At 38.0% G+C, this 144,179-nt stretch overlaps 7 protein-coding genes across 10 annotated transcripts in view; 3 read left to right on the plus strand and 4 right to left on the minus strand.

Moving 5' to 3' along the window:
* Positions 1–39,904: 39,904 nt before the first annotated feature.
* Positions 39,905–44,891, minus strand: rhogd (ras homolog gene family, member Gd). Its single transcript, XM_058397505.1, has 2 exons — positions 44,767–44,891; positions 39,905–43,475 (listed from the first exon to the last, which is right to left on the minus strand). The coding sequence occupies exon 2, from the start codon at positions 43,444–43,446 to the stop codon at positions 42,871–42,873; it is 576 nt and encodes a 191-aa protein (XP_058253488.1). The 5' UTR covers positions 43,447–43,475; positions 44,767–44,891; the 3' UTR covers positions 39,905–42,870.
* Positions 44,892–56,943: 12,052 nt separating this feature from the next.
* On the plus strand, positions 56,944–64,935 carry si:ch211-274f20.2 (calnexin). 2 transcript variants are annotated; one of them, XM_058397369.1, is made up of 14 exons: positions 56,944–57,175; positions 57,342–57,415; positions 57,553–57,611; positions 57,843–57,984; positions 59,263–59,344; positions 59,433–59,625; positions 59,816–60,005; positions 60,781–60,894; positions 61,556–61,712; positions 62,655–62,852; positions 64,155–64,274; positions 64,410–64,512; positions 64,618–64,691; positions 64,783–64,935. In XM_058397369.1, exons 1-14 carry the CDS (start codon positions 57,104–57,106, stop codon positions 64,792–64,794), a joined length of 1,590 nt encoding a protein of 529 aa, XP_058253352.1. In that variant the 5' UTR covers positions 56,944–57,103; the 3' UTR covers positions 64,795–64,935. The 2 variants fall into 2 exon arrangements, with proteins under 2 accessions (XP_058253352.1, XP_058253353.1); XM_058397370.1 differs by lacking the exon at positions 60,781–60,894.
* A 2,570-nt stretch (positions 64,936–67,505) lies between these two features.
* Positions 67,506–76,304, minus strand: sybl1 (synaptobrevin-like 1). Its single transcript, XM_058397372.1, has 8 exons — positions 76,186–76,304; positions 73,760–73,914; positions 73,614–73,671; positions 71,808–71,945; positions 69,663–69,753; positions 69,091–69,158; positions 68,904–68,996; positions 67,506–67,765 (listed from the first exon to the last, which is right to left on the minus strand). Exons 2-8 carry the CDS (start codon positions 73,903–73,905, stop codon positions 67,697–67,699), a joined length of 663 nt encoding a protein of 220 aa, XP_058253355.1. The 5' UTR covers positions 73,906–73,914; positions 76,186–76,304; the 3' UTR covers positions 67,506–67,696.
* A 2,408-nt stretch (positions 76,305–78,712) lies between these two features.
* Positions 78,713–79,638, plus strand: LOC131357991 (serine/threonine-protein kinase pim-1-like). Its single transcript, XM_058397426.1, has 4 exons — positions 78,713–78,730; positions 78,820–79,078; positions 79,179–79,355; positions 79,498–79,638. Exons 1-4 carry the CDS (start codon positions 78,713–78,715, stop codon positions 79,605–79,607), a joined length of 564 nt encoding a protein of 187 aa, XP_058253409.1. The 3' UTR covers positions 79,608–79,638.
* A 2,281-nt stretch (positions 79,639–81,919) lies between these two features.
* Positions 81,920–93,846, plus strand: polr1d (RNA polymerase I and III subunit D). The gene is made up of 5 exons (XM_058397279.1): positions 81,920–82,016; positions 87,052–87,149; positions 89,409–89,485; positions 92,023–92,105; positions 93,648–93,846. Exons 1-5 carry the CDS (start codon positions 81,975–81,977, stop codon positions 93,693–93,695), a joined length of 348 nt encoding a protein of 115 aa, XP_058253262.1. The 5' UTR covers positions 81,920–81,974; the 3' UTR covers positions 93,696–93,846.
* Positions 93,847–95,251: 1,405 nt separating this feature from the next.
* LOC131357899 (endothelin receptor type B-like) lies at positions 95,252–103,167 on the minus strand. Its single transcript, XM_058397278.1, has 8 exons — positions 102,878–103,167; positions 99,989–100,461; positions 98,449–98,561; positions 97,252–97,456; positions 96,844–96,993; positions 96,599–96,732; positions 96,253–96,361; positions 95,252–96,167 (listed from the first exon to the last, which is right to left on the minus strand). Exons 2-8 carry the CDS (start codon positions 100,391–100,393, stop codon positions 96,030–96,032), a joined length of 1,254 nt encoding a protein of 417 aa, XP_058253261.1. The 5' UTR covers positions 100,394–100,461; positions 102,878–103,167; the 3' UTR covers positions 95,252–96,029.
* A 29,853-nt stretch (positions 103,168–133,020) lies between these two features.
* rraga (Ras-related GTP binding A) overlaps positions 133,021–144,179 on the minus strand; it is a 13,572-nt gene continuing 2,413 nt past the window's right edge. Inside the window, exons 2-11 of one of the 3 annotated variants that reach the window (XM_058397175.1) lie at positions 144,087–144,179; positions 143,782–143,881; positions 141,387–141,453; positions 139,221–139,443; positions 138,586–138,681; positions 137,868–137,990; positions 137,020–137,111; positions 136,802–136,917; positions 136,264–136,388; positions 133,021–133,632 (exon numbers count right to left, since the gene is read on the minus strand). The exon at positions 144,087–144,179 is cut by the window's right edge and continues 10 nt beyond it. In XM_058397175.1, the coding sequence (XP_058253158.1) occupies positions 136,285–136,388; positions 136,802–136,917; positions 137,020–137,111; positions 137,868–137,990; positions 138,586–138,681; positions 139,221–139,443; positions 141,387–141,453; positions 143,782–143,881; positions 144,087–144,113 (948 nt within the window). In that variant the 5' untranslated portion in view covers positions 144,114–144,179 and the 3' untranslated portion in view covers positions 133,021–133,632; positions 136,264–136,284. The other 2 variants (XM_058397176.1, XM_058397177.1) reach the window with 2 other exon arrangements.

Below are 144,179 nucleotides of genomic sequence, written 5' to 3' on the forward strand. Positions count from 1 at the left end.
TGCTCACTGTCCAAACATTGGCAGGTTGGTGTTGCTGGGGCCTTAACCTTCCATGCCACCACTGCCTTACAATTATTACATGCAAGTATTACATACCTCATTATATTCAAGATTTAAATAATGTGAATTATCCACCCATAAATTTGAACTTGCATTTGAATGTATATCCTTTATTTTAATTAATTAATTAATTAAATTATTTAATTTAATTAACACTTGTCACTAATTGTCTCTATATAAATATTAACATATTATTGAACTCATTTTTAGCCTTAATATAAGGTAGGTTTTATGAAATCTCTCAAAGTGACTTGATGGCTTTAAACAAATTTGTATCAAAATTATGTATCAGTAGTTATGTATCATTAAGTTTCCGACAACACTCTCATTCTGCATGTTCCAACGCCAGTCAAAGTTTAAGAAGTAGGTATGCATCATATGACTACTGAAAACAGCTGACAAAACGTCTTGTTCCATGTTCCATGTGATATCATTTCTGCGATATGATCAGACTGCAAATTACAAAAATTAACATAAATCATATTACATACATTTTTATACAAATCATAATGTAAGAGTAGCTGGTGTGCATGTTAGCTACTGTAATGCGATATAAGGATTCAGCTTTCACAGTTTGCACTGATGTATGTCTGTCACTAGCCTCCAAGCTCTTTATTTAGTCAAATGCTGTTCTCCACTGGACTGTGTTCAACTTGGCTCTTAATCAATAATTCAGGCTCAGGCAGGCAGGAGCACACAGGTCACCCTGCGGCTTTGAACAGAAGGGCAGGCCACGTTGGCATTAATTTAATCCTTCCGTCCGGCCCCCTTGGAAAAGGCTTCTTCCCATGGTGGCGGCATTCATTAGCCCTTTCTACCCAGCAGTGTGCTCCCTTCAACATCACCCACAAGACCACCAATCATGCATCCACGGTAAATAACTGAACATATGCCCTTTTAGTTACAAAAGGAAAGCCTGTGCCAGAAATTATCCGAGCCCTGCTTGTGTTTATTTACAAATTATTTGCAAATTAGTGAAAAGGTGCTGGGCCAAATTGTTTGTTTCCAATTAACTCAGAAAATCTGTTTTGGTGAAATGGAACATTAATTTTTGTGCATTCAGTCTTGGCTCTGGTCATTTATGCTCACAAATATTGAACGAGAGAGAGAGAGAGAGAGAGAGAGAGAGATTCATCTGGGAGACACCCGAATTAATTTGTGAATCATCCCGTGAGATGTGACCCCAAAATGGCCTTGCAGCCTCTCCCATCTCTTACTTGATGACTAACAGAAAGTTCATCTGAACCACCAAGGGTTTCATTTTAGGTTTAAGAGAGACTATCACTTCCCTGAATGTCCACTCTCTGCCCTCTGTACTGCATTTACTGATGCAGCTAAAGCTATAATAGCACTTGAATCACAATTTTTTTTCAACACCTCAGTGCAACTTTTTGTCAGTGCCAAACAGTTCTAAGCTCACTCCAAACATTACTTTAAACAGAACTGGTTTGTAACCTCTATTGTATCTACTACAGAAGCAGAGACTTTACCTGTTAGAAACAAATCAAAGGCCGCACCCGACACACACTTGATGTTAATTGCTTTCAGTCTAGTTAGATTTGTTCAGTGGTCTCCTCTGTGGTCGATGCGTGGGCTGACAGATTACAGAATCTATTTTAGTGCTGGAGAATGAGGAGTGAAGCCTGGCATATGATTACTGTTGTCTCTGCTGATGATGGCGGCTCCTGCAGTGAGATAGATTGCAAGATTCTTGTGCTGCAGATGTGGAAAGAGACAGAAAGCGCGGCAAAGAATGCCCATGAATATTTTAGACTGATGACTAACAGACATGAATTGTCTGGTGATCACATACATCACTATACATCATTCAGTGTGTTGAGAAATGCATCACTACACATCATTCAGGGTGTTGACTGGAGAGTGAGAGCAATATTTTACCAAAACTAGAGCTTACAGAATAGAACGTAGAGGTAGGCTACAAATTAGAAGGGTCAGTGACTGGTATATTACTATGTTATTGTACGCTTCTAGCTACCTCAGTTACCAATGCTATGCCTTGGTAGTTGCTATGCATTGGTAGTTTTGCGTTGGTAGTGACTAGCTACCAATGCCATGCTTCTAGCTACCTCAGTAGAATTATAATAAATTAATACTGACTTAAATATGAACAATGGCATCTGTTAAGCTATGTGGTAATCATGAACTAATGAAGAGCTAACCTTAAATACAATGTGAGTCTTGTGAATTCACACATGAATAACGATCACCATAAGTACATGCTAATACATGTTAGTTAGTGAATGTATTAATTAACATGTAGGAGTAAAATAAACATTCTCTGTGAAAGAATATAAAGTATCCAGAGTGAGATTATCTAACGGAATATTTAGGGTATCCATATGTAACAGAAAGTTATTCACAAGTGCAGAAAGCTCCAGTTTGAAATATATCCTCAGTAGCATTTAGAGCCAGAACAGCTGAAGTAAAATATTCAGCAACTCCTAAAAAACCTATTCAAAAATAATAGATAATTACTCAGTAACCAATGACTAGAACAGTTCACAGTGAGCTTAAAAGTAATTAATGAGTCTTATTTCTCATGTAGGACTATAGTCATCTATGGCTTTTCAAATCAATACCTATTAGTTAATCACTAATGACAACAATATTAAATCCCATCTACAGAGCCTTACCTTCCTGTGGAAACTGTGAGAGACTGTGTCTTATTCCAACACTTCAATGTCAAAAATTCAAGGAATCTAAAGACATTCAGCAAAAACATAATTACAAATCCAAATGAACCTGTGACACTGGTAGCCATACTAAATTATCAGTCATTTCTTTTAAATTTCTATTCATTTTGGTATTTCTCCTAAGGTCGTGTTTTTGTTTTTTACTGCCTTTGACACATCTAAGCCTTACTATCATCTGTACAAAGTGTTCGATATTGCAAATTAGGTTATTCATGCATTAAAGAGACTATGCTTTATTCCCTGTTACCTATAATCATCTAAAAACAATATATAAATAAAAAGCCTTTTGAATCTAATCTGCTTAACTACATAGCCAGAAACTTGACTGAGTGTAGTGAGTGCAGTCCATTCACTCACTGAACTAGCTGTTCTTGTCCTGTGCAGACCCAAGAGCCACTATTACAGGCATCAAATAATAGCACTTCAGATGTTTTTGCAAGCTCTGCTAGGTCTCAGCCTTCATAACCACAAATTACAGCCTGCTCACAGTGATATTAGGGGTCAAGCCTGGGTTATTCTGATTCAATCTGCCTCCCTTGGATACTGCAGGACATTATAAACATTTAGTGTTCGGTCTCTGTGGGAGCATCCTACGGTTCCTCTGCCTGGAGTTGGTTTTAAAAAATAATCATAATATTGTGCATAAATAGTGCATTTTTATTATTGCACTAAAATAGTGTCAAAACACACACAAAATGGAAATATATTGCAATATTTTCCAATGTATTTGACATACACTACTGTGCAAAAGATATCCTACATTCTCTCCCAGTGTCTTAAATGTTTATTTTCTATCATGTCCATTCAGATGTCAAAAGAAGCTACAGAATTTTATATGTCCAATAATTCATTCCCATCTGAATTAAATGTTTAAAAGCCAATTGAACCTGACTGTAATTACCTGAAGAAACTGAAACAAATGAGACAAGTAAAGTCTATAAAAGTGCTATGGCAAATTTTTAAAATGCTTGAATAACTCAAGCAGACAATTCCCTTACAAAACCATGTACAAAAGAGAATTTAAGCAATTTTCAAATGGATCTGATTTAATGGGAGTTTTTCAGTAGCGTGTACGATTACAGCATTTGGCAGACACACTTATCCAGATTGAATTACGTTTATCTCATCTGTACAGCTGAGCAGTAGGGGTAAGGGCTTTGCTGAAGCGAGCAGCAGGAGCAGCTTGACAGTGCTGGGATTTGAACTCATGACCTTCTGAGCAGTAGTCCAACATCTTAGCTACTGAGCTCCTACTATTATCCTACACTTCGTGTTATTTTTATTTGATGAAGACAGAGTCTGTATTCAGATTTCTAGACCAAATTTCGGGTTAAAGTCTATACAACAAGCTTGATATACAAAAACATGGAAGCCTTTAAGCCTGCAAAAAACAAAACAAAACATTAATGCAGACTGAAGAAGCCACATTTTTTGTTGTCAACTGTAATACTATGGACTATACACCAATCAGGCATAACATTATGAGCAGTGACAGGTGAAGTGAATAACACTGATTATCTCCTCATCATGGCAACTGTTAGTGGGTGGGATATATTAGGCAGCAAGTGAACATTTTGTCCTCAAAGTTGATGTTAGAAGCAGGAAAAATGGGTAAGTGTAAATATTTGAGTGAGTTTGACGAAGGGTCAAATTGTGATGGCTAGACGACTGGATCAGAGCATCTCCTAAACTGCAGCTCTTGTGGGGTGTTCCCGGTCTGCAGTGGTCAGTAGGCAGCCAAGGCTCATTGATCCAACAGATGCTACTGTTGCTCAAATTGCTCAAGTTAATGCTGGTTCTGATAGAAAGGTGTCAGAATACACACTGCATCACAGTTTGTTGTGTATGGGGACTGCATAGCCGCAGACCAGTCAGGGTGCCCATGCTGACCCCAGTGCACCACTGAAAGCACCAACAATAGGCACATGAGCATCAGAACTGGACCACGGAGCAATGGAAGAAGGTGATCTGGTCTGATGAATAATGTTTTCTTTTACATCATGTGGATGGCCGGGTGTGTGTGCGTCACTTACTTGGGGAACACATGGCACCAGGATGCACTATGGGAAGAAGGCAAGCCAGTGGAGTCAATGTCATGCTTTGGGCAATGTTCTGCTTGGAAACCTTGCTTCCTGCCATCCATATGGATGTTACTTTGACATGTCTCACATACCTAAGCAATGTTGCAGACCATAGAAACGGTATTCCCTGATGGCCTCTTTCAGCAGGACAATGCACCGTGCCACAAAACAAAAATGGTTCAGGAATGGTTTAATAGGAAAGCACAACAGTGAGTTTAAGGTGTTGACTTGGCCTCCAAATTCCCCAGATCTTTATCCAATTGAGCATCTGTGGGATGTGATGGACAAGCAAGTCAAATCCATGGAGGCCTCACCTCACAACTTAGAGGACTTAAAGGATCTGCTGCTAACATCTTGGTGCCAGATACCACAGCACACCTTCAGAGATCTAGTGGAGTCCATGCCACGATGGGTCAGGGCTGTTTTGGCATCAAAAGGGGGACCAACACAATATTAGGCAGCTGGTCATAATGTTATGGCTTGGTATAAAAGAAAGAGCCTTTTTTTTAAAAATTCTTGTTCTTGTAAAATAGCACCTGATCCAGCATATCCATAGAATTATTTTGCTTAATTTTGTTTCCTGAAACTTGTGTGCACAAGGTCCTGAATTGAGGTCATGAAGCTGTAATGTGTGTGACAAGTCATTTGACTGGCTTTTAAACTGGCAGTTTTTACTTGTCAAGTAACAAAAAAAGATTAATCAATCAATATAATGATACTCTGAATGAATAGAGTTATACTTATTAATTTAATATTGTCTTTGAATCTCATTCTTTTTTTATTGTATTAACAGACTAAAACATGCATTTCATCAAGACATATTACTGTTACCTCAAACTGTCAGGCAGCAGGAGCAGACTTAATATTCTCCTTGCCAAAGTCGATAGTGAAATTGACCTAAGTTGTGTTTTTGTCACAACACTGAACGCTGTGGTTACACTTGAGGTCTGACTATTGATTAGTACAATTTTGGTATTAACCAAACCTCAGATTGCACAAATAACTGAGTATGGCCCCTTGTGTACTGCCATCACTGATTACATTTATATAGCATGTAGTATAGCATACCTATATTTTTGTGCCTTGTTTATCATGCATGATATAATATTATACCGCTGAGCTTTATGATCCATAATAGTGTCCCATAAAAAGCATTAGTTTCACTATATTTTAAATAGAGACGACGCTGCAGGATTATGTTCAGTTTGTTTGTTAAAACTTGCATAATAACACATGTCTATCTTAGTAAATGATACTAAATAAGTGTTACTTATTGTTGTAACTGTTATATAAAGAAAATTTTATATACAATTGTAGAATAGTAATATGAGTTGCACACATTAGTTTTAGTTTAATCACAAATGACATTAAGCAAGTTTGTTCCCAGGATTCAGTGAATTTCTCTTCTTATAATTATTAATCATACGTTTCATTTATTTATTTATTTATTTATTTATTTATTTATTTATTTATTTATTTATTTATTTATTTTCAAAGAAGAAGAATATATCTGCACATGAAATGCTTTAATCAAAAAGAAAATCTAATTGGAAAGCCAGTATTGCATCCAAATTTGATTACCCTTCCCCTGTTATGCCTGAGAGAGACCCGATGTTCTTTAACAACTGTCAAGATACATTTGTGTGCTTACATGAGCCAAAGCAGAAGCTGGTACATTTACATAAGATGTACTACTGCACTCTACCTGTAAGGTACATACAGTATATCCTCCATATTCACATTATAGTTACATTATAGTTTGTGTAACTACACACTAGTATTTGTAACACAATTTAAATTCGAAAGGCATGAGTAATCTGTATCCTGAATTATCAACAATATACAGTAGTATACAATATTCAACATTATATAGCATTTGTATTTTGCGATCTTAAATGGTATTGACATGTGTTTCTTTATTCATTACAACTGCACCACAAACATATAAAGAAAACCTTGAGAGAAATAAGAGAAAAGATTTTCTGAATGGAAAAATACTGTTCTTCTGCATAAGGGATGATGTGTGTCAGTGTTGGAGATAGCAGCTACATAAGGTCAGCTGAGGGTGTGAAGTGAGAGCAAGCGTAACCTACTCAGTATGACAGAGATGCAGAATGGATTATAATGATAGCCTGTGTATGCACGCCATGTTATGGGGGTTTATCTGTGATTCAAGCAAAAGCACTATTGACTCGATAAAGGCTAATATTTGACCACTTGTCTATGTGCTTGCATGCATGATAAGGACAGAGCGAGTGTGTATAGAAGAAACTGTATGTGTGTGTGTGTGTGTGAGAGAGAGAGAGAGAGAGAGAGAGAGTACACTCTGTTTTGTAGCATCCACTCAGTGCTGTTTCCATGGCCACAGCAAGTAAGCTGTCAGTCCTGGTTGAACACTCGTTTGCACTTTTCCCCCCACACAGTAGCACAAGATTAATTGTACATGATGCTTTCGTACATGATTGCATGTCACCAGCAGATAATCACTATTATAGAATGGAACATCATCAATAAAAGTTGATGAAATTTATGCTATAAGCATAAAATTTAATAATAAGCAGTTTAATATAAAAACAATTGCCATTTACTAAGTTTGTTCCTGAGGTTCAGTGAACCCTAGCAATCAAATTGTTTACGTGTGGCATAAAATATCATGGAAATATAAATGATTTAAAAGGCATCCCTGTTTATTCTCCAAGCTTGTGCTTGTCGGGGAAGATTAGGGTCAAGAGTTTCCATCCTTATATATACAGGATCAAATTTTTCCCAGGTGACCAAATCTCTGAACTGTCCTTTTTTTTTCCCCAAAAACTGCAGATATTTCTGAGATTGTCACACAAAGTATACTCTATAGCATGGGGTAAAAAACAAAAACACTGCATGAGTGACAGTTCTGAGGGTGGAAACATCTTGAAGAGGTCAGAGCAAAATTACCAGATTGGTCTGAGCTGCTAGGAAGGATATAGTAACTCAAATAATCACTCTCTACATCCGCGGTGAGCAGAACAGAATTTCAGTTATTATAGACTTTCTGTCAGTTCAGACCAGTCTGGTCATTTTCCTCTGATCTCTCTCATCAACAAGGGGTTTCAGCCAGAAGACCCTCCACACAGAATTTTTTTTGTGTTTTGCACCATCTTGTGTAAATGTTGCGTGTGAAAATCCCAGGAGATTCTGAAATTGTGAAATCTGAGATTGTGGAAATTTCCCCACTGTGGGGGGTTATTTTATTTTATCTTAAATACAGATTCTGAAATACTAGCCCACCTGGTACCAACATTTAAAGTCACAGAGATCACATTCTGATGATTGATGTGAACTTTAACTGAAGCTCTTGATCTGTATCTTTTATGCATTGTGCTACTTAAACATGATTGACTGATTGGAAAACTGCATTGGTTGTAAAGGTATTCCTATTAAATTGACCAGTGATTGTTTATAATAAACCTTGGGCTCAATTATGTACTGTCCTGCTGTGCTAATTCTGGGTGCTGATCCACCACTGTGCTCATTACATCATGGTCCAATGCCATCTACACACACATGGGGTGAAGAACTGGTGAAGCTAGGCCTAATTGCCCTCTTTAACACCCCCACTGTGCTCAGCTGGTGGCAAGTGCGTAACAGAGCTTATCACCATAATAAAAAACAGCTGCTCTTGCTGACGGAAAAGATAGGACAGAAAAAAACGGGAAATGAAAGGCTTGATGAGTGCCGAAGAGTTTATCTCCTGCACCCTTGCACCATTCCCACTCTAACCTCTCAAAAGATTCTTTCCTGTTGCCTTTTTAAAGCAATGTTTATAAGATTCTCTGCATTTTCCCCTCAGCTCCTTTTTTCTAGTTCTCTCGGCCTCAGCACTTCATTTTCAAGTCCATAAAATATGAGTGCCCATGACTGTTAATACAGCTGTTCAAAAGGATGAAAATGAATCTAATTTCCATACAAGAGCAGAGATCTGAAAAGCTAATCAGGGTGTTTGTTTTCATATTTTGTATTCTGAGCTTGCCTTTGGAAAAGGATGGACATGAGCACCAGAGCCAATAACAACAGACAAATCCACACTGAAGCCCCTTGAATCCTCAGTCCACAAGAAGTTCATGCCATAATCTATAAACATCAGAAATATTCCGCCTGCATTCAGACACTCTGCTTAACACAAGCTAACATTCAAAAGTGCATTATGTCTATGTCTTTAGGATCACTTTCATAGCTGAGTTACCTGAGTTTTATTGAATTATGGGTTTAAGATAAGCTTAGATGTCTGAGATATGTGCACCACAGAGCTTTGGTACACTTATATATACACACATAAGTAAGTGTTAGTATTTATAGTAAGAACTTGTTTAGTAATTTATGCTTTGTTATAATTTGATATGCTTTTTTTCAGTTCTCACTTTACCTGGGGTAAGCTCCAGATAAGAATAAAAAAAAATGTGCAATTTTATAAACTGCCAAAGAAAGAAGAGGTGGAATTATTGCTCAATTAAACCAATGTAAAGTGATTATTATGATCATTACTATTAAGCAAATAATAGCTAAGGATGTAACATTAAAATGGTAATATTTAATGATTAGCAAATTAGATGCAGGTGATATGCAAGAAAATCAGCTTAAGCACAATATAGCTGGGGATGTAACTGAATACGGTGGACATATTGTTTGGATTTAACAGAAAATGTGTCATAAATAAATATGAACTCAGATATGAACAATAGGTGAAGTATTTATTTTTGTTTTTCGTTATTTTGTGAAAGTTCCCAGAAAGCTTCGAGATCTCACATGATGAAAGAAAGAAAGTTTTCACTTTAATGTGGAGTTTTAAAGAACAGTTCATGGCAAGTGTTGCCAGTGTTGTTTCTTAAAAATTGCACAAATGATTTAGATGCAGGAAAAAGTGGATGTATTCTTTTTCTTTTTGAGGATAAAACTAACAGTGGTGCACATTTCTGATTTGCAGTGTATATCTGCAATCTGCTGGCATTAGAAGCAGAACCTGGCTACCCTGCAAACAGAATACAAAGGCAGATATGAATATTCTGGTATGTGATTCAAGCTGCCATTTGGCTAATTGATAAATTACATAGTGACCCTGTGCCTTTTATCATACTGCAGAAGAGACTCATGTAACATGCCAGCTTTATACCAGCAGCATAAAGTAATAATGTATCTTATGAGAAGATTTCAGAATAGGAAATACTTGTGGAAATACTGCAAAAACTGTGAAGCTGTGCAGATTTGGAAAGACACCAAGTGACATGCTTTCTATCTCAGCTGTCTAGTTTGGGTGAGTTTGCACCATGAAGGCCTCAGATTCTTGTTCTTAGCTGACAGGAGTGAAACCTTATGTTGTCTTCTGCTGTTGTAGCTCATCCACCTCAGGGTTTGACATGTTGTGCATGTCGAAGTGCGTTTCTGATCACTACAATTGTAAACAGCAGTTGTAGCCTTTTAGCCTGACCGTTCTCCTCTGACCTCTCTCCTCAACAAGTTTCTTACTGCAAAGCTGCAGCTCACTGAACATATTACAGTATTCTGTGTAATCTCTTGTGATTGCTGTATGTGAAAATCCCAGGAGATCAGCAGTTTCTTAAATACTCAAACCTCATCTGTACTAACAACCACACCATGATCAGTCACTGAGACCACATTCTTTCTTTGTTCTGATGATTGATTTGAACACTGAAGCTCTTCCCCTGTATCCGCAGGATTGTACGCAGTGCACTGATGCCACATGATTGGCTGATAACTGCATCATATCAGGACATTGCTAAGCCTGAAATCCATTTCCCAGCATACACTGAGGCCACAAAGGACTGCAATCAACAGGACACGCTGCCATGCTCCAACTCACACAACTTCACAGTTTAATCAGTCTCACTGTTGTCTTTAAAAGAGGCTTTCAGGCATTAAGACTTAGCAAAGTATATGCTCTGTTTTGCAAATCATTTGTTTCTTTGTTCATTGTGATTGGCTTCCTGGTTTTTGATATTGCTTCTGGTTTTCTCATTTGCTCTTGCTTTCCCTAGCTTATGTTCTTTGCTAAGCGCCTGACCTCTGCCTTTTTTGATTATTGAGATCGCCTGCTGATTTGGTTCTTTGCCTTGTGTTTATTAAAAATGCCCAACCTGAACTTACATCTGTATGCATCATGAATTTGCATGTGTAGAGGTGTTCCTAATAAAGCGGGCAGTGAGTGTATTTACAGTATATATAATCTTAAAAAAAAGTTTCCGGATGATTCTGAATGAATTCTCATAAGAATTCTTAAATAAATACTAGGTTTGGGGTACAGCCAGTGTATACATTTTTCTGAGCTATTTGTGTTCTGTATTTTCTCTTTTTCCTGTTGTCCATTCCTTGTACCCATTTTATACTTGCGTTTTTATTCCTTGTTAAGTGTTATTTCCTAATTGGTTTGACCTTACCCTGTCTGATTTTTTTTTTTTGAAAACGCTAATGAATTTGCCTCTGATGTTCAAGCCTGCCTGTTCATTGATCCCTGCTGAAAAGGATTTTTGGAAAGCCTAAATAAACAGACTTAGCAATTACAACAAACTTTGTCTGCATCCTTTGTAATGTGGAGCTTTATATGAATGCCACTCAAGGCTTGTATTCTTGTATTTCCTTTTAACCCTTACATATTGTTTGGGTGTCAGGAATCTGACTTGTTTTGCCATTTGACAGCAGTAAAAATGCCCCAAATGTCACTGATTTAACCTTAATTTGATGACAGTTCTTAAAGTGACCTAAAATACACAAAATTGTAAAATATCTAAAGATTTTATACAAGCACGTACAATGCAACAAAGTGATTGAAAAATGAAGAAATTAGAATCCATTTATTCTGAGCTAACTTAGTTTAAAACAGGGGTTGTGGGGTCAAAAGATTCTAAAAATATCTGAGCTGCTATTTTTCTGACTAAGGTTACTGCAGCAAGCTTTACTATCCATGAGGTGCATGATCTAATCTTCTAAGATGTGGAAGCAAAAAGTCATTTGGAGAAGGATGTGTCGGAGCAAGAAGATAACATGGAGGAAAATTCTGATTACAGCCCTTGTGATGAAGATGACTCTGAGGGAGAGGAGCAGTCAGCAAGGGAGACATTTATGTCAAAGAACAATGCATCACTTGGTCCTCATCTCAAGTTGCAGGCAGGATGGCAGTGGAAAATGTTATTCGAATGACCCCAGGACCCAAAAGACACTAAAGTGAAAAACATAGAAGGGATTAAATGGTTTGGTCAAGAACAGAAGACCATGAGGTGACTGATCTACATGCTGTGAAAAAAATTAATCTAATGTTAATCTTCTAACACTTTACTATATCTGACTTCAACTCCACATTGACCTGACTAGCTCAGTCGAGCAAGACTTAAACCTAAAGAAGATGAATTATTCTGCCTGGATGTATGCAGACACAAGGTTTATTGCAAACAACGCTGGTTACAAGAATTGAGTTGCTCTAATGAACATCCCAACAACCTCTGAAACAAACTCTCCAATACGTTGTCCTTTTATTCTTTTCGCTTATTATTACATGATGAGCTAAACCAAAACCCCTCAGCTGAAACACCCCACCTGTTTTTTCCTCTTTAGAAATTTGGGACTTTTCCAGACACAATTTTTTTTACTTTTTGACATTTTAATTTTTCATTATAATCAAACTTTGATGTCAAACTTGTATAAAGAAATGGGTTTTTCTGGTCTGTATCAGTGGGTTTTTTTCAGCTTACCATTGTCTAGCATGGAAGACAACATGGGTAAGTTATTCTGTTAATTAATTTTATATTTACAGCTGTTTTATTCATTTTAAATTTACAGCTATTTCATATAGCCGTCTTGTTTCCAAGTCCTAGCTCTAACCCTCACTCAGCTGAATCCTCCCTAGATGTACTTCAACGCAACATAAATTTTCTTAAAGCTCAGTATCAGTCTTCACAAGGTACCAGCACTTCTACAAGTGGACCGGATGGCCTTGACTTCAGTCTCAACTCCAGCTGCACTAAAATTGATGCAGCAGTTCAAGTTCCATCTACTTCTGAAAAGGCTTGTCAGACTAAGGCTGCTAAAACCGTTACTACCACCAAACAGGCTGTTCAAAGCTTGTACAAGGTTAATAAACACACCCAAACTTCACATCCCTCTTGCCATGTTAAGCCTTACATTGTTAAACCAATATACAGAGGTGGTGTACAATATGTGTGTATATATATATACACAGTATAATGTAAAACAAATTAATTTGTTTCAACTCGATGGTTGATCTCACAACTTTCCTCTTGGCAACATCTCCTTTTTGGAGACATGAAATGTCTGAAATGATACCACAAAAGATAGTGTGGGGTTATAACACAAACACTCACAGGTGATGCTTTCAGGACAGATGACCTGTCATCTCTATTGTCTACGCCAGGGTACGCCGGATGGAAAGTGTGTGCAGCATGGGCGTCGCTAGGCCATTTTTCACCCTATGAAACATGAACCAATATATATGAGTAAACTAAAATAACATCGTAAATGTGGGTAACTATATGAGTAAATATACCTTCAAGAATATTTGTAAGATACATATAACAATATCATGTTGTTTTTTTCCTATGCTCCAAGCTCTGTCCAGGTAACATCTACAATTTATATGTGTGTTAGGCCTAATGTGTGTTTTACTTCCAATTTAATTTTTGGACTCAGTGTTGGGTTTACTTTGTGCCACCTTGTGAGGGTTCATACTGTTCTCAATCTTGATACTTACCTGAACCCTTGCTTTAATCCCCATTTACTGATATGACTTCACATGTTGTTTCCCATTTTTTTTTATGTAGTGTCCAGCAGCACAACCATGCCTGCCTTAGGTTGTCCCACCTTGTATCTTATCTCACCCGTCATTGACTAAGTGGCCATCTTCTCTGGTCACCTACTGCACCTATTGTTAGGTAGCAGCTTGGTTGCAAATCAAATCCCAATACTATGCCACAAAGCTAATCTAAAATAAACTAACTTACTAACTTATTATATGAAACATTGATTATAGGAGTAAAAGCATGCGTTAATATGACCACTCAATACATACACTATATTGCCAAAAGAATTCGCTCACCTGCCTTGACTCGCATATGAAATTAAGTGACATCCCATTCCTAATCCATAGGGTTCAATATGACGTCGGTCCACCCTTTGCAGCTATAACAGCTTCAACTCTTCTGGGAAGGCTGTCCACAAGGTTTAGGAGTGTGTTTATGGGAATTTTTGACCATTCTTCCAGAAGCGCATTTGTGAGGTCACACACTGATGTTGGACGAGAAGGCCTGGCTCTCAGTCTCCGCTCTAATTCATCCCAAAGGTGTTCTATCGGGTTGAGGTCAGGACTCTGTGCAGGCCAGTCAAGTTCATCCACACCAGACTCTGTCATCCATGTCTTTATGGACCTTGCTTTGTGCACTGGTGCACAGTCATGTTGGAAGAGGAAGGGGCCAGCTCCAAACTGTTCCCACAAAGTTGGGAGCATGGAATTGTCCAAAATGTCTTGGTATGCTGAAGCATTCAGAGTTCCTTTCATTGGAACTAAGGGGCCAAGCCCAGCTCCTGAAAAACAACCCCACACCATAATCCCCCCTCCACCAAACTTTACACTTGGCACAATGCAGTCAGACAAGTACCGTTCACCTGGCAACCGCCAAACCCAGACTCGTCCATCAGATTGCCAGATGGAGAAGCGTGATTCGTCACTCCAGAGAACGTGTCTCCACTGCTCTAGAGTCCAGTGGCAGCGTGCTTTACACCACTGCATCCGACGCTTTGCATTGCACTTGGTGATGTATGGCTTGGATGCAGCTGCTCGGCCATGGAAACCCATTCCATGAAGCTCTCTGCGCACTGTTCTTGAGCTAATCTGAAGGCCACATGAAGTTTGGAGGTCTGTAGCGATTGACTCTGCAGAAAGTTGGCGACCTCTTCGCACTATGCGCCTCAGCATCCGCTGACCCCGCTCCGTCAATTTACGTGGCCTACCACTTCGTGGCTGAGTTGCTCTCGTTCCCAAACACTTCCACATTCTTATAATACAGCTGACAGTTGACTGTGGAATATTTAGGAGCGAGGAAATTTCATGACTGGATTTGTTGCACAGGTGGCATCCTATCACAGTTCCACGCTGGAATTCACTGAGCTCCTGAGAGCGACCCATTCTTTCACAAATGTTTGTAAAAACAGTCTGCATGCCTAGGTGCTTGATTTTATACACCTGTGGCCATGGAAGTGATTGGAACACCTGATTCTGATTATTTGGATGGGTGAGCGAATACTTTTGGCAATATAGTGTATCTTTGTGTGATAAAAAGTGATAATGTTTTTTTTTTCCCCATGCAGATCAAAATGTCCATTTTTTTGTTTGAAACAATAATTTTCTTCTGCCCCATATGACTTTGCACCACATAGAGGGGCTTTTGGAGGACTAAGGAGAGGTTACTATCCCATCACCCAGTCCTCTTCTGTTAACCTGTTCACCAGTTTGGTAAAGACTTCAAAACATCCACTGTATGCTTAGAAATACTTGACCATAACACATCCTCTCCTAACCTCACAGTGACTACTTCCAGACTTTTTCAAAGAACTACCTCTCTCCACACACCAGTCACAGTTTCCTTTTGTAGGCAAGATTTATCTGACGCTTTAAGCAATATCTTAAACTTTCTACCAAAAAAGGACAATGTGCAGGCTGTCTTGGAGTATATACTTGTCTGCGTATTGCGGTTACATACATTCTGTCATTAGACATAAGATTGTCTGTAAATGGGTCTCTGAGCATTATTTCTTATCAATGCAGTCATCCAATTTGGGCTCTAGCTCAATCGCCTGTGTCATTTGTACATACTACTTACCTTACATTTTTTGCAATCTGGGCCCATGGCAAAAAGAATGTTAGTGCCCCTACTCCTACATGTCCCATAGCGATATGCTCACTAGGAACACCCACTGGAATCTCTCTCTAGTCAACATAAATACCATTGGTCTGATTGAATCATTCTAATCCACGCATAGTTCGCTGATTTGACTGGGCTGTGTCATGAAAAACAGACAGTTTTCACCCTGCACAACCAAGTGGCAATTCTCTGTTCACAAAACCAGAAGACATCCGCTATAGGTCTAGTCCGATTAGACAAATCGGGTTGTACAAGAGGATTGAGTCTTTTTCCTTCCAGAAATATGTTAATTCACACCGCAATTTTTAAACGTGAAGTGTATGCTGTTATGTTGCAGTCCTTTGACATATTGCCAGTGAACAATTATGATCCTCTGGAGCACAGACAAAATGGGTATCTTTGCCCATTGGGTACATTTTTTCTGGTGTGTGGGTGTCCCCTTGTTTCAACTTTCTTTCAACGTACAGGGGCTTTTAGGCTTCTCCTTCATCCAAGTGGGGCCATAAGAAAACAACATTAGGTGCAGGAGACAAATCAATGGGCTTACGTTTTGTAGATTTTATTCTGTCCTCTGGCCCTTTTGTGGGTATAATGCTTGGGGCTTGTGATATCCTACCATGACATACTATACATAAGGTGTTCTGATTTCATGTGCAGTGTAACTTAGCCCTTGATAAAACATGTGTCCATGTGCCATCTGTCCATTGGCCTTGGTCTATGTTTTCCATGAATCGTTCCAAAACCTTAGTATTTGTAAGTAAACCTGTCTTCCATCACCAAGACATACCTTTTCTTTTCCTTCACCTCACCCATATCCATGAAGTCAATAATCAAGTGTCTGAACGGTCCGTCTGTTTCCGGTATATGACCTATGAAGGCTATGAAACTTTTTCTATTGTTGTACTCGGCACATATGTCACAGTGTGCCAACCTGTGATCAACTATCTGGGCCAAATGAGGTGACTACCTTACTCTATGAATACTTTTGATCACCCCCCTCCGTGCGCAATAGCTTAAACCATGTGCATCATTAATCAAAGTAGTGAGTAGTGAGAGGGGAGCTACAAAATGTCCCTGAGGACCATGCCAGATGCATGTGTGAGCATTTTTAGTTGTCCCCCTTTTCAACCATTTAAATATCTCATAAACAGAAGTTCTGTGCCGTAGAAGAATTCTGTGCCGTAGCTAGGGAGGTCAAGTCTGCTTCCAGTACAGGCTAATCCTCTGAATCCACTACTACTAATATGTTTGTATGCCCTAATGCTGCTGGTTTGGCTGCCTCATCTGCTGCAGTGTTACCTTTACTCACGAAAGAGCTGTTTTGTGTGCTAACAGTTTAGCTGGCAGTGTGGTAGCATGTAACAACAGGTGTCTGCTCTCAAAAGTCCCCCTTGTGCTCATGTGGGGCCAAAATAATGACACACACCATAACTGTACTGTGAATCTGTAAAGATTGTACATGATTTTCCCGCAGACCAGCTTACAAGCTGTAGTAAGCACTTTCATGTAACTAGCTGATGTTAGCTGACAATCATGTGGTTCGCCTTCCAATAGGGTCATCATCCTATCAGCTGGATTAACCACCTGGCACATTTGAATTGTAAATTCAGAAAAAATTGTAAGAAAAATGTAAGTATGTATGTAAATGTAATGTAAATGTAAGAAAAAATTGCATCATAACATGTTTTCCGCGCATGAGTGATTACAAACATTGGACTAGTTAACAAAGCATGTGATGCATGGGTTGTGTACAAAGTGATTGGATGGCCCATAGTAATGGCTGAAGACTTTTGATAAGCAAACGCAGCTGCCACCAATTCTCAATAGCAGGGTGGCATACCCTTCTCTACGCTGTCCAGTGATGTGCTAAAGTAGGCAACTGGCTGCTTACTTAGGCCCTGTTGCTGAGTTAAAACAACGTTAGCAAATCCCTGTTTTTCTTATACATACAAATGGAACGGCTTACTGTATTCTGGACTAGCCAAAACTGGAGCAGTACAAAGATCTTTCTTCAACATCTCAAATGCTGCCACTGCCTCTGTTGTCCATGCCAAGAATGCTCTCTTTTGATCTGCTTTCCTAATTAGGATGCAGAAGGACTACTTTCAAAGCAAAATCTACTATCCATTGTCTACTGTAGCCTACCATTCCCAAGCACGACAGCATTTGGCCCACAGTTTGTGGTTTGGGAGCTGTTTGAACAGCTTCAACATGTGACAGTGAAAGCATGTGGTTGGTACCATGCAATACTCTCCCTAAGTAGTCAAAGTGTTCAAAGTGTTACATTGAGTTGGAATCAATACTCCTGCTTTTAATAGACCTTCATTTGTTGGTCTTATACCTGCTTGGGCCTGTGGTGTTAATGGAGATTGTTTCTGGTACGGAAATCTGACATTTGGCTTTAGCTTTATCAAAACCTGCCATGCTGAATCAATGAGCCCTATGTTGGTGGGATGTTTGGTCCACAGTTCTTCCGGGATTGTGGCCAACAGTTTCTCCTCAGTCTCCTCATAATGTGCCTTATCTGTTGTGGAATAATTGCTTTCAGTTGCCATTAACTGGTAGGATGTGGTCATTTTCTTTTCAATCAACCTTTGTATTGCTCTCAAAGTATCCATTCCCTTCTGGGAAATGAGTAGGTATTTTCCATTTAGTAAGGTATGCATGTATGGATTGTTCGTAGGCTTCCACTCTAGTACCAGGTTGGCTTCTATGACCATCGGCCCCAAGTCTTTAGAACCATATCATCCTGCCACCATTAATGAGATGTGTGGTGTTGAATTTGCAACTTGGAACCAATCCGTCAAATTGTTCGGTAATTGAACTGAATTTAATTGAATTGATCTCTGCAACACCTTGTGGTTCTGTCCACAAGTGTGCATATTCTTCATTGGCGTTGTCTGGGTCAAACCACATAGTGCAATGTAATGGGCTGTTGGGCTCGGCATATTCTGGACATATGGCCTGTATCCATGATTTAACTCTGATGCTACAGGATTGTCGCAGTGTAGCCAGTACTGGCTACAGCAGTTCTGTCTGGAAACTTTACCCAAAGACCTGTAGGGCTACACTGTATCTTGGCTTTGAATTTACATAAAATATCTCATCCCGGTAGATGGTGCAGCTGGTGAGTATAAAAGAGGTGCTACAATGGTGGTATCTTCCAATGTTAGTACTTTCGGCTCTGTGTAATGTAATGTTTGTGAGAGGCCTGTAGTTTTTATGGTTTTACGAACAAGGGGAGATTCAAGCATTCACGTCCTATACATGAGTATGTGGCACCTGTATCAATCATGAATGAAAAAGGTTTGTTGTTGTTAACGGTTATCATGATGGTTGGTTCTTGTTGTGGATGCAGTGTGGTAGTGTACTTCATATGCTAATGTTTCTCTGGCTCCTCAGGGCCCCTTAAAAACTCCAATTTCTCAGGCCCTATTCCTGGCTGCAACATATTTGGACAGTTTCTTCTCAGATGACCTGTTTCGCTGCAGCCCAAACATGAGGGTAGTCATGGATATTGATAACTGGTAAATTCTTGCAGATACTCTGGGTCTAGTGGTCCCAAAGAGTTCTACTGAATATATCCTCATCCTTGTTCCATCTGTGGTGCTGGTGGTGATGTCCATCTTCCCCATGGGCACCATTTGAGTCTTCCTTGGTGACTGACAATGTGAATGTGAATTGGTGGTGCCATTGGATATGACTGACCTGGCTGCAACTGCTGTAACTTTTGTGCTGTCATTTGTGGCTGTTGTAGCATCTGTGGCTGTTCCCTGCAGTATCAGTGCTGGGGTATTTTGTACAGGTTCTTGTGATGCTGTGACTACTACTGCTGTTTTTTACCCTTCCTGCTTTTTCTTTCTCTCTATCTTTCTGTTTTGCTTTATTGAGGTCCCTAAGCTTTGGTCCACATAATGAATTATATGAGCTCGGAATGATTCCAGTGGCATGGTGTTTAGTCCAACCATTTCACTGAGCATAGCCTGTACTTCCTCTGGTAAACATTTCAGCATTAACTTAAACAGCCCTTTGCTTGTGTCTGTTTCATCCCATGCTCTGCCAATCTCTTCTCTCCATCTATTCTGATATTCATGGATGAACTTCACCACACTGTCATCCTCTTTCAGGGCCATAAATTCAAGCTGCCCTTAGTGGGGTAGGCATCCATTGCACCATTAATGCCAGCTTCATTTAACATCTCTTCTGTTTTTGCTTTGCCTACAGTTTGAGCCAATGTGGCTTTCATATCTCCTAACGACAATGTGTGCCCTGCTGTTTTCTCTTCAAACTTTGTAATCCATCTTTTTCCTCCACCGCATTAGTTTGGCAGTTGAGAACATAACACTATCATGTCCATAAATGTCCATGGCACATGTTGTATTTCCCTTCCCTTTGCAACTAGTGAGTTCATGCTCACTTCAGCGTTATCTTCATCCCCATATCTTCATGGTGCTCTTATCTGTCTTCTATCTCACATCATTCTTGGTTGTAGGCTTCTCATCTGGTCCTCAATTACACCTACTGTTCGATTTACTCACTCCTCTAAGTCAGACAATTGCTCTGCTAGTTCTGTCATGCTCTGCTGTCATCCTGTTTATGCCTTTCCTCCACATACTCTCTAGTATCTCTTTGTCTTCTTGCTGTGTCCTCTCTTATGTTGATGTAGAGTGTGCCTCTTCCCAGGTTTTCATGTCTTACTTCATCTTGTGTTTGCTTTGTTGACGGCTCAGCTGTCCCCGCCATTTGTCATGTACCAGTCGTAGTAATCCTCATTCTCATTGCCACTGGTTCTGCATACTTGAGAGATCGAAAGTGGTAGGCCCATTTCTATTCTTAAATAATCATTGCTTTCCCTTTTTGCATTTCTTAGCCTTTTCACTTCATCTTCATATATTCCCCATTCTTCTCCCTCTTCATCATCTGACTGTTCAATCTCTGCTTCTCTGTTCATCCTTATTCTTCCTTTAATTGGATTATTTACTGATATTTCCACTTCTTCCCACTTCTCCCTATTATGTTCATATGCTGTTAATGTTGAATACATTCCTGTCTTTTTGCTGCATACACCTTGTTCTTCATGGTAGGGAGGTGGTTCAGCCCCAGATTCTTCCTCCTTCTCTTTCTTGTCCTGTTCTTCTTGCTTCTTTAATGCTTGTTTCACTGCTTCCTCTTTTTCTCTAATCCATCTTCCTTCTCTTGCAAACCATTCAAAAATCTCCAGACATCTAAATAGCTTTCCTCTTGACTTGTCATCATCCTTTCCTGGTTTCCAATGCCTCAGCATCACTCTCACTTCTGTGGAAAATCCTTCGTTGAACGTTCCTTCCACAGGCCACTGCAACTTTCCTTGTGTTCTGTCATCCCATTTCTTCATGCATTCCCTGACATATTTCTCATCAATTTATGCCATGCTATAATGATGTCCACAGGTGTGGGCTGGCTTCCTCCTTCACTCATGATGTACCCCTGTCATGCTCTTTGTGCACTGTTTCTTTCTCCTGGGTTTCTGTATACTACCGCCCACCTCAGCGGGACGTTTATTCGTTTTATTGTCACGCTGGGCTACACTGGATTTTTCCTCAATCTCTCTCCACTTGTATTAATCTTGTCAATTAATATTGATGTTTTCAGTCCTCTCTCCTGCTGCACGAGTTTGTGCTCTACTGTTACAATTGCTGTTAATTCTGAACAATATTTATATTGGTCTGGTTTTAGGTTAAACGTTTCCGCTAATGGTTCATCATCTTCATTATGTGGGTCCTCAATGAAGTCAAACAAGGGAATGGTGGCTTTGATGAATTCAGGAGCCTCAATTAATGCACATAGTACTGGACTCAATAATTTAGGCCTCCAAATTTTTCTACGTTCTGCAAACCAATCTATTTGTGGGAAAGTGTTTTATAAGGTATACAAGCCTTCGAAAACCTTGTTATAGCCCACAATTTGTCTGTAATCAAATCCTCTGACTGCCACCTCTATACACCATCTGTATCTTTATATGTTCGCTCATCCCAAAAATGTGTGCATATACCGCTAGTCTCTGTGTCTAATTCTTGGAGGGCCATCCAAGTTTATACAACCTGAAAAAGACAACAATACACATCCAGCAGAGGGCACCAGTTGCACCTACCATGCCTATATTATTCTGCACTTGTAAACTGTTTAATACTTCAGGCAATGTCTCACACTTGTTACAAGTTATTGAGAGACCTAACAAGACACAGAACCAAGTTTTGGGTGGACTCTTCCTTGTTATCTTTTTTCATATTCTTGTACACACTACACACTCTTAAACATTCTCACCTCTCACTTTCGCTTGCTCAGCAATCCCTATTATCTCTCTTTGCTTTCCTCACTCACACAGAGCTTGCACACAGACACACACACACACACACACACACTCACGTGCAGCAGTTTTGCACACACACACTCGCAACTGAGTCCACCCACACACACACAGCCAAATCTCACACACACACACACACACACACAGCTATGCAGCTGATAACTGAGAAGTACTTTCTTATTCTATGTTTTAGGAATTTTCATCAAGTTGCTTCAGAAGTGCCAGTCGTTTATTCTTATTCTTATTTTTATAGCAATGCTTTATTCAATAGGACATCTTTAATACCTCATTATTTGTCAATATTTTATGTATTTCAGGGGATGTCAGACCACACATCAAAGCAAGTTTCTGAAGTACTATTAAGTTGGCATATATGTATGTGGTAAATGTACATAGATCGTTGTTGGGTGAACGCACAGTGGAGTTAAAAGAGTATTCAAAAAGTGTGTGTGTGTGTGTGTATTCTCTCCACACACTGGCTCTTATCATCTAGCACAATATATTTAGGTATTTTTCAGACGACCGTCTCAACACAATATTCACTTTTACTTTAAATCTGTACCATTTTAATGACACTTCTAAATGCTTCTTACTGTTACTGCTATGTATCTCTAGAATATATGTCTCCAGCTCAGTTTGTATATTTTTCATAAACAGCAATACAGCATTTCAAATGAAGTAAAATAGCAGAAACACCACATCAACTCAGCTTCACTTCAAATGCAACACAATAGCAAGAATAACATCACTCAAACTCAATTTACATCTGAAAGCCTCACACAACGTTTCAGATATGTCATAACAACAAAGCCAAACACTACTTATTTACAACAGGCCTGTTTACTATCACCTAGATCCAGGATTTTCACTACTCAGCGCTTTTCATCTTTTTTCCATTTGTCACTATTACCTGGACTAGGAATTTTACTTTTCTTTTCTCTTATTTTTTTTTTCTCTTGTTCACTTTGACTTTTCTTATTTCTTATTTGTCTTCTTAATTTTTTCTATTTCTCTTTTCTCTATTTCTCTTGTCTTTTATTCTCTTTATTTCTCTTGTCTCTTAAACTCTTTATTTCTCTTATATCTTTTTTTCTCTTGTCTCTCTTTTTTTTATTTCCCTACCAAAGGCATTTTGGGGAAAAGGATGATACAGTAAATAATCCACCTCATTCATGTTCATTATATCTGCAACTGTATTATACAAGCACTGTACAATCAGGGTGCATGCAACAGGAAAAATAACAAATAATGGAAGGTAGATGCCAAAAATTCAATTATATACTGATTTTCATTTTTGAAAGACAGAGAGGCTTAATGCTGCTATCCCATTTATTCCAGTCTTTCACCAGATTAGTAATAGACTTTGCTGTGTAAAAATATTTAAAAAAAAAAAAAAAAAACGACAGCGGGACAAAGCTGACATCTTTTACTGAAACTGTGTGTAAATTTGTGCATAAGCTAAACTAAACAAAAAATGTTCCGCTGGATTTGCGAAAGCTTCAGTTACCACATATGACAATCACCTCTAAAGTGCAAAATGTGTTCTTGACACAGCTTGTTTGCGTTTACTGACGTCCACAAGCTCCATAAAAGTTCCAGACGGAAGCAAAACAAGAACAATGAAGTTAAAGGCTGAAAAACAAAAGTAGAAGTTCTTTCTAGCAAAGGTAGAAGTGGAAGTTATTGTCATGGTTATGTTGGAATCAACACTGAACTACACTACCCATTAGCCCCAGGACATCACATGTTAATATCACATGTCCTAATCATGCCCACCTATTCTGTGTTACTCCTAATAAGCTCCGCTGTTTAAATAATGCTTACTGTCTGCTTCTTTGTCAAGCTTTTGTTGTGTGAAACAGCCTCACTCATCATCTTTGTTGTTGCCTTTTATTTATAATTTCTGGTCCTTTTTATTGCATTCACCTTGGCCTTCACCTCATTACAGTTATTTTGACTTATATTCATAAAATATGTTGAAATTTATAATATTTTTTATAAATCCCAAATCTTCCATCAACTGAGGCGTTTGTTTCTGACTCGTCCCCTGTATATACAGCAGCATTTCTTCTAACTCGTCCCCTGTATATACAGCAGCATTTCTTCTGACTCGTCCCCTGTATATACAGCAGCATTTCTTCTAACTCGTCCCCTGTATATACAGCAGCATTTCTTCTAACTCGTCCCCTGTATATACAGCAGCATTTCTTCTGACTCGTCCCCTGTATATACAGCAGCATTTCTTCTGACTCGTCCCCTGTATATACAGCAGCATTTCTTCTGACTCGTCCCCTGTATATACAGCAGCATTTCTTCTGACTCGTCCCCTGTATATACAGCAGCATTTCTTCTGACTCGTCCCCTGTATATACAGCAGCATTTCTTCTGACTCGTCCCCTGTATATACAGCAGCATTTCTTCTAACTCGTCCCCTGTATATACAGCAGCATTTCTTCTGACTCGTCCCCTGTATATACAGCAGCATTTCTTCTGACTCGTCCCCTGTATATACAGCAGCATTTCTTCTGACTCGTCCCCTGTATATACAGCAGTATTTCTTCTGTCATAACTGAATTTGTAATTTTATTTTTCCTAATTTATGGGTTTGTGTTGGCACCTTTATTTTTCATATTTTTTAATTGATGTAAATAATATAAAACGTTTCATATAAAACTTTTCGCAACATTTTCTTGATGGTATCCTGAGTCCTTGAACAATGATATGATGTGAAGTTGATGAAGTGGAGGTTAACATTCGATAGTCATCTTGTGTGTAAATTTACACACACTGATAAGAACAAGTAGGATATGAACTTTTTTTTTTTCTTTGAATTTACAGGATTTTCATGAATAAAGGATTTCTTGCATAACAACTCATATGAGTCAGTTTACTTCCAGATGAAATGAGGCGAACTGGCTGTGAATGTGCAGTGTACTACATACACTACAACACTACATAATGGTACCATTTGAATGAGCCACGATCATTATCATCATCTTCACTCACAAATCAAATACTGCTCAAATTCTGTAAACTAAAACAATATTTTAATTTGTTAAAATATCTTAATGTACAGTATGTGGGATTTTGTTAATAAAACAGTGAGTGGTTTGAGGGAAAAAATACTGTATAATATGATGTTCCTGAGATCTTGTGAGTCACCCTGATGATCTTGTAATAGTAATTAGCAGTCAGTGCTGCTGGAACACAGTCAGTGGTGTTGGACAAAATTAGTGGAAAATGATATGCATACGTCATTCGCCAACTCATCACACTCTGACTTCAGGCAGGCAATCTGGATGACAGCATTAAAGAGTCCACTAGTAAAAAAAACAGCCTAAAAGTAAAGATTCAGCATGGATGGATTATTATTATTACTATTTTTTTTTTACATTATTTATTTCTTATTCATTCATTTACATATTTTATCCCCCCCCCCTTTTTTACTTTTTCTTTATTTATTTTATATATTGTTTAAAAGTTAATGTACATATATAACCAAATGATCAGGATGGTGTCTTATGGAACTGCTGGATTATTTCCTTTCATTTTGTCTATACCAAGTACCAACAGCAAACTCATCAGAGACTGAACCCCAGGTCTGTAGCCAACTCATTAGGGCTTTTCACACTTAAACTTGAGTGACTGCAGACAGGAATTGGCTGTTCATGTCTTTCCTTTTACAGATCTCCACAAAGAGAAAAAATACTAATGATAATAATAATAATAATAATAATAATAATAATAATAATAATAATAATAATAGCATCACCTATTATAGTGTGTGTGTGCAATTGTGCCTTGCTGGTATCCTGTGCAGTCTGTCTGGTGAGACATCAACCTCCACTTCATCAACTTCAAACATGCACCAAATCAGAAAGAAAACACAAGCTACTTCTGTGTTCTCCCTTCTGTACGTCCCAATCATAACAATCTCACAACAGACCTAGTGTAAGAGCATACATGAGCTTTTCTATTTGTGCTTGTAGCCTTGGAATAGTAGATACAAAGTAATGTATCAAGATAAATCACACACACAACACACACACACACAGGTTCAGATTATTAAGTTTATTCAGAAAGAGAGAGAGAGAAAGAGAGCTGGACATATAAGCTGGACATGTCTTAGGTGTGTTGCATTAGTCATTACCACTTTAGCTCCCAGTTCATGCCATCAGTAAAACACACTCCACCTCCTACTCACCCCCTAAGGCCATTCTCTCGACCTAACTGAACCAGGTGTATTGGCTGTCCTCCACTCAGTTGCCGAACCATTCTACTTCCTTTTATATTTCAGACTGCCAGGCCAGTGTCTGTGAGAACTAATGGAGACTGTATATCAAAGTCATCACAAGGCTTAGCAACGTCTCCCGATGGCACACCTCACCAGAGAGACTGCACTCATAAACTGGGCCAATACTATACTTTACTCATTTTGAGCTGTAACTCATCTCACAAACTGCCCCTGGCATCACCTACTACCTGCACTCAGTGTAAAGAGTAAATTGTAGTTTAAAGCTGATGTGATGGAAGTGGTTAAAAATAGAGCCATCAATAAAGAGGTTCTGCAGTGTTCAGTGCTGAAGATAATGTGTTAATAAAATCCCATCCATTCTCTACACCACTTATCCTACTGAGTCCCAGAGAACCTGGAGTCTATCCCAGGAGACTCAGGGAACAAGGAAGGGTACACTCTGGACAGTATACCAGTCTAGGGCACAATCACACACACATTATGGACAATTTAGAGATGTGGACTATGGACAAATTAGGCAAATGTGCTAACCACCAAGCCCCTGTGACTGTAATTTTAATTAAATAAAGACTTTCTTGCCACTGCACAGAGTTTCATACATTAAATGTTTTTCTCTCACCAGCTTCCTGCTTTGTCCATGGTTCTCAGTTCTCCTTCAAATTAATCTCTCTCAATTCCGTTTTTTCTTTTTTTGCATGTACAGAGTGATCTGATTTAATCAAACTGGAACAAATAGCTTTATACACCTCGCCCTGAGCAATTCATATCCACACCACCTACAAAATTTGTATATATTATCATCATTTACTGAAAAATTATGTTAAAACTCACAGAAAAATATATGAAAATGTTGTATTTAAATGCAGGGCAAATTAAACCCTGTGAGTATTTTAAAAAATTTCTGCCATTAAATTAAAAAATCCTTCAAATCAGACTGAAAAAAAACTTACAGCAAGTGGTTCACAAAGTTCTTATTGTAAGCGTAGCTGCCCTGTCATGTGTTTTGCTAGTATCTGTGAGAAGAAGAAGATTTTATTTGTCACATGTAGATTTAAGCAAGGTGAAATCCTTTTCTTTGGATATCCCAGCTTGTTATGAAGCTGGAGTCTTTTGGTTAAGGGCCTTGCTCAAGGGCTCAACAGTAAAAGGTCTGGTGCATCAACCCTGTCCTTCTGACCAGCTTTAACTGTTTAGCCATCACTGCCTAGTTGAACGCTTAAAATAGGCAAACAATTCCTTTGTTTAATGAGCTTGTAGTTAAAGACATTTGTGTTAATGATGTTGTCAAAAACGTGTCTAAACATGATAGCTCTTCACTATGTGTAATTGCAATGCCAATCACTTTCACCAGCATCAACAATTCAAGATATTATTAATAAGTTCCAAGTTGTATGCGTGTTGGCGGTTCATGCTAACGTGCCTGCGCATCAATAACCTCTCAACCTGCCTTATAAAGAGATAAAAACACATAATGGATGAACTATCAAAAGAAAACCCTTTATTAATGTGTAATGGGGTTGTTTGACAGGGGTGGGCCACTTATGCGGGTTAAAGGCATTAACCTGGAAGATTGGTGAAGTAAAAAATAAAACATGACACAGCGTGCCATTATAGGAGGCAAAAATCAAGGAATGGGTGATGTGATCAATTTACCATTAGACAGATTGTGTATAGAGTGTCTGCTATACAAGTCCCTGTGTATCAGTTGTTACTATAGAAATAATACAAGTGCATTAGTATAAACCTTATTACAATAAAAAAGAACATTTACATATCTGCACATCAGATTTGTCAATGTTGTAGTATTTTGGACGGTGGTAGCTCAAGTGGTTAAGGGTGGAGGATTGGGGTTCAAACCCCAGCACCACCAAGCTATACTGTTGGCCATTTTAACCCTTCCTGCTCCAGGGGTGCTATATCATAGCTGCCCCTGCGCTCTGACCCTAACTTCCTCAGCTGGGATATGTGAAGAAAAGAATTCCACTGTGCTGTAAGGTATGTGTGGCGTTAATAAAGGCTTCTTGCTTCTCTCTTCTTCTTTTTAACACTGTTGTAGGAGTCAGTTCAGGTGGAGTGCAGAGGAGTAAGTGTATCCACATTGGACATAGGTTGGCTGGTTAGAGTTCATAAGAAAGAGCTCTTCTTCCCTGCGGTACAGGCACACTACAAAGAGAAAGAAACATGATCTTCATTTTAATTGCACTCTGATGCTTTGTTTTGGGGATTTATGAACCATTTCATGGTTCTACACAGTACTTGAGCTAATGTTCTAGTTTAATTTAATTTTATCAGATAGTTGAGCTGAAGTAAAGTGTTCCTAGAACATCGGTGATTATTTATTGTGTGTAGATTTGTTTTATATTTCAGATTTTTGTCTGATAAAATCCCAAACTGGAAAAGAACTGTGATGTGACATTTAGACTGCTCACATTCATAAGGGAATTAATGGATTTTGGATGGCGGAGCAATGATTGAACTTGATATGTTATGTATGAATATATTCCTATAGGCTAAATTTTTTTTATTTCATTTAACCTTTTAACTCTGAACTTTTTTCTTCTCTCTTTCTCTCTCTCTCTCTCTCTTTCGTTTTTTTTTTAATCTTTTGGGAGCACACGCTGGATGCTATATCCAAAGCAACATCTAAGATTTGCTAAGAAAAATTCCTTCCTTCCTCCCTCCCTCCCTCACTCCCTCCGTTACTAACTTGTATGTAATGAGCTATATTTTAAAATACATTTCATGGAAAGGTGGACAATTCAATTTATTTGTATAGCACCTTTTACAATGGACATTGTCTCAGAGCAGTTTTACAAAAGAAAAGAAACAGAGGAGACAAAGGAGAGAAAAAAAATTAAAAAAAATAAATGAATAAATAAATTATTAAATGGAAAAAGCAGGAAAACAGGAAAAAGCCCCTTAGCTTAACAAATTATATATCAGCATGACAGGTTTGCAGAATTGCATCTGACTATATGAAGCATCAATTACATTTGCAGTAAAATATGGCATAACTGATACCTAAATTACTATTATTATTATTACTTAATTACCTTTATTACTAGTTTACAACAACTACAAAGTAACAACTTCATAATTTGTGCAGTTTCTATTTCTAGTGATTTAATGCTTTTTTATGGTAGCCCTTGTCAAACATGGACACTATGCATTTAAAATGTAGGTGCGAAATGATTTTTTTCCATGTTTAACCATCTCCTATTTCAGAATGTTTACGTTCTTTTAGACACACAGCTAGCTGCTAAAAAGAACTTTAATGAAAGTAATACATTTTGGGAAGATATGATGTGCCAATGCACAATTTTATGGCAAGAATTTTTTGTTTCAGCTACAGTATCCACGGGCCATAAATTATCAAATGTCCAACTGTGGACCATCATTTTTTTTGAAGTTTAATCTTATACAAGACAACAGTTAATCCTTGATAATTTCAATGTCCTATGGAGCTTTTGTTGTTTTCTGTAGCTATGAGTTTTACAGGGTCACACCTGTAAACACCTTAATGAAGCCTCAGAATAAGGCTTTAGAATATCTCAGAAATGAATGCAAATACAAGCCTGAAATTGTGGGCACTATTTAATAGGAGCAGTCACAGTAATTCATTAATGTACATTTACTATGAAGCAAACCTGAGCTTGTCATTCAGGAGGCCCCCATGGATTTCACATAGATTAAATAGTAAATTTAAACATAGTATGTTATTGAGAAATTTGGTCAAGTTTTTGAATTAAACATTACTGGTACATTGCAGGTACTAACTACTTGAAATGTGTCCTGTCTATAAGCTGAAAGTGGTCATGGTCAGTGCAACCTATATTCCCTTGCATGAAGTTCATCCTGTGTCCTCACTACCTCTGCTACCAGCTGAGGCTGGCCAATGTTTCCAATGGGACTCAGTGTTTAAGTAATAAAAATTCAATGCCATGTTTTGAAGAATTTGACAGCTCTGACGTAAATAAAATACAATAAATAGAATAATGTTGTTGTTGCTCTTTGACTGCCTCCTGTTCAGTGTTGCCATAGTGGATCATCCGATCAGCAAAGTTTGATTTGGCACTGGTTTTATGCTGGATGCCCTTCCAGGCACAACCCAATGATGCCCATCCAGGCACAATGAATAAAATAATAAGACAGACTAAAGTGGTATTTGATTTAAAATAGGAGATTTTATCACTATTGCCATTTAAAAGTATAATTCAAAAGCCCACTTTCATTAGCCTGATTTTTACCAGATACAAAATAAATTCTTAAGTAAGTAAGTTCCTCTAATCATATAGAGGAAAATATTAGTCCAGTGCTCCTGTTTAAACATCATGCCAAACTGCACAGTAAACTTTTTCTTGCTGTGAGAGCTCACAACTTTTGGAAGGATACTGATGATTTGCTTAGAACAGACTACAGTCAATTGACAGTGAAGTAACACTCTGTCTAGCATTTCAGGAGCTCTTCATCACTGGTATGACAGCTCATGCTGGAAAATGTGACAAAATGAGGGGTAGTTGCTAATTGGGCTAAGAAGCTGAGGAATATGAAGAAAACTGCACAGAGCTGTCATAAAAAAAAAGCCTCGTTTAACAAACAGTGGAATCCAGGCCGGTGATCAGTTTTATTGCTGGGTCACTGTATTGCATTACAGAGAGGAACAGAGGCAGTTACATAATGTTAGCAGTCTGCTGAGGTGCATAGATAAATCTACTTACTCATTCATTTTTTTCATATTTTACTGCCAGTAATGATGTTTGTTACAATGCCTCAGAAGTGTCAGAAGTGAGACAGGATAATATTAAATCTGTAAACACAAAATTATTGCAGGACCCTCTTTATGCAGCTGACAGATATAGGCTCTCAGTGCACCAGCACAATTAACAGCTAAGTGATTGTAAAGCAAAAGGCTCCAAAGATCCACCTGCTCATGACAGTGAATGGCTCTGGGGGTTACAACTGGTTCTCTTCACTGATTGATATATAAATATAAAAGTAATTTGATTGCACACTGTGTTTGTGAATATTGGGTGTAATTGCACTACAGTTTCTAAAGCAACACTTCAAAATAATGAAAATAAATATGAGCTTGTCTCATACATACACTCTAAAGCCACTGATTCAATTATGTGAGCCTCTGGATTTTTATAAAAACAAACCATGTGCTGCCATACATTGCTGATTCTAGGTGCTATGGTTTGGACCCAGTTAATATTGCATCATGTTATGTGCAGCTAAAATATTCCCTTGAACAGATATCGTAGAAAGTCAAAGTCAAAAAAGAAATTGGTATTAAAGTTCACAAAAGGATCCATTATGACCAGTCATTAATTTATTTATCTTCAGTAAATTCCTGATTTTGCTTTGGGTTGAGGTAGACCTGGAGCATCCATCAATATAAAACAGCTCTGTTTTTGAACATGTACGATAATTTATGGGTAATTGACACTCGTAAATATACTCATAGTGGGAATTGTGGCCTAAAAATATATGCACAGAACTTAAATTACAAATTAAATTAAATTTCTGTATACAAATGGACCAATACAATTATTAAATGGTTAAAAAACACTAAACCATTGAGGCACAGTGGTTACCATTGCGGTCTCACAGCTTCAGGGTCCCCAGTTTGATCCTGAACTAAATTCCTATTAAGTTAAATGCAAATACACAAATAAACAGCTGATCTAAGGTTTAGATTGCTAATATCTGAAGCAAATCACACTGTAGGGCACATAACAGGTATAAGTTACTCTATGAATGTAGCATGGTTAACAGATTAAATTCCTGAGTCCAGAGTGCACCAATACATGCAAGGTTAGCTATCTGCAAAGCATTTAACTCTCCAACTCTTTTAGCTGAATAGACTGCTAGCAAAAGGCTAGTTTTCAAGTCATCTTCATGCACAGACTCATAAGGATGGCCTTTAAAGAACTGCAGCACAAAGGGAAGGTCACACACAAGGCACCTAGCAAACCATGTGCATGGAAGAATTTTGCCACCTTTAGAAATGTAGCAGTAACTCAACGGCACCCTCGATAATTGAAAGCCATGGTGCTGGGGTGCAATGTCACATACAGCCTTAGAATAGAATGGGATTTTTTAGCATTCTCAAAATCCTAGGAAAAATACAAGGAATCCAGCCAAACACCATTCATGGAAGAAGGCACATATGCTTGCATTTAGAAGTGTGTCATGGACATGTAGTTTGCAATCCTCAGTTGGCAATTCAATCTGAATGATCTGAGCTTACACAGTTTTAGCAAGCCTAATGGGATCACTGATGTAGATGCCATAATTAGTTCTTGCATCCTCTACAGATGCCGATACTGCATTTGGCAGCCTGGTTAAATCTGACTGGCAAGCATAGTAATATGATTTACATGATCACAGGGGTTATTTATGTTACAGGATGTCCTCATATCTGTGTTACCTTTTGGCTCTCTTTTTTAGTTCTATATTTCATCGCTAGATCTGACAGGAGTCTCAAAATGTGAGCAACCATTTCGACCACTTTTTTGTCCATTCCTGCTCTGCTCCTCCTGCGTCTTCATGTGAACTGTTCTGCATCTGTGAGTCACCGCATGTAGTCATGGGTAATCTCATCTGGACACCCTAAGGACTGACACTTCACAAAAACTGTGTATGCCAAAGACTTGCTTGCTTTGGATACTGTTCCCTTGTACCTGTAGACCTACTGTAGACCTGTTTTGATCAATGTTGTTGTAAACCTAAAGACTGTTACATGCTTGTTCCTGTATTCTCATTCACAATAGGGTCATACTAAATACTGTATAATTTCAATACTTCACTTCAGTAAGGATCTAGTTCTGTATCTAGATTTTTGTAGAGCTGCTTGTTAACAGCACTATAAAAAATAATATTAGACTGAATAATCCATGGTAGGCAGGCAACATTTAAGCTTTGGAAGATGGAACTGTGAGGTCTTAGAGGTGTCACATGAATGGTCTATTTGGTCTTGCTGGATGTGTGACTTTGAAACTTGCATTCTCATATCCAGGGTTTCTGTGAAGGCAAAGGTCCAAAGTGCCAAAGGAGGCACAATATTTGCACACATCATGTAGAGCACCTCTTATCACTTCTTATCCAGGAGTAAAGTATCAGTCAGCAATGTGTAACTTCCTTACAGAGGGGTCAAAAAGTGTGTATTGGAGGCAGAAGACTGATTGCAAGCAGCAGAATAGTGCACATTTCCTGTGTTTGTACCAACAGGAATTATCAGTATTTCTATATTCTGCCCTCGGGCAGAGCAATTTTGGATGTAGTGCTCTGACTGGTGTGACCAAGGTTGTGAAAAACAACTGCTAATGATTCATCATATTAACCAGATCATGTAGATGTGGGTGAATCCTCATTAAAGCTGTCAATAAAGTCCTGGCACCTTGTTGTCATAGGTGTCAAGCAGAGGACTGTATTCGATGTTGTGGGTTGGACTGCAACCTACAGCCCTAATTAAGCCACAAATATCTTTGGGATGGCTGTCACAGCTAGCTTACAGCCTAAGCCCCCCACCCCACCCCACCCCCCAAGACATTGCCTTCAGTAAAGTTAAAAGTTAAGTCAACTGAAAGTCACTGCTGTAGACAAAGCATCCATGCATTCATCTGGAGAAAGATGACTGACCTTTAAGCTACATATAAGAAGGGGCTTTTTTATATGTAGCCCAATGGCTTAATGGCACCATAAGCTCTGCAATCCTCCACATTCCCAGAACAGCACATCCTGGTGGCTCAACATTCTATAATACCAGTAGTAAGTGAGCTAAAAAAAAAAAAAAAAAAAGCTGGACACACTTCTGAAGCCCCAGTTAAAAACTGGTACAACCTATGGCCCTGTTGACCTCACAGGCTAATGCAAAATGCACCATTTGGGACAGGGCAGTAGACCATAGTTTCTGTGCTTCTTGCTATACTTGCTTGTCCTAGCCAGATTCAATTCTCCATCAAGACACTGCCAGCTAAGCATGCCATTTCAGCATTTCACTACAGTCAGCACAGTAGCTGTCTGAGTCAGACACAGCTTTCTTTAGATGATCAATTACATACAGTGACCACAGTCCAATGCTGATATTCACCTCTCACAGCTGACTGCATGAGTAAATGTTCTGCAGAATGTTTAGATGTGGCTAAACACTCAGTAAACTATGGGGCAGTTCAACTTGGGTAGAGAAAATGAACGTTTAGAAAATTTCTAATTGAACAAATGGTGGGTGTATAACTGAAAAAGCCTAATCGAAGTGAGTAGTTCCATGCAGGCCAGCAGCAAAAACCTCATACACAACACAAACGTTTAGGCTAAATAAATTATTCCTTAGTGTATGCATTAGCCATAAGCAAAATAATCATAATTGTAAATTAGGATAATTCACTACAAAGATTTGAAACATGACAAAATAGGAATGTATACACAGCAAAATCAGTAATTATCTTTATTTTAAGACGAGAAGCAATTTAGGGCCCTATTTGGTTCTGTTGTTGTGTATTAAATATTAATAAGACAGAGTACATGAGAACAAGAACAATGGAGAATTAAGAGCAAATAATCTCAACCCAAATGTAAACATTATTCTATATTATTCTAGTCTTGTGATTAATCACAGTCCAGAAGCTGCTTGAAACTGCATTGGTATTATGCAGTAAATGCAGATGCATAAATGCTTAACGAAAAAACAAATGAATGCATAATTAATATAAGCAACATTATCTCTATTCCTAACATCAAGATGTTTTAAAAAATTATGTGTCGTATCTTAATACCTGGCATAATTACAGCAACGTTATCCAAACTAAACATTAAAAAGAACCACTCTAATGAAACACAATCAGCTCTGTGTCTTTTTCTTCGGAGGTGATCAAAACCTTTTCTTTCTTGCATTTATGTTCGTTAATGTTGTGATATGCTATATTATCAATGCAAATTATTCCTTTCTAACTCGTATGATTGTATCATTTCTAGTTTCTCTGCTCTGTCACCAGCATTTATATCACCTCTGTGAAAATAGAATCCAACCCTCTTTTTAGCCATGAAAGTCTCATGCATTAGTGCATTATTCCACAATCTTCTTTGTACTTGTTTCGGATCTAAAATGATAAAAGGTATTAAATTGGTCTTGCACTACTTGTTTTACTGGCTGCTCCTTTAACCGATCTGTGCAGAGAATGCACAGTCATTTGGAATAAAGCAGAAACAACTTAATTTAAAGTCCTTCCTTTGCTCCTTACACACGATTCTTGTTTCTTTACATTGTTTGGTCTCCAGTAGTGATCACATCCTGTCAGCCCAAGGGCAATCTTTCATTATGCTTACATGAAATCTCGGTAATCAAAGCAGTAATTAAAGTGCGCCTTTTGAACTGGCCTGAAGTAGAGCCTGGACAATTGCAATACTTTCTCTCACATAAATTTCATGAATATATGAATATTTCAGGCCTTTTCGTGCCGCATGCATAAAAAGCACTTGCTCATACTACTCAAGGGTAGTTCAGAATGTGCTTTTTTATAGTGCTCTTTACGGTCACTTTTGCACACTTTTTCCAATATTTGGGATGACTTTAGGATTGATAGCACTTCTGTCTAACTGTCTGACTGATGACAAGAGGAGAAAACATTGTTGCCAGAAAAAGTGCACTGCCTAGACATCAATTTGTCACGCAGTGCACAAATCTATGAGCAGCTGTGTAAACAGAGACCACTGAAAAGTCTAGTGAAGGGCTGCGGTTTTAACTCAGGAGTATGGCAGTAAGTGTGACAACTCTAAACACAAACATAAAAATGTATTATTAGTAGTATTACTTTATAATCACTCCTGAGTATCCACAGATACTAGGTCTTTGTGAATTTTCATGTTCTTCACATGTTCATGTGACTTTCCTCTGGATTCTTCAGTTTTCCCCCTCTGTCCAGAAACATCCAGGTAGATGAACTGGTTATGCTGATCTACAGGTTAAGCCAAATCAAAACATGCTGATCAGATGATCCACTGTGGGGACCCTGAAAGATTTAAGAATGTGTTAATTATAGAGTAATATTTATGTACAGGTGACACTACATGGAAAAGCATATTTTAGAAAAGCACATTTAGGCTGTGTTTAAAGAAGAGAATGAATCACAAATATCAATCTTGATATCAAATATCAATCTTATCAATCTTGATATCAAATATCAAGTTTTCATTGTCAGATTTTGGGTTAAAACTAACTGTATGGTCAGGTTGGTTCTGACTTCATGTGGGTTTGCAGGAGTTTGTGGGCTCAAATGTGCAGTTTTCTAAACCAAAACAGGATGAAGTGCTTTATTGCCACCTAGTGGACTTGGTTTGTGTCATGATATTATCATATGATCTGTGAGCTCTTTTCAAATATGATCCACAAATTCTTGAGAATATGTTTTACATGTGTAAACAGTGTTTGTGGTAAGCAAAATATTCGTTATTTATAATATATTTGCATGGGTGCTGAGGTCAGGTTTTGAGTCTGTCCAACGTTGCCTGGCAAATTTTTTCCCCGATCTGAGTGCAAGAGGCACTCTACTGGACATGTGCACTGCTTTTAGCCTGTGCCGACTGCCCCATAGTGCGGGCCTGGTAGGTAAGTTGCTCTCAGTGAGGCTAGCTGTAGGTAAGTCCAGTAGAGAAGAATGTATGTAAGGATTTTTCTTTTCGCAGCTCTCGGGTTTCATTAGCCACAGGCATAAAGAGCAGCTCAGACTATGCAGCTTTGCTTGTATCCAAAGTGGTTAGAAGGGGTAACTCTCTCTCTCTCTCTCTCTCTCATATTCTACCCGATATACCAGTGTTCTTGACCACTTCTGCTCTCCAGACACATCTGATCCATTCTGATGCTCTGCTTCTGGAAATGACTCCACATGTACAGCCTGGAGATATGAGATTGCTTTAGATAGCTCAGCTCGGAAACCATTACGATGACTTTGGACTGCAAATGCCTCACAGTTTAGTCTCGTACAGTGAACAGTTAAAACTTCAACAAAATAGACTTCATATTAAAAACGAGAATGAGAACTTCCTGGTTAAACAACTGCACTTTTTGATCATATAGAAGATAGTTATAGAAGGGAAATTATTTATAATCACATCCAGATGAGGATGAGTTCCCTTTTGAGTCTGGTTCCTCTCAATGTTTCTTCCTCATTTTGTCTTTTTTTTTTCTTTGCCACTCTCGCCTCTGGCTTGCTCATTAGAGATAAGTTTCAAATTTACATCCTGAATGTGCTTTGGATGTATTATCTACTTTGTGGCATTGTCCAATGTTAAAAGTGCTATACGAATAAAACTGAACTGAATGGAAGTACAACTTTGACTATTCTCATTTTCATTAAAAAAATAATTAACAGATCCAAACATGAAAGTTTTTCATTGCTTAAAATCATTCTTTTTACTAGAAATTCTTCAAGAGCTAGGATGAACATGCTGCTCTTATGCAGACAGGAAGAAGATGCTACTAAGCAGAGTAAGCATTGACACTGTAGCTTGCTGCTGACTGGAACAGTTGTCAATGCTACAACTGACCCTGATTACAACTAACCATATTTTCCGCTTGAGAGAATAAGAAGCACGGTTCTGTATCTCAGAGCTGACGTCTCAACGGTTTGAAACACCACAGGGGCTTAAAAGGTCATTTCTTCTTGGAGGAACCTGGTTAATACTGTAATATGTAACTATTAGCAATGTGTCAGTAATGAAATATGATGTTGATGAAATGTAATTCTGTAGCACTAGTAGTGGGTTCATTTAAAATATTATCAGCAGAATTGAGGTGGCTGCATCTATATTTAGACTGACTTTTAATGACATTTAAGATGTTTCTTAAAAAAAAAAAAAAAAACAAACATTAGGCACAAAGTATTGTTTTTGGGTTATGATGCCAAAACCACTGCAGCTTTTGGTGCTGAATGGAGCAGATGTCAGTGCTACAAACTGACCCTGATTACAACTAACCACATTTTCCTTCTGAGAGAATAAGAATGGCAGTTCTGTGTCTCAGTGCTGACCTTTTACAGATACCTTGTTATGGACACATTGCGTCATTTTCTGAAAGTCTTGACATTCTCTAAAGTTTAAGCGCCATTACATTTAACTGATTTATAAGACATCAGAATTCATGTCTGTAAAATGGTGTAACTTACCCAAAATATTCCATTCATGCTTCGAAACCTAGTTATTGTGTCAGTAAATTGGCCATTGGCACCAAAATGAAATTTTCTTGCCAGTGTGTCAAAATAGCAGTCAACCCTGGGAATGTTACTGTTTGTTTGTTTTTTGGACACTGACTGCTTACTATACTGTACTATTCTATACTATATAAGGTCATTTTTATCTAGCTGAATGCTGTTGTGCATCACACTTCAGTGTTTCAGATATAGATTTTAACAGTAGTTAAACGTGTACAAATCTACACACTTGTACATACATGTACAGTGCATTTATTTTTGAAGCGATGTGTTACGTGTAAACAGAAAATTCACATTTACATTTCATACACACTGAACAGAAAACTCCACAAGGTCATAATTTAGCAGACAAATTCCCTATAGGAATTGAAGCTGTGGTTATTTTTCTTATATCAGCACATCCTGAAGTGTTTATTCATTGTATGATCATCAGCGAGGCTAGAACCTTAACACTGGGTAGGTCTGAGGCATGGTGTACCATCAGCTTCCGAGAAGGTGAACTCTTTATTGCAACTTTATTAACTTCCTATGCAACTTTCACATCACACCTATACATTTTACACCGTCTGCTGAGTAGGTAGCAGCACTGTAGCTTCTTGAAGCAGGGGCTAGCCTAGCAAAGCAAGAACTGTCTTCTTGGGGTTTTTTTTTTTGGGTGGGCCATACCAACCTGCAGCATCACTGCTTATAATGCACTGACGTTTTTTTAATCATTTTATCCGTTTATGCATACATTTAATAAAGTCTGTAAAGCAATAGTTAGAACAATAAAGTGTTTTTTACTCACCAGCCCCTCTGTTGTCTCTGCTGCAATCAAGACAGTAAACAAATGTTACAGAGAAACTGCCATGCGCAGCATTGTCCATCATGAAGGCTTTCCCATGCTGGAGACTCCTTCAATGAATTTGAAAATCTTAAAAGGATGTCTCGTTACAGAAAACGTTCACCGTATCAACCATTAAACGGTTTTATTTATTAAATAACAGTTTGTAAATCCGATTTTTTCGTAGAATTTTTATTACATTATGTGGAGCAGATGCTATATAGACCTGTGAATGAGTTGTTACCAAAGAAACATCAGATTTGAATGACAGCCAATACAATTCTCAGAGCCTCTGCTGCTAACCCACAATGAATTCAATAATAAAACATTGCAGCAGTACAGAGAAAATAACATCTACAGAGTATCTAAAAAAATGTGAAACACAGTGTCATATGGTTCCTTTTCCAGCACTCTAGTTAAAAGATTTTTCTTTCTTTATGTCACAGGTTTCACATTCATCATTAGAAAATGATCCGATATCATGATCAGAAAATCGCATGGCCAGTTCTTTTCGTTTATTTGTCTTTTTCATCATAACAGTATCATTCCAGTTCGAGTCACAGTAATGTAAGTACAGCACAGAAACCAGATTGCTTCCTTTGACACAGAAGGCTGCAATGGTGTGTGCAAGGGAGTGAGGTGTTGATATTGTTTTGCTGCAGCAGCTGATGCACGTCAGCACCTTTGATGTGGCTTTTTGCATGAGAGCAGCGGAAACCTGTTTAAATAACGACACAAGCTTCTGCACTTAGTCACAGCGACCCAAAAAAATAAAAACCTAATGCCACCCAGCTTACTGATCAGTTTCCTCTTTCCGTTTTGGTAGGCAATCGTTTCCATTTGGACTCCTGACTTGTAACTTAGTAATCTTTCCTGTGAGCTCTACAGAAACAGAAGCGTAAGGGGGGAAAAAACCCACAATGAACTGTAAATTATAGTTTTATTTAGCATAATTTAAAGTCATTACACTGTTAGTTCATTTATACAAATGTTTGTTATAAAAATGACAATTTTGAAGAAAAAAAAAATCAAGTTCCCAGTGTATAAATGCAGTACCATACACCAAAGCAGGCAGACCAACATAGAATTGATGCATCCACGGTTTTCTGAGGGTTTTTTCCTCACTGACAAAACCAGAACCGTTCAATGGATTTTGCATTGTGGAATTCATTTCAATAAAGATTAGATTAAAGGCAATAATAAGAAATGGCTTGGATGGTTATTATGCTTAGAGTAGAATAGAACAGGTCCGCTGTCTCAATGTGCTCTCAGTCTGATATCTTTGTATCCAAAGGCACTCTTTGGCTGAGTATTGTAGTCAAAAATTTAAAAATATATATATAAAATTAAAAGCTATTAGCATTCGAGAAGCCTGACTAACTCAGAGACACAGCAAGTAAGCCTTGATACGTAGAGAAATGTGCAACCCTTTCAGCACGCACAAAACAAACAAAAAATAATCCAAGTACCACTTCACTTTTGAAACCAAGCTACTGTTCAGCGATGTCAGTTTTGCATCAGCCACAAACCCAAGATGGCGATTACATGTGCAGGCGCTGTAACATGATAAAGTTGCAACCACATGGTATTTATAATAACTGTTGTTGAGATACAAAAAAAAAAAAAAAAAAAAAAAAAGGAATAAAGCTTCACTCATGCATAGGCTTATGTAATGCAATTTGTCAAAAAAATAAAATATTGGTCAACCGCTAATTAAACTTTTTAAGCACATAACACGTTGGAAAGAAAAAGAAAAAAAAAAAGAAAGAAACTAAACCAGACAATAGGAATTCATTCACAAGTACAGTTGATCAATCTGTGATTTTTGGCTTTATATGGCAGTCTCAGTGAAGCTCGTCCTTACAGAGCACACATAACGAGTACTTCAGACTGTGAAAACCACTGCAGTTGTATACGTGTATTTTTTCGCGAAGCAGAAACTGAATCTAGACGTTTGTATTGTATTCTAATACACATCTAGCTTTACACAAACACAGTAGCAAGTGCTCTGTATCGTTTACAGGGAAGTGAAAAACATGAATATGGACTGAAATGTCAATTATCAGTCAGTAACAACAAAAAAAAAAAGTGACATTATGATATCATGCTAGTTGTGATCGCTTTTGTAAGCTCTAAAGACATTCGGAGACATTCCTTTTTCTCCAAATGTAAGCATGCATGAAATGAGCTTGGTGTATTTGACTAATGCCTGTAGAAGGGAATACATGCTCTCATCGATACCTGCCAGGGCTAAGCACTGACTCACTGTGAAAAGCTGTGATTAAGAATGAATCACTGAGAGTTAAGAATGATGCAGCCACACAAGCCTGGCACTAAACCTTCGAGTACAGAGGACAAACGCTCTATTTACTTTTATTGCTTCGCTGTACAGAGCACTGAAATGTGTGCTCACTTGTTCACAGGATTCAATTCCTAAATGAAGCGACTCTTTGAGTCAATTCAGTTGTGAGGCTTCAGACGATTCACAGGAAAAGGCGGGATTACGGATCAAATCCAGAAACAAGTCAGGCACTTGGAATTAAATTGGTGAGGCATTGCTAGACACAAAAGCATCAGAAAGGCATCTACATTATGTGGGACCAGAGGGAAGACAAAATAGGAAGTGTGGGCTGCAGGCATACAAGGATCTGATAGCACTACAGTCATTTTTACGAGACATGACTTGTAAAAAAATCTTAAACTGTTTGTTATGTAGCCACTGTATTAGGCTGCAGACTTTTGTTTCATCTAAAGATGGTGTGTGTATAAGGCATATACGTGTCAATATAATGGCACACCTTTCTAACACCTCATTTCACAGAAACAAACAAACGAAAAAAAAAGAATATGACATCTTGGGTAATAGTAAAATACAATGAATATCTAAAGAGGTTTCTGCTTTTTCATTCTCAGGTGTTAAGCTCTCTACATGTGTATAAGTATGACATATCACACCTCACATTTTTTTTTTGTGTCAGGAAAGGATCTGAGCTACTGCTAGGCACAAAAAGGACAAAACTTCAGGCAGTAGAGAAGAGTTACTTCTCTCCTCAGACACTGCTCGAGTAAACAATCCCACCGTCCTCGAGCACTGGGTGAACACAGGTCAGACGGTTAGGTAACTTTGTTTCTGTATTGCTTTGTTTCATTCTTAAAATATTGCCATGTATCTTGAAATTCCATTTTAAACCATGAGGTAAGTGCGAGAGATCTTGACAACCACAGCGTTCCAAGGAGACTAAGGAGGCCAAAAGGGAAAGTGGTTCTGAAATGAACAGGTGTTTCTTCAGTTCTAGTAAAGAGTGCATACTTTGGTGACTGTAGAAGAAATAATTCAGGGAGCCAAAAACAATACCTAGAGTGGTTAAAAACACGAGTGAGGAAGAAGAGATGGCTATCAACACCAGGATCATCTGTCTGTCCTCTGAGCTCTCCGAGTCCATTTCCGTCAGTCCCCTAGGCCAAACTACAAGAGGACGCATTTTTTGGAATTCTTTTTGGTGACAGGGTAGAGAACAGCGCGCACGGCCTCAGCAAAAACTTCCCTGACGCCTTCTTGTAGCAGAGCAGAGCACTCCAAATACTTCACCGCGTTGATCTGCTTTGCCAGCGCTGTGCCCTGCTGCTGTGTGGTGGGCACCAGGTTCTGCTCCTTTAGCTTCTTAATGGTCTCGGAATCGTTGCGCAGATCGCGCTTGGTCCCCACAAGCAGCATAGGCACACTGGGGCAGTGGTGTGACACCTCAGGGAACCACTTATGTCGAACGTTGGCGTATGACGACGGGCTGCCGATGGAAAAGCAGATAATGAACACGTTGGTCTGAGGGTAGGAGAGTGTGCGCAGCCGGTCGTACTCCTCCTGACCCGCTGTGTCCCACAGGTTCAGGCTCACCGTGCGTCCATCAACACTCATCTGGGCACTGTAGTTGTCGAACACAGTGGGGATGTACTCCTCGGGGAAGGCATTGGTGGTGTACGAGATGAGAAGGCACGTCTTCCCCACCGCTCCATCGCCAACAACGACGCACTTTATCGTCTGCATCCTTCTTTAGGCCACACAGCCAGGGACACCTACAGTGCAGAAAACCCAAGTCAGTCAAGACTTCTGATGAATTAGTGGGAACATGAATTAGTAGGGTACATGAAGATTAAAAACGCTTGTAAATCTTCTTAATGTTTGAATTGTGACCAGCATGGAACATTTTTACGTGAGAAAATAACATTGCATAATAATTCAAGTGGTATATACACCAGCAACGTGAAGATAAACACTAGCAGAGACGATTAACACAATTTCTCAATGTTCACATCGACAAGCAGTGCTTTCATTTCCACCAATTACATTTTATAATTCAAATGAATGTTTATCCGACATGTTTTATTTTAAGGTGGGCTTTGATTTCATCTTTAAAGCTTAATCCAAATACAAAAGCCGGCTTATTCTTTTACAGTCACGTTTACAAGAACTACTCCATTGATGGCTTCAGTTTTTGGGAAACTGACCAAATACAATTTACTGTGAATTACAAGTACGGAAAAAATGAAAGTGAATTTAATCGCTTTTTTTAAAGATTTTTCACCAAAGTAGCCACAAAAGATTTACGAAACTAACTTTGCAAAGAAAAAGATAAATATTCCATAAATAACACTAGACTTGGATTGTTTTCGTAGCCATGGGCGGAAGGAAGTTCAGGCAGCTACTGACTACTGAATCCCAGAAGCTAGGCTAGCTTTTAACCGGCTAACGGTACACAACTAGCCTGCTAACAAACGAGCTAAATCAGACGAGTGGCTAACAAATGTAAGATGAATAAACAAAAACAAACGCTACATACACCTTGGAGTCTGTACAACACCACTGCCACTATCCGCGTTGATACATCACTAATCACACAAGCCTGGGCCAGAGTTAGCTAACGCAGCGTTAGCGCGGCTGCTAGCCCTGCCCAGCTAATTCATTTCCGCTTCCTTTGCAATTCAAAGCTGTTTAGCTAAGTATTAATAACAACAATATACATAATTGCTATAGAGGAGACACATTCCTGTCGTGTGTTATAATAGAAAGTTTCATCAAAACATGCGCACTAACACTTCACTAGACCTAACCTCCATCTAAACCTGCTCTTAATAACAGGATTAAGGTTTTCCCAGCTACACCTAGCCAGCTAAGGGTAGCTCCCAGGCTAATTACCGAGCTATTTTGTTGTTTTTCTGAAATTTAAAGTCGGTTTCAAACAGTGTCACAAGTTGTCTATATAAATAAACAATCACTTTATTTAACAGCCAGTACTCTACTGAATCTGACCGAACCTCCTTCAGACTGGTCTTTAGTTTGGGTAAAAGTTTAAATGAAGTATCTCACCGCCTCAGAGATCCTCCCGCGCCCAGCTCTAACGCCGCTCAAGACTGAACACAGGAACACAGCGACACGCTGACTAGCGTCGCCGCAGCTCCTTCACAATAAAAGTCCACTTTTCACGTCAGTGTAGGGCTCAAAGGTTCACTGTTTTTATGCTGTCTAGTAACCGGGTGTGGCAAAATGCAATTTAGATAACCGTTTGTGTGATTTAGTTCAACAGAATGTGTACACGATATTGCCAAAAGTTTTGGGACACCCCTCCAAGTCATTGAGTTCAGGTGTTGTTTTTCAGGGGGTGGGCTCGGCCTCTTAGTTCCAGTGAAAGGAACTCTTAATGCTTCAGCATACCAAGACATTTTGGACAATTTCATGATAATTGTGGGAGCAGTTTGGGGATGACCCCTTCTTGTTCCAACATGACTGCACACCAGTGCACAAAGCAAGGTCCATAAAGACATGGATGAGAGAGTTTGATGTGAAGCTTGACTGGCCTGCACAGAGTCCTGACCTCAAACCAGTAGAACAGCTTTAGGATGCATTAGAGCGGAGACTGCGAGCCAGGCCTTCTCGTCCAACATTAGTGCCTGACCTCACAAATGCTCTTCTAGTGGAATCGTCAAAAATTCCCATAAACACACTCCTAAACCTTGTGGAAAACCTTCCCAGAAGAGTTGAAGCTGTTATAGCTGCAAAGGGTGGGCCAACTACATATTAAATTCATGTGCATGTAAAGGCAGAAGTCCCAGTTTTTACCTCGCTTACAGTCTCCACTCTAATTAATCCCAAAGGTATTCTATTAGGTTGAGGTCAGGACTCATTCATGTCTTTATGGACCTTGCTTTGTGCACTGGTGTGCAGTCATGTTGGAACAGGAAGGGGTCATCCTCAAACTGTTCCCACAAAGTTGGGAGCATGAAATTGCCCAAAATATCTTGGTATGCTGAAGCATTAATAGTTCCTTTCACTGGAACTAAAGGGCCGAACCCAACCCCTGAAAAACAGCACTTGAATTCAATGATTTGGAGGGGTGTCCCAAAACTTTTGGCAATATAGTGTACACCAACAGCTTTGCATAAATCCTGATGGAGATTTAGGTTTCTAATGAGTGGCTATAGAAAAGATGCTGTTAAAATGTCTTACTCGATTTTTATAACCTTATTGGAACTTTACTGGAAATGACTTGTTATTGGAAAGTTATTTGAAATTACAAAGGGTGCCATTCAAAATCCTAAAAGATTTTTTTCTAAAGTTAGAGTAAACAGGTAGAAGGTTTTTTTTTTAACAGATAGTGTGTTTTATTCAACTATTATCTCATAAATATTTAGAATGTATTGACAATAAACCAATTAGAACAGTATGCATTTGTTGATTTGTCATTTATGTTTCATCAATCCATTATCAGTGCTTTAGCAACTACTGCACTAATACTGTGTTCAAAATAACATACTGTATGTGGCATGAATATAAAGAGTACAGGGGTTGGACAATGAAACTGAAACACTGGCCAATTTAGTGTTGGAGTTTTCATGGCTAAATTTGACCAGCCTGGTGGCCAAACTTCATTGATTGCACATTCCACCAGTAAGAGCAGAGTGTGAAGGTTTAATTAGCAGAGTAATAGCACAGTTTTGCTTAAAATATTGCAATGCACACATTATGGGTGACATATCAGAGTTCAAAAGAGGACAAATTGTTGGTGCACGTCTCGCTGGCGCATCTGTGACTAAGACAGCAAGTCTTTGTGATGTATCAAGAGCCACGGTATCCAGGGTAATGTCAGCATACCACCAAGAAGGACGGACCACATCCAACAGGAATAACTGTGGACGCAAGAAGAAGCTGTCTGAAAGGGATGTCTGGGTGCTAACCCGGATTGTATCCAAAAAACATAAAACCACAGCTGCCCAACTCTCCTGTTTCCACCAAAACTGTCTGTCGGGAGCTCCACAGGGTCAATGTACATGGCCAGGCTGCTATAGCCAAATCTTTGGTCACTCGTGCCAATGCCAAAGGTCGGTTTCAATGGTGCCAGCAGCGAAAATCTTGGGCTGTGGACAATGTGAAACATGTATTGTTCTCTGATGAGTCCACCTTCACTGTCTTTCCCACATCCAGGAGAGTTACGGTGTGGAGAAGCCCCAAAGAAGCGTACCACCCAGACTGTTGCATGCCCAGAGTGAAGCATGGGGTGGATCAGTGATGGTTTGAGCTGCAATATCATGGCATTCCCTAGGCCCAATACTTGTGCTAGATGGGCGCGTCACTGCCAAGGACTACCGAACCATTCTGGAGGACCATGTGCACCCAATGGTTCAAACATTGTATCATGAAGGCGGTGCTGTGTATCAGGATGATAATGCACCAATACACACAGCAAGACTGGTGACAGAGTGGTTTGATGAACATGAAAGTGAAGTTGAACATCTCCCATGGCCTGCACAGTCACCAGATCTAAATATTATTGAGCCACTTTGGGGTGTTTTGGAGGAGCGAGTCAGGAAACGTTTTCCTCCACCAGCATCACGTAGTGACCTGGCCACTATTCTGCAAGAAGAATGGCTCAAAATCCCTCTGGCCACTGTGCAGGACTTGTATCTGTCATTCCCGAGACGAATTGATGCTGTACTGGCCGCAAAAGGAGGCCCTACACCATACTAATGAATTATTGTGGTCTAAAACCAGGCGTTTCAGTTTCATTGTCCAACCCCTGTAGTTTAGTAGTACGATATTTTGAACATAGCATAAGTAATCACATATGTAGGTTTTGCCATTTCCTTTTTTAAATTTATTTAAATTTATTTTTTAATGTTTTTCATTATTTTATTTAAGAATTCAAGAATCAAGATTTTTATTTGTTGTATACACAGTTATATACAGTACACAACTTGCAGTGAAATGAAAATCTGGTCCCTCCTCCGAGACTGTGCATGTAAATGAACTAGATTTAAGAACTAGTGTATATCCCTTTTATCACTGCTGCAGCTCACTGCAATAGAGACAAGTCATTAGTATAATTCAATACAACTGTTTGCCCACAATTCCCAAACCGGCACTTGACAACGCCCCTACCTCCAAATACAGTAGTGTCCCATTTTATGTCGATTCCAACATTACGTCGCTCATCCTTAAATATTAAATTGAAAAATTAAATCCAATTTACGGCGCTAACAATGACAAATGGCTAATAATAATATTAATTATAACACTTTTAGGGGTTTATAGGTATATTTGGGCAGGTTGTAAGTACTTGGTCATCTATTGTGTCATAGTTTCATTATAGGGAATCTATACAGCACTTTATAGGGGCATTTCTGACCTACGGCAAAAATCAACTTACGTCGCGTCTCTTGGAACCAATTAACAACGTAGGGCGGGGTAATTAAATAAATGTGCAATATGCTAACATGCTACATAAGGTAGCATGATGTTCCTGAAGCATTAAGAGTTCCTTTCACTGGAACTAAAGGGTCAAGCCCAACCCCTATATAGAATAGCTGAATTCTGTATACGCTAGATTTTATATGGATTTCATGGATGTAAGGTTTTTTTTTTGTTTTAACATTTGTTGGCTTGCTGTGCTTTGAAAGTTGAGAGGAATGCATTGTGGGAGAGGAATCAAATAAATAAAGCAGCATGACATTTACACATATTCAATTGGTGCATTTATTCAAAATGACAACAAGGACACAACAGTTAAAGAAATGGGCTGACAAGAAACATGGACATAATAGCTGGATCAAAAAGAGGGAGAGTGCTACAGCGAAGCCAACACACCCAAACCTACACACACTTTCATGCAGAAAAATGTTTAGCAGTGTAAGCAGCTAAAGAAAGAAAGAAAGAAAGAAAGAAAGAAAGAAAGAACCCAGTTGGTTTCTCTGCAGGGTACAAACCACTACACACACATTAACACAGAAAGGACGATAACTAAGCCTGAGCCTGAATTAGAAAAACATCTAAAGGCCATAAAGCCATATTAATAATTAACACTGCTCACTTACCAAATATAACTCCAATATAGCCTACAAAATACAAACCACTGTTTAACAAGGAATTTCATTTATTTGGATATAAAAAAAATCCTGGATTGACATTTGAAAATTGACCAGTTCAGTTAAACAAAAATAAAAAATACAGTACAACAAACTTATAGTTCTCATGGGAGTCACAATGCATATGTGTCTCTTTTCGTATCCCTTTCCCTAAGTTGCTAACCCTTGTAGCTAGTTAGCAAGTCATGTGAATCTTAGCTTTTGACAATTTTAAAATTAATTATGTAGTAGCTTTTTTAAATTAATTTAAATTAGCTACAAATAAATTTTATTAGCTTACTTTGTCAGCCAAAGTAGCCAATCGTGCTAATATGTTGTGACCTAATGTTACATAGCTGTATGCTTCTATTTGTTTCCACAACCGATACTGAAAACTAGCTGTGATTTTTGCTGCTGTTGCTAACTATTTTCATATGTCAATGCCACACAGTAAAAGGTTAGATCAGAAACACTTGTAACCCAGTTAAATGTAGCTGAATTAATTTGCTTTGCTACGGAGATTATACATTTCTGCATATCATAGGTAATGTAAATATATTGTAAATACTCATTGTAAATAAATTGATTAATAAAAATTCATAGAGTCAGATGCAAGTGTAAAAGTCTTTAATAATTAACAGGTAAAAACAAACTCAAGACACGAAAAGAACCCAAAACTAAAAACTCTAAAAGAAAATACTACGGCAAGACAGGGTAAGGAACTTACCATAAACACATAAGCTATTCACAGTACAAACAATCCAACATAACAATAACCTTACAACATATAATGCATAGCAACTCAGCAGAGAAAACACAGAACTTCAACTGCACAATCACAGGAAGTGAGGCAGACAACATAGGAAGAAGCTGAGAGGTTCTGCTCAATATATTTTTGGAAAAAGGACGACAGTTTCCGTCCCACTGTAGAAAACAGAATTAGATCCTAAAAGCCCCCCCCACTTTTTGCAACAAACAAAAAGTGTTTGTTGCACTTATCAGAGGTTATGCAGTCACAAGACAATGTGTACTTCCATGTTCCCATCAACACAGAGCACAGGTGCTTCTTGATATTTCACTTAGTTACATTTATGGCATTTGGCAGACGCCCTTATTTACATTTTTTATCTTACTTTATACAAGTGAGCAATTGAACTAACAACCTTCTGATCAGTAGTCCAACACCTTAACCATTAAGCTACCACATCCCCCATGAGTTTGTGGGACCTGTGTAACAGTTCAAAGTTCTTGCCTTAAGGCATTCTTAAGATAAATGCAGCTTCTATTGTTATCTCTAATGGCAGAGATATAAGGGTTCTCACATTGTTATAATAATAAGTTTAATAATTCTCTAGGCCTCCACCAGCGAGCAGGCCATGTGAGACGCCAGTTGGCTCCTTGCACAAATCTTGAAGCTTGGTCAGAGAATGACCGTGTATAACACCTCCCTAACTCGAAGGCAGATCATTTTATTGGCATACAACCCAGATGATCATGACTCCTCTGTCTGTTCCATGCAATTGTTCTGCTGTCTAGACGGTGCATACATTCAGGAGATTCCTGTAAGAAGTGGTGCAGCAGATCTGGGTAAAGTTTGGCCAGGTGCAGGTGATCCTCTTTTACAAACAAGGTAAGCGTTGTCTCTGACAAAGCCAAATGGCTCTGTCTCACATTTTCCCATATTTTCACTAGTGAGGGGGAAGCCCTGCTGATTGTATCACTAGATGGATTTATAGTCACTGATGAATGGAAAGGTGCAGCATCCCTGGGAAGGCTATCTGCACCTGACAAGCCTGATAATAAACAATGCAGAAGGTACGGGTGATGGTGCAAAACCCCCAACTTTCAGGTTTCATTTAACCAGTTGCAATTGCTATAATAATAATACTTATAATAATAATAATAAAAATAATAAAAATAATAATAATAATAATAATAATAATAATAAGGCATGTAGCTAAACAAACCAGGAAACATGCTAAACAGTCTCAAAACTGAAGCATTTTAACACGTTTTGGGATTTTTATGTTGGCCTATTATACCACATTGATTTATCAAGAGTTACAATACATTGCACATTTTAGCTGTTTATAATTACACTTAATGTTAACATCAGTGAGACTCAAGTCCTCAGCACAGAGGAGTTTCCTGTAATGTGGTAACAGAAACAAACCCCTTTGTCTGGAAACCTACTGATACTCGTTCCACAATGTTAAATAAATGTCTCCTAATGCAAATCTTACACACCACATCAATAATTATATGCTTTTCTTTGTTATTTAACAATGTTTTTATTCTGTTTATTATTAGACTTATGAAGGGGCCAGCATATACACGTCTCTGTGAACAAGCTGTTATTGGAGCAATATTTAGAACAAGCACACTAATGTACATCATTTATGTTACAGTCATAAATATTCAGATCCACACTTCTATAAAACATTAATAAACACATTCTAACAAGTGGTTCCAGTGTGCTGCCCAGTGGCGATTGTGTTAGCCTTTTTCCAGGGAATGCTAAATAGCAAATCTCCATCTATGCTAATGGCCATAGAGCTCATAAGCTTATATGATCATTTTTGAAAGTATCTAAATGGTTCCATTTACCATACTCCCCCATGAGCTGAGCATGGGTTGAAGTCCCTTATGTTCTCTGAACTCATGTATAATTGATAACAGTCTCTCTTCTGGTTGTGAAAGAATAGGAAGGTCAGGAGAATTGTGTCCACTGGCATGCTTTGGTGGCTAGATGAATTTAGACCGACCTTATCGTCAAATTCTGGGTTCATGTCTAAGGTCATTTAACTCATGTTTGTGAACCAGGTGAATGAACTTCTACTACCTACAGAACATGTCCTTCTGTGGTTATTCCAGGCAATACAGAACTATTTTAAGTGCATGGCGAGTTCACTGGACCATTTATTTTACTGACATGGGGCACATATAATGCTTGTCTGTCCATTATAGTGTCAACTGGCTGACAGACATTATCACCACAGCATAGAAACAGCCTGGATACACAACCCTTTCTGCACCATTCCATTCCACAAGACTATTTCATCCTCCTTTTTATTACTAAGATGTATTTCACTCCAGGAGATCTGATCCACAGCTTTTACTGTGTAGCTTATTTTTGATTGTTCATTATCAATATCATTATCACCTTTCCTGATGTGAGTGTGGTGATCTTTAAAACCCACTCGGCCATAGGTGAATCAGTTCCTAATCTTATGGCATCTGGTTGTTAAGTGCTGCCCCTGCTGGTTAGGTTGGGTGAAATAGAATGCTTGTTCCAAATATAACTGTGGTTCTTTGAACACCAAATAGCCACATAATTTCCCTGGCATTTAATTTTTTTTAGCTGCAAATAATTTCACAAACTATATAATTTGTAATATTTATTAATATTATTTATTTTTATTTTATTTATTAATATTTTAATATTTTCCCCAATATAACCTATTATGGTTTATTTTGTGTAGATTCATGATATATAATTAAAATAAATGAATTTCATATTTTGGATGCAAGTATCTAAAAAAAAACAAGGAAAAATATAATATAATCATATAAAAAACATATAACATGAACAGACACAATTTCTTGTATACAGTGTCTCACAAAAATGAGTACACCCCTCACATTTTGGTAAATATTTTATTATATCTTTTCATGTGACAACACTGAAGAAATGACACTCTGCTACAATGTAAAGTAGTGAGTGTACAGCCTGTATAACAGTGTAAATTTGCTGTCCCCTCAAAATAACTCAACACACAGCCATTAATGTCTAAACCATTGGCAACAAAAGTGAGTACACCCCTAAGTGGAAATGTCCAAATTGGGCCCAATTAGCCATTTACCCTCCTGTCATGTGACTCGTTAGTGTTACAAGGTCTCAGGTGTGAATGGGGAGCAGGTGTGTTAAATTTGGTGTTATCGCTCTCACACTCTCTCATACTGGTCACTGGAAGTTCAACATGGCACCTCATGGCAAAGAACTCTCTGAGGATCTGAAAAAAAGAATTGTTGCTCTACATAAAGATGGCCTAGGCTATATGAAGATTGCCAAGACCCTGAAACTGAGCTGCAGCACGGTGGGCAAGACCATACCGTGGTTTTACAAATCAGGTTCCACTCAGAACAGGCCTCGCCATGGTCCACCAAAGAAGTTGAGTGCACGTGCTCAGAGTCATATCCGGAGGTTGTCTTTAGGAAATAGAATTGAAGGTTGAAGGGGTGGGGGGTCAGCCTGTCAGTGCTCAGACCATACACCACACACTGCATCAAATTGGTCTGCATGGCCTTCGTCCCAGAAGGAAGCCTCTACTAAAGATGATGCACAAGAAAGCCTGCATACAGTTTGCAAACAGACTAAGGACATGGATTACTAGAACCATGTCCTGTGGTCCGATGAGACCAAGATAAACTTATTTGGTTCAGATGGTGTCAAGCGTGTGTGGCAGCAACCAGGTGAGGAGTACAAAGACAAGTGTGTCTTGCCTACAGTCAAGCATGGTGGTGGGAGTGTCATGGTCTGGGCCTGCAGCACTGGGGAGCTACAGTTCATTGAGGGAACCATGAATGCCAACATGTACTGTAACATACAGCAGAGCATGATTCGATTCGATTCGATTCGATTCGATTCGATTCAACTTTATTGTCACTGCACATGTAGGTACAAGGCAATGAAATACAGTTAGCATCTAACCAGAAGTGCATTTTCGCAGTGCAAATAATTAGCATATATAATCAGTATATAAACAAATAAATAATTTGCATATATAAACACTATATAAAAATATATAAATATTTTGAATATACACTATATTGCCAAAAGTATTCGCTCACCTGCCTTGACTCGCATATGAACTTAAGTGACATCCCATTCGTAATCCATAGGGTTCAATATGACGTCGGTCCACCCTTTGCAGCTATAACAGCTTCAACTCTTCTGGGAAGGCTGTCCACAAGGTTTAGGAGTGTGTTTATGGGAATTTTTGACCATTCTTCCAGAAGCGCATTTGTGAGGTCACACACTGATGTTGGACGAGAAGGCCTGGCTCTCAGTCTCCGCTCTAATTCATCCCAAGGTGTTCTATCGGGTTGAGGTCAGAACTCTGTGCAGGCCAGTCAAGTTCATCCACACCAGACTCTGTCATCCATGTCTTTATGGACCTTCATGTTGGAAGAAGAAGGGGCCAGCTCCAAACTGTTCCCACAAAGTTGGGAGCATGGAATTGTCCAAAATGTCTTGGTATGCTGAAGCATTCAGAGTTCCTTTCACTGGAACTAAGGGGCCAAGCCCAGCTCCTGAAAAACAACCCCACACCATAATCCCCCCTCCACCAAACTTTACACTTGGCACAATGCAGTCAGACAAGTACCGTTCTCCTGGCAACCGCCAAACCCAGACTCGTCCATCGGATTGCCAGATGGAGAAGCGCGATTCGTCACTCCAGAGAATGCGTCTCCACTGCTCTAGAGTCCAGTGGCGGCGTGCTTTACACCACTGCATCCGACGCTTTGCATTGCACTTGGTGATGTATGGCTTGGATGCAGCTGCTCGGCCATGGAAACCCATTCCATGAAGCTCTCTGCGCACTGTTCTTGAGCTAATCTGAAGGCCACATGAAGTTTGGAGGTCTGTAGCGATTGACTCTGCAGAAAGTTGGCGACCTCTTCGCACTATGCGCCTCAGCATCTGCTGACCCCGCTCCGTCAGTTTACGTGGCCTACCACTTCGTGGCTGAGTTGCTGTCATTCCCAAACACTTCCACGTTCTTATAATACAGCTGACAGTTGACTGTGGAATATTTAGGAGCGAGGAAATTTCACGACTGGATTTGTTGCACAGGAGGCATCCTATCACAGTTCCACGCTGGAATTCACTGAGCTCCTGAGAGCAACCCATTCTTTCACAAATGTTTGTAAAAACAGTCTGCATGCCTAGGTGCTTGATTTTATACACCTGTGGCCATGGAAGTGATTGGAACACCTGATTCTGATTATTTGGATGGGTGAGCGAATACTTTTGGCAATATAGTGTATATAAACAGTATACAGAGGGAGGTAAATACAATGAGTGCAAATGAGCAAATGATTATAGGTGGTGCAATAAAGAAGGTATTGTATACCATGAAAATAATTTGCATATGTAAACTGTACACAGAAAGGGTTATATACAGAAAAGGTTATATACATTGATAATACTGTGTTCAGTCAAAGTGTGTGTGATCGGGTGGAGGCAGAGTTCGGCAAAGAAACAGCTGTGGGGAAAAAGCTGTTCCTAAACCTGCTAGTCTTGGTCCGGAGGCTCCTGTAGCGCCTCCCAAAAGGCAGGAGGGCAAAGAGCCTATGGGCAGGGTGAGAGAAGTCCTTTATGATTTTGCGTGCTCTGGTGAGACAACGCTTCCTGTAAATGTCCTTGATCTTAGGAAGTGGAACTCCTACAATGCGTTGGGCAATTTTCACCACCCTCTGCAGTGTTTTCCGGGCTGACACAGTGCAGTTCACATACCAGACAGTGATACAGCCAGTCAGGATGCTCTCGATGGTGCAACAGTAGAAGTTCACCAGGATGTCTGAAGAGAGATGTTTTTTCCTCAGAGCCCTCAGGAAGAAGAGGCGCTGGTGAGCCTTCTTGACCAGACTGGAGCTGTTGGTAGTCCAGGAGAGATCCTCGGAGATGTGGATACCCAGGAATTTGAAGCTAGTGACACGGTCCACCACCTCTCCATTGAGATGAATAGGTGTGTGTGTGTCACCTTTCACCTTCCTGAAGTCCACTATGAGCTCCTTGGTCTTTGTAGTGTTGAGCAGCAGGTTGTTGCCAGCGCACCATGCAGCTAGACGGTCCACCTCCTCTCTATAAGCTGACTCATCAGTGTCTTTGATGAGTCCAATCACTGTGGTGTCATCTGCAAACTTGATAATTGTGTTGGAACTATGTACAGGCTTGCAGTCATAGGTGAAGAGAGAGTAGAGGAAGTGACTCAGCACACAGCCTTGTGGTACTCCGGTGCCAAGGATGAGTGTGAAAGAGCATTGGCGATCTATCCGAACATGCTGGGGCCTGTTGGTCAGAAAGTCCAGGAGCCAGTTGCATAGTGATGCGTTGATGCCCAGGTCTCCAAGTTTGGTGACTAACTTGGAAGGGATGACAGTGTTAAAAGCTGAAGTCCAGGAAAAGCATTCTGGCATAGGTGTCTTTATTGTCCATGTGAGAGAGGACTGAGTGCAGCGCTGTGGAAACTGTGTCATCTGTGCTCTTGTTCTGATGGTAAACAAATTGATGAGGGTCAAGGGTGGCAGGAAGACAGGTTTTGAGGTGTGCCAGGACCAGCCGCTCAAAGCACTTAGCGATGATGGGGGTGAGCTCTACTGGGTGGTAGTCATTAAGGCAGGATGCAGTGGTGTTTTTTGGTACAGGCACAATGGAGGTGGTCTTAAGGCAGGTGGGCACAATTGCTTGGGCTAGAGACAGGTTCAGATCCAACATGATAACGACCCCAAACAAAGGTGATGGACTGGCCAAGCATGTCTCCAGATCTAAACCCTATTGAGCATCTGTGGGGCATCCTCAAATGGAAGGTGGGGGAGTGCAAGGTGTCTAACATCCACCAGCTCTGTGATGTCATCATGGAGGAGTGGAAGAGGACTCCAGTGGCAACCTGTGAAGCTCTGGTGAACTCCATGCCCAAGAGGGTTCAGGCAGTGCTGGAAAATAATGGTGGCCACACAAAATACGATATATATGATAAATATAATACAAAATATTGACACTTTGGGCCCAATTTGGACATTTCCACTTAGGGGTGTACTCACTTTTGTTGCCAACAGTTTAGACATTAATGGCTGTGTGTTGAGTTATTTTGAGCACAGCAAATTTACACTGTTATACAGGCTGTACACTCACTACTTTACATTGTAGCAGAGTGTCATTTCTTCAGTGTTGTCACATGAAAAGATATAATAAAATATTTACAAAAATGTGAGGGGTGTACTCATATACTATATATATATATACATATATATATATATAGTGGTTTTTTTTTAACCCTCTTAACACTGTACAGGGAGATGTTTCATTGACAGGTCTGTAAATGGTTTAACACTGATCAAAGTCCACCCTAGATTACTAGCAGCATTCAGGAAACTTCTCCTGCTCGTGAGTGCAGCGTGACAGAGACCTTCTTCATGTTCATCGCTTTTCATTTGGCTCTCACTTACAGAACAAGAACAAAGGCGAACTTGGGATTATATTTCAGTGTAACAAAATTCTGGCATTTTATCTGGAAATCCTGACCATGCTCATCAGACAGGGGGTGCTCATTGCTTTCTGTTTCTGTTTGACTGTGATTGTAGGCAGAGAGGAGCAGGTCAGTTCATCCTGTTCAGTAATAATAATAATAATAATAATAATAATAATAATAATAATTATTATTATTATTATTATTATTATTATTATTATTATTATTATTATTATTATGTTTTTATAAATAAACATTCTCCATTGAAATAATACCTTCTTTTTCCAATTGTAAGAGCATGTACAGCCCAGACACCACTGCAAACCAGGCATATTTTGCAGAAACATTTGACACAAGCCCACTGGATAGGTAATATTCATGTGCATGCTATGACTATAAGTTACTCAGTGATTTTAAAAGCATGTGTGTTATTTTTGGTGATAAGACGTTTTTGTTGTCAGAGCTGAATAATGGTTACATTTCATCTGTCTCCCCTTTGTTTGAAGAAAATGGGTCATTTCCCAGTCACTGAAAGAAGGATACTTGGACATTTATAAATATGATGGTAAGATTACTGTTTTGCATCTAACAAGACTTTTAAAACTATATGTGTCTGTTTTTACAGCTGTGGATCCTGGGACATCCAGTATGGGCTAATTTAATAATACTCACCAAGATCTTTTACAGAAAATATTTAATTAATTAATTAACTTTTTTTTCCCCATTTTTTGTTTGTTTTACATTTTTGTAGTTTGTATGTTTTTTATTATTTTTTTTAACTTTTATTTTAATTCAGGAGAGTGGCATTTAGAGGAGGCAAAGAATCAAGCCTCCTCAGGAAATAAGGGTCTTGTTCTTAAGTCTCCTGGCCGTCATCATGCTATTTCTGCATACTTACAGACAGTGTACCACTTCAGAGACAAACCTCTTTGTCTACAGTAAGCCTTTTCTTTTACCTTCTACTGTCATTAACCACACCTTTAGTTTATTCATAAAAAATCACTTATTGTAATGCTGTGGCTGTAATTCTAATCAGGATTATATTAATCTGCTCATTCTAATACATTATCATTTATATAATAACAACTCATTTACAAGGATTAGTATGGAGGACAGTACGGCAGAGGTCTGTTAATAAAAGCATTAAAAAATGTGTTGTTATTTAGCGATCTCAGATGTAAGTACTTTTAAACATTAAGTAAGAGGCAAAAAAGAGAGTGGACTGTTCATATGCTGCAACACTAATATGCTACCCAAATAAATGCACCCCAACATTTACATTTTACAATAAAGTAAATGTTATCTAATACTATGTTATCTGTAAATATAAAACCATTAAGTTTATTTTGAGAAATGTTTACCAATTTTAAGCTTCAAATTGATTCATTGTTTGGCAATTTTTGTTTCTCTCAAGAAATGAGTAACTTGACATAAAACTGCAAGTATAATAAAACATGCATGGAAGAAAAACATGAAATGAAAAATGTTAATTGATAACATTTATAATATTTATAATAATATTATTTTGTAATTTTCGAATAAATAGAAATATTACTTACATATGCATGTGCAAGATAATTCTTTGTGAACTATAATACTTTTATATTACACAATTTTATGTCATACTATATATAAAATAAACTTTAATAATAACACTATCCAGTGTCACCCAGATGATGTTGGTTTGCCTTTTGTGTTTGCTTCTTTTTATGGTTTCTTCCTCCTATCTCTCAGGAACTTTTACTTTACCACCTTTGCCTCTGGTTGCTCATTAGGGATGCATTAAAAATGTAAAATTTCTCATTAATATCCTGAATTTATACATTCCTGTAAAGCTATGTAAAGCTAAAGCCATTGTTACGAAGCTATATAAAGCTTCGTAACAATGCCTATTCTTAAAAGTTCTATAGAAAAAAATCTGAATGGAACTGAATGGAATAATGACATTTTTTGCAGTTTAGTTATTATATATGAGAGTAGAAATTAACTTGTCTTGCACATTTCATATAATACTATAAACAGTTAATAAACACAACATGACATTCAATAATACATTATAAATTGTACTAACTAGCAAATTGCTGTGGTATATGAGGAATACTGAGGAACACATTTGGATGTACTCCATGCCAGGGCCTTAGCACACTGCTCTGTTATTGATTATTTTCTTTTAACTGCATGTCTAATCACGTTTTATGTTCAACTGGTTTACACAGGTATGAAGTTTTCTTCCAGAATGGCATTGACTGTGGAGGAGGCTACATGAAGCTGCTGTCTGATTCAGATGACCTGCGATTGGTGCAAGCATCCCTAACATCACTAGCACCGTTTATCACAAACATTTCATCATTACATAGACTCAATGTGCTTTTTTATATTCTTTCAGAGTCAGTTCAATGATGCCACACCTTACACCATTATGTTTGGTCCAGACAAATGTGGAAATATATACAAAGTACATTTCATCATCCGCCATCGGAACCCACTGACAGGGATGTATGAGGAGAAACATGCCCGGCAGCCTGACACTGACCTGAGTGACTATTTCACTGACCACAACCCTCATCTCTACACTCTTAGTGAGTATTAATAAGAGAACAACATTAGGTTTGTCACTGAGGTGGAAAAATCACTAGGTGGATTGAGATTGCATTACAGTAATAACATAAAACAAGTAGGCAACAGCAATAATTTTACCATAAAATAGTCCAAATAACTCTGAAACTGTCTTTTTGTTAATCTTTATATAAAATACCCTTTGTTTTTCAGATTTGTATCCTGACAACACATTTGAAATTCTCATCGACCAAACACTAATCAATAACGGCAGTCTCCTAGAGGACATGGATCCTCCAGTGATGCCTCCCCGTGAGATAGAGGACCCAGAAGATACTAAACCCTTTAACTGGGATGACAGGCGTCGTATTCCAGATCCCACCGTAACGAAACCTGATGACTGGTATGTGTACGTTTATCCTTTGTGTTTTTTCACTATTTAGCACTATTTGTTGTCTATTGACTAAAATAGCAATATAATTGTATAATTCACAATACTCAACACATGCAGAAATAATCATAGGGTACTTTTAATGTAAGTACAGTATTTATGGAAATGTATATAGTTTTCAGATTTACATTTTATAACATTTTTCCATTCATTCATTCATTCATTCATTCATTCATTCATCAGTAACCAGTTATTACTGAACTAATTTTAACTTATTATTTATATTTTTTTTATTTTCATTGTTTTCTCTCATCTTACTACTCTCAGGTTAAAATTGCCTGAACCTTCCATAATATAACAATCATTTTTAAAAATATTTTTTTGATCTGCATCAAAAATGCAAGCCTGTCAGATTTCTTTTCCTTTTTTTTTTTATCTTAGTGTTGTTTATCTATTAAACATATTAAATGTTTTGTTTCAACTTGGAGAATATAATGGTCATAACAGGACCGTCTCACTCTGCTGCTGAAGAGAATACACCATCAGTTTAAAATCTGGATCTAATACAGCAAATCTATTACATGGTTTAATCCGTGCAAAAGAAAATATATTTTTTATTTTGGTTAGAATTATGCTGATGTTCTCCAAAGATAATGACAACATTTGAATCTTTAAACATTTACAGGCTGAAATACACACTCACTATGCCAACACAGTGCTTTAACACAGTAACAGAAAATAATGTAGTAAAAATGTTAGATTTAGTCTCTCTACATTGTGCGTGAAGGGATGAAGAAGCACCTCGACTTATTCCTGACCCCACAGTGTTCAAACCTGCTAGCTGGATAGAAGATCAAGAGCCCTTTATCCCAGACCCCGAGGCTCAGGCTCCACATGACTGGTGCGTAAGGCAACTCCAACACACATGACTGTGTTCACGAGTCACACTTAACACTCTCTCTTTATCCTGTGAATATATTAGACATTTCACACTCGCACTCTTCACATTTCACAGCAATACATTTACAGATTTGAATCTCATAATATTATTTATAGCTTACCAGGGTTCTGGTTTGATCGTGAGCTCAGATTTCTGTCTGGGAGGAGGTCTACATGTTCTCACCATGTCAGAAAGGGTTTCTTCTAGGTTCTAGGTTTCCTCCCAACTCTCAAAAACATGCATGTAGATGGACTGACTACTCTAGAGTGCACTGAATGAGTGTGAGAGTGTGCCTGGTGAATTTCCTGTAAATGACTGGCATCTGATCCAGGATGTATTGCCTAGTGTTCCTTGGTTAAGCACAAGATATACCAGGACCCTGACTAGGGTAAAGTGCTTACTGAAGAGAAATAATTTATAGCTTATATCAGTCTGATTAGAAACAGAATTAGTTAAAATACATGAACAATTTATATATATATATTTACAAAAACCATTTGATCATTTTAACTATACAGTGCCAGGTGAAATTAAAGTATTAATCAGTGGCTGATTTTTTTTATATTTGTCACTTTAAACAAATGTTAGTCTAACCATGAAGTTCATTCCTTTGGCTAAACAGGTCAGAGGAGATGGATGGAGAGTGGGAAGCTCCTCTCATTGCTAACCCTGCCTGCTCCCATGCTGCAGGCTGTGGGCCATGGAAGCCTCCCATGGTGCCCAACCCAGCATATAAGGGGAAATGGAAACCACCTATGATTGACAACCCAAATTATCAGGTAGGTCTGTGCTGCAAGTACTCTCCAGTGTATAGAACCTTGATAGTATGCAATAGTAGGCTGAGACTATAAGGCTTAACTGAAATGTCATCTTCTTGTCTCAGTTTTGCTAACTGTACAACTGACGTTACTCACAAACCATCTCATGTATTGTACACATCAGGGACACCATGTGATTGTAATGTGTGCAAAATTAATCCTTTCAAATGTCTTTTCCAAATTCAGGAAGGTTTTGTGTACTGGCTAATTTTTCTCACTGGAAAAACCTGATTTATTTGTTTTTATTTATTAATATAGTTATATATAGACAAATGAATAGTTATATGATACCATATGAATGGGTCTGATATCCCTTCACTGTATTCACTGTAATTATTTAAACAAATAGTACTTTTTGACTTTGTCTCACAGTTTGATTGTGAAGAAATTAACTATTTAAAGTCTTATGTTCCATGAAATAGGTAATATAAACTATATAAGTATAAACTTTCCAATTACAAGCCATTATGTTCAATAAAATACAGGTAGAGTTATAATAAGAGTCTAAAAATTGAACTGAAAGTCCAGTCAAATATTTTGACAAGGGATGAAGATAACAAGATGGGAAAACTAAAATGGAAACAAAAAGTTCTGATTCATTTTATACATGCTGAAAGTTTCAGATCCTACCACATAACCTTTTTTTAGCAGCCACATGTGCAGACAGATGGTGAAACCTGCAGGTGCCCTGAACCAAAATATCTTACAGTATAAAAGCAAAAGATATTATAATAGTGTAAATTTGAGATGGGTATACTGGAAGTATTTTAAACAGCAAAAGCTAAAATGCCTGAATACCTGCTTCTTCTCACTTAAATATTACAAAGTGCCCCTTTAAACTGTATTCTGCAATTAATTGTTAAACTTTCTAATATGAACCCCGCTTGCTGCTCTCTGTCTTAGGGAAAATGGCAGCCACGAATGATCCCTAACCATGCTTACTTCGAGGACACTCAACCATTCAGAATGAGTCCAGTGTCTGCAGTGGGTTTTGAGCTGTGGTCCCTTACTGGAGACGTGCTGTTTGATAACATCCTGCTGTGTGACGACCTCATGATTGCCAGACGCTGGACAGAGGACACATGGGGACAAAGGCAGAGAGTAAACTGTTTTAAGATCCCTAGACAAAAACAGAAAATACAACATAAAATATAGAAACCTGAATGAGCTGTATTGACAAAGTGTTGTGTGTGAAATGGGTCAGTGAAGGACAGCAAACATTTGGTATGTGTCAGTCAGGTAATAACTGCTGAAACGGATGCAAGTGCATTATTATTGTCTTATTGAAGAAACTGGCAAACAAATCCAAAACAGTGTCCAAAACAGTAACCCAAGAACTGGCAGAGATCAGGTGATCAGCAAACACCAGCAATGAGGCCAAATCCTGAATCACAAAAGAAAAGCAAACAGAGTTAAAACCAGAATATCAATACACAAGACACAATACATGGCTTGGTAAGTTCAGGCACACTAAGAGTGCAGCATGTAATTCCCTATATACAGACTGAACAGGTGTGTGATAAGTGATCAGGTGAACTTTACAAGGTCCATGGTTGGTGGTGGCTTCAGGAGCTGACCTGACAGTATGGAAAAAGGACATCTGCAGTAATCACTTTATCCTTCATAATCTTGCAGTGGATCTGAGCCTATCCTGGGAGCACTAGACTCTGGATGGGATTTCAGTCCAGTGCATCATTAACATGTATTAACACACTCATTCACATCTAAAGGCAATTTTGCAGAGTTAATTACCGACATGTTTAACCTCAGGCTATTAAAATGAAGTTAATGAAGCTATTGTGTAGCAATGGGTCTATAAACTCTAGATAATTGTACTTGTTAGTAGAACAGAGACTAGGGACTTCTTACCTAGCTAGACTGGCATCCATGGCACATGCAAATAATTTTTTTGTCTGGAGAGTTTAAGACATCGTAAATAAAGTCAGTATCTAGTCTTTTCATGAAGCTACTGTAATGATACTGCAAAAACATGACACACTGGCAAGTTCAAATATCTTGAATTATGGCAAATGTATCTAATATTTCTTATGAGATTATTATAAAGGAATTCAAAGATTATTGAGCTTGTTTTTACTCTTTTCGAGCTTTACGTTTTCATATTCCACCAGCAGATCATTTTACTTCTTTTTAAAAATAAATGTGTAAAATTGAAAACAACAGAACGAAAAGATTTCAAGCTTGAGATCAGGTCTAGAAATAGGTCGAGTATAATCTGATATTTGGTGTACTGTAATCTTATAATAGGAAATACTAGATAACTCTGACTATATCTTTTATATTTGAACTTGCTAGGGTGCCATTTTTTCAGATTCATTAGTCTTCATTAGATTAATGGAAAACTCGGTTTTGTGATGCACTCATAGAGTTTTATGCTTCTTGTAGCCTGGGATTGTGGAGAGGTTACTGTTTGCAACAGGAAAGCGTCCCTGGCTCTGGGGTGTGTACGTCTTCACCGTGGGTCTTCCCATCATCCTCTTTATCAGTTTCATGTGGCCTGATAAGGTAGAACCTGTTGGATATTTAGTATATCTGTGTGATTTGATTGGTGTGATGATAAAAGGTTCACAGACTTCAGCTAATCATTCTTTAAGTAACATCAGGAAAAGTTAATAAATGACATCTTTTTTCGTGTGTCAGCGATTTGGCCCCTCGGATCAGGATTATTACTACAAGAAAATTGATGAGCCTCAGCCAGACAGTCCACAGGATCCAGAGGTCAACACGAGTTTCACTGACAACGGTAATAACATTCAATTTGAAATGTTTTTTTAGAATTGCAGTAAAAAAAAAAATAGTGCATGAACTAGTACTGAATAGTGCTTTGATTTGTTGTACATCGATGAAGGACCCAGTAACTCTACTAGCCTGAGGAAACGGGAGGCCAACAAAGCACAGAAAAAGTCAGACTTGGAATTAAAGGTTATTATGTATTTATGGATAACCCAAAATTTCTGAGTTTTGAAAAATGATGCAATTTAAAATGTTCTTCTTTGTTCATTCCTTTCTACAGGTCTTCAAATGATGCAAACCAAACCTGCAGTTTCCTTGTGGTTTACTGAACTATTGAGGGATAAAGCAATAGAAGATAGAACATGAATGGTTTCTGAATGTTTAGCTGCTCTAAACATCTTACTTGCAATATCCTAAACTTGAAAACTATTCACTGGACACTCCAAAGGGAAAACATATTGTTTTTTTCCATTAACCTCTTAAAAAAATGTGATCATGTGACTTTCAGATGAAGTGATGGGATAGGAAATTTATTTTGTAAGCTGAGATCTTGTGAACTGTAATAAACGTATGTTTCTGTTTGTCTGGAATAAAGGGAACTTTCTCTTTCACATAATATATAGCACTGGAATGTTATAAATAAAAAGGGGTTATTCTTTTTAAAAAAATATTTTCTATTAAATACTAAATATATATACGTGTGGTATTTGTGGTATTAATGGTGTTTGCACTTGATTTTAGAAGAATGTTCAAATACGTATTTTCAGTTTATATCTGTTAGCATTTCACCTAGACAAAATCACTGAAAAAAAACCCTGCTCAAGTTGTGCTGATGAAAGTGACAATGTTAAGATGGCAGCCTTTACTTTCCTTCACTACTGAGTTTGGCTTTTAGTATACTAAATTTACATAGAAATATAGATTTGTTTTTTGAGCAAACAATTCCATTAATATTCACTAGTGCCACCTTTGGCTGCAACTACAGCTGGAATGTGTCTCTGTCAGCTTTGCACATCTGGATCCTGATATTTTTTATTCTTCTTGGCACACTTGCTCAGTCTCTGTCAGAACGGTGTGTGTGAATATTTGTGCAAGGAAATGTACATGTTGTTCAGATCTACCAAAAAGATCTTAAATTACATTCAATTTTCCACACTTTTAGGCTTTTTTTTAAAAAACAAAAGATTATATAAGACCTATGACTCAGATGTCTATCCATTCCTCCATTTTCTGTGCTACTTATCCTTCACATGGTTGCTAGGAGACTGTAGTCTATCAGAGCGGATACAGGTCACAAGGTGGACAGGGTGCCATCCTGTCACAGGATACGATCACACACTACAGAAAATTTTGAGATGCCATTCAACTTATAATGTATGTCTTTGGACTGGGGAGGAAACCCCTGAAGAACAGACAGAATATGCAAATTCCACTCACACACAGCTGGATTTAAACCACCAACCCCAGAGGTGTGAGGCATGCTTACTACTAAGCCCCCATGATTCAGATGCGTCATATCTAATTTAAGGTCTCTCCTTGCAGTATAAGCAGGAGGAATTCAAGCTGCACTGTCACATTGTTTATTTGAACAGTAGCAGTGTGTATAATCACTTTAAGTGTTCCTAACCAAAGTTACAACTATAAGATTTCATTTAGCCAACAAACAGATCCTGTTCCATTAATGTATTTTGACTGTCCATTATAAGCCTCCGTCTGAACACAAGACAACACTTCAGATAGAACTTTATTCTCTTCAATTTGATGAATAATTAAATAATTACACAGTTCTTGGCATATTAATAATCACATTATTATGGCAAAAAGCAAACAAAAAAGTGCATTGTGGGTAAAAAAAAAAAAATCAATTGACATGTATGTAACAATCAACCAGGGAGCCTGAAAATCTCCTCCCACTCGCCAGTGCACTAGTCCTTCACATCTCTTGTGAAATACTTCTCTTGTGTATTAACTGTACATCTGCAGTTGAGCTCAATATGAGTCGAGGCATGTACATAATCAAACTGTGGGGAACTCTTGAACTCTGAACTGAAGTGCAGTGTTATTACTGTGTCATAATGTACATCACTTCTATCAGAAATAAAATCTAGAAAGCATGGTATTATACATAATCTATAGATCATGTGTGAGCAGAAGTAAAACTATAAAATTTGAGATAAAGTTTTGATAAACTCAGTATAGAGAAACCATTACTGTAGGTCAGAATGGAATAAATGTCTGTGTACATGTTAAAAAAAAAAGTACATGGCCTGTACAGTATTTAAGGATTTGCGCACATGAACTGTACAGGTTTGGATTATAATTTGCTCTTAAAAAACATGAAGAAGTGGTACTTATACCACTAACCATGTTAGAACCGTGCATTGGTTATTTATCTCCTAAGAGGGAAAGGTCTGTAAACCTGTATCTTTCCACACTCCTTTGATGCACATATACTGATTTGTGTTGTTTGGTTTTCTTACTTTTCTCTTCAAATATTTTCTAAAACCATCGATACAAGGGGCATTGTACTATTTCCCAAATCACCACATATATCATAGTGATCATAATACAGTGTATTCATCATCATCTACACATACATAACATACCAAACATCATTTATTTTTATTGTGCAAGATGAATTTTGAACAAATGTTCTACGCATCAGGCTGCTGAGTAGGACTAACGGTACATTGTGATTAATGAGCTTGTGTACGGTGCGCTGATAAAATCAACTCTTCACCTCACACACACACTGTTGATTTTGCGCAGATGTGTGTGTGTGTAAAATTCTTCCTTGCTAGCAGGGATTTCATGTTAGAACTTGACATACATGTTCAGAACCAACAGAACTGCTTCACAACGTCGGATAAAAGAAAATATTTCGGCGGGGAAATCACATTCACAAACATTCGCTGACTCAATCGGAACACTCAGGGAATCCTGGAGTAAGATGGAGGATTTGGAAAGAATAATTTCCAGGCTCTCCTGAGTCCTGTTTTTGTGTGTGTGTGTGTGTGTGTGTGTGTGTGTGTAGCTACACAGTTGTTGTTAAGAAGCCTGCAGCTGTGAGAGTCAGGCTAAACAGAAGAAAGATCAGGAACACCTGATAAATGTAAAGATGGCGTACTGGTCTTGAGTGAGTGGTTTAGTTCCCTTCCAGGTCAGCATGAAGGAACAAGCTCCAGCTTTACTTCTTACTTGCTCCGGCAGTTGGGCCAAGTCACACCTCCACATGCTGCTGTTACTATGATGTACAGGACCACCTGAAAATGCAATCATTGAATAATTTCATATCAGCAAACTCATAATTTTGATATTGAAGGCAATTTTAATTTTGTAAACAGAGACTTGAAATTCTATTAGACTTTATTGTATAAAATAATAGTATTGTATGGCATTCATATGCATGTGCAATGGGAAATATTAAAGAGTACTTTACTATCTTACCAGCTCATTACTAAGAGTACTTTATTTAGATCTATCTATCTATCTGCAGCAGGATAGATTCATTCATTCAGCTTCCAAGTTTAAATGATCTACCATGTGTTTCTTTATCCTTTATCCAAACTACTTCAATTTGTGCTCATAGATTTAAGTCTATTCCCTGTATGGTCATGGTGGTAGCTGTGTGTGTAAAAGCAACTGATGAATGGCTGGATTAATTGACTGATGCACGTGCACGCACGGGGGAGCATGTCCTGCACAGATTCCTGACATCAACCCCACTGAACACCTTTGGGATGAAGTGGACACATTGACGGCACCCCAAACTTCCTCGCACAACATCATTGCCTGAACTCACTGATATTCTTATGACTTAATCAACAAATCCCCACGGTCACTCTCCAAAATTAAGTGAAAATCCTTCGCAGAAGATTGGAAGTTATTATAACAGCAAAATGGGGAATGTGTCCACAATTTTTTTGCCCATATAGTGTACACGAGTCAAAGACCCATTTTCACAGGCTTTTACAGAATATGTAACATTTCCTGTTAAAATGCCAAAATGCTGTACCAATTATGAATTATTAACGAGTATTACGAATGGCACTTTAAAACTGTATTATTAGAGCACTTATTACTCTAAAATTGCACAATTGCTTCCCTTTATTCATAGCAGTCATACTTTTTTTTGCCACAAATCTGCATTAATATGTTATATTTGGACTTCCTACATGTATACTTAAATTCTACATCTTTACTGTCCATTTCGCTGCATGTCATATGGCATATGGCTGAGTAGGTGACTAATAAAATTTGTAAAATGGACTCAGGAATACAGGCTTCATCATTTAACATTATTCTGCATTTTTAAAAGCCCTCCTGATTCATCTGCACTCTCACACAACTCTTATAAGACATTCCTGCAAGACATCATAAGCCTTTTAATGTTTTACTCACGAGTGACACAATTATGATGATGATGGTCATTTTCAGGTTCTTCATACACATGGCACGAGCTAGATTGCGACTCGTTGTTTTGAAGGTCACGGACTGTATTATAAAAAGAACAGGAAACAAAGAAAAACATCATCACTATCACTTTTAACAACACAGCAAGGTGTAAAAGTCAAGAAAACATACTCACTGAGTCCACCAAGTTCTCAGTCTTGTCAATGAGAAGTTCCAGCTTCTCTCCTCTCTGTGCTACAAGATCTAAAATGTAAACATTCAGCATTCTGAGACACCATGTTCACCATGAGTGTAAAGAGTGCTTATAAATTACTGCAGCCTTCCTATCAGTTCAAACTAGTCTGACCATTCTCCTCTGAGATCTCTTATCACAAAGGCCTTCCCGTCTACAGAGCTGCTTCTCAGTGGATGTTTGCTGTTTTAGGTATCTTTCTGTGTGAACTCTATAAACTGCTGTATTTGAAAATCACTAATAGATCTACAAACCTTCACATCTGGCACCTTAAACCATGTTACGGTCAGAATCACTGATATCACATAATCAGGGATGGGTGAGGCTTTATACCCAATTTCCTCTGAAGGTACTGGAACAGCAAGGCTAATTCTCTTGCTTTTGATAAAACACTGAAGACATTCAGGTTTGGGATCAAAAGATGAATGTGAGATAACAGATTACATAAATATGGCACATTTTGTCTGAACTGAACTATTGTTCAAATGATCAAAAAAAAAAAAAAAGAGTCTCACCAATATTCCGGACCATAATGCCTTTCAAGTCATCCACCTGCATCTGTGTTTCTGTCAACCGATCCGAACTTCTTGGATCTGAGTGGTGTTTCTGTGATACGATACAAAATAGAAACAATATTATTCTGACAATGTGAAACTACATTATAACTGTATGAGAGTATTCTGGGTAATAATCAAAGCTTCTATTACACGGACTTCCTCCATTGTACCTGAGCAGACTTTACCATTTATATTTTATTATCGTTTTATTTTCCTTCTGCTTCTACGGTCTTGTTCTCTTGTAAGTGAATGTAACAGAATATTCATTTTTACTTACAAAATAGTGATTTCCCACTGTAATAATAATAATAATAATGATAATAATAATAATAATAAGCATGTTTTAGTCACACTCAGAACATTCTGTGTGACTGGTTAATAGGTAACAATCCCTCATGCACATCATGGGACTGTACCAGAGAAACTGTCAACTCCCTGATTAACCAACTTCTCAGCTTATACGGGTCCCAAGACGTGATCCCGAACATGTCAAACATCTTTACTCCATTAACCAGTAACTGTGCAAGAGTTGATCAGATAAATATCCCACTTTTAAAAAAATGGTACATTCCAGCAAGTACAGCAATCACATGACTGCAGCATGTGGTCCTGTCATGTCCCTTAAACAGCTAATGCCTGGGGTTTTCATGCACAAGTGTTCAAGTGTTTATTAAGACTCACGAAACAGATGTGCAACAACTCTGCAAATCGAGCTTGAATTAAATACTAGAGTGAAATTCATCATTCCAGCCCATCACTCAACAGAGTTTTACTCCATTTGATTCAGTAGCTACTGCTTTATATACAGCACATACTGATCAGTATACAGTGTGTGTGAAGTATGAATACAATGCAGATATGTTGGATCGGCATGTAACCTAAGGGGTCATAATAATAATTGCACATTATTCAATTGCTGCTGTTGCGGTTTCGCACAATTCAAATTGCCACCAACTGCTGCTATACAGAAGTGAACCCTCTTGTTTACAGTTGTCCTATTTTGCACACTGCACTCTGTCTATATTGTGTTTTTGTGTATCTGTCCTGTACTGTTTTTTATTGTCTGTCCTTAGCTGTGTTGTTTTGTAGCTCTATGTTGTTGTGTTGTTTTATGTAGCACCAGGGTCCTGGAGAAGCGTTGTCTCATTTCACTGTGCACTGTGTCAGCTATATATGGTTGAAATGACAATAAAAGCTTCTTGACTTGATAATAACAGCAAGTACAGTTTAACCACAAAGAACAACATTTAATACCTATAGCACTAAAGAGAGTACACAAAGCCTTCTAATATGTTTGATTCTTCTATACCAGTCCCGTTGCTATAGTGTCTATCCTCTACTCTTCTGCTGTACAGCTTTTCTTGCTATAACAGTAGAATCATAGAGATATTCAAATGCAGCTTTTGTCTTGAATGAGATACAACAGCAAAATGTTATCGAGGAAAACTTTAGGGCCTGTGTTACCCCCTGAAGAATGTGTGAGCAGTATGTCACTTTAAACCTCAACCAAGTTCATCTCTTCATGAATAACAGTTTGTACACACACTTAGATGGACTCTGCTATCATCCATCATCTGCTGCCACAATTCTGCTAACTGCTCTTATCCAGTCAAACGCTCTGATATGGAATCCCACATGTTTAATTTATGCTACTGCCTATTATTTTTGTCTGCCATATAGATATAATGCTGTCCCATGTAGCTTTTCTATGGTAAGTGTTTTGATGCGTGCCATAGCAGTGTTCACAATCTGAGATTTTGCTCTAAAGAAAAAAAAGTGTCTGACACTAACAGAACTTGTTTGTTGATCTACTTTGGTTGCAAAAGTCCTAAATCAGTCAGCAGTCATCATATACTTAACATACTAGTGATCCTAACTCACGATTTTTTTGGTCATGTGCACATGCAACAGACACCATCCAGGACTGACTGCAGTTAATACTCTGAATTCCTTAAACACTGATTACAATGGCTACCTGGTGGAAATGTTTTGTGTGTGTGTGTATATATGTGTGTGTGTGTGTGTGTGTGTACATTAAGAGAGCTTTGGCAGTGATGTACAGGGAGGACAGGAAGCTTGAGTGGGGAAAATGTCGTCACGCACCATTTGTGCAGCAAGAGTGCTAGAGAACTCGCTGTTCATGGCGTAGGGTAAAGCCGTCTGCGCCCGAGAGCCGTAGGTGGTCTGGAAACGTTTCTTGACTTCATTAAGGAAACTGAATGCACGCGACCTCTCAAAGTCCTGCACACAAATCCACAGAACTATCATCTGTCTCATTCTAAAATGCTCAACTTGTAAAAGATTTAAGAGTTTAACACCGAAATATGGCATTTCTCCAAACAGAGCTATTCATTTCTGACCAAACAGACAATTTGAATAGAAATAAATAGAATTCAAATACAACATGGGTGTGTTGATCCCTTAAGCTCCAGATCACAACAACCAACACACATTATATATAATTTCACAACCACATTATAACAGTTTTCAAATGATGGCTCAGTCATTTAAGCAAACTTTATTACTCTGTTCCTGATTAAAATAACACCTCATGAGCTGTTACAAAATATGAATCATTTTCCCCTAACACAGAGACTTTTTTTGTCCAATCAAATTTTGTCAAGAATTTACAAATGGATTTAAGATACGGCAAACCTCTAATACATTTTGTTTACAATATTAAACCTTTGTTCATAGCTATTTCGGATGTATTTATTTTTTTTTACAGGCAAAAATGTGCATTGTTTTGCGTTGTTGTGATTCAGAAATAAAAAGGAGTCGTTCCTGTTATACTTTTTCTTCATTTGAAATCAAACTTAATCGTTTCACGAACCCAATACTGTGAATTGAATTGAATCAAATCATGCATCCATTATCAAAAAAGGAACTGAATCATGAAGCCAATATTGAATCCTGATCAGAATGCATCATTACATCCCTACTATTTACTCTGACCTTGATTAACATAGAGAATAATATGTAAAACAAACAAATAAATAAATAAATACTGGCCCTCATTTGTCAAGCTGGATACAATCGGGGGTTTTTTTGTAAATCGTTTGTGTGAGCGTTTACAAGAGAAATTTGGCAAAACAATCACATCCTACTCCTGAACGTGTGTACATTTAAGCATAAGAAGACTAACTAATGCAAACCTTTCTTCGATATTATATAGTTTGCATGGATTACAGCACGTTTATATATAGAATATACGAGTATAAATTTAATTGACTTCTTTTGATTACATTAAGAGTATTTAGTACAGGTTCTTATCCTGAGGATCTTATAGAAGAGCTATGGAGTCTCTAATTTAAACACATCCTCATGTTTGTTCACCAGGTCAGGGACTAGGAACACCACTGAGAAGCTTTTGTAAATCCATGTGGTTTGTATTATTTGCATTAATATGGAAGTAATATAAAAAATACAATAAAAGTATAGAAATTATAGCAAATAAAATGAATCATTTAAACTGGTCTGTCTGTGCACAGTAATCTGTGAACAAACACCTCAACGTGTGATGTGAGGTTTAGCACACATCACACTTTAGAAACCTCAGTGTGGTTTTTTTAACCTTTTAAGGAGTTTTGTGAGCGTCACTAAATGCAAATGAGCTGTTCCTGGGTCACGCTGTGCACTTTATGGGAGATCATGTGAGTAACGCAAGTGTTTCTGCAACTTTGGTAAATCTGGAGGAATGTTTTAGCTCAGTGTGGCTTACGCAAACATTTACACACAACACACACAAAATCACAGGCAAGACAGACTCATGGTTTGCACTAAAACAGTTGCTCAGAAATGAAACATCTGTACAGGTTGATATGAAGTGCATCAGCAAACCGGTTTTACCATTATGCAATTACCAAAACCTTGAAGCATCAGGGAAATTCAAAACAATCTCATACTCACGTCATCTGTGATGCATAAATAGATAATTCGGTCATGACAGATGTAGTGGAAGAGATAGCTGAAAACAAGAGTGATTACGTCAGTCATTATGTTTAAAAACCTGTGCAGATTCAACAGAAACGTATAGGAGCTTTCACGGTTCATACCTGCCATGTGAGTAGGTTAGTTTGTTGTTTTCAGATGGAATCTTCGCCAAAATTTGCTCCGTCACTTCAAGAAAGTTTCCTCCACACCAGGCATTTTTGGCGAGTATGGTGGTTCCACGAGCTACCACAGCGAAAAGGATCGCCATAGCACAGAGCTGCAGAGTGCAGAAACAATGTTGAAGGTCATCACGTTGCTCAGGCAGAATGGTTACAAAGACAATCAGTTCAGTGTACACACACACACACACACACACACATACACACAAACACAAAGGAAAGAACACATCTTGCTAAACTGGTGAGATTACAACACAGACATCAGCTCCAATCTTACACCATCTTGTCACAAGGGTGACCGAAAATATTCTCTTTTTTAAAGGTTTTTAAATCTCTGAATGTATAATCAATGCATTTGCATTAAAAAAAGAAATGAGAGCTTGTCTTGATTTCATGTAAATATACACCGATCAGGCATAACACTGACAGGTGAAGTGAATAACACTGATTATCTCCTCATCATGGCACCTGTTCGTGGGTGGGATATATTAGGCAGCAAGTGAACATTTTGTCCTCAAAGTTGATGTATTAGGAGCAGGACAAATGGGCAAGCATAAGGATTTAAGAGAGTTTGACAAGGGTCAAATTGTTATGGCTAGACCACTGGATCAGAGCATCTCCAAAACTGCAGCTCTTGTGGGGTGTTCCCGGTCTGCAGTAGTCAGTATCTATCAAAACTATCCTTTAAGTCTTGTAAGTATCCTTTAAGTATTGAAATTTGTGAGGTGGGGCCCATGGAGGACGTAAAGGATCTGCTTAAAAGGATCCTTACAGGACTTAAAGGATTTGCTGCTAACATCTTAGCACACCTACAGGGATCTAGTGGACTCCATGCCTCGACAGGTCAGGGCTGTTTTGGCAGTAAAAGGGGGACCAACACAATATTGGGCAGGTGGTCATAATGTTTGCTTGTTGTATGCTTGATCAGTGTGGATGAAGGTAATGACATTTACTTCAAGTGCACATCATAAAGTAAAAAACAGAAGTGAAATGTTACAACATGGATACAAAACACTTTGTAGGTTTTACTACTGATATTTGTATTGAGGTTTGTGGTTGGCTCACTCTAAATACATCACTGGCTGTTGAGAAGCTCCGCTCTCTATATTCTATATGAGAGAATGAACTACATATACACATACATGAATAGATAATATGATCTGAAGTCATGCATATACAGAGAGCATTGTCTTCATGACCATTGGTAGTCACTGCACCAAGCCACTGTATATTATTCTACGTCCACATCTTCACAAAGCGACAAGAGATAATGGAGTTTTCAGTGAGAGCTGGTGACATGAGTGACAGCGACCGTGAGGGGACTGGATGTGGGCGTGTCTAGTGACGTAACAGCGACTTGGTGCAACTATCAATGGGAGTGAATACAGTGATATGATACGTATATATACACACTGTGCTATTTCTCATCTCCCTCCACAATGTTTCTGAAGAAAACTGATGTCAAACGCTAGTTTATTAGCGCAACCCACTAAGAAACGTTATTACCATGGCAACCGCTAGAAGAAACGCCTATACCGACAAAATCGCTCTACTCACTCACAGCTGTGATCAAAAGGTCAATTCGTATTTCCAGCAAACCTTTTTAATCAGTTTTTGAAATGCTATAATATAAACGTTACACTGAGGCTAAATAACTAGTACAATATTTGTGATTATACGAGTTAAGGCGTTGAGAACTGTTTTGTCAATTTGTACACAGCAAAAGAGAACCTGTAGATAATCCGAGCATTAAAGATACAGAAAATGACTACACTATATCGCTGAATACCAGGAAAAAATCCAAATAGCAATGTTGTTGTTTTAAACGTTACAGAGGCATGGCAAAAATCCCCTGATTACTCAATCAGCTTGGCTAGCAGTGTTAGCTACTGAAAATAAAACGGGGCAGCTTGCTAAAATAACGCTGTATCATTCCTCCCTGTTTCACTAGAACGCACTATAAACTCATCCCTTGTTCAATCATTCACTAAATACATCATCACATGAGTGTATACCCTCTAGCTTTCGAACTGACTCACTCAAACGCGACTTATTTTTCCCACCTATATTCTGACAAACCACGCCCCATGTACATTGATTGGCTATCAACATCAGCCCGGATTGGCCAATACACCAGTCTGTCACAAAATGCACCAAACAATCGAATCAAACAAGGCGGGTTTATCAGAATACGGGTGGAGAAAAATAACCCGACTGACATAGTTATTTAGCCACTAGCATAATAAGAAACATTCTGGAAGATAAATTTGCTAAGGCAAACAAATCGACGGAAATCTCTCCCTCTAGACAGACATGCAATTTATAATAAGTATAACCCTGTGTGGGTTGAGAAACGATAATAAACATACCTGATGCAGTTTTAATCAAGGCTTCTAGGCTTTGTTTGCGTTGTAAACATTAAAAAGCTGCTGAAAGTTCCTTCCGCAGGTTCCAGTAACTTCCGCCCCACGGCATCCCGGAAATGACGTTTTCCCCCAGCGGAAGTGTTGTCTGGAATCCCCGAATTTTCTTAATTTTGATGAAATTAATATTATAATTTAAAGCTAATCTGTGTATTAAATATAATTGACAGTAAACAAAAGAAAATTATTTTTTGTCCAATCGCAGCCACTGCGTTATCTGAAGTTTGAAGAAAGCTTACACTACCGCTTAAAAGTTTGGTATCACTTCATATTTCAGCTTGATTTCAGCTACAGAGGAAGACTCCATCAAACCAGTCCATCTTGTGGGAGATGCTCCGGGAAGCATGGGGGGAAATCTCATCAGATTATCTTGAAAAATTGACAACCAGATTGCCCAGTGCTGCAAAAGGTGTTTTTTTTTTTTGATGAAGGCAAAGTTAGAAGAAAACATTCATCATTTCTATCAAAATCATTATTTCTAATTCTGACATGTCAGCATGTCCTGTTCTTTTGCTATATTTTCTATTCAGACTAATTTCGTGTGTATTTTCTTGGAAAACAATCAAATTTTTGAGTGATCCCAAACTTTTGAGTGGTAGTGTACGTCATATGTCACTGAAAAACTTTCTGGTATAAATATATTTCTTTTATAAACCCTACAATTCACAGTAACTAAAACTGATCAGACAGTTTTCCTTTAAAATATTCAGATTTTCATTCCTATCCCTATTTAGAACTTCATGAATATGAATATGAACATGATTTCTTAAAATGTTGAGTGTGGTATTTACATCCAATTTTATACTGAAAACATAATATATAATGTTTTTCATAGATAGATAGATAGATAGATAGACAGACAGATAGATAGCTAGATAGATAAATAAATCGGGACTGTCATACCGATTTGGTACAATGAACCAATAACATTATCATCACCATCACTGCAGCCACTACTACTACTATTAAAGAAAGTCTTTTTTTGCATATTCTAGGATGTTAGGAAGCCTAGAATCTTGTTTCACCATAATAATACTGTCAATTAATAATATCTATTTTGTTTTGGGGTGAAAATGGGATTGGTACTATGAGTGAAACAAGGCTGCTTTTTTCAAAATGTGACTCGAAGCATGTTTGTTTTAATTTGTTGAAATAAAATGTTTTTGCCATTAATTTAGGCTTTATTCCAAATAGCTCCATATTGGTCATATAGTGTATATGGTGTAACCGAGGGTGTAACTTTGGTTTGAGAAGTGGGGAAGCACAAAATAGGGGAAAATTTCCTGCATTTACAAACATGCATGCTGATGGACTATGTTGATACAAAGTCCAGGAAATAATTAAATTGATTATAATGATAAATTCTGCCAAAAACAATTGTAGGCTACTAAACTATGTATATAAAAAAACAACGTCTTACTTTTTATATTGTTTAATAGGGGCCGATCAGCAAGACTTGAGAGAACCATTTTATAAAGTCAAAAATGTTGTGTGTGAATACATTTTAAATAATGTAAGATGCAGTTTACGTTTGTCAGAGACACATCCACCAAACTGCAGGTGTTTAAAATAGAAAAAGCAAAAAGCTTTTATGAACTGTGTGTGTTGAATCACTATTCTGTAATATCACTTGCAGATAGACAGCAGCAAAATGAATATGGAATTATATGAAAATGTTGATCATTACTTTAATAATTGTCTTTCATGCAGAAACAACCACCTTTAGTTAATGAACAAATTAAAATATTTACATTCCTGGTGCTAATTTTCTGTGCAGCACAAATATCTAAAGTAGATCAATTTTATGCTTCCAACACTATCCCTAACTTCTCCTCTATTGCCTTTCAATTTTTAGACCTCAGCAAGAAAGGTCCACTGGACTGAGTACAGTGGACTGAGGAGGCCAAACAGGCTTTCCTGCAGCTGAAAACAGTGCTCACCCTGTGCCTTCCCTTTACCCTTCACACTGACGCCTCAGAGACAGGCCTGGCGGCCATCCTGTCTTAGGAGGCAGAGGATCAGCACCATGGCCAGTGCCGCTAAATTAGTGTGCAAGGTGGAGTGAAAGAAAGCACACCAAAATGCGGCAGACCAATCAGGAGCACCGCTAAACCCTTCACCCTCCAGCAGAACAACACAGTGGAGAGCCAGGCTCTGCCAGCCAAGCAGGGTAAGGTCTGCCTCCTGAAGGACTAATGTGGTAGGTATATTTCTTTCACAGATTCTTCCAGATAGAACCTGCTCACTTTGGGACCGGCGAAGCTCTTCCACGCTCCTGGGTCAATTCCACCAGACTGCTAATGACTCCAGCTCCCTCCGGCTTCAGCTCCAATGACTCCGTCTGTCTTAGATCTTCAAGTGCTACCATGCCAGCAGGCTAGCTGAGTTTGGCCTTTTTGACCAAACCCTTGAGTACTTCAAGGCCATCGCTACAGCAATTGCTATGTTACCATGACAAATCACCAAGACCACGATGGAAATGACCACTGCGGTAAATATGATTAGTGATATTTGTAAAATGGTTCCAAGGTTTTATATGCAAAATATTTTGTCAGTTTTCCTTTGCTGTCTGTCTCGTAGCTGGCTGAGAAGCTGCACCAAGGGAAGGAAAAGGAACCAGAGTGGCTGCTAAACCTTCGTCAGCTGTATGCGGAAGCACTGGCTCAAAAAATCATGAGCCAGGTGGTTAAAGCCGCTCGCCACTGCTGTCACACCGGTGTTTTCCATGGTGACATCAAGGCGGAGAACCTTCTCATCAACCCTGACACGCTGGAAGTGAAGCTAATTGACTTTGGCTGTGGAGATATGCTCACTCACACACCCTACACAGAATATGAAGGTAAGTGCATAATAGGTACGAGACAAAATCAAAGAGAATTAAGTGAATTTTTTATTTTTTCAACAGTGCTGATGGTGCTCCTTCTCTCTTTTTTGCTTAGGCACTTGGAGTATCTCTCCACCTGAGTGGGTGTGTGATGGAGAGTATTTTGGTTATCCTGCCACCATTTGGAGTCTGGGAGTTCTCCTGTGTTACCTGGTCTGCGGACATTTGCCCTTCCATAATGAGGATGACATCGTTTCCAGGAAGATGTACTTCACTCCCGGCGTATCTGAAGGTGAGAAAATGTAGAAGTATCACCATTTAGAACTGCTGAAGTTGTAAAACTGGCATTACAAGATTAATTGTATTTTTAATAATATTAATATCTATCTAAATGTCAAAGCACTATCTATAATATCTCATCACTGGACACACAGGCTGCCACAATCTGATAAATTGGTGTCTTGACGCGGAACCTGAATGTTGGCCCACATTTGAAGAAATCCTTAGACATGAATGGTTTACATCTAGTGAAGGATCTGAGTGAAGGTGGAGCTGTTGAAGACCCTCACCTTCACTTACAGAAAGAAAGAAAGAAAGAAAGAAAGAAATGTATATACAAATGTATATTTACACAAATAAATTGTTGTATAAATAAATGAATTCCATCCAGCACCATTTTTTTCTTAGTTAGACCTTTGGACTGTATTTTTGGACTGTATTTTTGGACTGTATTTTTGGACCGTATTTTTGGACCGTATTTTTGGACCGTATTTTTGGACTGTATTTTTGGACCGTATTTTCCGGTTGTTGCTTTCTTAATTTAGAAATTTCTAAATATTGTAAATTTCATTTCATTCCTTTTTAAGGACACTGCCTGGCAAAAAATAGTCACACTCAAATATTTTGTTGGACCAACCTTTTGCTTTCATTACAAAACACATTGGACCTGGCAACATCTCGATAAGCTTATGCAATGTAACAACATTTATTTCTATCCAAAGTTGCATTATTTCTGGCCAAGATCTTGTAGGATTTTTATATTGTAGGAAATTTGAATACAAAAAAATCAGCAAGGCTAATTATTTGCCTTAAAGCTTCATTTAGTCCATTTACTGTAACTACACATGGAGCACTGTGTTTCCTACACACGGACCACTAGACATGACGGGTGGTTCATCACTTCAGCTGCCTCTCTTCTTACCCTAATGCTCCCATCACTCTGAAACAGCGTAAATCTGGACTTATCCTTCTTATGCCTCAGAGTCTGCTCTTTATTATCCCTAGCAAATTGAAGCCTATTTTTTTAGCCTCACAGAATTTTCTTAAGGTTACACAGCAGTTTAGTCTCAATCCCTTTGAGTACTCTTCACACTGTGCTCTTAATGCTCTAAATTTCACTATTAAACATAGCTGTGAGTTCTACTGTTGTTTATTTTCCGATTTGATTTCACCAGACATTTAAGTGATCTCCAATCACGTCTATTCAAGATTTTTTTCTGACCACATTTCTTCCTCGAGGATGATGGTTCACCATTATTCTTTCAGGTTTTAATAATATGTTGGACAGTTCTTTTTCCCCCATTTATATCTATTTAAATAAATATAACACAACTAACAACACAGCTTGCATAACAACATTCAACATCACTCCATCAATCTCTAACTTCAGACTCATCACCCTGTCTGACACTGTCATCACCTCCAGAACATTCCTCACAAACTCCTCCTTCAGGACCACACCTACCCCATTTCTCTTAATATCCATACCATAATAAAACAGCTTGAATCCTGCTCCTATACTACGAGCCTTGCTACCCTTCCACCTGGTCTCCTGTACACACAGTATATCCACCTTCCTTCTCTCAGTCATATCAGCCAGCTCTCTACCTTTCCTTGTCATAGTACCAACATTCAGAGTTCCTATTCTCAGTCCTTACCTGTCTACGCACTCTCCTCTCTCCTCTACTTCTTCGACCAACAGTAGCCCAATTTCCACCAGCCCTTCCTGACGCAACCCTCTCTATTTATCAGGGCTTGGGACCGGCACAGAAGTCACTGGACTGTGACCCCCATGGCTAGATGTTTCATGCATAAACAACCACCCTTAGTTAATGAACAAATTAAAATATTTACACTCCTGGTGCTAATTTTCTATGCAGCACAAATATCTAAAATAGATCGTTTTTATGCTTCCAACACTGTATTATAGCAGGGTAGGAATTAATGATCTGTAATCATTACTTCTGTAATCCAAAAGGATGGGGAAATTGATAACACAACAGATACACGACATATTTGGTACACAGGATACAAGATTCTCACACAATCTCACAAACATAAAAAAAATAAACTTTAATATAAAGAACATTTTTCATTGTCCTCCATCTATCCATTCAATCCCATCTCTCCATTTATCCTAACTGTTCACCTCATCTGTCCTCTGATATGAAAACGACTGAGTTATGATCATACTGAGTCTAACATTAACATCAACAGGTGTAGACAGAAAATATGATTATCTTGACCTGAGCTAATTTACTGAATCAACCACCTCACATCTCCTTTCTTTCTTTTCATCCATGATGACATTAATGTCCCCGCTGTCCCCAGTGGAAATTACTGGGTGTAACTCTATCGCTTCATACCCTATGAAGTACACTAAGCGATCATTTATTATTATTTTTTAATTGTATATGGACATATATAACAACAAGAGATGTACACCGTTCCATATAAATGTCTTCAGTACACAAGATTATAAATAAAATAAACTTTAGCCAGAGGAAAAAAGAAAACAAACAAACAAAAAAAGATTATTTCTTGGTGCTCAGGCAAAGAAAAACATATAACGTCATGTGTCTGCGTCGGTAGGGAAACGTCATCTTTATGAGACCTCTTCAGCGTTACAAGCATGGCTGGTACAGATACAGAAAAGAAACCGGTTTTGGAGATGGTGAGTTTAATTTAGTGTGTTTATGTAATATTTAATTTAGATTTTGTATTTTGATTTTTTCTGCTCATTCTAACAACAAGGAGATCAAAATAAAATTACAACACGGAGAATGTCAGCAGACAGTGAAGAGCACATTGAGCAGTAGCTGATTAGTTTCGTTAACGTTACATACTAGTTTTAATAGTATCATAAGCTCTATAAAATATTGCAGTTTATAGAAGAAAGAATTGGGCGATGAAATGCACACATTTATCTTGCTGGGCTTGTGATATCTTTGGGTATTAATAAACTCATTCCCCCTATAAACAGGGAAATATGTACAGAGCCGTGGCATAATTCGGGAGGATGTACTAATTCCAATTAATCCAACTGAAGAGTTTAAACACTGGGATTTTATTTACGAGATTAAAAAAAAAAGACTGAAGTATTTATTTGATATTAATTACATTTTGCATGTGCAAAGATCAGCCATAACATTGAAACCACTAGCAGGTGATGTGAATAGCATTGATCATCTCGTTACAATGATACATTTCAAGAGGTGGGATATATTATGCAGCAATATTACTGATAATATCAGCTAATAATATTGGTAATATTAGCTATAACACATCAGTTTTAAGAACTGACTGTTCAGTTGCTGCCTAATATATCCTACTGCTTAACATGTGCCATTGTAATGAGATAATAAATCATATTCACTTTATCTGACAGTGGTTTTCCTCTTATGGCAGATCTTTAGAACAAAAGTCATCTGTCCTGAAGACTCATGGTCATGGTGAAAAGCATTGACACTGGAGACTACTTTCATAAACAATATATTTATTTATTACTCACTTGTGTTAACCAGTTTGTTGTTGGTTTATGAGCTTTAAGTGCTCAGACGGAGCTAATAAAAGGCAAGAGTTCATAGAGACGTCCTTGTTTTTCCTGTAATTCTCCTGGAGTTCCATGTTCAATGAAATATAGTATGATACACTATATTGCCAAAGGTTTTGGCTGAGAGCCTCCTCTCTAATTCATCCCAAATGTGTTCTATCAGGTTGAGGTCAGGACTCTGTTCAGGCCAGTCAAGTTCCTCCACACCAGACTCACTCATCCATGTCTTTATGGACCTTGCTTTGTGCACTGGTTTGTCAGTCATGTTGGAACAGGAAGGGGTCATCCCCAAACTGTTCCCACAAAGTTGGGAGCATGAAATTGTTCAAAATGTCTTGGTATGCTGAAGCATTAAGATTTCCTTTCACTGGAACTAAGGGGCCAAGTCCAACCCTGAAAAACAACACCTGAATTCAATGATTTTGAGGGGTGTCCCAAAACTTTTGGTAATATAGTGTATAATATGTGTAAGAAAAGCAAGAGTAATTCAAATGCCTGAAATTTAAATATTTCGTCACTAGAGGGCGCTGAAACAGTGTACAATTGCATCCAAAGTCTTGTATAATACTGTACCAAAAAGCATTTCATAGGATTGAGTAATATTTAGTTTGACTAAAGGTTTTATTGAAAGCATGTTAAGTTTAATAATGTTACAAAGCAGAACAGCTAGTGTTTTTCTCGTTATCATAAAATTCTGTATTTTGGTTTAAACAGTCAGCATTCACTCCATGCTTGGAGTCTAGTAAGTACTTAAATGTACGTTAATATTTCGGTAATTACTTTAATATCATGTATATTATGTGATTATTACTAATTAGATAATGGACTTCCGTGTGGCACTCTGTACAAGAGCGTCTGCCAAATTACTCTCCTAACCAGTGTCACCTCAGGTTTGATGAAATTTTGATACTGTTTGGGCAGTGACACAATTTTCTGTTGTAATTTAAGGGGTTTCACAAAAATATTGTACAAACTGTTTAGAAATTACAGCCGTTTTTTAGACAGTCACAGGCTCAAACGTAATTGGATGGACTAATATAATTGTAAATATAAGGATTATTTTTAATTCTTCACTGAAAATGTTTGGAGTTTAATGTCTGTGTGAAGTCTAGAACCCATGAACATCACCAGATGCTTTGCCTTAGGTCTTTACTACATCCGCCTGCAGTTGCCGCTTGTTTGTGAGTCTTTCTAGCTTCATTTTTTTGTCTTCAGTAAGTGAAAGCATGCTCAGTTGGATTCAGGTCAGGTGACTGACTCAATTTAAGAATGTTTCATTTCATTATCCGTCTGTACTATCTGTACCTATCCCTTCTGCAGAATTTGACTGAATCTGAGTAGAAAGTGTAGCTCTGTACAGCGCTACATCAACTCACATAACAACCAATTACCCAGTTCCACTGGCAGTCATTCATGCTCATGCTATAAAACAGCCTCTGTTAAACAGATAATAATGTGTGTTTGGATCATGAACCCTTCCTTTCCCATGAATTTCCAAAGAATCTTGTTCCAGAACAAATTTTTTTTGTTGATATTTTCTAGCTAACTCTGTTAAATCCGTTGAAAGCCTGAAACTGAAAATCTCTTGTGCTTCATTTCAGATCCATTGTGGTGGTGTAGAGAGGCAAAATTACAAACCTTGTGTCACTCTCCAAATACTTATGCAACTGAATGTGCATATGTGTAGTAAACCCACAACATACACACAGAACATTTGTTAGCATGTGTATGAGAGAGAGATAAAAATCAGAAAGGACTCGGTGATGAAATGTCCACTCAGGTCTAATCATCTGAATTTCCTTTGATCTGTTGTTTATCTGATAAGCAGAAGTGAAAGTTGACCACCATGCTAATGTAGTTTTAATCCGTCACCCCCTTATTCTTTATCTTCTTCCAATTTTGAGTCAGTCTGCCCCTCCTGTCCTGTGTCAACAGATCCTTCCGTACTAAAACAGAAACTTCTGATCAGTGGACTTTACTGACTTCTCCACCTTTCCTGTCTTCTGTTAACAGCAGATTCTCCTCAGTGATTTGGAGCCAACATTAGCTTTTATTAGTTATTAATTATCAGGTGTTTTGGCTTTCCCAAAGTCTCGCTGTCCCTCATGTCGTTATAAACACTGGAGAGCATGTGGTGACATTTAGTTAATCCTATAGCAATATGGCTTTATCCTGGATTACATTGTTGTCATGATGCTGCGGTGAGTCCAATGACAAGATTCATTTGAGATTAGTTCCTGGCTACATCACTGTGATAATGTGTTTTATAAGCTTTTACAGTCCTGAATGTCATTTTGGTTTGTTGGTAATTTGTCTCTTGTGAGCATGTAGCAGCTGCTGCTGTTATCTCTTATGGGTGTGCACTGTCCAGTTTTTTTTTCCTAAGGGTAAACAGTAGTAGCTACAGGTAGCCAGGTCTAATATTGCCTCTGTTCACCCCCACAATGGATTTTTAAATGAAGGTCTGGAGTTGATTCCAAGTGTTGAAGTTCATTTGACATGGCCTGACAGACAGCAGAAACTTTGCCCACATCAACAATTTGGTTCATTGTTAATAAGAAGGAATGTACTGGTGAGCCCAGCAACACCATTAGGTCTGGAAGATCTTGAAAGAAAAACTAAACTGGATGATAGCAGGATTCTTTCCCTGGTGAAGAAAACCCCTAATGTCTAGCCAAATCTCTTTTAAATTCTACAATAAAGAGACACCTTCATGAATGTGAATACAAAGACCTAGGAGAATAGGAACTGGTCTTACCTCAAGATGCAGACCACTGGTGACATTCAAGATCTGAAATGACTAGATTGATTAGATTTTGCTAGAAAGCATCTGCAAAAGCCTGCCCAGTTCAGGAATTATTCAGATCAGATTAACCTGTACCAGAATGACTGGAAGAGAAGAGTATGGAGAGGAAAAGGAAGGGTTAATGGTACAAAGCATACCAGATCATCTGTCTAACATGGAAGAGACTGTTTTATGGCATAGGTATGAATGACTGCCAGTGGAACTGGGTAACTGGTGGTTATTGGTGATGTGAGTGCTGATAGAATCAACAGGATAAATTCTGAAGTGTATAGAGTTACACTTTCTGCTCAGGTTCAGTCGACTGCTGCAAACCTGATAGGATGACACTTTACAGAGGATAATGACCCAATGACTCACAGTTTACACCGTACAGATGGATAATGGCCCAAATCATACTGCAAAAGCAACCTAAGAGCTTCTTAAGGCATAAAAAATGAAAAGTTCTTAAATGGCCGAGTCAGTCACCTGAATTAAGTCCAACTGAGCTCGCTTTCACTTACTAAAGACAAAACTGAAGGCAGAGAGACCCAAAAACATGCAGCAACTGAGGGCATCTACAGTACCTGATCAAGCATCTCCAGAGTGGAAACTCCGGTGATGTCTATGGATTCCAGTGATTGAGTGATGAGGATTTGCCTCTAAGAATGAAAAAAATTTGAGTCTGTGAAAATGGAAGGACTATAAAAATACATGATTGTGATTCCTAAACGTTTAATACAATACTTTTGTTAAACCTCTTGAAATTGAAGTTGAAAGTCTACACTTTAATGTCATCTTGATTGCTTCATTTCAAAATTACAAAAATTGTGTCACTGTCCAAATACATACAGACTAAAGTATGGCCAAAATTATGTGGACACCTGAGCGTACCTTTTTTTGTTTTTTCTTCTAAAAACCCACTTCAGATTTAGTCTCCTTTGCTGTTATAACCTCCTATAACCTGTGGTGCGGCTGTAGGGATTTGGGATTTGCACTGATCTTCAGTTACGAGCATTAGTGAGCTCAGGCTGTAATGTTGCGTGAGAAGCTCTGGGATGCAGTTACTGTTCCAGTTCATCCCGGTAGTGTTGAATGAGGTTGAGGTCAGGGACTGACTGCAGGAGGTTCTTCTTCAAACTGTGTCTTGGACATTGTAATGGAAATTGTAACGCTACAACATGCATACAAAAGACATCTGATGCAGTTGTGTGCTTCCAAATTTGTGGCAAGAGACTGGGGAAGAAACACGTGTGTGATGGTCAGGTGTCCACAAATGTCTAGCTATGTGGTGTAGCTTAACCAGTTAAACACAGATATACACACAATGCACAAATCAGTGTAAAAGCGATTGTGTTGTGTATTTGTAAATAGGTCCAAGCGGATGGCTCTGATGAAGGCAGTGTGACGTTCGTCCTGCATGAAGAGGACCACACACTGGGAAATTCGCTCAGATACATGATCATGAAGAAGTAAGAGATTGCTCCCATATGTTTATGGTCAAGGTTCAGAAAAGCATGTCTCGTTTTCAGGAAATAATCAATAATGCAAATTTTTTAGACTTATGGTCATAGAAGCAGTAACAATTTGTGGACAGATAAACTGGATATTGCTTCACGACTTTTTTTTCTTTTGAAAACCCAGTCAATATGGTTTGAGGCATTACATCTTTCTAATCTATGTATGTATAAAGGCTGGATTCAATAAAATAAAAAAAAATAGAATTAGCTGTATTAATTATAGTCTCCCATTTTTCTGCCTGATCACAATTTCCATAGTACCTTGCAGGGTGTTTTTATAGTTTGATGACAACTGTGCCAGAAGACCTACAAGAATTTTATAAAGGTACTTTAAAGTTTATAGAGGGTCTGTGTCTGTCATGTCCCCTGGGAAGAATTTTTTTCTCTTTTCTCATTTCAGAAACAGCACCAAAGCATTCAATTCTGGTGTATTTGGGAGCAGTGTATTTATTTACCAGTTTACTTGCTTAAATCCACTTGCTAACTAACTAACTCGCCTAACAAACAAATCACTTCAGCTTTCACTGATGATAAATAAATCACCTGGTTTGTGTCAGAATGCCATATTAGAAGCGATAAGCAGGCCTTCTTTTAGCAAACTAATGTTATCAATCAAATCTGTATCAAGTAAATTAGATCTGGAAAATGGGATGTCCTCATTCAGCTAAACACAAATGTGTGCCCGAGCAATTCCCCTTGGACTTTATCATCCCTTGTTTGACCCCTTAAGTGTAGGCCCTAAAAATTCTCTGCCAGTTCATTTACCACATATGTGCAAACGCTTGTCGTATAAAACAGCTTTGCTGCTTAGCCCATTTAAAAAAAAAAAAAAAAGATTCAAGCAGCATGTTTTACACAATGTGTGTCACTTTTTTTTTTTTACCAGATATAAGTGGCAGCATGGATTTGTCCTCTAAATATACCCATTATATCTAGCTTCATTGCATGTCAGTAAAGCTGCCTTTAAAACTTTTAAGAAATTCTCATTTGAAAGTAGCATCAACATTTAGATGGAGGACGAAAGTGACCAAGTGGAGACCTTTTATAGGCTGAGGTCACAAGGGGGACGGCCTTGTTATTGGAACTCGGCAAAGGAACTGAGAAAACTCCTATGTTTCCAAAAGTATGAACCAGTGGGGTCTGAAGCAAGGAGAAATCTGGAACAGGATCTCCACATTTCCTGGAGAGAACCTGTACATCAACGTCTTGATTCATTTGATTCATTCCTCTAATAACCAATTAATTCAATTCAATTTATTTTGTATAGCACCTTTTACAATGAACATTGTCACAGAGCAAGAAGAGAAACGGAGAGGGGGGGGGTATATAACTAAATAACTAGAAATAAGAATAAATAATTAAATTAAATTATTAAACTATTTTATTTTATCGCTAATGAGGTGTGGTGACTGTGGCAAGGAAAAACTCCCTGGGATGATATAAGGAAGAAACCTTGAGAGGAACCAGGCTCAGAAGGGAACCCATCTTCATTTGGGTGACACTAAACAGTAAATAATGTAACTGTAACTGATTAATGTCCTTTCTACAACAGCAATCAATGACCCATGAGGAACTATTAGCTCAGTGTAGTTTCTAAGGTCATTATAGACACTAATTCTTTGCTGTCACAAGCTGACATGAAATGGCAGATATGTGACGGTGTGAAAGTCCCCAAGTGGCTCTGTCCATGGCTGTCTCCTAGTCCACACAGATCCAATTAAATAAAGACTGCTTTGTTTTTGCAGGGTGTTCTCAGTTTCTGTGACTCAAAATGAGTTCATGTTTTTTTGTGCTCAAAGACAAAATTGATACAAGCAGATAAGAGAAAACAGTATTAATGCAATCAAACCACACTATACTGCAGAGTTTGCATGACTGGCACACTGAATGAACAAGTGTATACAGTATATGTTCCTAAAAAAGTGGACAGTGAGTGTAGTATTATGCAGATGTATCATGAGTATAGATTATATTTTCATTTAACTAAACATTTTTACCTTTTATTGCAGTTATGTGTACAGACCAAAGCTTAACTTATCTATCTATACTTTCCATCTGTATACTATATTTGTATACACTACAGTGCAGAGTAAATGGATAGTGTTTGCACACGTTAGGTATACAACAGACATGAAAGTACTCTTTAGTCATTCTCATGTAGGTCCTTCCAGGTTGTCGTGACTTGCCAGTGACCTCTTTTTGTGTCCACAGTCCTGATGTTGAGTTCTGTGGCTACAGCATCACACACCCATCCGAGAGCAAGATCAACTTCCGCATACAGACACGAGGTGAGATTTAGACTTCCAGTGAAAGATTCTAAAAACAAAAACGATGACCTTTTACACTGCTTTAATAAAGTTTTAGTGTTCATAGTAATTCTCTTTAGTTGCAATGTTCAAGGAGATTGAATATCATGCTCTATAATCAGTTAATGCGATACCAGAAAGTGGAACAATTCACACTATTCCACCCTTTAATTTTAGCATTCTATGTAGTTTACCAATTTCCTTAACAGTGAGAAACTTCCTTGGACCTTGAAGCACATTTTTTTCTAAAGTCTAAGTGTATTTGGCTTGAGATGAGTTTATTTCATGTTAATTAGATTATTCTTGTACTGAAGCAGGCTAGACACAGAACAAAAGCATCTCTTCATTGGCATTGGAGCAGGCTTCCAGGAAGGGACTCTTTCTTTTTTCCTTCCCTTCCAGACATCTGTGTGTGGCGTCTCCCAGTCCACAGCATTATAGCCTGACACAAGCACATACAAAACACACCTAAAATTCCGTTTGTAAAATGCCCTGAATGCTACTTAATACAATTTAGCCACAAGCAGAATTCAATAAGACGCATCAGCATGGTCAGTTAATGCATTGTTACTCCTCTTGGAACGCACGATAGAGTTTAGACTTTTATGGAATTTTTTGGCCCAGATGCTAATTGGAGTCCGGTGGGGTGTGTGTGTGTGTGTGTGTGTGTGTGTGTGTGTGTGTGTGTGTGGACAGCTGGTGGAGGAGCACTGCCCCTTCTACACAAATACCTCATGCCTTCATACTACTGATCAACAGCATGCAAACAATCTGTTTTCACTTGCTGGACAAGAGAGACTGGACACTTGTTTCTAATACACAATTCCATAACTGATCATTCAATCCAAGTGCAAACAACAGGCACATACTCGGATCAGATCATTTGGCTGGCGCTTTGGATCTGATCTGTGACTATATCTTTCTTTAAGCTTTTTGTTTCATAAGGTGAGAGGAATTGATATTCTAAGAAAGAACAGGAGCAATGATGATGATGATGACAGAATCTGTAATGGATACATCAATGGTGTCTTCACTCGGTTCCTGTCATAAAAGCTACACCTCCCATATTCAATTATGTTTGATTTGATACCAAAGTTTCACACCTTTTACAAACTTCATTATCACAGCAGACTAAAGAGCCATGTCAGTGGCGGTGTGAAGGATTTTTTTTTATCTTTTTAATACAATATACTTTTAGTAGTCACTAATTACACTACACACAATTAAGGTTAATGCCTTAAGCTAATTACTAATCTTAAAGCTAATTAAACTTTACCAGAAGCTGCTTTTTGGAGTTTCAGAAAGCCCAAAGTTTTGCCTTTTTTTTTTTTTTTTTTTTTAGTTTAGTTTTTTAGTTTTATTCAGAGCAGAACTCAATTCAGCTCAGTTTTATTTGTGTAGTGCTTTTAACTATGGATATTCTCACAAAACCTAGAGACTTGAGTTCAAAACTGATGGTGTCCAAAGCGATCTTTCCCATGGTTTCTAAGTGCTACCATCCATAGCAAGCCCTTGTATCTCCAGGCTGTTCATGTGAGGCCATCCTCCGCAACAAGTGGTTTCCAAGACTCCAACCAGTTGTAGGGCATCAGGTCCAAGGGTTGGACCTGATACCAGACCCAAGAAGTGGTCTGGTATCTGGTATCAAGGAGAGAGACGTGCAGAGTGTAAGCAGGGACTATGCAGGACTAGCAATGATGCCATAACTGAAAGGGAGAGCCAGAAGGTAACACAAACCTGAGGTTGTCCGGGGATATAAAACTACCCACTCTACTGTCAACAAATCTGACAGCTTGGCCTTAAATAGTGAGCCTGTCGGAGTCCTGAACACTAATTGGAAGGCTGTTCCATAACTGAAAACACACAAACACAACTTTTCTTTCTTTGTAAGAGAAAGAAAAGTTCTGCCTCCTGCTGTACCCTTTACTATTTGCAGTACTAACAAAGAGCCTGCATCTTTTAATCGAAGCAGGTGTGTCAGATTTTCTGTGCATGTGTGTGTATAAAACACTTATTTGGCTTTGTAGGAAAACATATTTTACTCTAGAATCTACTGTAACATACATTCCTTTTTGAATAATAATTTATATATCCCAGCTCTCACCACCAAATGGTGATCAAATCAGATAGTGATCAGGAACTGGGAACTAGCTGACAGTTAAAGGCCAACTCTGGGGACCTTTCTCCCATTCAATGCTTTGTTTGAGTATCACCTCTAGGCTTTTGCATTATCATACTAGGGAGTTGACGCCTGTGAGTCCACCTCCCCCTGGGGTTTTTTATCACCTCTAGGCTTTTGTATTGTCTCACCTTCAAGGCCTGCCCACTCGAGACCTTTAAAACTGTAACGCATGTTCCTTTTCACTGGACTTGGTGACTACAATACCACCGCACTGTGTTCTGATCTACAATAAAACATTCCTGCTGAACACTACTTCCGAGTCCCCTGGTCTGCTTTAATGAATTCACAACAGCTTTCTTTGTATTTTCACTCTTTATAATTTTCTTAATATTCCCAGGTGGTCTCCCAGCAACTGAACCTCTGCGCAAGGGCTTGAACGACCTCACCGATGTCTGTAAGCATGTCCTGCACACATTTGAGGTGAGACTAAACCCAAACACACAATCTCACATCACACCTCTTCCGCAGCTCATTGCCACCTGCTAACACCCAGATAAACCCTCTCAACCTCTTTTCCTGGATTTCCTGTTAGTATTGGAAAGCAGCAAACACAGCTGGTGCTTTAGGCACTTTTTCCCTGTGGAATACGAGGTGTGTAGATTTGGGAGTGGCCCAAAGCTTCTTTCTGTACAGGATATCCAGGGTGGTGGGGGATTTTGGGTGGAAGGGGGTTTACTTTTTAGACGAGCGTTCAGTCCCTGTTTTGCTAAGGATAATGCTGACATTTGTACATCATAATTAGAAATATTTATCATTTCTGGAAACTCAGATCAAAGTTTCACTGCAGTGCCCTGAATGTTCAGTGAAGCCAAGTTAGAGGTCTTTTTACATGCTGTTCCTGTAAAGAGAGACAAGAAGTGTGTGTGTGTGTTGAGGTAAATTACTGTACTCCTGATCTCTACCAATGATGCATACAACGATCAGGCATAACATTAACATTATTATTATACTGACAGGTGACGTGAATAACACCAATTATCTTCTCATCATGGCACCTGTTAGTGTGTGGGACATATTAGGCAGACGAGCTACTTCTTTCAGCTACAAATAGCTGAAGAAGTTAATTCTGGTTCTGATAGAAAGGTGTCAGAATACACAGTGCATTGCAGTTTGTTGTGTATGGGGCTGCATAGCCGCAGAGCAGTCAGGGTGCCTATGCTCACCCGTGTACACTACTGAAAGCACCAACAATGGGCATGTGAGCATCAGAACTGGACCACGAAGCAATGGAAGAAGGTGGTCTGGTCTGATGAATCATGTTTTCTTTTAAATCACGTGGATGGCTGGGTGCGTGCGTGTCGCTTACCTGGTGAACACATGGCACCAGGATGCACTATGGGAAGAAGGCAGAGGCTGTGTCATGCTTTGGGCAATGGTCTGCTAGGAAGCCTTGGGTCCTGCCATCCCTGTGGATGTTACTTTGACACATACCACCTACCTAAGCAATGTTGCAGACCATGTACACCCTTTCATGGAAACAATATTCCCTGATGGCTGTGGCCTCTTTCAGCAGGATAATGTACCATGCCACAAAGCAAAAGGTTCAGGAATGGTTTGATGAGTACAACAATTAGTCTGAGGCGTTAACTTGGCCTCCAAATTCCCCAGGTCTCAATCCAATCGACCAGCTGATCCATGGAACTTACTGGACTTAAAGGATCTACAGCTAACTGTATTAACATACAGTATTTCAGTTAAAATCATTCAAAAAAAGCATTTTTGATACAATTGTATGTTCTAATTTGCATGCACACACTCAGCATAATCACACAGACATGATGTACAAATATTCTTGAATAATTTGAATTAATGAATTTTCCATAATTATGATTATTATTTTCCATAAATTTGATGACTAAAGTTGTGTGTGTTTGTGTAGAATGAGCTGATCTCACAAATGTGATTAGTGTCCAAATTAAATCAGTTCTATCTAAATTAACTGCTGAATGCTTCATTCCACAGACACAACTGAAAGACTTCAGAGAAAAGCAGGGAGAGGCCATGGAATAATCCGGAACAAAGAGGATTGAGTTACATCAGATGCTGGACTGATATAAAGCCAGAGAAAACTGTTTTTCAACAAATTATTTTGTACAGCTAAAATCTTTTTTTGTCTTTCTGTCCATAAAGATATTGTGTATATTAAATGCGCTCAAGAGTCTTTCAGTTCCTGTGATAGTCTGATGAAATGTTGCCTTTTAAACAATCTAGACCGCTTATTGATTGAAAGACTGCAGTGTTTACACTCAGGAAGTGGATCTGATTTGGGGGATCCGTGCAGAAAAAGTCAAACAAAGCCACTGATGTTTAGGTTGCAGGCACTGGCAACATCGGTGTGATAAAATAGCATTTATTGCAGCATATTTGCCAATAAGTAGGTATAATATAAAAGCATTGTTAATAATGGAAAAACAAAACCCTTTTAAAAGGAATGAAAATTTACACAATGGGGAAAAAGTAAATATATAAAATATCTGAAAATAGTATAGAACAGTTTAATAAGAAAGCCATAAATGTTGTGTTAATTCAGACTAGATGGAAACAGTAGATAATGTATAAAATAAAAAAAATATATTCCTTATTAAATTTGAAAAATGAAATAAACAAACGTAAATTATAATGTATAATTATAATGTAAATGTGGATCCTGAAAGAATTTATTAAATGAGATATACATCACAATCACCCTGCTCTGTCTGTCCATACAGAAGGGCAAAAACACAGTTCCACCTTTTGACATTTTTAATTTCTTTTTGGTGGGACATAAACCAACTGATCACATAATATCGTCTAGTCTCATGCATCAGCTCTACGCTGGTTCTGATGGGTGTACAAGGTAGGCCTGCATCTAGACTCTTTGGTTCTGCCACTGAGATGGTGGAATAATCTTCCTCTAGATGTCAAAACCAATTGCTGTAAATGTTGGTGATTTTGGAAAAAGGATAACAGCAGCTAGCTAGCTATCTTTTTCCAGATGTGCAGTAAGAAACTAGCCAGTGGAAAGTTCAGTTTGACTCTTATGTAATAAAAAGCAGCTCTGTCATTTTTGTACGTGACTAAAAAGACCCCAGTCCCGCCTACTATTTTCCTTTGTCTCACAACACAGGTTCATGAATTCACAGGTCAAAGTTTACCTAGATAAAGTTGGCATGAACGAAAGTAACTGCTACAAGAAGCCAATGAGCCTTTACCATCCCACATCATTTCCCGTTCACTGACTTGGCATTTCCACTGGGTGAATTTTATTCGGCTTTTTGCTGCTTTTGCTTGAAAAAATCAATTGTCTCCCATATCACCGTAGCAACGATTTAAACATTGTAAATGCTATGGCTTAACCAGAGATGTTAGCAACTCTTGGCAGAAAAAAAAAACAAAGCCAATTATAAAAACAGTGCATTTTCAATTTGACATGTACTGTGAACATGCACAGAAACTACATTGGAAGAGGTGACAGGGCAAGAGGTAATATAAGGATGATTAATTATGTTTCTCATTCACCACCATCACTACTCCTATAGCCAAAATCAGTTCTTTTATATACAGAAATAAGAATGCTCCATAATATATTATCAGTGATTTATCTTTTCTCTTAAGAGGTGCCAGTATTTTACTCCAAATCAAGGTAATAATACTGTAGTGGTTTCACTTGTGATTACTTTGGACTTCCACATTTGAAAGGACTCAGAAATATGTACCTTGTTTATATCCAGTAGTTTATACATTTCCTTTGGAATTCGGCAAATCAGTTAAACTGCCATTTAAATGAGATGATCATTGCATAGTCATGTTCATCACTCTATAGATTCCTAAAATTCTATAATATAGTATAGCTTGTGCCATTTATCTGTGTTACAAATAGTGTTTACACATTGCTTTTTTTTTTATATGACTTGTTATTGCATATCATCTGTGATGTTCCATCAGCAACACTTCAATTGTCTAAAGTAAAGATGGACACCAGCAACACATGGTGCTTTACTCTCACTTCAGTGCAATCTCAGTATTTCAGTCTCTCCATGAGCCGCTCAAGTCCCCTAAAGTGGAGCCATCCAGTGGCAGTGTTATTTTCAGACCTCCAGGATCCAGCCTGCTTGGGCCACAGGTGACAGATAGCTTACAACGCTCAGCCAGTCTGTGATTTAACCTGTAAATGTGTTCTTAGTGTTGGAAATCCAATTTGGTGACTCCAGTCAGCTGTTCTGGTCCACGCTGTCATTTTGAAGTGGAAGTCTGATGAGAATCAATGGCAGTTTGAGTCATCCAGAATGATGGGAATCGATGATGTGGTACTGAGGGCAAACCTGGTTGCTGCCAAGCCCAGGAACCTCAGGTATCATGGAGTAATTAGGAGGAACTGTACTTCTGACTAGACCGCGAGCTGGACCGATCCAGACCATTGCCATGACTTGACCCTTTCCAGCGGATTCCTGAACCCTGCTCTATGGCTGGAGACTTCCTCTGGCACCAGCAACAGAGGCATGACTAAGAGATTACAAGGAACAGACACAATTAGAGCATGATCAACTGCTCAGCCATGTCAAATGCAATGAAGGATTCAATTTCATACCTTGAAACAATTTTTGAACTTCTGGCTGACAAAGTAGAGAGCCACAGGGTTGATGCATGAGTTGAGGGAGGCCATGTTGATGCCAATGTAGTCCATCACAAGAAGGAAGCTAGCGATGCAGATGGGGGTTAACAGGAGAAAGGAGAGGGAGACGTAAACAGGAAGTGAGCTGTGGGACTGCACTGAACTTTATTGAACTTTCCTGCAAATGGCCTTGTGGAAAGATCTGCTGATGGTATACTATTTATCCACTACTGATGATAAGTGCTCAGATGTATCTTTCACAACTTAATTTGGGCTGTCAACTGGTAGAAGGTAATGGAGAAATAATGGAGAAAGTGACTACCTTAGGAGTTCACAGCGGTTGGGGTCATTCGGATTGTAGATTGTCTTTTTCAGGATGCGGCTGAGGTGCAGGGGCAGCCAGCAGAGAGCGAAGACTACCACGAGGCAGAAGACAGTTTTAGCCACTTCCCGTCGCTTGAAGAAGAGGCAATGCACAAAGCATAAGAGATCATAGGAAAACATGACAAGGGTGCCTAAATGTTGCGTTTCTAATTACATTTCAAAAGACTCAGAGGGTTCCAGTACCTGCTTCATATGATCATTGAGGGCAATGCGCATTCCTTTCTTCCTTTTCAGCATCTCACATGACATAAGGGTATAGAAGACACCAGTGCAGGCCAGCGGTAAACAGAAGTAAAAGCCAAACAGCCACCAGTCCTTTATATCCTGATAAAACTTCGGGAGTAGAGATTCAAAATATTCAGTACATTTGAAGAATTGATTAAAATCCACTGTCATGTTTCAGATTCTTTTGAAAGTCAGAAATCAGATCTTCTGTAAAGTAGTAAGATTACTTGTAAGATAGGGAAGATAATTATGGCTCCATTGAATATGAACAAAAAAGGATACCCTTAGAATCTGTCTATGCATGACCTTGTGATTAAAGATATAAAGTCCTATTTGTGAATGAATGCAGGGGGAATGTGATAATACCTTCAGGAACTGTGTGGTCTGTACAGGATGAAGCAAGCACACCCGCAGTTTCTGGCCTCTGTAAAATGTCTCCATTATGTCAAAGGCCAAAGCCTCAGGCACTGCTAGGATCACTGCCAGTAGCCAGATGAGTGTTACTTCCACAGCTTTCCATAATGGAATCCCCATCCCCTTCACCCGGCTCCATGAGGTCACAGCATGATATCTGAACAGAGAGCAGCATATGCTTTAATACAAATCATTCATCAAATTATTAGAGATAAAAATTAATTTATGCATTCTAGGGTTTTTCCATACACTTAGCATACACTTACAGAATTACAGCTGAGTAACTTACAGTTACTCAGCTGTAACTTACAGTTGAGAGTTACAGCCTTTCATACAGGTAATGTTCAACTTAAACATCATGATAATGAAAAAGTATAATTATAGTGACATTGACCACATGGTTGTTGGATTGGTTGGACAATGGTTGATTTGAATATTTCAGAAACTATTTATTGGGACATAGCAGTCTCTATAGTATAAACAAAAAATTGTGCAAAAAAAAAAAATCTGGTGAATGCCAGTTCTGTTGGCAGGAACACCATGTTGGTGAGAAAGGTTGGAGCTGACAGGATGGCTTCTGTAACTGAAATAAGCAGTCTTTGGAAACATGCTGTGCAGAAAAGCATCTCAAAATGCACGTCACAACTTAAGGCAGATGGACTACAACAGGAGAAGACAGCACTGGATTCCACTCCCATCAGCCAAGAACAGGAATCTGATGCTACAGTGGACACATGATTAGCTTTCAGTTGAAGATAATATCGGGTAATAAAAATCTTTTTTCCTGGGCATTTTTATCTGAAACTGTCCAGTTTTCCATTTTTGGTGAACTGACAGGAGATTGATGTGTGTGAAAATCATGATTTTATGGAATAAAATGCTGCAAAATGATTGGATATTTGCATGAATGAATATGTGAATATTTAAGTTTGGCACTGTATTGATTTGAAGGTTCCAATTTGTGGGCTCTTTGTTCTCTTTATCTTTACTGTATTGTCTGATTGTCCAAGTTATCCCATTCTTCTGATTGAACCTGATATTTATTCCTTTATGTTTCAGATTTTGTATGTGATTAATCAGATGAAATATTCTAAAATCATACAGTACTGCTAGCCTTTGTGTACATTTGTGTGGGCTTTTCCTACTAACCTGTCAATACTGAGAGCGCACAAGCTAAGAACTGTGATGCCCACTGAGGCTTTCTGGATGAACGGCATGAGCTTGCAGATGCACACACCGAAAGGCCAGTCTTCTGCAAGCAGCTGCAGAGTAAAATAATGTTTTATTATTTATTATACAAGCAAAATGAACAGAAAAATCATTTGTGCTCTGAGATTATAGATCTCCATTAAAAATAAAAAAAATAAAAATAAAAAACCACTTTATTTTCCTCAAAAACTGAAAGAAATGTATATAATATACATATACAAATGTATATGTATATGTATATGTATATGTATATGTATATGTATATGTATATGTATATATATATATACATATACATATATATATATATATATATATATATATATAAGTAAACACTAAAGTTGTTAAGGTCTTTAACTCTTGCAATTGGCTTCTTAGCCTTTCTATAATTTCCTTAGTATGGCAATAACAAGCACTTGCTTCATCTTTCTTTTAAGTTAGTTGTTTTTCCAGATGTTTGAAATGACTCAATTGTTCTGGTATGTGTGTTAAACCACAAAGCTTGTTCTGTGTCATTTCCTATAAGAGGAATCATATGAATTACCAGAACAGTTATTACAATTTCATTCAAATATTCTTGTTTCCATCTGCTGAACCTGATTTGTAGGGATACACTGAGGTACAAACTGTGTGTAGTGACTGCTAATAAAATGCTGCTGAATTTTCAAAATTGATTCGTTGAAAAGTTTAATTTCTATAACAGCTAGGCTATGACAGTTTTTTTCCATATATTAATGCACTCATTCTAATATGTTATTATCTCTATAGTAACAGCTCATTCACAGGGACTTGAATGGAGGCTATACCATATAATTTATAATAATTAATTAATAGGTTTTTAAAAATATATGGAACAAAACAGGATCTGACTTCTTTTTCAGACATAACATTATATGTAACTGTAAATGGATAAAAAGGATGGGGAAGGATAGGAGAGGTAACAGATCATATCACCCTGTAATTCATTATTACCTTATAATACATTCATTATTAAAGATGCTTATCATGTTTATCAAATTTAAATATATATTTGGTATTTTGGGTTTTTCTGACATTGCAGGTCAGGTTGCTATAAAATGCTGTAATAAGTGCAACATTCTCCAAATGATGTCAGAGATATTTTGTTTCCATTTCCTCTTAACGCACTCTACTTGGCTGAGCTCTAAGTTCAACCGCTGTCCAAGTTTCCTATACACAATGAACCAATTCATCATTCCAGAGGTAAGACTAGTATGAGATCTGCACACATTTATATCCACCCATCCTTAATCCACTCTGTGAACTGCCTTGCAATCTTGCCTTTACAAACTCCTTTATATATTACAGCTGACTTTTTAAAACCTGTGGTCTAACCTAATTTATCTTTGCTTTAATCTTGACCTCCACAAATGAGACTGTAATTAATATTTACAAACAGGATACCACTAATATAAGTCAGGAATGACGTTTTCCACTTAAAGTGCTTGCATCATGTATATCCTACCTTAAACACGTTGATAGGGATGGCATTGAGGATGTAGAGAAGATCTCCTAAAGCTAAACTGCCAATAAGCACATTCGGCCCATTCCTCATGCACTTGTTCTTGTAGATGATACGCAGAAGTGTTGAGTTTCCGATGATGCCCACCACAAAAATCATGCAGGATATGACGGTGTTGATGTATTTAAATGTGTGCTTGATCTCACTGTGTCTAACGCACATAGGTGGGAACGGGATATGGGGCGAGTTCCTCGACCCAGCCTTCTCTGCATTGGAGCCATTAAAGGCTGTGCTCTCTACCTCTTGATTGGGAACGTGGCTGAGCGCAAATTTGGTTGAGTCGCGACTGAAGCGGGAAGCCCAACTGCAGCCTGCCAGGAGCAGAATCACCAGCCACACAAACTTCATTCTCTATTCCCTGTTGAAATTGATGCTGGTGTGGGTTTAGTAGGTTCCTTTGCAGCTTTGTGGTGCACCTGTACCAAAAAAGCAGGTTTTAGACAATCCAACAGAACAACTCACGACCTTAAACATGCAGTGCAGTATACATAAAACACAAGACAAGTGCAAGTCATTTTATTTGTGTAATAAAGAGGATCTGACTGTGTTTCAACTGGATCTTTACAAGTCACAGTACATCCTACCATACACAAAGCAAAATGACAGCATGCAACAGATCTGTTTTCTGAACTAAAGTCTTTTAATCTTATCAGAATGGACCACCACCTTTTACACTGTCCTTCACTTTTGTATCTTATCTGTAAACATACACACAGAAGACAGCTTCCAAACAAGATAAAGGACTCATGTCATTCAGTTCAGCAGAACTGTTCAGAGTAATATCCAAGCTTTGAAAATACTGAGAATTATATTCTTTTTTCTTCCTATATTTTTTTCTTTATTTGCTTGTAAACAAAGATATCCAAAGTCCTATGAGATGGCTGTACTGTGACATACTCTATGACTCTGTTTTTCATACTCTGCCCATTTCCCATAAAAGCTCCCCCTCCAGCCACTATATATTATTATATTAGTTGCTGAGAGCTGGGAAAGCTGGCTGGGACTATAGACAGAAAGGTCCTTTCTCTTTCTAGTCTTAGGGGCATTAGAAGTCATGTGCACCCCCTCAGTATGAATAGCTTGATTGATCGACCACTAAGGCATATGTGAGACAACTTGACAAGTGGCAAGCCAAATTAGTGATTGTGGAATAAAGCTGAAAATAAGGCAATTGTAAGAATTTGGATGTGCTTGTAGTGCTATCACGATATGATATTTTATGATAATGTAACATGTTATGTAAGTTATTTAATCAAAAAGCACATATTTTGCCTCTTGATATCAAAGAACGCACACAAAAATGGATTAACAATACAATTAAGAATAAAACTAATCTTGTGACATGAAGAAACAAATTCAGGTTCAGTGGAAGACACTGCACTTTACCAGCAGTTGCATAAAAGTTCAAGCTTGTTATCTCCAATTACGGTAAGTGTTGCCACTGAATATTATAAAACTGCTTCTAATTTCATAACCGCCCAAAAACAGAAACGTAACAACACAACAATGGAGTCAGTGTAATGGTCCCACAATGGCACAGAGTATGAAGCTCAGAAAGAGAGGTGGAGGGCAAGGGGCATAACCTTCAGCAGACATTACACAGATTAGTATAGACACCAAAATTCAAGATGTTTCGGGAAAGAAACATAATACAACAGCTGCATTGCTCACATGTACCATTTCATCAAGTCATCCCATAGTACCCTCAGGGAAATATTGGGTTTTTAAATTCTTCTTTTGTATCACCACGTGAATTTTCAGAGACAGTGTGCTCACACATGACCAGAACAGCCCAGTAAAAGTAATCATGAAAAAAACAGAGCATCAATCTTACAGCAAATCAAAACAAGATAGACCTCATTTATTACAATGATAGAAATAAAATATTCACTTTCATTTCTCACTTCTACAAATTAGTTCAAAAGCTTTAATAATTGAATCTTTCTTGAATTTCTTGTCGAAGCGATTCACAAAATTGTGGTTTTGAAGAATAGCCAAGGTTATTTCTCTCTCTCTCTCTCTCTCTCTCTCTCTCTCTCTCTCTCTTTCTCTTTTTCCCTCATTATTGATCATTATCATTAATTATTGCCTATTTTGGCATATAAGAACGTATTTTATAATTAAGGTTGTCTCCGGCTGCAAAACAAAATCTTTAACAATTCTTATCTTATATACCTACTTTTAAAAACACCAGAAAAACATACTTCTTAAATTCTCAACAAAATATATCTTTATTAATCAGTTTACTGTTCAAGTAGATTAGAGAAATATTACACAAATAGGGGGAAAAAAGTAACTTTAAACTTTATCATTTTTTTCTATGTTTCTATACTTCTGTCAAAAGCTGCTTTGAGAAAATGTCCACTGTTAAAAGCGCTACAGAAATAAACTGAATTGAATTGAATTGAACTGAATTGAATTGAATTACAGCAGGTCTAAACAGTACGCACTGAAGATTGCAGCAATTTGCAGAAGATGCTTTAAATGTTTTTTGAAAAGAAACCTCCACTTAGAAATAGCGAGTAATTCGAGTGTAGTAAATGTAATGTGTGGAAGTAATGTGTAATAAAGTAATAAAATTTTAATGTGTGGAAGACAAATGCATCACAGTTTGGGGGATAAAGGTGCAGAAGTGCCATGAAACGAACTGAACGAACCGGAAGGCACAATTAATACGAATGCAAAAAGTTTGACAGGGACATTTCTCTTAGTAAACACGTCATAAAAACATTGCGTCACTGTGCTTTGTTGTTGTTGTTCGTGTTGTATTTATTCTGTCAGTCATGAATAAAATCATTTCTGAATCTAAGACCACGTATTTTTAAATCTTACCTTTATTAGAAGTTGCTTCTGATCTCCGTTCCTGAAGCAGGGTGCTTTTCTGTTTATCCAGAAAAAAGAAATGTCGCGGTTTTGTGTATATTTCACTGATTAGTCGCTGAGTTTTGACTGAACGCACATCTCCTTCACCGAGTGATACTGAAGCGCACTAATCTCTCTGTTAGTGTTTCTGTGGCTCTCTCTCTCTCTCTCTCTGTGTGTGTGTGTGTGTGTGTGTGTATGCTGGTGCTGCAGTTATATACCCGCTCAGTCCATGTGAAGAGCCGATGAGCTTCATTCCCTCCCGCTGCACTCATCTATTCACATCTTCACACTCATTCCCATGTCCATCCCTCTGACCAAACAGCAAATCTCTCTCTCTCTCTCTCTCTCTCTCTCTCTCTCTCTCTCTCTCTATCTATCTATCTATCTATCTATCTTATTTGTAGGAATCTATTCAATGTATTAGAGTTCGTCATTTCTACACATAAATTAATAGCATACCCATATAAACACCTCTGATAATAGTTAATATTAATCCACCACTGTCATGTTATTAAAACAACACAATCTGGGAATATACACTATACCACTTAACCCTAGAGCCCTAAAATGGCAGGAGATGCTGTGGAAAAAATTGTAGACATTAAGTTGATTTTTATTATTATTATTTTTATTTTTTTTTATCTTTTTTTTTATTTTTTATTTAATGTCGTTCAGTTTTACTGGGTTTTACAGATCCTTCCTGCAAAAAAGTAACAAAGTTGTGAAAAGTATGTATTAGTAAAAGAGCCGAATAAATGTACAACTATGTTTTTTTTATTACGTTTTGTAAGATTTCAATTAACTCTGGGACACTTAGTTCTCTGTAGAATAAAAAAAACGTAATGCATACTCACATATTAAATATTAAATGTTATTGTAAATACTTATTTATAGAAAAAAAATATATACAATATATCTTCTTCTTTTTTTCATTTTTTAAAAATTATCTACATTGGGATGAAATTTAAGTTACAATTCAAATTTTTTATCCAGAAGATCATTCTAAAGAATCTGGTTAAAAAGTTAAAACCATGGAGTAAGTAACAGCCGGTCTTGTTCACTTCCTCATCATCAGTATAATCTTCCACATCTATTAAAGTTAAAGCTACTTTTCCTAATTATATACTGAGGTATGCAAGAACCACACACACACACACACACACACACAGCTAATACTTTTAGTAAACATTATAGACAAACAGCAAAAACTTCCTCTGCGGATTTTATCCTCGGGTGTGCTTGTGGTTTACAGAGGACTGAATGCAATATACAATTTTTACAGCCATGAAAATTCTCTCTCTCTCTCTCTCTCTCTCTCTCTCTCTCTCTCTCTCTAATTCAAATCTAAACATTTCATCCATATAACCTTACTTGGACTGAGAGTATTGCTGACAGTGACACTGCTGCCTGCTTTGGATGTAACAACTCCATGACAATTTGGGAAAAGTAAACAGCACCCAATGACAGCACATGACTCCTAAATAGCTTTAAAATGAGCATGGGCTGTTTCCAACAAAGGCAGCCTGTCTTTGGGCCGGAGTCCGGGTGTAAAATTCACAGAAAGTGCCTCAAAATAGCTTGACGACTTGCTAAATATAGAGAGATGAAGCCTTAGGCAAGACAGTCATTAGGGTTTATCTTTAATTCTGCACGTGGACAGCTGGGAGAAAGGAACCTAGGTTACCTCTATGTCCGGTGCTACTTTGACCTCAAAGGTATCACCATGACACAACAATGTGCATTGTTGGAAACTTTGTTACGCTATTAATAGAAGGCACACATAAGAAACATGGTCCAGACAGTCTGCTAAGATATTTATCAGTTCAAATCTGCAGGAACAAACCTCACTCTCGAGACATATTAGATGTACAGTCAGTATGTAAATATGATGCAAATCTCTGTTCTGTAAGCAGAGGTCCATCAGTACCTGTATTGATTTACCTCAAAACCTCAAATGCTTAAATATTTGAAATCTTTACGCATTTAAACGTTGAGTCCTGGCTGCAGATTGTTTGCCAGCAGAAATCAGTAAGTAATTAACAAAGATATATCAAAGGAACTGAACCAATATATGTTAAGTGCATGTGTTCATTACATTATAAAATGAACTAATTCCTAGTTGAATTTATCATGCCAATAAATGGGGCATTTGATTTAAATTGCAATATTAAATAGCATAATTCACCTATTCAAAAATGTGCAATTGAGCTGACAAAATATTAACAATTTAAAATAAAATGTCGCCTTTTTACATAAAAGGAACAAATCAGATGAAGAAGTTCTTATTTAATAACAAAGGATCACATACAATAAAGTACAATGATGTTTTGTTCTCTGTTTCATTCCATCTCCTAAAACATGCAAATAGGTGCATAGACTCATAGTGTATAATTGACCCAAGGTGTAAATGTGTGTCCTGTGATGAAACTGCTTTTAGCCTGAGCCCAGTGTTCACAAGATAGACTCCAGAGCCACAACAATCCAGACCATTATAACACAGTTACAGAAGGTGAAGGAATGAATAAATGAAGTGTTCAAATACAGTCCTTTCCAAAAGTACTGGAACAGAAAGGCCAACACTATTGTTTTTGCTATACACTGAAGACATTTGGGTTTGAGATCGAAAGATGAATATAAGACAGTAGATGAGAATTTCAGCTTTTGTTTCATAATATTTAGATATAGTTGTGTTAAATGGAACAGAGAACAATGGCACTTTTGATGGAAGACCACCTAATATTTAGGTGAGCAAAAGCAAAACTTATGTTAAATCATAGACTTAAAAAAAAATTAAAGAAAATAATATTAAATATTTGGTTGCATATCCCTTACTTTCCTCCCTAGCTAACTGCATTAAGCCAGCAGTCCACGGACGTCACCAAACTGTTGCATTTTTTCATTTGTGAAGCTTTTCCCGGATTGTACCACTGCTCCTATCAGTTGTTTGTCTTGGGGGTTTCTCCCTTCAGTCTCCTCTTCAGGAGGTGAAATGCTGCTCAGTAGGGTTAAGGCTGGTGATTGACTTGGTCAGTCTAAAACCTTCCAGTTTTTTCCCCTGATGAAGTTGAGTTGGCAGTGTTGTGACATACAGAATGTTTCTGTGGACTTCTGAATTAATTCTGCTGTTAACATCATGAGTTTTATCATCAGTGAAGCTTAGTGAGTCTGTTCTAGAAGCAACCATGAAAGCCCAGGCCATGACGTTACCTCCAGCATGCATGACTGATAAGCTTGTATGTTTTGGATGATGAGCAGAGGTTTTCTTTCTCCACACTTTCCATCACTTTAATAGAGGGTCATCTTGGATACAGAACTGTTGTGACATATCTCTTTCTGAATTCCAATCTGACCTACTATTCTCACTGCTGAGTTGGTTACATCTCGTGTTATGGCCTCTATATTTATCAGACTGTGATACCGTCACCCCTGCCCTTGTACAGGTTTTTTGCTTGTTGTTTTGGGGATTTTATTCACAGCTCTCACAAAACTTTTCTCAGCTTCATAATAGCTAGCTTCCCCCCCCCATATTCAGCTTTCTGGTCTTCGTTTTGGTTTACCTTATTTAACAAAAAAAAGTCTTCACAGGCAAATCCCAGGGCTCAAATCAAGAATAGAATTTCAGAGCTATTCATTCGGCCCTGTTAGATAATTGCAATTTAAACAATCAATCTAACACGGCACAGCTGGGCAACAAGAAACACCTGTCAATTGCATGTTCCGATATTTCTGATCAGGGGGAAAACATGGGTTCAATCAAAAGGTGTCAAGTTGTTTAACATATCTAGTTGTACTGATCTATTCTCTCATATTCATCTTTTGACCTCAGAATCACATTTATTCAGTGCACAGAAAAACAAAAGCATGTCGTTCCAATACTTTTGGAGGGGATTGTAAAGCAGGCAACAAGTGTGTTTCATCAGCAAATAACACATTATGCATTGAAATCAATATTATTCACCTAATTTCATTTAAAATGTGTTTTAGTCATTATATATGCACCTTGCTTTGCCACTGCATCAAACATACATCAGCTACTGGCCAGAGTTTTATCAATAATTTTTCAACTTTAATTGGATCACTGTCTACTCCACAGAAACTGATCAGGCAAATAAATGCTTAGAGCAATGTAGCTCCACTTAACAGAAAAAAAATAATTAGAGAGAAAAAAAAAACAGAATCAAACACTAGATCAATGTAACTCTCCACCCTAATAGGATACAACAAAAATAATCCTAGATTCTTAATGAATAGCAAAATTAACTTAGATGTCTAACTATATGCCAAAATCAAACCCCTCATTTATCTCCACAATCCTAGAAAAGGAGAAAAGGTTGTAGCATAGCAGTCATGCTCACATCTGTGTAGGGATAAAATTCATGAAATTCATTTGATCTCATCTTAGCACAGAGACAGCGCTGCTTAAAGTGATAAATGACCTACTTCCAGCCTCTGATCAGGGTTGTGTCTCCTTGCTTGTGTTGCTTGACCTTAGGGCAGCTTTTGACACCACTTATCATACTATTCTCCTTGATAGACCAGAAAATGCTGCTTGAGTTAAGGGAATGGCTCTCTTCTGGCTCAAGTCTTATTTGACCAATTGATATCAGGTTGTAGAAGTAAATAGACTTCTTTATGCATACTAAGGTCAAGTTTACTGTTCTGCAAGGTTCTGTTTCAGGCCCACTGCTTTTTACCTCTGGGTAATATTATTCATAAACATGGCATTAGTTTCCACTGTTATAGTGAAGGAACACAGTAAATGTTTCAGCAAGATGAGAAGCACCAGCTTAATAAAGTTGAGGAATGTAGTCTAAGGACATTAGACACTGGATGCTGATTAACTTCCTTCAAGGATAAATGTACTAGGACCACATGCAGCTAGAAGTAAGCATTCTGATTACATCTCTGCTTTTTCTGTTTTATCATGTGTAGCAATTAAAGACCTTGGTATGATTTCTGACTCCAGTTTTTCATTTGAAGCTCATGTAGATAATTTTTACTACAATAGCATTTTTTCATCTCAGAAAAATTGCTAAGAGAAAGAAATATAACGTCACTATGATGTCTCTAGATGATGCAGAAAAAGAAGTTCCCATGTTGTTACCTCTAGGTTATACTACTGTAATGCCCTTCTGTCTGGATGTTCCAGTAAGTGCATAAACAAGCTCCAGTTAGACCAGCAGTGAGGGTTTTTACTAGAACCAGAAGGTATGTTCACATCACACCTATCTTATCCACACTGCACAGGTTCCCAATACATTTCACAATTATACTAATTATACTAATAATACTGACCTAAAAAGCACTGAATGGCCTCGTGCCACAGTAGCTGAGCAAACTTTTCATCTTTTATGATCCACCACGCCTACTTAGATCAAAAAGTGCAGGCTATTTGTTGGTATCTTGAGTATTGAAGGATACAGAAGGAAACAGAGCTTTCTCTTACAAGTCTCACAGTTATGGAACAGACTTCTCATTAATGTTCAGGACTCAGACACAGACTCAGTCTCAAGTCTAGGCTTAAAGCACATTTGTTTAGTTAAGCTTTTTGTGAATACTCTTTTCTAGACAGTATTCAGATCTAGACAGTTCACAGACGAAGTGTTTTGGTGAACTGGTGCCCTCATGTCTGTGTTACCTTCTGGCTCTCCCTTTTAGTTGTGGTGTCATAGCTACTCTTGGCATCCCTGCATGCACTCTGCACACAATGTACATTGTCCTTAAATGTCCTTGTTTGTTTCCCCTCCCCCATTTACTCTCTCTCTCTCTCTCTCTCTCTCTCTCTCTCTCTGGCAAGCTACTTATGCTACTCCTGACATACCACTGACCCTGGCTTCATCTCCTTGATCTGTCCTAATACCCTACTTCTGGTTGGAGTTCTCATCACTTGGAAACCACTCACTGTTGCTGAGGATGGCCCCACCCCACATGGACAGCCAACACCTACATGAGATTACTGTTGCTTTGACTTCAATTGCTATGTTAGCTTCAATTTCCATGAACAGTTTTGTCCATTATCTAACAGCTGATTCAACAAATCTTCAACGAAATAGACTTCATGTCAAATCTATAATGAATGTCCTGGTTACACAAGTAGACTTTTTGACAAACTGTCTGTGAGAAGGGAAGATATGCTTCTATATGAAGATCTGGAATGTGTACCACGATGGAACAACAGAATGAGGTCATATAAAAAGAGTGTCAGAAAAAAAAAAAAAGCATTTCCAACTTGTTTCCAAAAGTCTTTTAATGGAGATCTAATCATTTGAATGTTGTATGTGAGATCAACCATTGAGGCCTTATAATCTACGTCATTAACTGTCATAACTTTCTCTTGCGTTTAATTATAAAAGAGATTTGGTGACTTTCATGACAAAATGTTTCCTGAAAGTATCCTGACACACCCAAGTCAAGTCATTACTTAAGTAATTAGTTACCCAAGTGTGACCTTCCAGGACTAGTATTGTGCTCCACATTTCCTTCCTCTGGATCAGTAGCCCACAAAATTGCTTATATCTCAGATTTATAACTGACATTAGACAATCTGTTGGGCAGCAGAGAACAATAGTACAACTGGCAGCCAAGATGCTGAGATCAGCGCAATCAGTTACACACAGAAAATAAGCATTATGTTCAAACCCTAAGTGCAAACTTTAGCCAAACTGTAGCTGTGGTTTATGATTAGAAAAGGAAAAAATAATGTTGTCTGGAAAAAAATAAGGTCTCTGCTTTTTCTTTAACTCCTGCCTCCAGCTAAGCAGTTTGAAATTTTGAGTCAAAACCAATATTTTATTAATTTTATTGAAATTGTTCGTTGTTAGGAAGTCATGATTGAGAACAATTATGTACAACTTAAGATCACTACAATTCTGAATATTTTAACTGTATTATGCAATTATAAGTTAACACAGATGAGCAATCAAGCATATAACTGACATAAAAACCTAGAATATATAGCCAAAAAACATGACCAGCACACCATCACTTCTCCACACTGTTGCAACAAAGTTGGATGTCTTTATATGTTGTAGCATTTAGATTTGCCTTCATTGTAACTTAGAGATCCAAATCTGTTTCAACATGACAATTCCCCTGTGCACAAGGAAAGGTTATTAAGACATGGCTTGCAAAGTTTGGAGTAGAACTCAAGTGGCCAGCACTGACCTCAATCCCACTGAACACCTTTAGGATGAATTCACTCATGCTCTTGTAGTTCAATGGACAAATCCCCAATGCAACACTCCAAAATCTAGTGAGAAAGCCTTCCTAAAAGTGAAGGTTATAACAGCAGAGGGGTCAACTCCGTGTTATTGCCCATGGTTTTCAAATGGGCACACATGGGTGTGATTGCAAAGTGTCCACATACACTGAAAAAAATGATTCATTGAATTTACTCAATTTTCTTAAGTTAAGTGGTTGCAATCAATTTATTTTAGCTACATTTAAATAAATAAATTAAGTTCACTGACTTAATGAACTTTGAAAAGTTCACTTTTGGTAGTATAGTGTAATTGGACACTGAAAGGAATCATATGGTTTTAATAAATGTGCTGGACATGCATATATTTTGGTAATATTAAGTTATAAAATTAAATTACATTACGAGATAATTTATAAGATTTCTGTGGCATTCTGGACAAGTCATTTTTTATTTAATTACTCAATCAGTATGAATCAGTAACACGAGATCAATAATAAGATCATAAAATTGATTAGAGATGCTGGCACTACAATAATGACAACTAACTGTTTCTATCGAAATAAGCTCAGCAGAACTGTTTGGAGAGACAAAACCGTGGATACTTGAACATGCATTTGCAACTTGCAGTGTTCCTGAAGCTATTACTCAGAGTTGCTGTAGCTATATTTACTAACATGAACTCATAAGAAGTGTTGAAATAATCCTGCTTAATAAAATTAATTGAATATGTTATGTGTCTGTGTAAAGAAATGTCTAACTAACAGCCTTATGAACTAAATTAAACAAATAATTTCAATAAATAACTATAGCTTTCTCAACTAAATTAATTCTCTCCTATTTTTTGCAATATTTTGAATAAAGCTTTAGGTCATTAAGAAAGTTAATTGGCATTATCATCACATTACAAAATACTTAGTTTACAGCCTGACGTTTCAGAGTCAGCAGCTGAAGTGAATATGGCCAGTAGAATCCATTCACCCAATCCTAGCACACATGCTTCAGTGTCATTTTCTTCACCATAACAACTCATGAACTTAATATAGAAGGTTCAATCTCAGTTCCGAGAAGAAGCTCATAATATGACGGTCACAAATTGAGTTAAGCCCAGTTCACAATGCAGGCCATTTTTATATGTGCAAAAAAATTAGCATGGACCATTTCTTGGGGAAAAAAAAGAAAAAAAGAAAAGAAAATCAAAACCCAGAAACAAAAACCCCATCCAGTTCCACTCCATGAAGTTTTTATTGTGAAGGAACAGCAGTGCGCAGGAAGGCAAACTTTTGCTCAAGCATGTTAAATATAACATTAAACAGACTTTTTCTTGAGCTGGACACTCATGCTGCTTTATTAATAGCTTGGAAAGATGCAGTGCTAAAAGTCAGGCACTAATGAAAGCTGTGAAAGGTTGATCAGATATCTACATATAATAATTTAATCATTTTATATTATTAGCCTAAAATGTTTTAAAACAAAGGTGTAAAATGTTAGGTTTATTTGAAGCAACTGGTATATACTGGTCAGTTTGGCTTTAGCTTGTCTTGACAGTGTATGAAACAGTTAAATATACAGTACAGTCACTACAGGATGATTGGAGACTTTCATTAAAAAAATAGACAAAATTATAATACATAAATGAAATAACACATGCTGTGTGTTCAGACATTCTTTGAATTAACTTTCATTAAACTGACAGTTTTCTTAAGTCCCTGAACCAGATAAATAAAACACTGGGTTAAAGACTGAGAGCAAATAATTTGTCTTTGTGAAGGATCTTTAAAAAATAGATTGTTTTGACATCTACATATCATATTTATTATATTTATTTTCTGCAATAATTTAGCTGATTGTTTTGAATGGTGATTTAAAAAGAAAAAATTATTTATTTATATATATATATATATATATATATATATATATATATATATATATAGTATATTTAGAAAAGTCTTTTTATTCATATTGCTGATTTATATGTATTTCATATATACCTAGGACATCTGATACAAATTCTGATACAGTTAGCAATTCTTGAGCATCTTATCATTTTATTTAAGGATTGGAAAAACTGAAGAAAAAAAAATGATTTTCCAATGTTTTATTTTTTATGTTTTGTTTGGTTGATGCAGAGCTTCATTTTACTAGCAGCAGCTTTTGCTAACCCCCTGAGAGACACTGGCAATGTTAGCTTTCTTTTTCTCAAACAAATGATCCATTATATTGAAGTTCTCTGTAATGGATCAGGAAAGCTGCAATTCTTTTTCATGCCTCAAAATAAACCACAGCTCTGTGTGAAACAAAATGCATAAACAAAAGTAAAGATCAGTCGCAACACATGTTTTCACTACTGCTAGCGTATTTCACCAGACAAACCCAGACCAAGCTTAAATCAATAAACAGGCAACATCACATTCAAACTATTTTTAGAACTAAATTCTGTTTTAATTTCTCATATAAATGAAAATATGAAATTCCTTTGCAGTCTAGTTCTGTGAGGGAAAACAAACAATGTCCACAATAAAAATCTGGTGTATTTCCTTAAACAACATGACCAAGTACTGACACTGGCTGAATTTCTCCAAAGTGCCAAAGCAAAACTTTTAAGTCATTAGCGGGCTACTATGTTGGTCAGTTATTATGGTTCTTATGAGAAACTGACCAGAATTATTTACTGAACTTTAAATAAATATATATATTTTTTATAAAACAGAATATATGTATATGACATACTTATATTTTCTAATTGCTATAATTATACCCTTAAAATAATTTATCCGTTGACCATTCGATATAGAAATAAATGTAACAAAAATATTAAAATAAAACTACTACTACTACACAGTACTACACTGTAACAATAGAAACAAAGTTCACCTGCTTCCATAAGAACGTGACTAAAACTCAACTTGGAGATTGTGAACATGATGTGTTTCTGTTTTAAGTAGTCAAGACACTGGATTAATTTCATTTTTATTTTTGAAAATTTATACACTTGAGTTCAGTATCCAAAAATTTGCTTTACAATTGGAGTTAAAGAAAAGAAATAAGTTGCCATAATCATATTTTAGAGTGTACTACTACTACTACTACTACTACTACTACTAACAATAATAATAATGTTAATAGGAATATATAGCCACACCCCATATATCCACCTTCAGAGGAAAGATTTTGTATATTTCCATAAATAATGTGGCCTTCAGCAATAATTGAGGTGCTGATAGGGAAATTGTTTCAATCATAGCTAATGGGTGAGTAGAACATTAAGAGTAAATGTCTTGTAGCTAGTGAACTCCCATAATGTCAAGCACAGAGCATTTCAGCTGTACACATCTCTGCTATTTGTTTAGAACCACATGGAGAAGCCTCATGGGGAAGGTGATGAAAAAGTCAATTTTCCTATCCAGCAACAATATAAAAGAAAAGGAGAGAGACTCAGGATAGGCAGGCACTTCCTTTCTCCTGTACATGAGGAGCTTTACAGTTCTGTGAGAAAACAAGTGCTAGAGGAGGGAGCTGACCTCAGGACAGAGAAGGACAGGAAAAGAAAAGCAAAAACTATGACAGGAAGCATTAGTCTTTATGAACACTGGGTTCTGTGCATATAAAAACAAAACAAAGTCTTGGCAGTATATCTACAGATACCTGTTTTATTGTGTCTTTATGAAGTTTTTCTATTTGTTACATTCAAATATCATATATAAAAATCATTCATATACAGTTAGCCATAACTACAACTTTATTATTTTTCAGCCACAGAGAACAGAGAACACTTGGAATGGGAAAAAAAGGATTGATAAATGACCAAACATTCTGCAGAAAGCTAAGCAGTTTAACACTGAAACCTTAAATGCTCTGCTGTTTTATGTCTCCGCTTCAACAAAGACTTCCTTTACTTAGCTACGTTTATTTAATTTCTCATCACTTCTGTAAGTTGCTCTGGATAAGGGCATAAATCTCTGTTTGTTTTTAAGACTTAAGTAAAGATGCATCTATATTGTGCTCATTAATCTTTGAACCTAATAATCTGTTACTGTCAGATGGATACTATAAAAACTATAAAAATAGGTTCAAGGTTCTTTGTGACATACATATTACTTCAAGGTTCTTTTGAAATTATTTGTGAAATACATATTACATATGTGTGATGTAATATAGTGAAATGATTTCCCTATAGTTGAACAATAGAAGAAATCAAGAAAACAAAATACAATATTAAAACAGAAAAAAAAAAATTAAATAGTAAAACGTAGTAGTCTGTGAAGAATGTAATAAATACAATGCAATGGAAAGTATAGAATTTAGACAGTACAAGTTTTTTTTTTTTATATAAAGGTTTGTGTATGTGTGTCTGTGTGTGAGGTAGGATTATGACTCTCTCAGGTGTCCTCATTCAGTAGCATGAGGGTAGAAAATCCACCTAATTCTCTTTATGATCCTCAGGATCTGGTAGCACTTTCCTAATGGCAAGCACTGAGAGGAGACTGTGTCATTGGTTTTGGCCTGGATTCAGATTTCTTTGATGTTCCTGATGGCCATCTCTTTACCAGAGTGCCACAGACGCAGGTGGTGATGCTTGCTGTGAGAAGACTCTCTACAGCCCCAGTGTAGAAAACACTCAGTGACCTGTGGGAGACTTTGAACCTGGCCAGGCATCAGAGATGGCAGAGACAACAGCGCAGCCCTGTCACTAAGCTGTCTGTGTGTGTTGTCCAGACAGTTTAGCGAAAGGGTGCTGGCATCACTACCATCTTCCATACTATAAACATTACATCCTGCACCATTTGAGGAACTATTTTGACTTAACTTCCTTTGCCAAAATTAATTTCACGCCTAAAGCAGCGTGATGGTGCAGTGCCTAGCATTGCTGATCGTGACCTCTGTCTGTGCAGAGTTTTGCATATTTCCTCTGAATTGTCCACATCCTCCCAACTCTCCAAAACAATGTCTATGAATGCCCTGTGATGGGCTGGTGTCCCATCTGGGCTGAATTGTCCCACCCATTGTTACTCTGACAAGGTTAAAGCACTTACTGGATGAATAAATGAATGAATTCCATTAACTGCAACTTTTCAGATGAAAATAACAAAGTGAAATGCATGAGGTTTTTATTTTATTTCTCAAAAACTGTAATCATGTAGTGGTCATTTAGTGTAATAATGCAGGCACATCTATAACACTGACAACAGGTTTATAACTGATTAAAAACGGCTGCCTTCACAGAGTCCACCTGAGACAGTTATTTCGCAAGGAGACTTGGTAAAAGGACAGAGATTTTTCATAAGCTTACAAGCTGGAGGTCAAGAGACAGCTTATCATGAAACTTTTAGTAGAAACAGATGCCAGTCCTGGGTAGTTGTAGAAATAATCAAAGATACACAGTGTCCCTGAGCTCAAGGCAGCGGTTTTGGTTCTACCCATGTGTGGAGTTCACATACAAGTTCACATAAAATTAACATCCTGCATTAGGGGAAAGAAACATATTGCATGCAGTTGTTTGGCAGTGATGATAAGAGTCAGTGATCACAGTTAATTAAATACAGTGTCACTGTCAATCAAGTGGCTGGTCAGTGCCAAAATTATGTCAGACTTTGAGCTTAAAGGCATATTGTACAGTGTTAAACAGCTTTTTGTTTTTTTCTTAAGACATTTCTTTCCTTCAGAACAATCATTTTAAAAGTATTAGTACCATTACAACTGATAACTAATAGTTGTTAACATCACTGCATCTTTCTATAATATTTAATAAGCTGAAGATATCTGTTAACCTTTCTCACTCAATTCAGTCCCAGTGTTTAGTAGGATTCAAATTTGGAGAGTTTAGTGTTTCCCCATATTCATTTGTGTGCTAATTTGAACGTACCTTTGGGTTTGATGAAAGCTCCATCTACAAGCAACCTCCCAGCAGAGGCAACCAGGTGTTTAGCTGCTGTGAGCTGCCCAGTGCTGTTAGTTGCCCAATCCAGAAAAAATTCACAGTTAGCACTGTGTCAGGTAGGAAATGACATCATGCTTCAGCTCAGGTACATCAAATGTCATTATGCCCCAACTTCAGGCATGATAGAAGTCTGAGTATGTAGTGACAGGTGAAAACTAGCAGCCAATTAGTAGAGAAAGAGTAATAGCATGAGGCAAGCGTAATGTAGGGAGTGAAAGAGTGCAGAAAAGGTGATAAAGATTTGAATCAAGTCATTGAATTAAAAGGTTTCTCAGCCAAATTGTGGACTGCTGAGAAATTGTTGAGTTATAGCTGCTTAAGTCATGGTGAATACAGGTGAGTTCTCAGTATTTCTGCCTTTTAAACATGGTTATATTGTGTGAGAGTGATTTGAACCCATGGCTTACCTGATAATTATTTTTTGTTTTTTTGAGTTTGAGTTTTTTTGTTTTTGCTAGTGTGCTAAATCTGAATCTCGCCAAACATATTAGACTAGAATAATTAGAACCAGTGATATAGAACCAGTGTCTATCAGCTTCAGAACACGGTCCATTGCATGTAATGTGCTTTGAGATAACAGCAGGGTAATTTTTTTTCTTTCCTAACCTTAACCCACATCTTTTTCTACATATACTGTATTATATTTGCTGATATTCATTTTATGGGATATTGATGGTAGGTGCTAAATGAATAATAGATAAAGAGATAAGCTTGAGAGGTTTAAGATTTTTAACATGGCACTCAATAACTTTATAGTTATTAATAATAATAAGTAATTAACACTTAATAGTATGTCATTACAACATTGGTGTCAATGCTATCTAGGTTTAATACTTAGAATGCACTGTGTGCTTTGGGACACAGCCTTAGATTTTCTCAAAAAGTATGTTATATGGCAATGAGATTAATTATCAGAGAGGTAAATAAAATGTGGGCAAAGGTTTGTGGATACCTGAATATCACACCCTTTTTTACCTTTTGGACATCCCAGTCCTTTGCTGTTATGATAACCTCCACCCTTCAGCTTTCACTAGATTTTGGATGTGAGGATTTGCCCATTCAGAGCCAAGAGCATTAGTGAGATCAGGCTCTGATGTCAAATGAGAAAGCCTTAGTGTTCCAGTTCATTCCAAATGTGTTCAGTGGGGTTGAGGTCAGGACTCAAGTTCTTCCACTGCTTAGGGGCAGTGGTAGCTCAATTGTGGTTAAGACTTCGGGTTGTTGATCAGAGGATCAAGGTTCAAACCCCAGCACCACCAAGCTATGACTGCTGGGCCCCTGATCAAGGCCCTTACCTCTCTCCGCTCCAGTGGTGCTGTGTCATGGCTGACCCTGCGCTTTGAAGCCAAACTTCCAAAGTTAAAATATGTGAAGAAAGAATTTCATTGTGACAATAATAAAGGCTTCTTCTTCCATGGCAACCTTAATTAACCATGTCTTCATGGAAGTTGCACTGTGTGCAGGTTTAGGTCTCTTGTTCCAGTTCTAGCGAAGAAAGTGATATTTTAATGCTACAGCATAAAATTGTTTGCTTCCAACATCAGGAACAGACACAGTCCAGGAATTGTTTGTTCATTGATTTGAATTGATTTTCAATGAACCGGAACCTCTTTGGTTTAACACTGTGTTAAATTCACACAGAAACATTCGATAAATGTAAAAACCCTATAAGTGCAAAGAGTCATTTGTTGTGAAACTACAAGTGCAGTCGACACTGAGGTTAGGCACAAATAACCTTGTTTTTTTAAAATTAGATAACAGGAATTGTAAAATTGTAAATTGTCATTTTTAAATGTTTAAACACAGTTGGTAAATATCTTACTTCAACTGTATGTACTATTGTGAAAAAAACTTTTATAGCTGTTTTGATGACTGGTGACCAGGTATCATGTGATGGGAGGCCAGAATACAATGGACAGACTGTGAGGAAAAAAGCAAAACAACTGTAACTAGGCCATCGTTATAGAATTTACAGCCAGATATTCTGCCATTTTTCCAGCAATGAATGCATTTTATTGTATCTAGTTACTAATTCTAGCTTCAGCATTATAAGAGACAGGACATTATGCACATGCAATGATTTGTTAGGAAAATGATTTCCCAAATGTATTTTGTGTTCAACTGTAAATAATATGCCTTATAACTGATATGAAAGTGACAATGCTTTACACATTGGGTTTAGTCTCAAATTATTCAAAACAATAAAAAAAAAATCATAGGCATGTTTTTATCTATGATAAAACATTACCTGACAATCTCTAGCACTAAATTACATGTTTGAGCAATGGACCTTTTTATATACACACACTACCATAACTGCTTACCATGCATAGTTTACTAAGTGTTTTAAACCTGCCAAACTATAATAGATTTCATACAGTTAAAAATCTTAGTCTGCAAAGAAGTTGGAGTTATTTGTGGTTTATTTTGCACTTTAGTCTTGTGAACTGTTAAGTCTCATTTCTTCCTGTTGTTCCTGTGTTGTAGTGCAGAATTGCCCCTTACAAATAAATAAAATAGTCTACACTTCACCAATTTCCAAAGCTAAAATCAAAAATGTCTATCTTCTTTTATCATTATGATATTAGTATAAACGACAAGAAACAAATTTGTCCCCAATTTGCCCAAGAATTTAACAAATGAAGAAAACTAGCTGTGTGTTCATGGGAATACAAGTTCCAAAAGGATGTCATGACAATACATGAGTCTAAGTATCTCATCTCTCAGCAGGAGCTTATTCCATGTGACAGACCCCCCATGAATGATGCCTGCCCCTGGTGCAGTTCTGTCCCAGGATAACTAATTCCGGCTGTTTGGCTTGACTTTGCTGTCAGATGCTAAATAGTGCGAGTGAAAGATAAACTGTGACAAAACCTAGCAAGACAACTCAGTGTCAGAGGTTATAAGAGAGCATGTGGAATGTGCCCTAGGTATCAGAGCAGTTAAAATGGAATTGGGCTTTACACTGAATGGCTACTATAATAATCGCTTCTAATGAAAGGAAACCAGTTTAAGATCTGTTGAATAATGATCGCTTAAAGGTTTTTATAAATGACTTCTAATTTCTGATGAATTAGTCACTGTATACATGTGACTACACATTTAGAGTAAATTATGGATGCCACATCCTCTAAAAGATGACTGGAAAGGAAGTGAACATTTTGCAATGTTTTTTTGGTTCAACGTCAATCCACAAAATGTGTGTGTTCACTTGTGGGTTTTCTTAACCAAGTACATTAGCTCTGGGCACAGAACACACTTTACCCAGAGTCACAGGATGTTGTAAAATCCTCCCATCCAAGCAGAAAGGCACATGAGCCTCTGCTGTTAAACTGGAAAATAGTTGGCTTTTGTTCTTTTGCTGAAAGCCTTAGTCACACAGCCCTTATCACGGACAATAAATGGCCTTTCCAATTATCAGAGGGGCTTCCCAAGTTCTTTTTTCTACACCCTGAGGGGAAGAGTGGACTCGATTTGACTTGGGCTATAACCATAACGATCACCAATTGCATTTGCAGGAGCTAGGGATGCCTCTGGGATATTTTGAAATTTAAATCTTTAAATTATCTTTACAGACCAACATTCAGTAATGCTTACAGCAGAGGAAGCTACACAGAGATAAACTGAAAAGTCACATGAGCCTTGCCTTGTGAGCTGTTAGTCTGCAAAGACATTTTCTAATTTAGAGGCTGGAATTCTAGTGCTAGTCCTCATGCTAATGCCAGCAATACAACAAGATACAATCGTGTTCTCTTATTCATGTAGGATCAGGGGTGATTCTAGAATTTTCATTTAAGGGGGGCTTATTTATTTATAATAAATAAATAAATAAAATAAAAATAAACGTTTGATTAACAGGGTAGGATGGTAAACTTATTGCAGCATTCCACTGTACTGCATAGATGTGTATAACATTTGAGTACTGAACAAGTCAAATACGAGTCTTCCTGATCTCCCTCTCTCTCACACACACACACACACACACACTTGTCCTCCGATCCTCGCTCTGCAACACCACGGTCTGCAGATTAAAAACGCGCTGAAAGACAGGGAAGAGCCGAAGTCTGCTGCCGTTTTCATAGGTAAACTAAAAGGGACTGAGGCCATCACCAATTTGTGTACAGTTTATGGAGAATCACAGAATTTTAGGAGGGCTGAGCTGAAATGTTAGGCCTAGCGATGCCCATGTGTAAGATAGAATCATTTAGTTAAATGGACTGTTCTACCTGAGAACCTAATATACAGCTCTGGAAAAAAATAAGAGACCAGTGCAAAATAATCAGTTTCTTATGTTTTTTTTTCTTACAGGTGCATGTATTGGGGAGATGAACAGTTTTGTTTCATTTTTTGTGAACTCCTGACAATATTTCTCCTAAATTCAAAATATAACTATTGTTATTTAGAGTGTATATTTAACGGAAATGAAAACACATCAAAATAACCCAAGATCATGCAGTATTTGCAGAGCTTTAATAACTCAAATAAAACAAAATGCAAATAATTTGCAAATAAGTTGTGTTAATGCTTCGGCTAAATAACATTAAGAAATCAGTATTTGGTGGAATAACCCTGATTTGCATGCGTTTTGGCTCCATGCTCTCCACCAGTTTTTCACATTGCCGTTGGGGAACTTTATACCACTCTTTTTGCAAAAAAGCAAACAGCTCAGCTTTGCTTGATGGTTTGTGACCATCCATCTTCCTCTTGATGACATTCCAGAGGTTTTCAATAGGGAGATTGGGCAGTGGTCTCTTATTTTTTTCTAGAGCTGTATATATTGAACTCATAGCTAGGCCAAATTAGATATTTGTGATTATTGCATTAAGCATGATTGTTTAAAAATTATCTAGTTTGCAATTAGCGATACTTTTGTTCTTTGTTCTTTATGCTTCAGACAGGTGTTTTTTCCCCTCCTCTTCTCATTTGATTCTTCATACTAGTATCCTTATATAGATTTATAGATTGATATAAATCTAAAATCTGTTTTTTTTGTTTTTTTTAATATATGATAGGAAATCATATCATATGATAAATGGACATGGATATAACCTTTTTAATGTAACATAAGTGACATGTACACTATATTGCCAAAAGTATTCGCTCACCCATCCAAATAATCAGAATCAGGTGTTCCAATCACTTCCATGGCCACAGGTGTATAAAATCAAGCAGCTAGGCATGCAGACTGTTTTTACAAACATTTGTGAAAGAATGGGTCGTTCTCAGGAGCTCAGTGAATTCCAGCGTGGAACTGTGATAGGATGCCACCTGTGCAACAAATCCAGTCGTGAAATTTCCTCGCTCCTAAATATTCCACAGTCAACTGTCAGCTGTATTATAAGAACGTGGAAGTGTTTGGGAATGACAGCAACTCAGCCACGAAGTGGTAGGCCACGTAAACTGACGGAGCGGGGTCAGCGGATGCTGAGGCGCATAGTGCGAAGAGGTCGCCAACTTTCTGCAGAGTCAATCGCTACAGACCTCCAAACTTCATGTGGCCTTCAGATTAGCTCAAGAACAGTGCGCAGAGAGCTTCATGGAATGGGTTTCCATGGCCGAGCAGCTGCATCCAAGCCATACATCACCAAGTGCAATGCAAAGCGTCGGATGCAGTGGTGTAAAGCACGCCGCCACTGGACTCTAGAGCAGTGGAGACGCGTTCTCTGGAGTGACGAATCGCGCTTCTCCATCTGGCAATCTGATGGACGAGTCTGGGTTTGGCGGTTGCCAGGAGAACGGTACTTGTCTGACTGCATTGTACCAAGTGTAAAGTTTGGTGGAGGGGGGATTATGATGTGGGGTTGTTTTTCAGGAGCTGGGCGTGGACCCTTAGTTCCAGTGAAAGGAACTCTGAATGCTTCAGCATACCAAGACATTTTGGACAATTCCATGCTCCCAACTTTGTGGGAACAGTTTGGAGCTGGCCCCTTCCTCTTCCAACATGACTGTGCACCAGTGCACAAAGCAAGGTCCATAAAGACATGGATGACAGAGTCTGGTGTGGATGAACTTGACTGGCCTGCACAGAGTCCTGACCTCAACCTGATAGAACACCTTTGGGATGAATTAGTGCGGAGACTGAGAGCCAGGCCTTCTTGTCCAACATCAGTGTGTGACCTCACAAATGCGCTTCTGGAAGAATGGTCAAAAATTCCCATAAACACACTCCTAAACCTTGTGGACAGCCTTCCCAGAAGAGTTGAAGCTGTTATAGCTGCAAAGGGTGGACCGACGTCATATTGAACCCTATGGATTAGGAATGGGATGTCACTTAAGTTCATATGCGAGTCAAGGCAGGTGAGCGAATACTTTTGGCAATATAGTGTATCATGAAATGTATATTCATATCCTTGAAATGTATATTCAGTGCATAAGAATAAAAATATTCTGATTCTGTCAAATGCTGTACATGTAAAATGCCTACCTTTTAGAAGGTGGAGAAGTTAAATAGAAAAGCTCAGTGAGTTCTACCTCTAGCAGTGACTGAAAAGATGAAACGCTCCTTATAAAATAACATCAAGTGGATCAAAATGCCATTATATTGTTCACTGCTCCACTGGGTCAAAACCCACAACTGCAGATAATCTGACCAGGGATACTGCATGTCTCCGTTCATCAGTGACCACACATCCGTTCATTGTGGAAGCCATCAGGGTGTTCCCCTCACTTGTGAGATTAAGAGTGGGAGCCAGATTTTCTCTGGCCATCTTGGGGCCACAAGCATGGCTCTATCTTTTGACAGCTGATCCTGTGTAATGTGGGCAGTATCAGAGAACGAGGCAAAACTATATGCTTACAGAAGGCTCCAAAACCAAATGTAAGATGACAACAAGTGACTCAGAAGGCCATTTTTTACTCAACAGGGAGTTGTCTCTGCATCAGGAAATGGACAACCTGAGAACCCGCACCACTTTTTCACCACATTGCTATCCAGCCAATGAGTGACGATGGTGATCATCTCTCCAGGAAACCACTCTTAACTAGACCCCCTTTTTTTGAGAAAGGTCTTGTGCCTACAGCATTTCATTGCTCAAGCTCCTTTCACCAAGATGCTGTTGGTTGCACTTGGACTACAGCTGTATGTTGACCCCTCTGAAATGTGAGGCACTATTATGGGTCAGAATTGGACATAATTGCGCACTTCTGGTATACCTGTTCCAGGAAAGCAAATCATCATAAACTGATGTGGCCTGATGACTGCATGGAATGAACAACCTCTGAGAACTTTAGTATATGAAAAGAGAGAACTTTTATGGCTTGACCTACTGGGCAGATCAGGAATGCTTGCTGGGACATCTGAGGCATGGTTCTTACTATCTGTAGACAGAGTTTCAAGATCTGTCTCTTTTTCTTTGAGTGTTGGCTGTCATCAAATATTGCCTAGCCAGGAGGGATGTGGGCTGCATCATAATCAAGTTCTAGGCCTCCTATTGTGGTCAGTGAGGTTGCATTCCCCTAGCCTCACACTCGAGACAGGGGGCCTCTGAGTTTGTGGTTGTGTCTTGCAAGTAGTCAACTAAGACACAGCTGATGGTCTTTCTCAGACTCTAGAAGATTAGGTACAGAATAACCCTAACTCAATGAGTACTCTTACATTAAGTACCCTGTCACCTTAATATTACAACTTTGTATCTGTATTAACAAATTCTTGACATATGCGCACACACATTAAAAAATATCCAGGTGTTTAGCACAAACCCTGATGGTTAGTACGGATAAAATAGTACAAGAGCTACTTTTACAAGGTCATAAAGAATAAGCTAGGGAAAAATGGCAATGTGGCATTAATAAAATAAATAAAAATGTTCTTTTTGCATTTCAGCTGCATCATTTGCATAATGATTTTTGTACTATACAAAGCTTGTTGTGTGAGTGTGAAACTCAGCGTCTGAGTGTTTTTGCCACTTTCGTACTGTGAATGGCAGAAACATTTGATTCATTTGATTCATAAGTTTCTGTGATTAAATTTCATACTTGTATGCACAAGTTGGTACAAAATGTCAATTTAATGTGTCTTCTTCCTCTGTAAAATTATGAGAAGAGTAATATACCACAAACCATAAAAACCACAAAGTGAGTAGATAAAGTTTGTTGTTGTTCTTTCAGCTTCTCCTTGGTCGGGGTCGCCACAGCAGATCATATGGTCCGCATATCTGATTTGGCACAAGGGTTTATGTCGGATGCCCTTCCTGACACAACCCTCCCATTTTATCTGGGCTTGAGACCGGCACTTAGAGTTAACTCTTCTGTGGCTGGGTTAGCTCCCTGCCCAGGAATTGAGCCTAGGCCATGGCAATAAGAGAGTGGAATCCTGCTGCTGGACCACCAGTGGGGCAATGAGTAGATAACAGTACGAACGTAAATTACACTGTAGTAGAAAAACTCTCACTCATAAATCAGTACAGTACCTAGATTATCCTTGAATGATATACAGTGTATATACAGATACAGATATATACAGATAATAAACAGACATATTAAAGATTCAAAAGGGTAATGGTTGTGGCGAAGAAGCTGACCTTGAAACTGCTGGTTCTGGGGTGAATGCTCCTATATCTCCACCTGGAAGAAAGTAAGTTGAACACTATGAATGGGATATGAAGAGTCCTTGGTGATGTGTGCTCTGTGCAGATATCTACTCTGGAGAATATGTTTAGTGGTCAGAAGTTGGGCAACTATTTCACCATCCAGTAGGGCTTTTCCTACTGGATTTTGTGCTAGCTCTTATACCTCACTGTGATGGAGTTGGTCTGGATGCTCTCACTGGTGCAAGGGTAGAAATCTGTTAAGATGGGGAGACCAATGAACTTTCTTCAGTATTCTCAGGAAGTAAAGACAATGTTGTACCTTTCTACGCAGAATTGTAGAACTGTGGTGCCTGGAAAGAGCTTCACGGATGTGGACACCCAGTAAAATGAGGCTGGTGACATGCTCTATTTCAATCCCATGATTGTACATGGAAGAGTGGCTGCTGCTTTTAGATTTCCTAAAGTCCACAATGAGCTCTTTGGTCTCCTTGCTGTTGAGGTTGTTGGTGGAATGCCATGCTGCTAGGCTTTGTTAACATGTTTTAAATAGAAAACCATCTGCAAAAATATGTTTTGCACCCAAATCAAAGTTTGCATGATTGGCTGACTAAATGAACAAGTGTATATAGTACATACTCCTTAATAAAGTGGACACTAAGTGTACTATTATGCAGAAGTATCATGAGTATAGATTAAATTTTCATTCAATTTGTAAGCATTTGTTACCTTTTATTGCAGTTATATGTACAAACCAAAGCTTAACTTAACTTTATCTATCTATCTATCTATCTATCTATCTATCTATCTATCTATCTATCTATCTATCTATCTATCTATTTATCTATCTATCTATCTATCTATCTATCTATCTATCTATCTATGTCACTCATTAATAAAGTCAACATTATGGCAAATCTGTAGTAGTGGAAAAGCATGCTCCAGACTCTGCAGATATAAAAATAATCTACTTTCACATAAGTCATCTTTGGACTGAGTGCAGGTAAGATCGGATCCCGTGGATCACAGCACTAGTGCTAATTATAAAACCAGGTCTTGAAATTATGCCACAAAAGATTCTCTCTGTGATGGTATGACAGCCTAAATCACTGACCCACACTCCTAAACACAACCAATGCTTTACAAAATACAATGTGGCTTGATATCATTTGCCAGGAGATTGAGACAAGATAATGTTTCTACTGGAGGGATTTGCTAGACTGCACGTCCTTTCTTTTTTGCCAGCTGGATATGCATCACTGCTTCCAAGCAATGGAAATGTACATGAAGACAAAAAAATTCTTCCTTCTTGCTGGTTAAGCACTTAGTCATGAGGATGAATCCAGTTTTTTGATGGCCAAAGACCTTCAGCCACTGACATTCAGTTAACCTTAAGCCTTAATTTCATCACTTCATTCATTCTGGCACAATGTAACTACATAACTCATAATTTCAGACTCAAATACTCCACCCATGGGCCACAGAGCATCTGATATTTCCTTACACACTTCTGATCAAAAGCTTCAGAATATTAAGGGTTGCAGTCTGACTGGCTCTCTGCTCTTCCACACACCACTCAGATGGAATGATTTTCGGTTTTAAACATAGTGACACAACAATAAAGTCAGTATAGAATCCTATCTTTAACAGCGGTTAGTGAGTGAAAGAGATCATGTGTTTGCAGAGGTACTCTGAAAGTTGCAGTTCTTGAATATGACCAATAAAAAAGTGGTGTTGCAGAACTATGTAGTGAAAACCTATAACAACTACACTGTGAACAATGAAGTATGACAGAGAGACATGAGAAAACTCTTTCCAAATCTATTATCCAACACAGGAGAAATGGTAGCAGCATTATTTGGCAAAAAAAAAAAAATCAACAGCTTGTCATTTTATAATCCTTAATCCTTTTTAATCCTTTAAGTTTTGTGTTTCTCAAAGTTTGAAGCAGCTTTTCTTCAGTCAGCACTGATTTATATCTAAAGGAGTCAGCAATTAGGTGCAGGGTTTTTTTTGCAGAGATATTTGTATCTTCTCTAACTTCATTTTTTAAGAAACTTGTCCATTCAATTTAATATCTTAATTATGGGAGAAGTAAGATGTGAAAATGGAATAATAGTAGTTGAAGCTAATTGCCGATGGTTTTTATGGATGGTGGAATTACAGGGTTTTTTTATCCAGACCATTTGAAATCTTGTCACTCAGAATTATTGGACTTTGTGGCAAAATATCTGTATAATGTTACTCTTGGGTTATTTTAGGTTTCCCAAAAAATATATTGGGTAACACTACACTGATTAAACCTTGACAGGTGAAATGAATAATATTGATATTTCATTACAAAGACAACATTGTTGTGTTGCAAGCAGGTAAAATGGGCAGGTGTAAGGATCTGAGTGACTTTCACAAGGGTCAAACTGTGATAACTAGACGACTGGATCAGAGCATCTCCAAAACAGCAGGTCTTGTGGGATGTTTCTGGTATCCGGGTGGTTAGTAGAAACCAAAAGTGGTCCAAGTAAGGACAACCGGTGAAGCAGTGACAGGGCCATGGTCACCCAAGATTCACTGACGCGTGAGTGAGGAGCAAAGTTGAGCCATCTGGTTCAATCCCACAAAAGAGCAATTGTACATCTAATTACTAAAAAATGTAATTCTGGATGGACCACCGACTTAAACCCTGTTACAACCCTACATGATAACAGTGTTCCATAATGGCAGCCACCTCTTTCAGCAGGATGATGATCCCGGACACACTGCAAAAATTGTTCAGGAATGATTTGTATAACATGACAAAGAGTTCAAGATGTTGATTTGGCCTCCAAATTCCCCAGATCTCAGTGCAATCAAGCATCTTTGATTTGTGTTGGACAAACAAGTCTGATTCATGGAGACCCCACCTCGCAACTTACAGGACTTAAAGGATCTGTTGCTAACGTCTTGGTGCCAGAGACCACACCACACATTCGAGGTCTCGTTGAGTCCCTGAACAGACAGAGCTGTTTTGGTGGCACAAAGACACAATATTAGACAGCTGCGTTTAATATTATGGCATCTCGGTCAATAAAGCTGCACCAAACTTTGTTAAGAAGCATCCATGACTGAAAAAGTGACAATGCAAATATCACTTTTTTTGCAAATCAGAAATGAACTGATAAAAGTATCAAGAAATCTCTAATGATGAGGAATGAAGAAATGTGTTCCCCATTCACTTTCTCTTGACCACTAATGTGAATTCCCTTTTTGTTCTTTTCGTCTTCCAGGATGTTTTTTTTCTGTTGATTGTACACAATATTGCAAACACAGCTGAAGATCCTCAGCTGATTAACAGCAAATTATGTGATCGGGCTAATTCCAAACTTAAAAGCAGGTCCTGGGGAGGCAGTAACAAGAAACTACTTAGTCATTTTAGACCTGCGGTTTATTAGTGCTGAGGATCCATGTGAGTTAGCTGAAGTACTTTCATATGTGTGTGTGTGTGTGTGTGCAGATAGTAGGGGTGTGTCTGGATCACGTGCGTTGAGTGACTGCATGGCCTTGGCTTCGAAAAGAAACAGGATCACAGCTGCACATGCAAGATAGATTGCAGAGACTCCATATCATCCGATAAAATGGATAAAAATGTAAACTGTACACTATATATAACTTATCATTCATACGCCATTTCATTCCTAATTCAGATCTGCCTGGAATAAAAGTGTCTGACCTGATATATCGGTCTGTTCATTCCTATTTATTTTACATTAAAAAAAGTGTAAGGTAAAGTGTTGGTCATTTAATTTTGAGAAGGGCGATCAATCTGGATAACATTTAATTAATACGTCAGCAGTCTAGCATTAATGGTATTGAATCCCCAGTTGTAGTTGTTGTTTTTAACATTTCAGTGTGTTTATTCTTTCCTTCAGTCTTCTGTAGATGCTTTATCCTGGTCACTCTTAGGAGCGCTTAGTATGAAATGGGAACAGACACATTAATGTTTTTTGGGAGGAAGAATAAAACCAGAGAACCCAGAGGAAACCCTGAAGAGAACCATTTCAATGCATCATTCATCCAGCTACTCATTCTTTTAACTTCAGTAACGTCTTTATCCTGGTCACAGTGGATCTGGTGCCAATCATGTAAACACTGGATGCAACTCTGAAGAGTTCAGTTCATCCCAGTGCATCCAAAACTATGGGCAATTCAGCATAACTAATTTACCTGCAGGTATTTGGACAGTGAGTGGAAAGTGACATGAATAAAAGGAGAACATGTAAGCCTTTGCACAGACAGCAACACAGAGCTCTGAGGCTCTGAAGCAGAAATGCTACCTGCTTTACCACCATGCTGTGCTTTATGTTTACTTATGTTTTAAGTGCAAAACTGATGTTTTCATCTCTGGAATTCAGATGAAGTGCCAAAATCAGATATTTTACCTGGGTTAAGTTCATCAGGGAAGTGGTAAGGGAAGTGATGGCTCAGTGGTTAAGGTGGTGGACTACTACTCAGAAGATTGAGAGTTTGAATCTTAGGACCACCCAACTGCTGGGCCTCTGAGTTCAGTAGTATAAATGTAAGTCACTCTGCATAAGTGGCATCTTCCAAATGCTGCAATCTAATGTAAAATTAGCTGTTAGTGTGTGTAGTGTACAGTTTTGGTTGAATACAAAGCTTAACGATTAATCAGGGAACAAATTTTTATCCGACAGCAACTTCCCCGGTCATAACCAGCCAACAGTTGCTGATTCTCTATATAACTACAGCACATCTCACTGGGAATACAGCCAAAGCTTTCTGCAGATTTATGTTACACAAATAAGAATTACTAAGGCTGATGACCTTAACCCAAGCGGAATATCTGATTTTGGCACTTCATCTGAATTCCAGAGATGAAAACATCAGTTAGCTGCACTGCACTGAGACCTCCTTGTCCTGAGCTTTAGAAATTGAATGCCCTTTGAAGCTAGCTGCTTAAACCGAACTTTGAAAGGTCGATATATCTTTCCTAGTTATAAATAAAAACATCACGATCACTGGTGTTGCATAAAGATTCAAAATTGCATGCATTCAAAATTACGGCCAGCGACAGAGAGGTGAGATTTTTCTGAGTGAGTTTTCTCACATACTTTCAGTTATATTATAATGATGTGGAATCTAAAAAATATATAAAAAGAGCATAATATTGTCATATAACAAAGATCTACTAAATGATCATTTTAATAGGAACACATTTACCTCTACTCTCTCATCAGTCTGCAGATCCTCCACACACAGAATTTTTTTGCACCATTCTGTATAAACCTTAGACATGTGAACTCTGTGTGAAAATCCCAGATCAGCAGTTTCTGAAATACTGAAATCTGGTACTAAAATCCATGCCACTGTCTTCGTCATGTCACAGAAATCTGACTTTTTCTCCATTCTGATGTTTGATGTGAACATTAACTAGCTTTGTTCTGCTGCCACATGATTGATCAGATAACTCCAAATGACATGAATGAGCAGGTGTTCCTATTAAAATGGTAGGTGAGCGTGTAACTATATACGGTTCTGTGCAAACAACTTAAGCACATGCTGTAAAGCAGAGATATCATCAACAATTTCATGACATTCTAATAAAAATCCAAACATCAAATATTCAAGTCTTATAGGTCTTATAAATTTGTTAGCTTAATCACGTGTTTCTGTCATGGATGGAACTTGTAGCAGGATTATAGATAAATAAAGATAAAAGAGCTACAACAAAAAGCTACTTACAAGTTGGTGGAAGTTTTTTTCCCCTGATTTGAGCAGCTTCAAAAAATATGATGCTCATCGATGCTCTTGTTTTTTTTGTGGTGCATGTGTGATTTATTTTAGGGAACAAACTCTCCAGTGCACTGGAATGATATTGTGATTGAGAGAGAAAGCCTTAAAATGTCTGACTCCATGATCAGTGCCCTGACTACTGAATTAAAGAGCAGCTTTAGAGAAAAAGCCACAGTTCTTCTGGAGACTCTGACTATCACACTTGCTTCTTGTTTTTCTTTTTTTTTCTTCAGGTCTAAAAATGAGTCTATTACATATGTTACCTTCTTTACCAAAATGATTTTATTTACTGACCAATAATGCCAGTAAAGCCATAAAACAGACATCTAAGAGAAGATGTGTATCAGTTAGTATTAGTGCCTAAGCCTTTGGCACAGTATTGTATAAGAGAAATTTTAGCCACTAACTAAAGCAGGAAAGTGTCTTTTGTCATGTGTTGAGAGGAGCGCATTAAAGCGGTCACATGACCGTCACGCGAAAAGAGCATGTGGTCCGTACGATCAAACAGTATTCTCTGTTCACTTCTGTAACTGGCATGACTATACTCACTTTTTGGCAGTGTGTACTAAGTTGTAGCTTAGTAGAAGACATCTGAGACAAGGCCAAACACCATCGTTCTGTGAGAATTTGGCTTGAGGACAATTCAAATTTATAAGCTCTTACACTTAAGCTGCAGTCAGGCTAGATTACTTCTCAGATGGTGATTCAGGATAGAAAGTTTAAAAAACTGCTTGTTTATAAAGGTGTGAATGAAGTCATCACTTCTGTTCTGCACCATGGACTAAAAAAAGAGGTGAACTAACCCCACAATTTTCGCACTAATTTATTTGGTTTTATTTCCCAGAATATAAACAAATGAATAATTTATAATATATAATTATATATAATTACACTTAACACTTTATATGCTGTAAATACAACTTGCACATACTGTCATAGCCTTATTTATTGATGGACATATTTACATATTTATCTGCACTTGTTCATTTGCACAATTTATACCATCTGCACTTCTGGTAGATGCTAAACGGCATTTTGTTGTACCTGTACTTTGCAATAACAATAAAGATCAAATGATCGATCTATCTATCTATTGATCAATCAATCTATTGATCTATTGACACTCATGGGTGTCACTAGATCCTTTTTGTTTAATGAAATGTTGCTGTGGCCCAGTGCAATTCTCCAATTCACGTCTGAAAATAGTCTTTCTGATTCCTCAAACTTTATCATTTAAATTATTTTCTGTGTTTAGAATAATTTATAATCACACTCTCCGGTGTCACCCAAATGAGGATGGGTTCCCTTTTTAGTCTGGTTCTTCTCAAGGTTTCTTCCTGATACCATCCAAGGGAGTTTTTCCTTGCCATAGTCGCCTCAGGCTTGCTCACTAGGAATGATTTTGTCTAACATCTAGGACATTTTACATGTATTTTGTTTCTCATGTTCTGTAAAACTGCTTTGAGACAATGTTTATTGTTAAAAGCGCTATACAATAAATTGAATTGAATTGAATAAAGCCTCATTGTAGCACCAGCTGAAGTGAAAATACCTGCGAATCCTCTTCAATCATCTGCCACGCCCCCTTGTTGTGCCCCACCCCTTCACTGTGCTCCTCCTCTTTCATCTTTCCCCCTGGATACCTTGACGTGCATTCAGAAGCTAATTCAGAATACAATGCTGTAGCTGAGGACTGAGTAGAAGCAGCTACCAGGTGAACATTTAGCACAATGTTAATGTGCAGGATGTGAATTTGTATTCCGTTAAATGAGATCTAATTTACTTGGCACAGATTTGATCGATAATGTCAGTTTGTTAAGTGCTAAGTTCTTTTATCTCTTTGGAATTCTGTCACAAGCCAAATGATTTCTTCACTGACAGTGAAAGCTTTTTAAGGGATTTGCTTATTAATTAGTTATCTCACAAAAATGTTTTAAATGAGGATTTAAGGAAACAAATAAGAAAATACATAATAGACATCCCATTCATACTCACCAGAATGGTGTTGTTTTTGCAAAGCTACCATACGTCTCCTTACCCCCCCTAGAAATTCAGATGTACCTTTGTAAAATCTTTGGTGGTCCCTTGCCCCAAGTGATCAAACTCTAGAAAGGCAATCCATAAATCCATCCACTAATCCATAACATCTATCCAATCCATCCCACATACACCAGGACCCCCCCCCCAAATAATAACTTCCTGGGGGTGTATGCCCCCAACCCCCCTAGAACATTGGGTGCCTGATCAAACAGTAGAAACTCCCCTGGTTTAAGCCACCGTGTCCAGGATAAAACAGCTACTGAAGAAGAATAAAAGAATGAATGAATGGAGTAAATGAACTGCACGGTGTGAGACACCTGTACATTCTCATGGTAATGAAGGTGGGCTTTGTGCTGCATGAAATGCAGAAGCAGCTTATAATTCTCTGTCCATAGGCTACAAGCAGCTAACTTATCGGCTTGCTAAAGCAGTACTTATTAGCAAGCTCATTTAACTAGCTTGTGAATGATTATTAGCTTGGGCTAACCAATTAATAAAAATATATTTGCAGGTATGAACACATTTCTGGTATAAAAATCAATTTCCCCATGCTGAGTCTTTCAGCAAGCCCAGTGAGAGAGAAATTTAGGAGTCATATATAAAAGAAAAACCAGAGAAAACATTGAACTGTTAAGAAAAGTAACACTTACTTTGCTTTTATTTGCGTTGCTTTTATTTGCCTTGCCAATAAATAGGGAAAATAAACATCTGTATAGAAAAGGAGAGGTGTGAACTTTTGCTTCGTTTCAGATGGTCAGTGACCACTTTTTAGCAAGAATGACAACATTTTCAGAACAAACCATACTGTTGCAAGCTGCAGCACAGGCAGCACTTACACAATGCTACAGAAACACAAGTGAACAAAAAGAGAGGGGGGGGGCGAAAGGATAGATATGTCCACTGTTTGTGAGAGCCTATATATATCTTTACTCACTTTATGGCACTGATCATAGGTTAAGGGACATTTAAATGTGCATCATCCTTACAATGTTAATTTTTTTTTTTTTTATGGCTTAACATCTCATTTACCCATTTACCAAGATTTTCATGATTAATCCCCAGTTCCTCATCAATCCCAAACAGCCTTATGTTCAGGTCTTGTAAGGAAAAGGTGTGACAAAAAAAGTTTCTCATCTAAAAATGCCAAGAGTCTCTAGAAAAACCCCCTGGATGCAGTGAAGTCAGCAGATATGAGGAATTCCCCAGGGTGCCATTTCCCTGGCACGCAGGCCCTCTAGCGGATCACAGGGAGAAAAGAGAAAACAAGAACGAGTGATCAGACACAGGCTGAGAAATACCCTCTGGCACGTTCTGATGTGTTAGACTAATGACCATGACTGACGTAGCATTGAAAAGGTTTTATTTGAGACAAACATTAGAAGGACAGTAAAACTAGCTCCTGGTGCTAGATATCGAGCCTCTGGCCTCTGTTTTTTTCTGATATTCAGAAATAACCATGAAGAGTTTCTGTTCTTCACATGGTGCAAAAAAAGTGCACTATAAAAGTCTTACATTAAAAAGCCACACACAATAAAACAATAAATCATCACTGAATATTTAAATATAGCAACTAAAAGGAATGAAGCAACTAAAATCTGGCTCCATGAGGGCAGACTGAGCACCGAGAGCAATTATATATACATACATTATTTAAAACATGAGACATGACACACCGACTATGGCAAATTAATTGTGCTTTACATGATTTTACATCTATAGCCATTAATGACTGAACTAGAAATCAATAAACCCAGGAACCTGCAAATTTATGTAATTATTTCATCAACTAATCATGTGGCAGCAGCACAATGCAAAAACTCATGCAGATGCAGGTCAAGAGCTCCAGTTACTCTTTACATCAACTATGAGAATGGGGAAGAAATGTGAGTTCTGTGGCATTGTTGTAACAGATGAGCTGGTTTAAGTATTTCAGAAACTGCTAACCTCTTGGGATTTTTCGCACACACAACAGTCTCTAGAGTTTATGCAGCATGGTGTGAAAAACTAACAAAACTCCTGACAACCAAAAACAGAACTCTGAAACCATAAAGGGCAGAGGATCACCTAAATTAGACAGCTGAAAACTGGTAAAAAGGCCTGATTTTCCCCCCTGGTATTCAGCTGTCTGGTTTTAGTGAGTTTGTGCCCATGACAGCCTCAAATTCTTGTTCTTGGCTGACAGAAGAGAAAGCTGATGTGGTTGTCTGCTGCTGAAGCTCATTCACCTCATTCAAGAATTGATGTTTTGAGCATTTTCTGATGCCTTTCAGTTCACCATGGTGTTAAAGAGTGCTTATTTGAGCTACTGCATTCGTCCTATTGGCCATCTTCCTCGGACTTCTCTTATCAACAAGGTTTTTCCACCAACAGAACTGTTACCATTCTGTGTAAATGCTAGAAACTGTTGTGTTTGAAGAGCAGCTGTTTCTGAAACACTCAAACCAGCTCATCTGGAACCAACACCACAACCTCTCTCTATCTGGATGATTATATACATTGTGCTTCTGCTGTACAACTGGTTAATTAAATAATAACACGAATATGTAGGTATCGAGGTGCTCCTAATGAAGTGTCAGTGAGAGTATGTTTCTGTTAATCTGGAATTAAAAAGCCTTTAAAGCTATAGTGTTTTCTCAACTTATTTGGATCACTATACGAGAGAAAACATCTTCCTGTGAGCTGCGAGTAATCCTCGTGATTAACAGCGTGCTTGTCTGAGCTACGCAAAACTCTCAAGATAAATCAGCAAGATAAGCCTGGGCTAACGTTTTACACATGATAAGCACGCCTCTGTATTCTGTACATGGAACTAAGTAAGCAGCCAGTGTTATTATTATATAAGTAACAGGAGCTTTACTTGCTTTTTTTAAAAACTAAAATTATGATTTATTTATTAGATTTTATTTATGTTTTTCTACTGGACTTTGTATAATAAATAACTCTCTTGTATGATGCTGGTTTTTCATTTACTGCAAAATATTCAACATATCTACACAAAGGTGCAGACAAGAGGCAGTGAATATCCACAGATGTTTTAAAGAACTAAAGAGGTTACTTTTCTTCTCTTTCCCCTTTTTTTTTTTAATCCTCCTTTGCAATATAGCGTGACTGTGACAAACTGCGATTTGAATCCCAGTGTTTACCAGATGTGCATGGAAAGATTGCAGATTTTCTTTCACACCACAGCCCTTTCAAGAAAATACACTATTGCAACATTTCTATCTGGTGATGTAATGAAAACATTCAGTCTGATTAAAAAAATAAATAAATCATTTCATTGAAAAAAAAGATGGTTGTTCATGATATAAAGATTTGTTGGACCAATCAGTAATGTTTAGTACTATAAGCTGTGTCCAGATACAGAGGTGCCAACATGACTAACATTATAAACACTAGAGGTTTTTATAATGAAAACCTCAGCATATGGATAGACAGCACAGAGCCTCATGAATAAGTAAATATGCTAACGAAAAACCTTGGAGTTTCTACTTTTATCACAGTCATAAAGCAATAACTTAAGGTAATCTTCAAAAAATAATAATAATATGAAATAACCACAAAGCACATTTTATTCTTTATTTTTATTGTTGAACTGTTTATATAAAAAAATACTTGCCTTTTTTGCTACTGGCTTATAAGACTAAGGTTCATGAACTGACAGGACAAAGTTCACCTAGAAAAATTCAGCAGAAAGCAAAAGAATCTGCAACGGCGTCTTTGAGTTCTTCTCTAAATGTTGGCACATCTGTCTCTAGCTGCTGGTCCACAGAAAAAGCACAGAATGTGGAGCATAAACTCAAACAATTCCTCAAAATCTCAAATAATTCCTCAAAATTTTTCTGGCCGGATGTTCTGATCACCTTACCTGAGGAGAGGGTTTAGATGTCTAACGCATGCGCATGTGCAAGCTGTGCTTGGGGCCGTCCACCCTCTCCAGCTTCTCAAAATGCTTCCTGGCATTACGAATGTTGATGAGGGTAGCAGCAGAGGCTAGATACAGAAGAATATCAAGAAGAAAAGGGAGGAAGGGGAGAAAGAGAAAGAAAATAAAAAGTAACTATACTATAAACAACATAAAAAAACAACCTGACCCCCCCTACACCACACACACACTAGCCCCCCAACACACACTGCCCCTTATTAACACACACACAGACACGCACACACACCACCCCTAACACACACACACACACCACCCTTCAACACATACACCACACACAATGCCCCCCCAAAACCCACACAAAAACATACAGCACCACCCCAACACCCCCTCAACACACACACCACCCTTCAACACACACGCACACACAAAATACCCCCCAACAGACAGGCAGGCGCACACACACACACAGGAAACTGTGTTCACTGAGTGAAGCCCCTGATAACCACAAAGCAGCTCTTACGTATGGAAGGGTCAGACATGATCACCATGACGTAGGTGTTGGAGGTGAACACGTCAATGAAAGCAGCAAAGTTGGAGTTGCGCACTTCCATGCTCTGGAAGGAAGCAGCCAGTTTACTGCGGGATTACAGACAAAACTAAATGAGTTCGACCATCAAAACCAGCACAGTGTTTAGAAGCTGCAGAGTAAACTGATAAAAATGGAAAGCACTCAGTCACCTGCAGCTCAACTTAAACTGTTTAATAATGTTGCTGATCTTCTCAAAGCGATGAGCGTCTCGCTGCTCCTTGCACTGATAGTGAGAGATCACCTGAGAAGTAAAGATGAACAGAAGAGAGAATCTGAAATGAAAGAACGCAGCTCCATGCTGTCCTGTCACCTGTCACTTACAATATATGGCCAAAAGTTCTGGGTCACCCCTCCAAATCATTGAATTCAGGGTTTGGGCTCAGCCCCTTAGTTCCAGTGAAAGGAACTCTTAATGCTTCAGCATACCAAGACATTTTGGACAATTTCATGATAATTGTGGGAACAATTTGGGATGACCCCTTCCTGTTCCAACATGACTGCACACCAGTGCACAAAGCAAGGTCCATAAAGACATGGATGTGGAGGAACTTGACTGGCCTCAACCTAACAGAACATCTTTGGGATACTTTAGAGCAGAATGGTCAAAAATTCCCATAAACACACTCCTAAACCTTGCGGAAAGTGTTTCCAGAAGAGTTGAAGCTGTCATTGCGGCAAAGGGTGGGCCAACTCCATATTACATTCATATGCATGTAAAGGCAGATGTCCCAATACTTTTGGCAATATAGTGTATGTTAAAGACCAGATTACTGTGACTCCACACACACATGTCAATATATATATATATATATTGACCTTTGTTGCTTGCCTTAACTGTTGCTACAGCATATCATCTTTTACCAAATGAAGCCAAAAGGACAAATGTAGATGTAACAATGTACATCATTTCAAGCCATCACTTCCTTACTATGTCTTCTATATCCTTACTACGTCTTTCTAACTATAGAGAGTACTCGATTTTAAATGGCATGCTTACCAGAAAGGTGGCTCTTTCAAAAAGCAGGACCTCATCTGCTTCAATGATCTGGGCAAAATTGCGCAAGTTGGACTCAAGCTGTTGTACATTTGGGATTAGCTGATAGACAATGCTGGACCATGCCTACAAACACACACACATAAATGAGTCACGACGACACAAAATCAGTAGACATCTCAGTATAATATAGGAAGAATATGGAAAGCAAGCAGCAGGTCATGCGGCAAAATAACACTCAATCCAGTCATTAGCGGAAAAGCTTATGGAATGTATGGATGTGGATATGATCATGTTTGTGCTCCAGCATACTGTAAGACTTTGATCTAAGATAAAGACAGATCTATAGAACAAAACAAAATTTTAGCTGCAGCAGGGTGTGGCAGTGGGGGTGTGGTCAAGCATCAGCTGTGGGCAGAGAGGAGGAGCAGGAAGGTCATATCAGCATTCATGTCACTTTAGTCAAAACCAGAAGCAGATGTACTTTCTTTTATTTAATTATAAAAGAAATAAAAAAAAAAAAGAAAATGTAGAACACAGAATGTGCATCAGGAGTTTTTATGTTTAATCAATTTTTCTTCTCTATGAGGAAGGATGGAGGAGTAATATGTTAATTGTAGTTGTGTCTTTAATAATTGCTGTATTTTTGGCAGTTTTATTTTAAATACTGACCAGTATACAAGCTGACATGATCAGGGTCGTGAAAATCAAACAGCGTTACCTTATAAAGTGTCTCATCCCAAATGGAGGTTCTGAAGCAGGTACATAACAGAGGGCGTGAAAGTCTCTTCAGGTCTTCCTCACGTTCTTTGAAGATCTGGGATAACACATGGTGAGGAGCATCAATACACAAACATGCTCAGAAAGCTGTAACACAATGCACTTTTTATCTCTTGATATAAACAGCTATGATGCCATAATTCAATTCAATTCAATTCAGTTTATTTTGTATAGCGCCTTTTACAATGAACATTGTCTCAAAGCAGCCTTACAAAAGAAGAAAACAGAGAAAGGGGAGGGGAAAATGAAAAATAATAATAAAAAATAACTAATTAACTAGAAATAAGAATAAATTATTAAATTCTATAGTTAGACTATTTTATTTTATCCCTAATGAGCAAGCCTGTGGCAACATAATATTGTGATCAATTATGTTATAATACAATGCTGATACTGCATCTTTTTTTTGTTAAATAACAGTTACAGACTGTGACAGCTGACAGAACTTTGTAAAGTTCCCTCCCTCCTTTTCAGTGTTATATATTTTTTATTCATTTAAAGTTTTTGTTTTTATGATCAATTTTTAATTTGCATTTATTTTTTATTTTGAATAATTTAGAAAGACAATTTTCTAACCAAGTCCCTCTGATCTTCCTGAACCAGGTCCATTTTGTGCACCAAGCAGAAGACTTTAGCATCAGGTGAATTCTGAAGGATGGCTTCCAAACAGGACTGGTAGTAATGCATGTCCTTCTCCAACTCGCGGCTCTCCACGTCGAACACGTAGATCAGCACCTCCACGTTGCGGAAGATATTATCTCTCTGACTGGTGAAGTAGTTCTCCATGAAGGTATCCTGCCTACAGACAAAACAATCCGTGAGCAAACAAACACAGCTACACAATGAATCACATTCAGCAACTCTAAAAGTAGTTCTCTTGACTCTAGTAGTAGTAGTTCTCTAGGGTTAAAAATTAACACTCAATTTATAAACTGATTTACTTTCATTAGAAATATATTATTATTATTTTTAATGGCCTAGAATTTATTTTCCAGTTTTCCAGCACCTCCCATAACGAGTGATTCGCATAACGAGCAAAACAAATTGTAAAAAAAAAAGAAAAAAAGACTCACTTTACGAGCGATATTTTGCATAATGAGACGACGAGGTGGTTTCTCGGCTATCAGTCTGTGTTTAGCGCTCGTTCCGCATTACAAATGCGCACTACAAATTTATTTAATGATAATGCTGTGTCGCATTTTCGCTAAATTTTGAAGCGTAGGCAAAAACAAATGTCTCTAGACAGCTTTCTTGTAAAAAAAGAAACTGCCAGTAGTGCCAGTGCTTCTAAAAGATTTACAGCTAGTGAGTCAGTCAAGACTGCAGAGAGTGAAGAAGAGTGTCCTTCGGTGGAAGATTCTCCTCCTTCCCCCCAATAACCCTCCCCCTCCTCCTCCCCTCCGTCTCCCTCGCGCCAGGAGCTACTGTACCTTCTTTCTTCATAAGTTATAATCGTGTTTATTTCTTTTTATTTTATTGACTATTTATTCTCTTTCAGGTTCATTCATATTAATAATCTTTTTATTTCATGCGTTAATAATTTAAAAAATGCCTTTAGATATTATTATAAATAGTAAATTAATTATGTACATATAAAATGTTTTTGAGTATTTTTTCGGCATGGAATACATTATCGTATTTTACATTGATTCCTATGGGAAAAATTGTTTTGCTTAACGAGTAAGATACGTGAACGAATTATGCTCGTTAAGCGAGGTTCCACTGTACTTATCAGCAAGCAATAAAACACTATTACTATTAATAATACAGTAGAGATTTTTTTCTGAAATATTGTAAATCTTTGCTCAGAATGTGAAGGAGTATTAGCTGTGGGTTCTACCACTGTTCGACTAGCATGCTCTACAAAAAATACCAACGCACCTGAAAAAAAACCTTTCTGTTGTTGTGATCAGAATCAGAGAACAGTAACCACTGTTCACCAAGAGAAGATTCGACTGTTAAAAATGAGTAGGAATTGTAGAGGCCCTTGCTCTGAATGACTTCAGCACACCTGCAGCTGCAGGACATCACTAGTTTTCCCACACTGCTCTGGTGTGATTTTGGTCCACGCGTCAACAGTAGTGGGTTTCTTAGCAATAACTCTGTTGCCACAGATATGGCAGAGATTTTCGACTGGGTTTAGATCAGGATTCTAAACATTCCATTAGAAGTATAAAAGTTCTTAGCTTCAAGGAACTGCAGTGTGACAGAGGACATGGCCTTGCATGGAAATTGCAGGGTGTTTGGGAGATGCTTGCATGAAAAGGGAACTCTTGTTCCCAAAAGAAATTCTGATAAACATATGCATTCACCGCTTATGTAGCTGTATAGGAGGCCCAACTCTAGCTGCAAAAAACATACCCTAAACCACTGTACTGTAACTATTAGTACAACTATGAATAATATTACTATGATTATTATTATTAGATTACATTGAGGATTACATTACCACACCATAAATCTAGAAAAATAGGACATTTTAAAAGGAAAAAGAAACTATTGCAGATTATCATCATTATTATTATTTTTTAAGAAAGAAAAAAACAAAGTCCACTCATGCCTCCCTGTTTGGTGCTTTTGCAAATTGGAAACAAATCTTCCAGGAGTTTAAACCTGTGTGTGTAAGCATTTTATGAACAAATTGTGCAATCATTTATGTTTATCAGGTAATTTGTCTTAAACCCAAGAAGCAGTCTTTACATCATCTTGAAATATAGAACAGAGTCGAGGCAGTGCACTCACCCTCCACAGTCCCACAGGTTCAGCACCAGATTGCCCAGAAATCGCACATGGGAGTGCTCCACATCAACTGCAGAGAAAGCAAACACAATTGCTGTGGTGGGTAACTGATCAGAAATAAGCATGTACCTGCACTGGAACTGAAAAAATTGCACAGATTGTGAGAAATAGATGGTTAACAAAGTAGCATGTCAAATCACAAGCTCCTGCTTCAGTCCTCGTTCTTAATAACAGTCTGGGAAAACCTGCACCTGAAATATCACTACACCTGAACTACAGCATTTTTTTCAACACCAATGAGATTAAGAACACACCTCTCCTGTGTTCTGGACATAGAGACACGCACTGATTTCATGGTCATGGTTATATTTACTCGTTTTATATTTAATTAGCGCAAGCAGTAACAACAGTCTGTGGTGTCTGAATAATATTCAATACATCACCATGAAGTGGATAACTTTTTATCCCACAGCACCATTTTATCATCAGGACACTACACCTCTAAGTGCTGGAGGTCCACGCTTCAATCTCAGTCTCAAGAATGACTGCTTAAATATTCTGAAGGATTTATTCTGCTTGACATCATTTCTTCAACAGCTTCCTTCCTGTTAGAAGTATATTTTAAGAGATATCCTCACTGACGTCAATGAGTCCAGTTCTGTATTTATTAATAGATGACGCTTCTGAGTTCATGCTTTTTAAATGATATACATTTAATACATCTGTGAGGCATGTTCATTCCTGTTATTACTTATGTTACAGCAGCTATAAACAGCTGATCTCTCACCAGCCTCTCTCTTTGTTTTTCTCTCCCTTGAAGTCTATTATAAAATCCTCCTTTCCCCTGAAGACTCTCTTACCTCAGGAAACCTACAGAGTCTCACTCTCAAAAAGATCTCATACGTTTTTCTCCGTCAATCAATCAACTCCCTGATCAGTGCCCTAGTCTCAGCATCAGAAGTCACCCTATGAACCACTGACCGAACGCCTGATGCACAAATAACTGAAAACACTTCAGGTGTTTAAAAGTTGTGATCCGATTGGTTAGTCTACACAATTTCCATGAAACGTTTATCATATTTTTTAATGGTCTGCCTGGAAACAAAGCCGTTGTGACACTCTACTTCCTTTATGGAAGAAGGAAGCTGTTGTGTTTACAGATGTGACACCGAACACTTATGAAGATCTCCTAAAAGATGGATTTTCAAATGACTTGAAGGTCACGGTATAAACTCATTCATTTGCACAACTTTCTTAAATGAACGATTTATGGCTGCATGCCTGTCTGTTTTTGTAGGAACATTGACTTCACATTTGTACACCCCCTAAAAAGTGACACTGAACAAATCAACTTATGACTAGTTGCTTTACATGTCTCTCTTGAGGTTCTTTTGGGTGATCCTTAGCCAATAAAAGCTGATATGGAGTCCAGACCTAAAATTCTGGCTATGCGAGACTATCAGTGCCGTGACTAGTGAACTAGAAAGCTTAACTACAAAGAATTTAACCCTGCTGTTGTATAATACGTTATACTACACCATGATATTTTTAAAAAAAATGCAATAATAAATAAACAGCGGTTTTGTCAATTAGACCCTGTTTGTGTGCATGTTGGTGCTTTTCAGGGGAATACTAACAAAATCTTTCTATGCAGTTTTCCATTGGCGGGGGTGGGGGGTGGGACATTTAAAACAAATAGGTTAGATTGAGATTTATGTGAAAGAAAATAATGTGTACTTTTGTGATTATATAAAAAGTTGTGACTAACACAAGCTGGTAGAGGAAAAAACAACAATGTAGTTCACATTTAATATTACTGAGAAAAAAATCAATGAAAATATTTGCTTTATCTTGAGCCTGGAACAGCTCCACCAGGATTATGCAAGTTTGTGATCACAGAAATTAATCAAATCAAGCAAATTCTTTTTTTTTCCAGAATAACTGCAGCTTTGGGCCAAGATACACATCACAAATCACAGGACACATTCAGCCAAAGCCATTTGTTTTAACATGGGGACTGCTTCCACTGAAAGTAATTATATGCATCTTTATTCCTTGTTTAAATGAAGAATCCTGTGCATGAAATTTCACCAATTCAGTTTTTCCACAAAAAAAAGCACAATACACTCCAATGCATCAAACATTTTTTTGGGGGAAAAAAGTATTTTTGCCCACAACAATCATAAAAAATCTCAGCGGGATCCTGGAGGGCCTGATCGAAACTATTCTGTGGTGCGCAGAGTTTCTGTAAATTCTTCAGATACAATGAAAACTGAACAAGAGTGTGACTTAAAAGGTTTAAACGTGTTTACACTGATACAAGAGACACAAGATTATGTTTTCTAAAAGATGCTGGAGGAAGAATAAACGGCTGGTTGTTCATGTTTTACTGTCTTACTTGTGGCTCCAAGTCGGCGAGTGTCTCTGGCGATGTAGTTGGCGAAGATGATTGATCTCATGCTGGTCTTTCCTGAGCCACTTTTTCCCATCAGTAACACCTAAAAACACAAACAACTCAGCAAATGCAGCAAGCAGAGGCTTCAACCGTGTCATTAAACTAAAAGATTCTGATTTATCACAAAGAGACATACAGACACACTTTGTTCCAAAACTTCTGCATTAAACTGTGCATTATTTAGAGTAAAAAAAAAAAAAAAAAAAGTCTGGTTTAGTTTCTGTGTAGAAATGTTCCTGTAAAATGACCTTTTTCTTCATGGCTGTACTTGACATCTCCCCTGTCCGTGACAGAGCCTACTGTGAAAAATCCCAACTGAGAACACGAGAGGATCTCCTGCA

Source organism: Hemibagrus wyckioides, linkage group LG08 (assembly GCF_019097595.1).
Source record: "Hemibagrus wyckioides isolate EC202008001 linkage group LG08, SWU_Hwy_1.0, whole genome shotgun sequence".
Classification (NCBI taxonomy): Eukaryota; Metazoa; Chordata; class Actinopteri; order Siluriformes; family Bagridae; genus Hemibagrus; species Hemibagrus wyckioides.

Excerpts from the sequence above, each read along its gene's own strand:
- sybl1 (XM_058397372.1), bottom strand. The coding sequence starts at position 73,905 with ATGGCGATCCTTTTCGCTGTGGTAGCTCGTGGAACCACCATACTCGCC. Across the intron at positions 69,159-69,662 it reads CATTATGGTCCGGAATATTG|ATCTTGTAGCACAGAGAGGA; the intron begins GTGAGACTCTTT and ends TTTACATTTTAG. Across the intron at positions 67,766-68,903 it reads TCATCATAATTGTGTCACTC|GTGGTCCTGTACATCATAGT; the intron begins GTGAGTAAAACA and ends TTGCATTTTCAG.
- rhogd (XM_058397505.1), bottom strand. The coding sequence starts at position 43,446 with ATGCAGACGATAAAGTGCGTCGTTGTTGGCGATGGAGCGGTGGGGAAG.
- si:ch211-274f20.2 (XM_058397369.1), top strand. The coding sequence starts at position 57,104 with ATGCTCATCAGACAGGGGGTGCTCATTGCTTTCTGTTTCTGTTTGACT. Across the intron at positions 57,985-59,262 it reads GACAAACCTCTTTGTCTACA|GTATGAAGTTTTCTTCCAGA; the intron begins GTAAGCCTTTTC and ends TGGTTTACACAG. Across the intron at positions 64,513-64,617 it reads CACGAGTTTCACTGACAACG|GACCCAGTAACTCTACTAGC; the intron begins GTAATAACATTC and ends ACATCGATGAAG.
- polr1d (XM_058397279.1), top strand. The coding sequence starts at position 81,975 with ATGGCTGGTACAGATACAGAAAAGAAACCGGTTTTGGAGATG. Across the intron at positions 82,017-87,051 it reads AGAAACCGGTTTTGGAGATG|GTCCAAGCGGATGGCTCTGA; the intron begins GTGAGTTTAATT and ends ATTTGTAAATAG. Across the intron at positions 89,486-92,022 it reads CTTCCGCATACAGACACGAG|GTGGTCTCCCAGCAACTGAA; the intron begins GTGAGATTTAGA and ends TAATATTCCCAG.
- LOC131357899 (XM_058397278.1), bottom strand. The coding sequence starts at position 100,393 with ATGAAGTTTGTGTGGCTGGTGATTCTGCTCCTGGCAGGCTGCAGTTGG. Across the intron at positions 96,733-96,843 it reads TCAATGATCATATGAAGCAG|CGACGGGAAGTGGCTAAAAC; the intron begins GTACTGGAACCC and ends CTCTTCTTCAAG. Across the intron at positions 96,362-96,598 it reads AACCGCTGTGAACTCCTAAG|CTTCCTTCTTGTGATGGACT; the intron begins GTAGTCACTTTC and ends CTGCATCGCTAG.
- LOC131357991 (XM_058397426.1), top strand. Across the intron at positions 79,079-79,178 it reads ACCCTACACAGAATATGAAG|GCACTTGGAGTATCTCTCCA; the intron begins GTAAGTGCATAA and ends TTTTTTGCTTAG. Across the intron at positions 79,356-79,497 it reads CACTCCCGGCGTATCTGAAG|GCTGCCACAATCTGATAAAT; the intron begins GTGAGAAAATGT and ends CTGGACACACAG.